Genomic DNA, 144179 nt, shown 5'->3' with positions numbered 1-144179 from the left:
CGACGTTTAGATGCATACTGGCGACGACACTTTCACCCTTAAGAAGGAAAATTATTCATCTGCCATCAGGTGGCGCTCAGAGCACAATAACAGCGCACTCTGATTGATGAGTGATAAATGTAAAAACGAGTAAAATATGAAGTAGACCAAAAACACGCTTTCCGTTTTTGTTAATATGTTAAGTAACCATTACAATGACAAATTCATATGGGTTAATTCATTTGCATGTATATGGCTCTCGTGAGATTTTAACCAGCTTTACGTAACATAAGATTTGAACAACGTATGACAACTTACAATAGAATGTTGCGGCGCCAAGCGCAATAGTCAGGACCGAAATGTGAGTCGTAATTGGAATGCCCCAGGATACGGAACCAGGAGGATACTGGGTAGGCGTTAAAGGATTGGGCCCCAGTCATATATCGTCCACTCCTTCAACAACAATAACTGCATTTATTATCAGTAATACAATGTTAACAATCTGATGCAACAACAGTTTTTCACAGATATTTGTAAGCTTGCTTTAAGGTAAAGAAGGTCTCTTTAAACAATCTGTAACACATTGAATAAAACTTGTTACAAGGCAATACTGCTACACATGTAGAACTTCCAGAACGACAGGAGGATAGGACAGGAAAATAGAGTTGAGAAAAGTTCTACTTTAACATTACTTAAAGTGCTAAATTGTTTTACCAAGCAGCGAGTGAAATGCCCTTAAAAATGTCGTTAACAATAAATGAATAATTCCGACGAGTGAATAATTCAGTTTATCCTGACTATGACATAACTGACAAGGAATTACCATCAGTTCCCAATTACTAACATTCCCCGTTTTAATTCGGGGGAGGAGACCGATATAATTAATAAATAACTTGTCCATGGCGTACTGCTCGCATTCACAATGTGACAGAATTAGATTTTCCTATCTTACGTAGCTCACACTACCACAACAAGCGTCGGATATCTTTATAGAGGGATGGCCAAAGTTACATGGTGCCGGAATTTGGCGATGGTTTTGTGAACATCTAAATGCCCTCCCAACAATGAATCACGAAGGTACCAGAAGACCGAAGGAACAAGTTCTACAGTCGGCCTACTAAGCTCGTAACAAAGAGTGCTTCTCATTATCAAATAACCTTCAAGCTGACCTCCTCTAAGAGCTGTTTCCTAGTAGGGGCTAAATAGGCGTCCTCTTTGTGCTCGGACTTTAGGCCTGCCGAAAGCTTGGGGACCTCAGCGAGGATGCTACATACAGGAGCCTCTTGTAGCTGTAGACGTAGGGAACATGCAGCAGTCCTCAGCAGTTAGGAGGCTTAGGTCAGTTGTAAATGCCAACAGAAAGAAGGTTCTGCTGCTATGAAGTTCGCACGGTACAGGTGTGGGCCAGCAGTCGCAGAAAGTGTTGGGGAGTATGTACCAGGTCGCCAGCATTGTGAAGCTTAGTGCAGGGTGTCTTAGGAGCCTGGCAGCATACGTGAGGTATGTAGGAATTGAAAGAGGATCACGTATTGATTGTGAGTGGAGCAGGGAACAGTCTTGATAGCGATGAGGAATATGAAGTAGGTGGTGTCCTGGTAAACAAAGCTACTCAAACTGGTGGCACTAATGTGCATTTCATGCAGCTGTTTCAGCGTCATGATCAGCCTCATCTTAATGCGTTAACATGGGGCTGGAGAGGGCGCTGATCGCAGAGGGCATGGCTCACATTCCAGTGGTGCCAGTTGGGTCTATCATTAGATTGGGTTTCACTAGGCATGACCTGCACCTCAATAGATATCTGAAGGGGAGGCTGGCAAAGCTTATAGGTGACAGTGTAGTGGGTGAGGGTGGGACCACTCATGGAAATAATTCTGTAGTAGTTGATGTTAAGTGCTGCACCTTTTTTAGATTGAAGTCAGCTGATGGGTATACCTGCTTTAATGAAGTGCCTCTAACTAAGGGATTACATTCAGAGGACGTCAGAAGGAATTAGCATATTTCATCAAAATATAAGAGGTATTAGAGATAAAGTTGGTGAACTGCTTATAGATGTTCACTCTGAAATTATTGGTATACTGGAGCACTACTTAAATAATTTGACAATTCAGAGGCTTCCTTTACCAAGATACAGATTAGTTGGCTGTTTTTCACGGAGTTCCTTGGTTGGTGGGGGAGTGGCTATGTACGTAAAAAACAGTATTCCATTTGAGTCCATAGACCTATCACGGCACTGCACTGAATAGATATTTGAATGTTGTGCAGGGGCAGTTGCATTTAGTGAAACTAAACTTCTAATTGTTGTTGTTTATAGGTCCCCTAACTCTGACTTCGGAGCATTTCTGCTCCAGCTAGAGAGGATCCTTGATTCACTTTGTAGGAAGTACCAGAAATTAATTATATGTGGTGACTTCAAGGAAGAGAAAGGATGTTGGTAGATCTTCTAAATTCATATGATCTGATGCAGACTGTGTTTTTTTCCATCTAGGGTGCAGGGGAACAGTCGCACAGCCATAGACAACATTTTTGTTCATTCATCTTTACTAGATGGGCATTTTTTTAGTAAAAGAGTGAATGGCCTTCCAGACCATGATGCACAAATTTTAACACTAAAAGTCTTTTGTACTCAAACAAATGTCACAAATAATTACAAACTATGTAGGAAAGTTAATCCAACAGCAATAGACAGTTTTTTAAACCTGGTCAAGGAACAAAAGTTGCAGGATGTTTATAGTGCCGATAACATAGATGAAAAATATAGTGCTTTCGTTAACACATTTCTCATACTCTTTGAGAATTGCTTTCGATTAGAAAGTTCTAAACGAGACACTAGCAGTAATATGCAGCCCGGGTGGCCGACTGGTGGAATAAGGATATCATGTAGAACAAAGCAGGAATAACTTCAAAATGTTAAAAGTACTCACAATCAAGCTACAGCGGTCAATTACAAACAGTATTGTAAGGTGCTTAAAAATGTTGTTAGGAATTCATAGAGTATGTGGTATGCAAGTAGAATAGCTAATTCACAGGATAAAATTAAAACCATATGGTCAGTTGTGAAGGAAGTGTCTGGTCAGTCGCACAAACTCGAGGATATAGTCAGTTCATAGTAAAACGTATTTCCGTTACTGATAAATCAGATATATGAACAGCATTTAGCGATCATTTTCTGAGCATTGCTGGTGAATTAAATAAAAATTTAGTTCCTACAGGGAATCATATCACTTTTTTGGCAAATGCCTTTCCGAGATGCTTGTCTGAAATACTCCTCTGTGATACAGACAAGAGGGGGATTGAGTCAATAATTAAATCATTGAAGACTAAGGACTCTCATGGATATGGTGCAATGCCTAGCAGAACATTAAAGTACTGTGCTGCTCGTGTTAGCCCTGTATTTAGCCATATTTGTAATTTTTCCTTTAGGAATGGTCAGTTTCCTGAACGATTAAAGTAGTCAGTAGTAAAGCTGCTTTATTAAAAGGGAGAAAATGATAATGTAGACAATTTTAGACCCATTTCTATGCCATCAGTGTTTGTTAAAGTTATTGAAAAGGCTGTGCATGTAAGGATAGGTGGTCATTTTATATCACACGTTTTGCTATCAAATGTACAGTTCGGCTTCAGAAGTCGTTGAACAATTGAAACTGCTATATTCTCTTTTCTCTGTTAGGTACTGGATGGGTTAAACAAAAGGTTTCGAACGCTAGGCATATTTTTCGATTTAACTAAGGCGTTTGACTGTGTTGATAACAAAATATTGCTCCAGAAGTTGGACCATTACAGAATACAGTAGCTCACAGTTTGTTCATCTCTTACTTTAGCAACAGACAGCAAAAGTCATTATTCACAATGTTGAGAATGGCTGTGATGTGGGGTCTGAGTGGGGTACAGTCAAGTGGGAGGTGCCCCAGGGATCAGTGTTGGGGCCACTCCTGTTCCTTATTTATATAAATGATACGCCCATTAGTATTACAGACATCTCCATCGGCGTCAGCTATTAAATCTTGGCGGACGTCCAACCAGACATTCATGAACGAAATGGTTCCCAATACTGCACCGAAAAAAAACCGTTACCAGCCACCCATTTGAAGTGTTGGGCGTGCATCATTGATATAAGAAGAAAGATCAGCCCAGAATTTCTTCCCCTGGTCACGTTGTTCATCAGCAAATCTAAGTCCTTCCTCTAAAGCCACTAAATCCAGTTCGAGGAAGGTGGTGGGTATACGGGCAAAAGCCACAGGCGACCAATCCTCCGATTTTATTCTCTCCAAAAAGTTTAACAAATGCATCATGAGAGTTAGGGATAGACCAACACAGCCTAATCCCTGACCTAAGGGCCCGGTAGTAGGAATACCTCCATGGGCATCAGTGGCTTCCTCATCTAATCCCAGGGCACTAGCACTAACTAATAATTCTTTCACACGTCGAATCAGTTATTAACGGTCTCCAGTTGCGCCTGGCTAAGTTGAAGGTATCCTTAATCGGCAAGGCGGTTATCCCAATGAAAGAGTTGGGCCTGAACTCTACATAAATGTTTTGCGAGTGGATTGAATGTTACAGTTTAATTCGTCTAGGATGGAAGAACAAGTGGAAATAGCGGCACCTACCTAGCGAATGGTATCAGTTGAAAAATCGAGTGATCTGGACAAGGCTGCTAACTCCGAAATGTTGCCCCCGACTGACTGCCAAAGTAGGGGAGGCTCATATTTCAGTCGCTGTTTCCTCAAGTATGTCAGACCAAAGCAACCACTGCACACCATTACGATGAACTGCCTTACAGTAACAATTTCAGTAGAATATTAGAAACAGCTCAATATAGAAAAAATTCTAGAACAATAATGAATGATATCCGGGGGGGAACAACCACACTATGCTACCACTGGACTGTCCCAAGATACGAAACGAGAAGGAAACCAGGTAAGTATGAAAGGCCCAGGCCTTTCATACTTACCATCCATTCCTTCAACAACCATAATTGCATTTTTTGTCAATTATTAGAATGATAACAATCTGATAAACTTATGCACACATGTCTGTAAGCTTACTTTAAGGTAAAGAAGCTACCTTTAAACAACCAATAAACACAAATAATAAAATTTGTTACAAGGCAATATAGTTAAACAAGTAGAACTTTCAGAACAACAGGAAGATAGGACTGGCAAACAGATTTAAGAAAAGTTTTAGTTTAACAGTACTTTATGTGATCAAGGTGTTTACCAAGTGATGAGTGAAACGTCCTTAAAAAATATCGCTAACAATAAATGGTAAGTCCGCAGAACAGATACAGAATAATTATTCAAAGCAAGTTTGTTTCAGGTCAAAAAGAGTAATTACTGACAATTACAAGAACTCGAGTGAATAATTCAGTTTATCCTGACAATGAACTATTTGACAAGGAATTACTATCAGTTACAAAAAGTTACCAGGTTAGACCGGGTGACAATAGAAACACAATCGCAATGTAGTTGTAATAAGAACCTTGTAAAAGCATAAGCATAAAACATTCTCCCTTAAAATCCAAGCCTGGTCTGATAGCAGTTGCAGAATTGCTCGAACAAGAAGAGGCAGTCCCACCCCCGAATTTACTTAAATACGGATCGCACCCCGAAATAATATAACGATCACTAATTTAGGCAGGAATAAGGCAAGAAACTCAACTTACGTATCTCGCTGGAGAACTGGCCAAGGCACAGGAAGGGAGACCGGAATCACACCGCCACACTGGCGCCTGCAACGTACGCCAGGGCCATGCCACAATGTGTCAACACAAGCTGCACTTCACAACCGCTCGCTCCCAGCGCCCGCTCCGCACAAGCACACAACTATCAGCACCGCCGCCAAGAGACAGGAAGTCACGAGTCCCGCCTTAAATAACAGAAGTACATTAACCTCATTCACATGTGAACAAATGTGCATAGCTGGTGTACATCCGGACATCAATACCATGTTTCGACGATACAAGCAAGCCAGTTCTTGCCCTATTTCCTTTGAATTTTTACATGATACCCTAATAAATGATCGGACAGACACAAGCTACACATTTATTAAGTGTATATATATATATATATATATATATATATATATATATATATATATATATACTTAATAAAATTTTAAGTAAATCCATCAAGAACATTCCGAGATTCACTTAAAATTTTTACACGATATTTTAATAGATGTCCGGACAGACATACGCTACATATTTTTAATATACACAGTGAATAAATCTCTACTACATTGTAAAGAAAAGATTTTGTTAAAAGTTTTTACCAGAATTTCCGAAAAGTTCTTGATCGATTTACTTCAGCTTTTTAACATGATGATCTAATAAACAGTCGGGCAGACACTGGCAGTATATTTATTAAATTTATTTAATATATACTAAAAATATAATGGAGAAAAGTTGTTAGCGAAAACCTTGAAAAGTTCTTGACCTTGTACTTTAAATTATTACTCGATACTCTACTAACACTCAGTCGAGCTATTTGCTTAAACAACAACGTACAGATTTTCCGTTAAAACCAGCTGCGAGAAATAGAAAGCTGTGCTGTGAAAGAGTGCGGCTTCGTTTTCTTACTCGCAATCAGTTTTTACGTAGATATCAGGGAGCTAGACAAATTGATTCTTTCATATATATTCTTTCTCCATATGTATAATTTTAGACAAAAATTGTATACGAGAGAGTGTCTTACTTTGAGTTCTTCATCACAGTGAGTTTTTAGAGGAAAGAGATTTGTTATATTTATTGCTAATTAACTTATGTTTGGAATACTACTGTGGTATATGTATCACCCGAAACTTTGCAATCTTGTCTGTTCGTAGATTGAAATTATGAGAAATACTGCCATTGAAGCTATTATCCTAACAGATACAGTAGCTGGAGAAGTATCCCCTTACCCTTTATATTAATGTTCCCAACCTGTTTTCCCACTTATTTTAAGTCACTTAATTTCGCCACCGAGGTTTCTTTTGCAGCAACAGTGAAAAAGTCTCAAGGTCAGAGAGAGAGGATAATAGGAGACAGACGGGGGAAGGGGAGAACATGAACAGCGATATGGAGGAGGACGAGATGGACAGAGAGAGGACTGAGGAGAGAGAATGAGGAGAAGAGATGGACAGTGTGAGGGGGGCGATGAAGGAGGTGGAGGAGGAGGAGGAGGAGGAGAAGGAGGAGATGGACAAAGAGAGGGGGGAGGAGGAGATGGAGAAAGAGAGAGGAGGAAGAGGAGATGGACAGGAAGAGGGCGGAGACATCAAGCCTCTACAGGTGAATGTTCAGAAACTGCCAACATTACTCTTATAACAATAACAATAATAGATGTGGCGCTGAAGCAAGTACTGCATGTAGTTATTGTGATGGTGGATTTATTTGTTTCACAGGAGATCTTGAAGGGAGATCTCTAAAACTCCTCTGATATGATTTGTTAGAATATGGAGTGGAAGTGGAACGAAGTAAATAATTAACTACGCCTCCAACTAACGGTTTAGAAGGCTGGCATGAAATTTGCTGTAATAAGTAACAGCACTGGGAACTAACATGTAAATATGGTACTTCCATTACACAATTGAGCGTTAAATACTTCTGCGCATTAACTTTTATTTTGGAACCATTCTCGTTATAAAACACAAAACACACAGTCTTTTATATATTCATTTCGGTGTCGGTCAACGTAGATTACATGTTATGCTCCAACTTCATTAGGTTCCTCCCTTATATTTCAATGATTACCAGTTACAAATCTGCTTTCATCCATACAAGTTGAGGCGACTGGAAGCAAAGCTGTTAAGGTTTCCCGATAATAAGGGACATTCGTCGTCAGCTCTCCGCAAAGATGCTGTTAAAATTGAATTTATACTCAATGTGTTGTCTTTGCCGAATCCGCAAATCTGTACTTTGTTTCGAGTTTCACTATCTGAAAATAAATCTTCATTCACTGAAAATGATCTTACCAACGAATTTTTCTGATTTGGGAAATCGACAAGTAATAGTCTTAGTTCTGACAGATTTATCGTTCAAGACCTTTGGTGAGTACTACACTGTCCAATCACAGTGTGAGCACCTGTCAAAAACCTGAATAAATACCTTTTGCAAGGCGGTGCGCTGTTAGGCGTGCAGGAAGAGAGTCAATGAGTTTCTGACAGGGATATGGAGCCACGTCGACTCCAGTTCCTTGGCCAACTGCGCTAGGTTTCTCTGTTAAGGACCTCTGGCGCTAACAGCCTGATCGAGGTGGTCCCACAGATTCTCGTTTGGGCTTAAAGCCGGGAAGTTTGGTGGCCAGGGGAGTACAGTAAACTATCCTGGTACTCTTCGAACAACTCTCGCATACTGCGAGCTGCTCGACACTTTGCATTGTCCTGCCAGCAGTTGCTATCGCAACGAAAAAATGCTGCGTGTAGGAGTGGACAAGGTCCCCAAGGATAGATGCATACTTGTTTTGATCCATTGTACCTTCCAGAACATCAGGATCAACCAGGCAATGCCACGAACACATTGCTCAGACCATAACGCTCCCTACTCCTGCATGAACCCTTCCGATTATAGTTGCGGGGTGTTTGTTTCAAACATTTAACGCTGTACACGCCAACGGTTATCTGTCACGTGAAGAGGCTACCTGCCGCCACTCAGTGGACGTTCAATTACGGCACTGGCGTACAAATTCCAGCCTTCGTTGCAGGTGAAAAGAAGTCAGTTGAATGCAGGATCAGGCACTTGCTGCATTTGCAGCAACGTTCGTTGAACTATCATTCAGGTGACACTGTTGGTAGCCCCTTAGTTAACTTGAGGGGTTAGCTGCTCATCAGCTGCACGTCCATTCGCCTGTACACATCTCTGCAGCCGCCGTTCACCCGTCTCGTCTGCACCCAGTGGCGCGTCGGTTTTGGACAGCGTCATTTTGCCACGCACGGTATACTTTAACCAGGGTCGCATGCGAACAGTTCACAAACTTAGCGGTTTCGGAAATGCTTCCGCCCTTGGCCCGAAAGCCAATAGTCAAACCCATCTGGGCGTTAGATGACTCGCTCCGTTTCCGCATTACGACTATGACTATGGGGTTTTCCGACGCCCCCTACACGTTTTATACACGTTCCACTGGTAGTGCTGCCACGTGCAGCATGTCAGTGGTTACTGCACGTTGACGACGAGGATAGGCGGTAGTCACAGTAGAGTGACTGAACCGTGTACATCTACGACATGGACCTACAGAATTTTCCTTGACGAAGGCAACTCAAACTTAACCTATTCGTTTATTACCCACAATATACAAGTCCAACGGAATCTGACTGCTATACATTGACAACACGACTTCCAATAATTCTACGGTCGCAGGTTCGAATCCTGCCTCGGGCATGGATGTGTGTGATGTCCTTAGGTTAGTTAGGTTTAAGTAGTTCTAAGTTCTAGGGGACTTATGAGCACAGCAGTTGAGTCCCATAGTCCTCAGAGCCATTTGAACTTCCAATAATTGACACAAAAGACTGACCTGAATTGCAAGAAATCCTAACAATAGTACAAATACAAAAACTACGAAATTAAAGAAATATGAAACTACCTCCAACTCTGTTAATTGCCTAAACTCATTTCAGTCACGAATCCAATCAGTGCAAACCCCATTCTTCTTCATAAGTCACTTACGTGACAGAAAATCTTGATAACACGAACTACAGCAATTACAGCGAAAGTAGCAACTACAGGCACCTAAATAAAATGATTCTAGCCATTATAGACTGTAACTATTAGGAGGCATATGGTTAGCGAAAGAAATATTTTGTTGAAGAGCAAACAATGTATTTAGAACATTTTGCCTTATTCATGTGACATCCAGTTCCAAAAATTATATAGTTGTCATTAATGCCACTGCCCAAACATTATCGACCAAACATCCACCATTTCCTTGCGTATTTTCTTATAAATACGTCATTTAATCTCACTTTACAATGCATGTCCTACCAATAGAGAGTCTCTGCTAAGAATACCATGTCCATACACTTCCCTACCCACTCGCTAACTGCTAGTCCGTCCAACCACAACATCTCTTGCCGAGGGCGCAGAGCACTGTCAGCGATATTAACACAGTCTATAGCGCTGCCAACATACAAACAGGCTACTTACAACTTGCTCGTATTTCCTCAGATGAAGAAATCATTGGTTACAGGTATTTACATTTAGATATGGTATTTTTGGTGAAGAGCCAAGCAGAAAGCTTTTAAAACTAAAATCTCCGGCAAGTCATCCATCGTGGGCATCAGTCGCATTGAACAGTGACTCGTAGAGAGGGACTAAAAACATCAACTTATTTCATGGTTGCAGTTTAAATTTTCAAGGCGGGAATGATAACTTTATGACTGTCCTTCGTAATTACGACTATGATGAAGCTGACATGAATTTGGGTGGGTCGCATAACGAGGTTAATGGGAGGTAAATGGATAAAAGAAGTTCTTATTTTATTGAAGAAAAAGTTACCTGTCCTAATAGCCGAGCGCCTGAGGGTCGGTGTGTGGCCAGCCGGAATGTAACTTTTAGGCGGTCTCCCAATTCCCACTATGTGGATACCGGGCTTGTACCCAAGTCCCTCCTCCGTTACACGTTTCGCAAACATTCAGAAAAATTTCGGTGACTTTCACATTTGAATAACGCAACAGGTAGACAATTGGGGTGCACATGTTCCATCCTGAGAGTAAAAGGTTTTTGAGTGGAAGCGTATCCGATCGCACTTTAAACTAACCACGCCAGAACCGTTCATAACCGTGACGACGCTGCGGCGATGCGGGACAAAGGCACAAGAAAAAGAAGAAGAAAATATGGATAGAATAAGTTATTTGCTAGAGTCTCTGAAATAACAACAGAAGGAGGCGACAACCGAATAGAATGCGTGTTCATAAAACACGCAGGAAAAACCTGGATGTGTATCGCTGAAGACAATACGTGGGAAAATCTAGAACACTGATCAATAACCTTTCGGAGACCTTTACTCCTGAGTGCAAACAGGTATAAGCCAATACCAGCCCCCCACCCCCCTCCCCTCCAACGTTCATCAAAATTAGCGTGTAACGAACTTAAGAAGAAAAAAGTATTTCCTTTGAATACTCAATTCTAAAATGACGGAAGATAATGATACTTAAATTTTGTTATTAAACCATGAACTAACCAGCTAATGAATCAATTGATGCTGCTCAGTATTAACAACCTTTTCTTTATTTGTTTTTATAGCGTTGCTCAGATATGTGTCTATAACTGTGCATCCACGTCCGTACCACACAGCGTCTCGCATTGCGCTTAATTTTTATGACATAATATCTCTTGAATTGTGTTTTGTGTAATTACATAATTTTGTGGGTAGATTCAGTGACATGTATGGATACTGTCCATAAAATGTGTTGTGAATGGAGTTAGCAGATACGAAGTAATAAATTTAAACGTCACGTATGATGCTACAGTTTTTCGCCATCTCGCTGTTTATGGCGTTATATGTTCTCAACGATGTGTCGTACAGGGTTATGATTTTACGCTTTCATTCAGTAGTATATGTGCATAGAGCGTAAAATATGTCGCTAATGCAGTCAGTTGTAAACAAGTAATAAATTATGATGCATATCTCATCCGCTACTTTTACTACACGAAAAGCGGAAGAGTAGTAAGCGATAAAAATCGATATTTTTCCTTTTACCTTTTTGTAGGGGTTGACAGCGAGAAAAAAATTCGTGCAAGTTCGAAATCCTGTGTTAAGTTTGTTACAATCGCTAAGTGCTCTCATTCGTAAGTACTGGATTAATAAAGTCTGGGAATTCGCATGCCACAGGCTTTACTTCTTTTTCGCCCCACTCCCACCTCTTTGATAGGAAGGCGGTTGTTACCTCCACAGCGATTGTTGCCTGACAGTAAGGTATACGAGTACCAAATTTGGTTGAAATCGGTCTAGTGTTTTAAGAGGAGAAGTGGAAAACACACACACACATTCATTTTTACGATATTTATGAACGAAACAGTTACCAGTGTATTGTGAGTGATAATTTCAACTCCTTCGCAGAAAAGAAAGATGTTCGAACATTGAGGGTAGATACTTGTTACCTCTGCACCGCCTCTCTCCCTGACGACACTTGCTTCGCCCGCACGCCTCATCCCACTTAAAATCAGCCAAGTTAAAACATGTCCACTATAGTTAATTTGTAAATCACTTGAATGTTGAATTCCTAACTTCTTAATTGGCACAAACTCGAACGCTTCAGCCCACCAGAGTTTTGCATATAATAACAATATTGCTTTTATTACTATTATTAATATTATATTAATAATAATAATAATAATATGTAGGCCCTACCGCAACGTATTAGCCATTTACACGGTTACCGTGCTGTTGTACTATCGCATAATTAGTTTATTCGCTGCGACATGAATAGGCCTAATAAAGCAATTTTTGGTCCATTGAGGAAACTACTACGATTCGGAGAAAGCAGTTACATGAAATATTTTAGCATATGTGGTGCAGATGTCTTAGTTTTACTGTCATACATTCGTGGTATAAAGTATAAAGCACGTGTGCAATGGGTGAACTCTGTGAGGAAGAAGGTGTTCATGCTTTCAAGCTGCAAACTCCGCCTCATACTGTCAGTCGTCAATGGTACTTTCGTGATCAGTATTACAGTCTTCTGAAATAGTGATACACTACCGACCATTAAAATTGCTACGCCACGAAGATGACGTGCTACAGACGTGAAATTTAACCGACAGGAAGAAGATGCTGTGATATGCAAATGATTAGCTTTTCAGACCATTCACACAAGGTTGGCGCCGGTGGCGACACCTACAACGTGCTGACATGAGGAAAGTTTCCAACAGATTTCTCATACACAAACAGCAGGTGACTGGCGTTGCCTGGTGAAACGTTGTTGTGATGCCTCGTGTAAGCAGGAGAAATGCGTACAATCACGTTTCCGACTTTGATAAAGGTCGGATTGTAGCCTATCGCGATTGCGGTTTATCGTATCGCGACATTGCTGCTCGCGTTGGTCGATATCGAATGACTGTTAGCAGAATGTGGAATCGGTGGGTTCAGGAGGGTAACACAGAACGCCGTGCTGGATCCCAACGGCCTCGTATCACTAGCAGCCGAGATTACAGGCATCTTATCCGCGTGGCTGTTACGTATCGTGTAGCCACGTCTCGATCCCTGGGTCAACAGATGGGGACGTTTGCAAGACAACAACCATCTGCACGAACAGTTCGACGACGTTTGCAGCAGCATGGACTATCAGCTCGGGGACCATGGCTGCGGTTACCCTCGACGCTGCATCACAGACAGGAGCGCCTGTAGTGGTGCACTCAACGACGAACCTGGGTGCACGAATGGCAAAACGTCATTTTTTCGTATGAATGGAGGTTCTGTTTACAGCATCATGATGGTCGCATCCGTGTTTACCGACATCGCGGTGAACGCACATTGGAAGCGTGTATTCGTCATCGCCATACTGGCGTATCACTCGCTGTGATATGGGGTGCCATTGGCTCTGAGCACTATGGGACTTAACATCTATGGTCATCAGTCCCCTAGAACTTAGAACTACTTAAACCTAACTAACCTAAGGACAGCACACAACACCCAGCCATCACGAGGCAGAGAAAATCCCTGACCCCGCCGGGAATCGAACCCGGGAACCCAGGCGTGGGAAGCGAGAACGCTACCGCACGATCACGAGATGCGGGCGGGTGCCATTGGTTACACGTCTCGGTCACCTCTTGTTCACATTGACAGTACTTTGAACAGTGGACGTTACATTTCAGACGTGTTACGACCCGTGGCTCTACCGTTCATTCGATCCCTGCGAAACCCTACATTTCAGCAGGATAATGCACGACCGCATGTTGCAGGTCCTGTACGGGCCTTTCTCGACACAGAAAATGTTCAACTGCTGCCCAGGCCAGCACATTCTCCAGATCTCTCACCAATTGAAAATGTCTGGTCAATAGTGCCCGAGCAACTGGCTCGTCACAATACGCCAGTCGCTACTCTTGATGAACTGTGGTATCATGTTGAAGCAGCATAGGCAGCTGTACCTGTACACGCCATCCAAGCTCTGTTTGACTCAATGCCCAGGCGTATCAAGGCCGTTATTACGGCCAGAGGTGGTTGTTCTGGGTACTGATTTCTCAGGATCTATGCACCCAAATTGCGTGAAAATGTAATCACATGTCAGTTCTAGTACAATATATTTGTCCAATGAATACCTGTTTATCATCTGCATTTCGTCTAGGTGTAACAATTTTAATGGCCAGTAGTGTAATAGTAATGCTCTTTTGAAAATACATTAGTTTTTTGATTGAACCACAGTCAAACCCTTTTGTTTTTACCCTTCAGGAAATTTCATTTTACCTCTCAGTGGTAATTCCCGTCAGGTTGGGGATCACTGATCTAGAGCTTTCCCTTTCCAATGGAAGTTACCAAGTCGTGGACAAAATCTAAGAAATGATAGAGTACGAGGAAATCGAGTCAATGGAGATTATTTTTTAAATATACTTTCCAGTCCTCTCGTATCCTTTCTGTTTCTTCTCCTCAAAAAATTCACAAATGTTGCGACGATACTCTGTCTGCTTCAAGGCACGAAACCACAGAACGTAGATGAAGATATTGCGCGTCATAGAGACGGTTGTGGAACATCCACGTGGCTGCGCTAGCCGGGCGACCAACAATGCAGTGTTCGCCTGCCGTCGGTGGGTGGCGCCTGAGTCGGTGAGGCGGTCGAAGGCTGGGATGGGCGTCTCGGGAATCCGCCAGGCAAACGGAGCGTGGCTGGGCTCGGCGTGTGCGCGAGGCGTTACAAACGGCGCGAGGTGGGCGGCCGGGCACGCCAACAATTGGACAATGGCAGGCGGCAGCGGCTGCGGCACGGGGACAGGGAGGCGCTGTGCTCAGACGGGCTGGCCCGGGGCTGAACAAGGCGGCCCTCGGCGCGGGAGGCGACCGTGTCGTGCCGTGACGGTATGCGGCATGCGGCCAGGCGCTCGCTCACTGCCACAGGTGTACTGGCGCGTCCCTGTTCCACTGCAGTTACTGCAGGGCGCTGCGGCCGTTTCCCTGCCGTACTGGGACTCGAAAATGGCTCTGAGCACTATAGGACTTAACATCTGAGGTCCTCAGTCCCCTAGAACTTAGAACTACTTAAACCTAACTAACCTAAGGACATCACACACATCCATTCCCGAGGCATCATTCGAACCTGCGACCGCTACGGTCGCGCGGTTCCATACTGTAGCGCCTAGAACCGCTCGGCCACTTCGGCCGGCGTACTGGGACTGTCCCACATCGATGTTTACCGTGTAAGTAGGCTGTTTAGGTTTTCTTATTGGTAATGCCACGTAGCGCTCTGTATGAAAATCACTGGCTGTGCTGTGTGCAGACTGTGGCTAGTTTGCATTGTTGTCTGCCATTGTAGTGTTGGGCAGCTGGATGTTAACAGCGCGTAGCGTTGCGCAATTGGAGGTGAGCCGCCAGCAGTGGTGGATGTGGGGAGAGAAATGGCGGAGTTTTGAAATTTGTAAGACTGGATGTCATGAACTGCTATATATATTATGACTTTTGAACACTATTAAGGTAAATACATTCTTTGTTCTCTATCAAAATCTTTCATTTGCTAACTATGCCTATCAGTAGTTAGTGCCTTCAGTAGTTTGAATCTTTTATTTAGCTGGCAGTAGTGGCGCTCGCTGTATTGCAGTAGTTCGAGTAACGAAGATTTTTGGTGAGGTAAGTGATTTGTGAAAGGTATAGGTTAATGTTAGTCAGGGCCATTCTTTTGTAGGGATTTTTGAAAGTCAGATTGCGTTGCGCTATAAATATTGTGTGTCAGTTTAGTGTTGATCAGAATAGGTAAAGAGAGAAATGTCTGAGTGCGTTCAGTTCTGCTCAGCTGTTTGAAAATCAAATAATGTAAGAGGATTATCAGCACAGTAATTAGTTAATTTTTCTAAGGGGACGTTTCATATGTCGACCCTTAGCCGAGGATACCTCACTGGAATCTTCTGATTTTTTCTTGTAGTTTGTGCAATTAGTGCAGCCTTTGTTTTTGCTAGCGCGTAATTGTAGAGAGAATTTCCTTTGTAGTTGTTGTTTTTCATTCTTGTACAGTAAAACAGTTGTGGCATGCATGTAGATTTGCACCAAGTATTTCGCAGCTGCGCTTGCAATTAACGAGATATTATTTTCAATGCTATGTTAATGTGTTTCCTTATTTTGCTCTTCAAATTGTGCTTTTCTGTGTTGTCGTGTGAAATATTGTGACAATAATGGCGTGTGAAAAACGTAATACTAGGCTCCAAAGTAAACTGAGAAATGACAGTGAAGACGAAAACAGTGTGTTAGCGCCACCGTGAATGAATTAACTAATGTCCAAAGTAGAAATTTGGTAATTGTGCATAGGGAAATGGAACGGGCTGCAAATAATGATCTAGGCAGTGAAACAATTAGTGAACAGGGAAGCATTATCGATCGATCGGTCGGCAACAGCTTGCCTCAGGAATCCGAAATGACAGGACACAATCTTGCAAATACTGTAGATTCAGGTTTTGCGTCCTCGCCGTTTTCTGAAATAAGTCAAGACACATTTCCTGCTTTTCAAAATGCGAATATTTCCGGTTCAAATGCATTGCCGAATAGCACTGAGGAACATGTTTCAGACACCAGTGCATTGTTATTACAATTAATGCAACAAATGGGACAAAAGCTTCAAAAGTTAGACACAACGGAACAAAATCTTCAAAAGTTAGACACAATGGAACAACTCCAGAGGCAAACAGAGCAACAGTTAGACACAATGGAACAAAATCAGAGACAAAACACAGCAAAAGCTTCAAAAGTTAGACACAATGGAACAAAATCAGAGACAAACACAGCAAAAGCTTCAAAAGTTAGACACCACACTTGAACAAACACGTGAAGATTTAACTACTGAGTTACATAACACTGAATCGAAATGTCAAAAAGTCTGTAATGACATAAAAACACAAATTTGTGAGCATTTTCAACCTATTTTTTAGCGGCATGAAAATGCATTACAGAATCACGAAGCAGCCATAAAAGAACTGCAAACCATTGTTCATGAAAACCATGAGACCTTGTGGGCTAAAACTGACTCAGTTGCATCTACCGATTCGGTTACGCTACTTGCAAAAACTCAGGAAAACTTAAAGAACACAATAGATACGATTTCAACACAAATGGACACTCCGAAACTTAGTTCAGAAAAACACACTGAGGCAATAAGTACACTATCGGAGAAAGTAGCCGAACTTTCGGATCAGTTCACTAAATTATCTGCAAAGGTAGATGATGATCTGAATGACACAAGACCTGTAGCCATCACTGACACAGAAGAGTGTGAACAAATTAGGAAATTCAAACAAAATCAGAATCAAATTAATACGCAACACCACAGAGAAATCCGGGAAGTACAAGATCAGCTGGCACAGGTAATACAAAAATTACGTATTTCAGAGCACACTCGCGGTCCAACACGGGAAGAGGGACTTAGAAATACGGAAAAGCCACAAAATAATAACACAGGGCATTTCGGAAATTATGAAAGAAATTGGCACGGTGCACCGAATTTTTAGATGGAACCGCCGACATGACGTAACAATGACCGACATGCTCCTCGCCGACACGATGATTTTGACTATAAGCTGTTCATTACTACACGTAAATTCAAAACATTTAAGAATTCTGGCAACGACATTCATCCACAAGCGTGACTCCATCAATTCTCTCATTGTTTTCCTCTCAACTGGTCATTAGAGCACAGATTAGAATTTATGTGTGGCTACTTAAAGAATGAACCAGCTGAAAGAATGCGATCGGTCATTCACGATTGTCACAGTGAAGGAGAATTTTATCATGCCTTCCTCTCAGCATATTGGTCTCAAGCTACACAAGACCGAGTAAAACATAGCATCATAATGAAGAAACATTTCGAACAATCTGAATTTTCCAGTCTTGTGAAATATTTTGAAGACATGTTGCACAAGAATCAGTACCTGTCAAACCCATACAGCCCCTCAGAACTCATCCGCATTTGTTTAATCAAACTACCTGAACATTTACGACATATTATTTTGGCAGGACGTTGCAAAGATGACACTGAAGCTTTTCAGGGACTGTTACAAGAATTGGAAATTGACACTGACAATCGCGGAACGCGAAAACAGGAACACAACAATTACAGGTCACATCCGTCACAATTCCACGATGATAGAAATATTAACTGGACACGACAACGCTATTCTTACAACGCAAATCGTGACCAAAACAGACACCACCCGTATGACAATGTAATGACAACTGTACATATAATAATTTTTTTCTTTATGAATTTAGATAAATTAATGTAAACAATGTTTTGAACTTTTTTTTTTGTTCGTATTGTTAGGTTAAAGAAACTGTGAGCAACTTTTGAAATTAATATTATTATTTATGTTAGATTTCAAATAATGTGATAATCAAAGGAAAGTGTATTTAATGTTAAAACTATTGTAAGATGTGAAGATTGTGATTTATACACTTGGTCCATACGTAGGTAATGCATTAGGATATGTGTAGTAGAAAACCTGTGGTGAATACCCTACCTGTAGGGGAGCGGGAAAAGGTGGAGGCAGGCGAGGCGGGAAAACGCACACTGGCGCGGTTCGGCACAACGGGCACAGTATAACAGTCGGAGGCGAGCAACAGTCGGAAGTACACGTACTGTACCGAGGAGGCTATCCAGGAAAAGTGGATTCCATTGAGCCTCGGATGAACCGATTCCGACGACTACTGGGCATGGCTATATTCTGAGGCACAAAATTGGAAAGATTACGACGCTAAGAAGATGGAAAGTGCCGATGTTGTGTGAGCCTGAGCCGTGCTTGTATGTGTGCCGTGCTGCCCGCTATCTCGCTGCCCGCCAACCGCCGCACCGACTTGCACAGGTCAAACATTTATTTCATCTTTAGAAGTGTATCTGTGTGGACCAGTGTCGAAACTGTTTCTAACTGTTCAATAATAACGTGACTTTTACCAGAATTGCCTTAGCCATTACTGATCCTGATCACTGACCTAGACAGGATCCTTACCTCGTATTGTGCAACCCGAGTATCCTGAACTGAAAGTTTAATGTTAGTGTTAACGAAAATTATCAGCAGATTAATCGATGCAATAAAGAAGTCTAAAGTTCAGTGGGTTATTGCAAATGTTGGTAAAGAACAAAAGTATGACTAAATTGAAAGAGAGTTTTTTTTGGATTGAGTTAGTGATGTTATTTTATTAATTTGAGACAGAAATAATGACAGTTAAATTATTCAGAAGTAAGACAAAAGAGTAGTTATCCATAGATTGATAATTTTGAGTGTTAATTTGCCTTTTTCAATATTGTCGATGCTAGGGCAATCTACGCCCGATTTCAGTCTGCTCAACATACAAAATGCAGTTCGTAGTAGTCATTACTGTGTGGTGTTGTGTAAATTTAGCTCGTCCAAATTAGTACAAAAAGAGAAAACTTTAGTTCAGTGGATTTTTCTGGTTCCAAACTTTGCCATATAACGCAACTTTACTACGTGTAGTTATGCTTGTACATGCACCCACTTGTACAAGGAAAAACTCACTCATTGCCTAAGTAGGCTGGCGACCGAATTATTAATCGTTGTTAGCATCTGCTGTGTGTACTTCTTGTCCATGCGAACGAGCAATTATACTTTACATCTGCTTGATGAATCACTGTAGTTATTGACTGAGAATAAGTCCGATCTTGCTTCTATTAGGTACGCACGGTCAACTTTTGTACTAAAATCCTTGTTTATAAGGTGAAGCCCGTGAACTTATTACAGTACAGGCTTTATAGAGCTAACGTACGTCCGAGCAGGGCGGTAGCGTTACAAGTGGCTTCCCGGTGACAGGACATCCAGTTGTTGTCAGTTACAAATTAATGTAAAGATCGAACAGTGGATGTTCAGTGGCACGAATTGCAATAGTATTCAGTGAAACAAATAAACTGCAGTGTGAGTCAAGTATAATAGTGTGGTATAGTTGGCATTCAATATGGACAGGAACGTAGGCAGGGTAGATGCGCCAAGTGAAATGGAGAATGCGGCTGGCAGTAGCCGGAGTTTACGCGGCCAGATAACAGATGGCGATAGCGGAAGACAATTGGCGTACTTACAATACCACGAACACGTCAATGAACAGATTGAAAGGTTGAGATCGCCTCGAACACAGCAAGGGACAAAACAGGAAGCAGAGGGTGACTTTGTAGATGATAGTGGGTATGTGAATGAATCCACTGACATGTTTGATTCTCCACAGATAAAGAAAGAACCGAAAGAAACTTTTGAAGTAGGATCGGAACACACCGATTCCGTAGAACAAAACAGTGCGAAAATTTTAAGCATAAACGATTTATTTGAACAATTAACCAAACAAATTTCAGGACAGAGTGAGCAGATCAAAACACAGAATGATCAGCTTCAAAAACAAGTCGGTAGTCAGGTTAATCAGCTCAAAACACACGTTGACGAGCAGCTCAAAACACAGGTGGATCAAATTAAAGCACAGGTCGAAGGACAGGGAATTAAAATTAGTAAACAAATAGAACAGGTAAAACAGAAAGTGGGTAATTTAAGTTCTATGGTAAATACTCTGAAATTTGAAATTGATGTTATTAACAAAAATATGGATACTATGCAGGAGGAAATTGGTAACATTAATAGTAGATTTGATGTTGAAATTCTCAACATTCAAGAGAAAGTAGAACCTCTGGTTGAAACTAAGGTAAACGAAAAAGTTTTCGGTCTTAAAACTGAGATCGTAAACGAATGTCAACACGGGATATCGGAATTGAAAAAGGTAGTTTTAGACACTGAAAGGGATTTAAGTAAAAAAGTATCCGGATGTGTTCAAAATTGTGAACAAAATACTACGAGAATTCAAGGCAGAATTTTCGATCTGGAGAGCAAAATTAAAGATAGGCCTGTTGTTGTCTGTAATGGCATACCAATTACGAAGCTGTTAGAAGGCGAGGAACGCTTCGATCCAGCCAAGAAACATAACGGTTGGCATCCGTTAGATTTTAACAAAAATTGCGAGAGAGTATTTCCTGAGCACTTGTCTGATCAGGAAAAGATAAACGTAGTAATTAGCGCCTTAGCAGGTGACGCTAAGCGCTGGGGGATAAATTTAAATACCGAACGAATGACGTTCGAAGAATTCAGGCAAAGATTTACGGAAGAATATTGGTCTGAACAAAAGCAGGACCATTTATGGCGCGAGTTTATCATGGCCAAACAGCATGATAACCGGGGCAGAAATTCTTTGAAAGATTTCTGTGAGTATTGGTACCGAAAATTGACACACTTAAGAGGTAGAAGATCAGATTCGGAAATTATCTGGGAACTATATAAAAAGCTTCCGGAGGATTCAAAGAGGTATGTAGGAAGCAATCGTCGCAGCTTCCAAGCATTTCTCGAAAGAGTCGAAGACGAAGATCATTGGCGCGAAAGTCGTGCCAATTACCAAAACTTTGGTAACCGTAATAACCGACACAATGACGAACGAAATGACGGCGATGGATTTCGCGTCAATGTAATACAGAGAGGAAGAGGCAGAGGAAGAGGCAGAGGAAATTATTCAGGTCGCGGTCGAGAGTATACCGCGCAAAATAATAACGACGCGGGAAACTAATTACCGCGAACGTTGCGGGCCAAACGGAAGCGGACAACACATACAGGCCCCGATATAAAAAAAAAATATCGGACCGACCGTAATGTAATGAGACAGGATAGGGACAGTCATGGAACGCCGCGACGTGTTGTGGCGAAACAAGCGTCAGGTGCGAGCCAGAATGAATCATCTCTGCCGCACAGAGCGCTACATGTTAACAGGCGAGTAGAGCATCAGGGGGCAACGGCCCAGCCTAGCAGAACATCTGTTCGGAAAGAAGCCGCTAGCAATACGGCAGCAGTAGATACGAACATAGCCGTCAGAGTTAATGAAAATTTTACGAGTGATAATTCCGTGGCAAAGGAAACAATAAATGAAACTGTGAATACACAGAGAGGTGCGGTTAGCAGTGTTTGCAATGAGGTAAAAGGCGAGGATGAATTAGCAGAAGTAACTGATTGGCGTGTGCAGATCGATGATCTGTACAAGGGCCTAAAGCAATGTGAGTGGGAGGATTTTAAAAGGGAGTATGAGGCGAAGAAATTAGTTGGTGGAAAGAGAGATAGTAGGGACGTCCATAAAGTGACGTGGCCCAAATTTGAAGAGGGGAGAATAAATAGCGCCGCGCAAAGTACGTGTGCTGCCGATAGGAGGAAGGTTAATGATAGGAAGGATTTGGAGGATGAAATCCTCAGCATTGACGAAGAAATAACTTCTGCTAACAGTCCGCCAATAGTACAAGCTGCTACCGAGAGGCACCGTGGAGAAGAGGTAGATGATTACCTGAAAGTAATTAAAGTCCACGAGGATTACACTAAATATGAAGTCACAGTAGATGTAAACAAAGCTGATGATGAGGCCGTTTTGCCAAAAGAGGAGATTGAATTAAAATCCAAGCCTGACGATAATACAGAGGAAGAACTTAGTGCCTGTCTCAGAAAAGCTTTTATGTTAGAACCTGAAAGCGATCCGGAATGGTCGGATTCAGACGATAGTTCAGATGATGAAAGATACGCAAATACAGACGAAAATGAATGTACTAACGCTCCCTATTGTGCAAAGGTAGCGTTACAACAACCGTTGGCACAGTAGCAAGAATTACAGGGAAAGATCACACTTCCGTAGTAATGAATATGACAGAGATTACCATAGAAACAGACAATATGGGAACCAAAACAATTACTATCAAGGGAGACAGAATAACTTCAGATGCAACAAATCAGCACGCAGTTACCATTCAGGGAGAAATTCTCTACCATGTAACCGACAAGAAAGAAACTACAGCAACTACCGACATGACGACAGACGATATAATCAAACGACAGACCTGAATTTCATCAGAACTGGCGGGATTCAAACAGGGCTGGGCCCTCTCGACAAGGTGAATTTGTAGAAGTTAGGTCTCCAAATCCCAATAACGACGCGCGCCAACAAAGAGACAATAGGCAATGACTGATACCGCTGGCAGCCACAAAACGTACTTCTGAAACTGACGACGCAGCTGCCGTAGCTACGAATTACGTAAAAATGGAAGACATTACGGATATCTTACTCCAGGAACACGACGTAAAACGTAACACCATTGCATATCGTGTGATTCACATTACAGTAAATGACGTAAAATTTACGGCAGTGCTTGACTCTGGCAGTCCCATTACAGTAATTAGTGAAACAGCCTTTAGCAAATGCAACAAATCGAACGATTGCCCCACACTTCCGTTACGTAAGATTAAATTACAAGGTGCAATCGTTGGAAAAAGTGTAGATGTACGCCAACAAACCAACTTAGAATTCTTTTGTCAAAGCCACAGCTTCTCTATGAACTTTCTTATTGTTCCATTATTGTCGACGGAAATTATATTGGGAGTAGACTTTTTGAATGAAAACAAAGCAATCTTAAACTTTCACGATGCTGAAATAAGTTTAGAGAAAGAAGGTAAGTCAATAGCTTTAAAATTTGAAGGTTGGCTCTCAAACCATGACGAAGAAATTAATCGGCTTTACCTTCTGTTAGACAACAGTTCGGAATTTTCGACGGAACTTGACACTAACAATAACTCTGCAAGTACTGACAGGGATGATATCGATGGCGCATTTGATACTAATGAGTTAATTCAGAATAAAATTCAAACAAATGAGAATTGTAATGACACTGACAGGCAAGACCTTTTTGAGATCTTACAAGCACATTCCACAGTTTTTACTCACAAAACAGGAACAATCAAGGCATTTCAATACCAGTTTCGTGTTCGTGAGCATACTAAATTTTGTGTTAGACCATACGTAATTCCGGCGCATTACAGGGACCGTGTTAAAACAGAAATACAATCTATGCTTGACGAGGGCATTATTCAGCCTGCAGTAAGCTCATACAACAATCCATTACATGTTGTTGAGAAGAAAAATGGATCGATCAGGCTTGTCTTAGATTCGAGACAAATCAATACTATCATCATTCCTGAAACAGACAGGCCACAAACGTTAGAAGTTTAGCTGATGAGAGTAACGTTGTAGAATTTTTCTGATAATATGTTATTTATTTGTAAAGATGTTTAGACATTATTTATTCTGTTTTGTTGTAATGCTCATGTGTGAAGTTGATGTTTCAAAAGTTATTCTGATCTTTTATGTATTTACTTGTGTCATAATTCCTGTAACACTGATGTATATGTTTATTTCTATTCTTTTGTAAAGCCCCTATTACTACAAATGTTATCTGTATTATTATGTTTTCAATGATGTATTTTGTACCTTTGTTATTGTATTCTTATGTTATAAAATTTTAATTGACATCAGTTCATCAAATTAAGTAACTTGTAAGTTACATTTCACTGCACACGTTTCTGTTGGTCATAGTATATGCACAATATGTGAGAAAAAAGTGGGCTGTTAGTGCTCCCACATGTGTTGATAATTCAGCAAGGGACTGGTTAACAGCATTGCTGGCTCTAAGAACAATTCCAAAAACATTGTGAGTGCACAAGTGGTGGTTAATGGACTTGGTATATTGTCCGCAAGACTCTTCGATGGTGATTGTGCACCTGCACAGTCGCAACAGATGGCTGCTGGCCGTCTCTACAAGGACTACAGTGGGTCTGCATCTTTGATGGCCCACCAATACCAGTATTTCTACAAGGACTACAGTGGGTCTGCATCTTTGGTGGCCCAGCAATACCATTATTTCTACAAGGACTGCCGCGGGTCTGCACCTCTGGTGGCCTACCGATACCATACTCTCTACCAGGACTGCAGTGGGTCTGCTCTGTGATGACCTACCTACCAATATTCTTCAAAACTTCGACTGACTCTGCTGTGGGTTTGCTCTGGTGTGGCCCATTACCCGTCTGCATGTCAAGAGTCAGCACTGTCTTTCCGTTGGAAGGACAACACTGCTTCTTCAAGACTGCATGGAAATCCACTACTTCCGTGTGCATTTTCTTTTACTGCTCAGACTTTGAGAAAAAAAAACACTGCAGTTTTACTGTGATGAATGATCAGGACTGTCTTTATGGACTGTGAGAAAATTTTAGCTTTTGACCAACATTGTATCAATAAGTGTGTTCATTTGATTTCTTTGTTATTGTAATTATGAAAAATTTTTTCAAATCTGTATTGGCCATGGCCCAAAACAATTTGTAAAATTTTTTGTGAGGAGCATGGGGGCTATGTAAGTAGGCTGATTAGGTATTCTTATTGGTAACGCCACGTAGCGCTCTGTATGAAAATCACTGGCTGTGCTGTGTGCAGTCTGTGGCTAGTTTGCATTGTTGTCTGCCATTGTAGTGTTGGGCAGCTGGATGTTAACAGCGCGTAGCGTTGCGCAATTGCAGGTGAGCCGCTAGCAGTGGTGGATGTAGGGAGAGAAATGGCGGAGTTTTGAAATTTGTGAGACTGGATGTCAGGAACTGCTATATATGACTTTTGAACACTATTAAGGTAAATACATTGTTTGTTCTCTATCAAAATCTTTCATTTGCTAACTATGCCTATCAGTAGTTAGTGCCTTCAGTAGTTTGAATCTTTTAATTAGCTGGCAGTAGTGGCGCTCGCTGTATTGCAGTAGTTCGAGTAACGAAGATTTTTGGTGAGGTAAGTGATTTGTGAAAGGTATAGGTTAATGTTAGTCAGGGCCATTCTTTTGTAGGGATTTTTGAAAGTCAGATTGCGTTGCGCTAAAAATATTGTGAGTCAGTTTAGTGTTGATCAAAGTAGATGAAGAGCGAAATGTCTGAGTGCGTTCAGTTCTGCTCAGCTGTTTGAAAATCAAATAATGTAAGAGGTTTATCAGCACAGTAATTGATTAATTATTCAAAGGGGACGTTTCAACCGGAGTTGGTCAAAAATATGTAAACACCGCGAGAAATGCATGCTTGAACGTGAATGTTCATTTATGCCGATGATGCAGCAGTGGCCACACATGATAAAATCTTTGAACAAGTGGAGGAGAATCTCACAGGTGCCTTAACAGAACTTACTACCTATTACGAAGGCAATAATCTCAAACCAAACCCTAGTAAATCTCAAGTATCCTCATTCCATCTCAGGAACAAACACGCCAAACGGAAACTCCGAGTCATGTGACAAGGGGAAGAGCTGAAGCATACAAATAGCCCAAAATACCTGGGAGTAACATTGGACAGAGCGCTTACTTTTAAGCAGCACTGTCACAACACTTAAAAAAAGGTCTGTGCCAGGAACAACATACTGCGGAAGCTAACAGGTTCATCGTGGGGAGCTCAACCACACGTCGCCGTAAACGAAACTGTGCGTATTGCCACAGGATGCCTCAAACCAACTCCCAAAGACGAAATTTATCCCATCATAGGCATAGCACCACCCACTATCTGCAGACAAGAAGTCACCGAGGTCGAAAGATGAAAACAAAAGAATGATCCTCGACACCCGATGCATATGCACCGACAACAGCGTGTCTGGCTGAAATCCCTCAGGAGTTTCATTGAAACTACTGAAGGGCTCGCTACCAAGCCCGTCGCAAGGCGGCTATCTCTTTGGGAAGAAATGGTGCCACAGTCCACACTGGAACTACTTGAGGAGGGATCTGCACGACTTCAACTACCTTTTACAACTTGGAGGTAATTAAACCGGCTGCGCACTGGAGTAACTGGTCGCAAATCAAACCTGTTTAAATGGGGCTACAGTGATAGCTATAGGTGTGAATGCGGAGCAACACAGGACTTGGACCACCCACTGATTTGCCCAGATATGTCTATTTTTTTTTTTTTTTGGTCATCAGTCTACTGACTGGTTTGATGCGGCCCGCCACGAATTCCTTTCCTGTGCTAACCTCTTCATCTCAGAGTAGCACTTGCAACCTACGTCCTCAATTATTTGCTTGACGTATTCCAATCTCTGTTTTCCTCTACAGTTTTTGCCCTCTACCGCTCCCTCTAGTACCATGGAAATTCCCTCATGTCTTAGCAGATGTCCCATCATCCTGTCCCGTCTCCTTATCAGTGTTTTCCACATATTCCTTTCCTTTCCTTCATGTCTATAACACGCACTAAAGACTATATTTTGAAAGTCAATGACAAGGCAACCTACGTTGCTAATTACTGGGAAGGGAAGATATAATTGGTTCATCCATATACGGAAGAAGAAGAAGAAGAAGAACGTCGATGCGAATTCTATCTATGCCTATTTGACTACGACAGGCACCTGTGCAATGTTCTCAATACGTCGCAAGTGTCATTCGTGATTAGAACACTGTTCTTTGTAGTCGTGACTGCAGACTGCCGGAGTGAATTCGAACATGGGCAAATTTTGCATCCACACTGAGGTCACAAGAGTAATGAGATACCGTTACACACACATGGCGGTAGTATCGCGTACATAAGGTATAAAAGGGCAGCACCGTTGGCGGAACTGTCATTTGTGCTCAGGTGATTCACATGGAAAGGTCGCCGACGTGGTTATGGCCATACGACAGGAATTAACAGGCTCTGAGCGCGGAATGGTAGTTGGAGCTGGACGCATGAGGCATTCCATACGGTATTCGTTAGGAAATTCAATATTCACAGATACACAGTGTCAACTGTGTGTCTAGAATAATTTCAGGCATTACCTCTCACCACGGACAGCCTCGTGGCCTACAGTCTTCATTTAGCGACCGAGAGCAGCGATGTTTGCTTAGAGTTGCCAGTACTAACAGACAAGAAATATTGCATAAAATAACCGCAGAAATCAATGTGAGACATACGACGAACGTATTCGTTAGGACATTATGGTAAAATTCAACGTTGATGGCCTATGGCAGCAGACGACCGAGGGGAGTGTCTTTGCAAACATCGTGTGCAGCGCCTCTCCTGGGATCGTGACCATATCGATTTGACCCTAGACGACTGAAAAACCATGTCCTGGTCAAATGAATCCCGATGTCTATTGATAAGTGCTGATGGTAGGGTTCGAACATGGTGCAGACCCCTCGAGGCCATGGAGCCAAGTTGCCAACAAGGCACCGTGCACACTGGTGCCTGGCTTCATAGTGGTGTAGGCTGCGTTTACATGGAATGGGCTGGGTCCTCTGGTCCATCTGAACCGATCGTTGACTGGAAAGGACTACGGTCGGCTACTTCAAGACCGTTTACAGACGAACCACTACGGAATTTTTATGAATGACAATGCGCCATGCCACGGAGCCACAGTTGCTCGCGAGTTTTGGACATCCAGATCGCCCGACATGACTCCCACCCAACATTTGTGGGACATAATCTAAAGGTCAGTTGGTGCACAACATCCTGCACTGGCAACACTTTCGCTGTTATGAACGGCTATGTAGACAGCATGGCTAAGTAGGAGGGCTGTTCTATAAAAAATTATCACAATTCTTTTTGACAACATACCTTTACTCATCATCATAATTTTGATGGTCCTTCTCAAAGTAGTCTCACATGAATGTGATGCACTTGTCCCAGGTTTTCTGCCAGTCTTCAAATACATGCCGGAAACCGTTTCTTGAGAGGTCCTTCAAAATCGCCTCCGCAGCCTTGACCACTGCTTCTGATGATTGATAATGCCTCCCACGAAGGCGTTTCTTCATGTTAGAGAATAGAAAAAAGTCACATGAGGGTAAATCTGGACTATAGGGAGGTGAAGGATGCACTTCACGTTGGTTTTTCCAAGACATTCAGCAACCACATTGGCAATATGCGGCGGCGCAATATCGTGGTGCAGCATCCAGCCTGCTTCACAGAAACGTAGTCTTTTGCGCCTGATATGGACTTTTAGTGTTTTCATGACATCCCCGTAGTATTGTCCAGTTACTGATGTGTGAGCAGGTACAACATGCTGATAAACCATTCCATGAATATCAAAGAATGAGATGACCATAACTTTCCCAGCAGAAGCAACCACTTTTTGGGGGTTGGTGATGAAGGAGATTTCCACACTGAGCTTTACTATTTCCTCTCGGGATCAAAATGACGTAGCCATGTTTTATCAGCAGTGATTACACTTGAAAGAAACTCCGGTTCTTCCTCTAACATCAACTTTAACTGCATGCAGACCTGCACGCGTACGTTCTTTTGTTCGGGAATCAACAGTCTTGGAACGCATCGCTCACAAACACGTGTCATGTGTAATTTTTCTGTCACCAACGTGTGGGTGGCATCCAATGAAATGTTCAGTATTTCAGAAAGTAATCTTAAGATAATTCGTCGATCCTCTCTCACAATGACAGCAGCAGTGTCGGTATTTTCTTCCGTGAGAGCAGTAACTGGACCACCGAGTCGACCTTCCATTGAAACTGATAGTCTCCCTTCTTTAAACGTTTTAAATGACCTTCGAACTGTGCTGTAGGGAAGAACAGACTCTCCATAGACCTCCTGTAACATTGTACAGGCCTCACGTGAAGAGTCGTTGAGACGAAATCAGAATTTCAAAGCCCAATCTTGTTCCTCGCGTGTTACCTCCATTGTAGCGGTAGGCGATACTGAACATATCTGACCTTTCCTGCCTCTCAAAGGCGGGAACCAGGAGTCCCAACAATAAACTACTACGGCGTGTTTGTTGCACATTAAGCTAACAGAATATCATAAGATTAACTTTCAGCTCGAGAAATTATGACCATAAAAAATTATGATCATTCGTTATTGAACAGCCCTCGTATTTCTGCAGAGACCTTCAAACGGCTTGTTGAGTCCACGCCACGTTCAGTTGCTGCAGTACGCCGGTCAAAAGGAGGTCCGACACGATATTGGTAACCTTAGCGTACTTCTAAATCTCTACTCTGCAAGCGACCTTGCGGTGTATGGCGAGGCGTACTTTGTTTATTTTGTATCCCGCCTGGAAGGCGGCGCGTGGGTCTGCTCCTGTAAACTGAAGGGTAGGCCGAATGTAGGAAGTGAGTAGGAGCAGGAAAAGCTGAAATGCTTCGATACTGCGTATGGGTTATATTTCTTTTACTGGGGTATGTACATATACAACTGACAATATTACTTAACTTTGCGTACAAAAATGGCTCTGAACACTACGGGACTTAACTACTGAGGTCATCAGTCCCCTAGACCTCAGAACTATTTAAACCTAACTAACCTAAGAACATCACATACATCCATGCCCGAGGCAGGATTCGAACCTGCGACCGCAGCGGCCGCTTTGCGTACAGATGAGTACGTAGATGCGAAGCCATACAGGTATCAACGCTAACAGCTACGAGTTGTTGGACAAACTATCATTGAAGTAACTGAAGTAACAAAGTCTTTAATGGCTAGCCACCTAGGAAGTAGAAACAATGTTCCTTGGTCGTCTCATCGGAATCAAATGGGTAGAATCTGGAGCGGCGCTCGTAGAGCTGCACAGCGCCGGCTAAAGGCCGCTGTCGTCTGTCTCGGTGTCGTAGTGCCAACCTATGAACTTGCACCTACCCCGTGGCATCGTAGCTATCGATACCACATTTCACATCCGTCATTCCCCCTTTCTTGTTGCAGTCGCGAATAGTTCGCGGAAAGAACGATTGCCGGTAAGCCTCCGTATGGGTTAGAATCTCTGTAAATTTATCTTCATTGTCTTTCAGCGAGAGATACGTAGGAGGAAGCAATTTATTCGCTAACTCTTCGAAGAACGCATGCCTTCGGAACTTTAACAATAAATCAATCAGTGATGCAGAACGGCTCTGTTGCAGCGTAAGCCACTGCAGTTGGTTGATCATTTCGGTGACGCTTTCATTCTTACTGCATGAACCTGTTACGAAACGCCCCGCTCTTGTTTCGAGCTACTCTATTCAAGTGTGGAACATTGCAACAAGTCACTTTTTTAAGCTTATTATTTATTCCATAAACCGTTTTTCGAAACTTTTTAGACGCATCTTCAGATAGTGTACGGGAGAATACATGACTATTTCAAAGGGTAATGCTGGGTGCTGGCTTGCGAAAGTATGGACGGCTTTGAAACCTCCTGCTCACCATCTGAAGATGAGCCCGAAAAGATTTAAAAACCAGATTATGGAATAAATAACCGATTTGAAAAGTGACTGGTTGCATTTTTCTGTATGCAGCGTGGTCCATTGATAGTGACCGGGCCAAATATCTCACAAAATAAGCGCCAAACTATAAAACTACGAAGAACGAAACTTGTCTAGCCTGAAGGGGGAAACCAGATGGCGCAATGGTTGGCCCGCTAGATGGCGCTGCCATAGGTTAAACGGATATCAACTGCGTTTCTTTAAATAGGAACCCCCAATGCTATTGTGATCAAATGCCCAACGGGCGTGCGCTATGTGTGCTGCTCGGTATCCTGGACGACATCATCCAAGTTTCCGGACCGTTCGCCGGGTAGTTACGTTATTTAAGGAAACAGAAAGTGTTCAGCCACACGTGAAACGTCAACCGCAACCTGCAACAAATGATGATGCCCAAGCAGGTGTTTTAGCTGCTGTCGCGCCTAATCCGCACATCAGTAGCAGACAAACTGTGTGAGAATCGGGAATCTCAGAAACGTCGGTGTTGAGAATCCTACAGCAACATCGATTGCACCCGTACCATATTTCTATGCACCAGGAATTGCTTGGCGACGACTTTGAACGTCGTGTACAGTTCTGCCACTGACGGTGAGCACAAGAGAAGTTACGGGACTATGACAGATTTTTTGCACGCGTTCTATTTAACGACGAAGCGTCATTCACCAACAGTGGTAACGTAAACCAGCATAATATGCACTATCGGACAACGGAAAATCCACGATGGCTTCGACAAGTGGAACATCAGCGGCCTTGGCGGGTTAATGTATGGTGCGGCATTATGGGAGGAAGGATAATTGGCCCCCATTTTATCGATGGCAATCTAAATGGTGCAATGTATCCTGATTTCCTACATAACGTTCTACCGATGTTACTAGAAGATGTTTCACTGCATGACAGAATGGCGATGTACTTCCAAAATGATGGATATCCGTCACATAGCTCGCGTACGGTTGAAGCGGTATTGAATAGCATATTTCATGACAGGTGGATTGGTCGTCGAAGCACCATACCATGACTGGCACGTTCACCGGATCTGACGTCCCTGGATTTCTTTCTGTGGGGAAAGTTGAAGGATATTTACTATCGTGATTCACCGACAACGCCTGACATCATGCGTCAGCGCATTGTCAATGCATGTGCGAACATTGCGGAAGACGAATTACTCGCTGTTGAGAGGAATGTCGTTACACGTATTGTCAAATGCATTGAGGTTGACGGACATCATTTTAAAAATTTATTGTATTAATGTGGTATTTACAGGTAGTCACGGTGTAACAGCATGCGTTCTCAGAGATGATAAATTCACAAAGTTACGTGTATCACATTGGAACAACCGAAATAAAATGTTCAAACGTACCTAAGTTCTGTATTTTAATTTAAAAAAACCTACCTGTTACCAGCTGTTCGTCTAAAATTGTGAGCCATATATTTGTGACTATTACAGCGCCATCTATCACAAAGCGAAAAAAGTAGTCCAACTAAAACATTTATATTTCTTTACGTACTACACGAATATGTAATAAAAAATGGGGGATCCTGTTTAAAAAAACGCAGTTAATATCCGTTTGACCTATGGCAGCGCCATCTAGCGGGGCAACCATAGCGCCATCTGGTTTGCCCCTTCAAGCTAGACAATTTTCGTTCTTTCTAGTTTTTTCCTTTGACGCTTATTTCGTGAGATATTTGGCCCGGTCACTGTCAATGGACCAACCTGTATACATTGAATAAATAGTCACGGGTTCTTAAACATCCGTAATAGATAAGCTTAGTCTTCCCTTCTTGTCTGTTTCCTCTATCACTCCCATCTGGTGTGGATCCCTTACTAGGGAGCGATGTTCAGGTATTGATCGAACGAGTCTTTTGTAAGTCACCTACTTTTTGGTAGGCTACATTTCCTGAGGATTGTTCTAATGAATCTCAGCCTGGGACCTGCCTTGCTACTAACGAATAATCTTATGTGCTCGTTCCATTGTAGATATCTTCGTACCCATACTCCTAGGTATTTTATGGAAGTAACAGCTTTCAGTGAGTTTTCTGCAGTTATGTAATCGTACAGTAAATGGTCTTCCTGCCTATACATTCGCAGTACGTTACGTTTGTTAATGTTGACGATCAACTGCCATTTCCAGCAACAATCGTCGATCCTCTGCAGATCTCCTTGGATTTCGCCACAAAATTCTAGCGTCGCTACTCCTCTTTATACACCAGCATCATCCGCGAAAAGCCACGTGGAACTTTCGACGTTATTTGCTAGGTCACTTACGTATACTGTGAAAAGTAATGGTCCTATAACTCTTCCCTGGGGCACGACCGAACCTATTTTTACATCTGAAGACATCTCTCAATTCATAATAACTCGCCACGTTCTGTTTGCTAGAAGCTTTCAATCCACCCACAAAATTGCTCTGGTGTTTCGTACTCTCGTATTTTGTTCCTTGCGCTGCAGTGCCTAATTGTATAGAATGCCTTCCGGAAGTGGAGAACACGGCAACCACCCCGGCTCTGTATCTACTGCTTTCTGGGTCTCGTGGACGAAGAGAGCGAGCTGGGTATCACAAGATCGTTTTTTTGCGAAGTCATAATTGACTTTTACGTAAGGTTTTCTGTCTTGGGAAAGATTATACTTCGCGAGCATAAAACGAGTTCCCTAGTTCTACAGCAGATTAACGTCAGCGCTACATGCCTCCAATTATATTCATCTGTTCCACGAATCTTCGTGAAAATGGGGCTATGTAATTCCAACATTGTGCTGATATGAAGATAAGCATCTCATTACATTCGTAATTTATTAATGAAGGATTCCATCAGATTTTCATACAATTTTTATACGGATGACTAGTTTCGAACTTGCTACTAACTTTGTAGACTACCTTACAATGTAGGTAATGGTTTGAGAATGAAGGAAAATGTTCGAAAGTCACCAATAATAAAAATGTTATATACAACTTTGACGGAAATCTTAAATAACATATTACAAAATGGAAATAACATAAGCATTTTTTGAAACGCTCTCTTCTGCCAGCGACCTACGACAGCCCGCTGCTACATGAGCAGCAAGTTCTCCCACTATACCTAAGGACGGCCAGTTCCATTACATGCGAACTAGGCAATCATTAACATTTGGGAGAGTGTAAAATACGGGACGGAAACCCAGAAAATAGCGTAATACAGGATTTTCTTTACATTCTCAATGTTGGTGGTTTCTCTTTGCAAGCTTTCGCTTGCTTTAATCATAAATATATGTCCGAGTGATGCTAAATGTTATTATCTTTACATGAAAATTACCATATTCTCAATGACATTCAAATCGTGAGCTACATCCTTAATTTTTGTGGATGAAGTTAGTGAATTTACTCATGGCACTTTTGTTGCCAATGTCTGCCGTCACTTTCAGAACTCAAATTAATAATGAAATTAACTAATTTAGTAAGATTGAACCTTGACATGCTGGTGTACCCATTTATCATCATAATAAAATAAAAACAGTGACAAGGTGAGGGAATATAAATGAGGACAGTGGCTTACTTACATTTACTAAAATAATGACAAACTTTTATTAATCCTTTTATAACTAGGAGCTAATAAACCTTACGAAAAAATGGGAAACACAAATCAGAAAATGGATGGCGTTTGATTTGCAAAGCATTTATTGGGATTAATCCCATTTACAACGCACTCTGACATCGTTTACACGAATCCATCGTGAGGCTCAATTCTAATAAAATGGAATCAACTATGATCAAGTACAGCACAAACTATGGTTCACGGAGAAAAGGGAGTTGTATCATCATTTAACGATCCTACGCCGGTGCAGCAACACTTTACCTTTTCACTTTGATTCAGGTGGCAGCAGAAATCGGCGCGCTGTGGTGGAGGAGCAGCGCGCTGCGGTAGCTTTAGTGTTCTGACACGTCCACGAAAATTTTCAAGCTGCGCCGACTAGCATTTTGTTTACTAGAGCGCGGGAAACTTCCCTATTAAGCGCTGAAATCCCGGCAGATCTCAGTGTGAGATGCACCCATTCACTGGTCTGGCCAAACCAAATGGACTCACAGGCAAGGCGGTGCATGCTGTAATTGTCAAACGTAAGACGGCCGACACAGGACGACTAAGTTTACACTTGTGACACACGAAATGTCCGAGACGATATACAGTTCTACTGCTGTTACAATTGGGAACTGCCACTGGCCCTTAGTCCATCACAAGTTGCAGACCACAAGTCTCACCCACTAGGGAAAGACCTGAAGTTCACCAGGAGAAGACCAGAAGACACTGAAGGCAAAGAATCACAACCACTTCCCACCAAGACTCTGTACAGGAGCCAAATCAGAGAAAACGAAACCTACTCCAGATTATACAAACCAGTGGAATTATCCTGTACCGTACTCATTGAATCTCCCCTCTTGACTTTTCTTTTGGCCTGGTAGCCAATCCAGATACAAGACCAGGGCTCCCACGCTGGGAGGAGCAAGTCTCTGCTTTGCATATCCTGAGGGGAGTCAATCAGTGACTCAAAATATCTCTTGTCTGAAAAAAGAAGATTTTAGGCTAAAGAGGCATCGTTCTCACGGTAAGCCTGGCCATGATTTGGCAGAAAACGTCTACCTTGATGGGACCACAGTCCATAGTTTACGGAGGGATCTTATCTTCTCAGTCCGATCATTTCCATTTTCTGAAGGAAGGATGTTAAGCTTCCCAGACAGTCACGCTCATCAAAAATATGCTTTCGCCGCTCGCTAAAATAACCTGGCGACTTCCTGGCGTCAGGGGAGTTACAGTCTTGCCTCCGTTAAACACGTGCACCAGTTGCTCTGTCCGTATCATCCCAGCTTCTAACATGAGAATGCTCGGAGTTTTACTATCTCCCCAACATTTGCACAAATCCTCAGATTACAGCATATTCTCTTAAATGGCTTCCTCCATCCACTTTCCACCAACTGGCCACCTTCACGACGGACTGTTTCCAGGCCCAGGTAAAATGTTTTGCGAACTGGCGCCCAACTGCTCCAATCCTAAGTGGAAAGTCAGGAGCGCCACGACACGACATCCCTCTGTGCAGGTACAATCCAGAGAGCGCTGCTTCCCGGAATCACTCGCACAACCAGGTCGATGTACTCAGCATTTATGGCCCGCCATTCATCTCTCTCCCTGAATAAAATGTACTCGGGTTTCCAACCGCGTCAATTGCTTAAAACTACACGAGCTTTCGGGTCGCGTGGGAGCTTCCGATAAGTATCTTCAGTTCATGGCGCACAGACCTTCGTATCATAGTCCTCGAACTCCATGGAGGCTACGAAATACCTTGTGAGTGTGGCCAGAAGTACATCGGACAAACAGTGCGCACTGTGGAACAACGCAGGAAAGAACATGAGAGGTATTATCGCCTACGCTATCCAGAGAAATCTGCGTTAGCTGAGCATGCGTTAGAAAACGGTCACCACATAAAATTTGACGATACCTCTGCCGTGGCTCGCACTAACGGATTCTGGGACAGTTTAATAGAGGAAGCTATTGAAATAAAAATTACCGCAAACACCCTGAATAGAGACGTTGGCTTGCAGCTCAGTACTGCGTGGGATCCAGCGATAGCGCGGTTGAAGAGGGCACATCGAACGCCAACTTAAAACATGCCCATATATGGCAATGCCACGGGCACCAGTGACGTCACAGCCGGCAGCTAGCGTATATAAGGGTGCACCAACAGCCCACTGTCAGTCATAACACTTGACAATGGCCAAGGACTGCTTGGCCTGAAAGCTCGTGTAGTTTTAAGCAATTGACGCGGTTGGAAACCCGAGAACATGTTATTCAATGTTATCGCCTCGAAACTCTGCATTCATACATATCTCTCCCTGTTCTCCATCCTCACCACTACGACCCCTCGGGCGCAGGTTCTCTACGGGCTACACGCGCAGTTATATGAACATTCTGCCCACAATAACCTCAAGCAAAAAAAGTCATAAACCACACATACCAGATGTAGTACAGGGGAACACTGAGATCATGGCCTAAAATACAAAGATTAATCTGACTAATAGTGTTGTTATAGCATGAGAGTGGCGTGCCACATCTCATCCTTTTGGCCAGCGTAATATAAAAACAATACTCTTGTGGTCCTGTTGAACAGTGATGCACGCCAATGAAAAATGCAATAATGAAAAACTATGATTTCGCTCCCCCTCTCCCCACGAAGAAGCACGTGACACTTGTTAAGGAGGCAAAATAATGTAGTTGCCTAAATGCGAGAAGTGAATATCTGCTAACACATGTGCCTTAACCCACATTGTTTTTCCAGTAACAAACGTGACATTTGTGCAGTCCAGTGAGTCATTTTCCTGTAACATAAGCTTGCGCTATTCGTTATTTAAAAGTGATAGGAGTCAGTTATAGTGAGGAAAGGTATGTGACGATGTTATGACGAACGCAAAAGGACCAGTGTACATCTTAGCAGGAGGGTGTATCTTATCCGGGCAGTATTGGAGTGGGATAGTGGTCGGATTTATTCGACTCTATTTGCGTCGTCAGCGAGGGACATAATCGAGAGGTCAGTTCATGTACAAAATGCTGCACCGGCAACACTTTCGCAGTTATGGACAGCTATAGAGGCAGTATGGGTTGTATTTCTGCAGGGGACTACAAACGACTTGATGAGTCCATGTCACATCGAGTTGCTACACTATGCCGGGCAGAAGAAGGTCCGACACGGTATTTGTCACCATAGTGTACATCTACAACTCTACTCCACGAGCCACTTTGCGTTATATGGCGAGGGGGTCTTCGTGTCCTCCGTCACTCCCCCCCCCCCTCCCCCATTTCTTGTTGCAGTTGCGAATGGTTTGCGGGAAGAACGATTGCCGGTAAACGTGCAATCTCTGTAATTTTATCTTCATGGTCTTTTAGAGAGAGATACCTAGGAGGAAGCACTATATTCGCTGACTCTTCTGCGAACGTGGAACAGATCATCTTCAAGTAAAGTACGGCTATTTCTGAGTTCATGAGCTCAGCCCATAACTTTTCATAAACTTTGTATGAAACCCTTGAGACATGTTCGTTAGCTCTCTCTGAATTTTTATTGGTCTAAGTTGTTCACAATAAAGATTTTAATAGCTGCACACTGTAATATTTTATCAGTTTGATCGAAAGACACACACAATACGGCCACTTCATCAAGCTGTATACGCAAAACTTTACTGCACATCACATAGACACTTGACTCGTGGCGTTTGGTATCATCTGTAATTGTGTACCATAAATAGAAATATTTAGCTGAATTAAGTAACATGTTTTTTTCTAGGAACCACAGTGTGGCCCATCAGAGGTCAGTGCCCCAGCGATCGTTAGATTTTTTTCGACCGGTGGAAGGAGAGTGCTTTTCCAGTCTCAGTGGTACTAAATTTACCCTTCCCTCGCACAGACGCCATGTTCAAATTCTGTGGTCATACATGAGCTTTGTCTGGGTTGGATATTGCAGCCACTGGCACTATGTTTACAATAAAGTCTTTGGAAACTAACTTCGGCATTACAGTTGGTAGTTGTTCGCTGTGGCATTAGGAGGGGCGGGTGACGGGCCCAGCGCCTCAGTCGTACTTTACCCGTGGCAAAGATCCCCGGTGCTCACTGGATAGCAGGCTGCGTTGACCAGGGGCTGTCCTGGAGGTACCGTAACAAGGAGGAATCGCCGCCCCTAGCCGGGATCTAAGCCGCAAATGCTATCTCCGTAGCGCCACCACTAGTACGTAAATAAAATCGTCTCACGTTGAATGGAAATGTTTCTCTCCCGGTATAAGATAGCAGACTCAGCTGCATGAAAAGTAGCTTTTTATGAAATAAATGCAAGGAGAGATCGGTCGGCGAACAGTGCCCAATGATTGTCCCATTTTAAGCGCTTTACTGCTGTGTGCAAGTGTTCCATTAGCGTACTCCACCAATTGGTTACCATACGCTGAAGACAAAGGGCGTCTTTCAGATGGAGCGTGAGATCGCGATGGGTTTCTGGCGTTAATACATTTGGAATTTATGGACACTTTTGATTTCATCGGGAAACACGTAAGTCAGCATATTCTGTCACTTAAAAGTAGTAGCTTAAAGCAATTTTTAATATTTTTAAATATAGCCCACATTTCTTTTGTGAGCCGTTGTCGAGTCATGGTCTGGATAGTGAGACATTGCGTGCTTTTATTCTAAGCTGATTGCAGTGGTGACCTGATATGCTAACGTTCACTATTCATGAACTTGCATGTGGTGGTTGCCTTGGTTGGGTCCACACCCGTTTTATTCACTGTACAGGAAAAGATTCCACCAAACATCTACACTTTTTTTCTTACATTATTACGCAGTCTGGTTCCGAAAGTTTTGCATTCTCGCTGTTGTACAGTTCCCCAGTACGACGTCGCACCACACACGAGAGAACTTTTAGCTGTGCCATGCATACACCATTCAGAATGGAAAGAAACTTTCTTCCCAGACGTGCAACTCTTCGTCCAAAGCGGATCAACGGTCACAAATGTCTTTCTTCGGGGTTGAAAAAATATGGAAATGTCATGGGGAGAGACTGGGATTGCATCGAGGATGTGTGAGGTTCGCTTACCAGCTAAACTCCTGCAGAGTACTCGAAACAGCCTTGCCAACATGTGGGCGAGCATTTAGCTGGCAGGTTGTTTCAATTATGCTGCTGAAGTTTCACTGGAATGCCCTTACACAGGCTTCATACAGGCCCGATCTCTCCACAGGCGCTTTCCACACTTTTGGAGCAATGAAGAAAAACAATCGTGGCTCGATTTGCTTCGAATAGGTGCACACCTACGTAGAATCATGGTCCCGTAGGCATGTGCAGACATTTTTATATAAAGGCATTGACCGTTTTGTTTCACGGTGGAATGAATGTATTGACAGTTACTACTATTATTTTTCAAATAATAAACAGCGGATCTACCTTTTTCCATCTGTCTCGTTTTCATTTGACTGTCTCTTACAAAATATTGTTTCTAGACAGCACCATTTGCTCTTCCTGTGGATATTGTTTCCGACAGGGTCGACTTCTGTAGGAAGGAGACTTTTATAAACTTAGTGCTGATTGGCCAGTCGTCTCAAACGGCTGGGAATACGAGGTCGCCTCAAGGTCACGTGATTTCCCCATGATGGTTGGTATTTTCCACTCCAGAGCAACATGAGAAGGTCCTGGCAGGAAGCAGCATCTTGCAGAAGCACAATAAGAGCTAGCAGGAAATGGCCGCTGCAAATGCCCACATCCTGTTACTGATTCTAACTGGGCTGAAGGACTAAATGTTAAATAATTTCGTGGGAAGGTCTGGGGTGAACATGGCGTTTTCGTAGTGTATTTAAGAAATCGGCAGATGGTCATTCTTCGTGATCAGCTGAGGGATTCCGAAAGAGCATTATCGTGCGTGGATGAGGATTTCTGGTTGACCCATCGCGGTTTTCTGGGTGATTGTAGCCATTTAATGAGGTTGCAGACGCTCACATTAAGTTGCGAGCCGGAGTAGCTAGCTGGATTGTGGTGTTCAACGAACGAGTCGAACTTGCCAAGATTTTCATTAGCCGCGCGAAGTGGCCGCGCGGCCAGGGACGCCATGGTTGGTTGGTTTGTGGGGGTTGAAGGAACCAGACTACAAAGGCCATCGGTCCCTGAGACGCCATGTCACGGATTGATGGCCCTTCTCGTCAGAGGTTCGAGTCCTTCCTCGGGTAAGGGTACGTGTGTGTTGTTCTTAGCATACGTTAGTTTAAGTTAGTTTAAGTAGTGTATAGGGACCGATGACCTCAGCAGTTTGGTCCCTTAGGAATTCCCACACTTTCAAACAACAAGATTTTCAATGGAGCCAATAAACTCTGTTCGTTTACTTGGAAATTAGAATCTGGTGTTTTTGTGTCATTCTTTCCCTGTCAACTTTGAAATGTATTTCTGTTCGTATGAAGATGGTATCTGTTCTTTCGGACACTTCCGAAGAAACAAATACCATCTTCATATAGATAAGGCTTACCGGCCAATGATCTTCTTCAGTGCGGATGCACTCACATTGCTCAGCTCTTACGGGAATCGGTAGATTGACTACTGCGAGTAATGAGTATAGTAGGCAGGGGCACTACAAATGTAGTGCGTGGACAGTAAGTTGGAAATGTGGTCCGCACGGGGAGCGTGCCAGAGATAAGTCCCTGCAGTCGCACTATCCCCTGTGTCCTCGATGGCTCATTCGAATACAATGTCTGCCATGTAAGCAGCAGATCGCGGGTTCAAGTCCCGGTTGGGGCTTACATTTTCAACTCTCCCCGTTGATATTTATCAACGCCTGTAATCAGCTAATGGTCTGGATTTTTAGTGTTTCTCTTCTGTTGTTGTAAAGATTATCGACGGAGTTTCTAGAAGCAACTTGGAAGTGGAGTATTAACTGTCACCGGTGTTGATATTCCAGAACAGTGGCAGAATACCGGAATCTTTCCCGATTCCAGTTAGCTACAACGCTTTTCATTGTTGGTTTTTTATGGTGAGTAATTCGACCTTGTCTCGCAGCTCGAAGCGACGTTGATGATGGTTATACAGACTGGATTTACGTTTATAGCAGTGCAGAGAATTATTGTGTCCACAAACAACCGTTTCCGACTACATTTCTGAAGTAACACGCGGTGTAATTTGTCTCGCACTCTACACGCTTCCCTGAGTGCACGGATTCTGATCGCGTCCTTTTTGAAAACTCACAAAAAAAAAGATTTTTTGGCTTAAGATTTTTTGTGGGATATGTACTTTATTGTACTGTTAGTTCCAAGTTTGCCAGTTAAAGGCAATTTGTGAAAAAATGTCTCCAAAAACCGTGTACTGCGGGAAAAAGACACTCAACGTTGCGAGCAATGTGGCAGCATGTAATTTCAGCGACTACGGCCTAGCAACCATAACGGAAATAATGAAAGTGTTCGTACTTGACACTGAACCAGCCTGTTACAACTTCTGCACAAAAGCGGGCGATAAGCGTATCGAGCGAGCGGAGCAGCGGATGACAGGTGCTGCCACAGAGACTCGTAAAGTTGCCATGGCCACGAAGAAGATTGAGGAGGACCAGCTTTTGTTTCTCGAAAGAATGCTGTATGGTCCAGGCGTCGCTACCTAGAGGTATCTTTAACAAACCACGAAAAATTTAACCCAAACCTTTAAACGTGTTTTTCTCGAAACAGTAGTTTTCATATTGTCGGCAAACGTTACTTGAGAAATGTACATAGGATTTTGATTGGAATTTGATGCCGACATTCTAAATTGAATTCCTTATCAGCATACGTAGCCGTTTAGCGATACCTTCAAATCTGTATTTTTCAATGCACGCTTTTGTCTCGATTTATTGCGAGAAGAAAAATGGCATTTTTCAACACGTTACCATTTTGTTAGAAATTAGTAATTTTCGGTTTTCCTAAGAATGCGAATACAAAATGTACTGAAGATGACCTATACAAAATTATTTTGTTGCAAGTCCAATAGGGTCGCTGATGACCAACTTTCCGTCGGGAAGTGGTGCTTCAGTCTAGTGCACCGGTTAGAGGGAGCGCCCGATAGGCACACAAAAATTATATCCTAACCCTCCTAATACTAGGTGGGTCAATATTACTCCGTAAAGACTTTAGAAATAAGTGTTTCCCTCGTTTTATAAACTATTATTTTCAAAATATATGACTTCCTCCCTCTGCGTAAACTGTATCCAATGAAGTTTCATTCATTTTTATATTTACAACATATTAATTTATTCGTGGTTTTCGCACTGAGTGTCACTGGGGTAAATATAACCCCTACTTAAATTGTATGTTTGTTTCTCGAAGGGAACATTTATGAAAATAGAATAATGGATATTACGTTGAACGGTCGTCATACGGTCCTATTGTTGAATCCGTTGTAGTGGATTCTTGCATCAGCTGTTGTTGTACACTTCGTAGTACCACTGTTGTCAATATGGAACCATAAACACATTGGAAAATCATATCTCCCTTTTTCCAAAGCTACTTTTTATTTCAAAACATATGGCTTTCTCTCCCTGAGCCAACTTTTTTTTTTTTTAGTTCTAAGTTCTAGGGGACTGATGACCTAAGATGTTAAGTCCCATAGTGCTCAGAGCCATTTGAACCATTTGAACCATTAAAGTAGTGCCAATATAATGCGTGTAAATTACTTGGGTTTTATATGATCCCAGTGATGGTCAATGGCACAAAAATCCTTATAGTAGAAGCGTTAATGACAAAACCCTATGGAATAAAACTTCAAGCATCCCCAACTCTCTTTTGTTTCCCTTTTTAGGTACTCCACGTCGACGTCTGCTTGTAGATACGTATCGTTGGTAGGTTTTCCGGCTTCACTTCCCGACGTGACAGCGACGACTCTCCGAAGAGGTGTGGGCCTTGTGTTTTGCTATTACTGCTTGTCTTGTATATATCGCTTTTATTTAGTAATTTGCCCTCTAAAACTCTCCCCTTTTAAGATTAAGACAGCCTGCGCCACCTTTCGGAGGGAGTGGGGACGTCAAAGAGTCACAAAAGTTCATATTAAGCAGTCTGTAAAACACGTAAACGTTCACTTCAGTTAGCGTGTTAGTTAATGCCTACGCTTTCCGCTAGATGGTGCTGACTTACTGCTGAATAGCTTTGGTTCCGTAAAACCTTCACTGATTAGTACTAGGTAAATGAAATAAGTACAACATCCTTGTATTTCACTTTCATTCTATATTGAAGGATTAATATGGTGAAGGATGATGGTCTATTTAAAAGGTTGCTATCCTGGAGGAATCTAAATAGTCCGCAAATATCGATACGCACGCGCTCTACGTCCAGATTCGCAACTAACGGCACACGACACTTTCGAAAGTCCACACGTTAGTATCTGAATACGGGTACCTCTCAATTCACTCGTATCAGCAGATAATTTGAGTCTGTCGTCTATGTTTCCGTAAAGTTCCAATCTAGCTCTAAAGTCCTAAAATTCCCTTAATACTCCGTTGCTACCAACACTCAGAGATCGTACACTACATCACTTTTAATCTCCGGACTGATGACCACAGATGTTAAGTCCCATAGTGCTCAGAGCCATTTAATCTCCGTAATATTCTAACAGAAATCGTGAATCTTAACACGATAAAGTCCAATCTAATTATTGCCTCGCTGACTGACACGGGTTCCCCGCCCTTTAACGAAACAATCAAGGCAAAAAAGGCGGCAATAATGACGATCAGGCCTTTTTATAGGTTTTTCATCACAAGAGTTTAATGTCACTGCCTTCTCCATGACGGAGCTTCTGTGGCTTTGCTGTACTTAGACGTTAAACTACTTGCTGATATACTATAATTTTGATCTGCAATTACCGAACTCTGATTCTACACTATTTTCCCCTCTAAATATTCTATTCTTAATTTTAAATTATTCTTTCTGTAGCTTTTATCACTGTAAACTGAACCGAGGTGTTACAAATTGTATCATCAGATTACCATTTCTTTGCATTTGACATTTAAAAAAAAAAATCACGAAAATCATCTATTTTCCGTGTTTAAAGAAGACTACTGCTTTTAAGCGGCTGACCATATTGTTTCTTTGAGGTCTTGTGGGTAGTGGTGATCGGGACCCTCTTAAGGGGGACCTGAGTTGTTATAGAGTCAGGGCGGCAGGCCTTGCGATTGGGAGCCGCTTTCTCTCACAACAAGCAGCGGCGGCGCGCTGGCTCAGCTTTCAGACTGTGATGCGGGGGGCTGTGTGAAGACCTGTGCCGCTGTCCAGGCAGAAGCGGCCTTCCGGTGTGCGGTGCCAGGACCGGGGCGCACACGTGCCGGCGGTCGGCACGTCGTTAGCCGCGGCGCACTTGCCGCCTCATTTGGCGGTGGCCGGCGCTAACGAGGGTCACGGGGCACATGGCTCGCAAGCCGACACCGCAGGCCGCGCCGCCCACCCCGGCGCCCTTTGAACCGCCGCGAACGGCGCCCTGGCCCCCCTCACCCTGTCAGAACTTTTCGGACAGGGTGTCCCGAAACTGTTAAGGTCAGAATTGTAGCGGCGGTACAACTTCCTGAACTGTATAATTTAAGACAAGGAATCAACGACCGTAAATAAATATGTTGTTGTTGTTGTTGTGGTCTTCAGTCCAGAGACTGATTTGATGCAGCTCTCCAAGCTACTCTATCCTGTGCAAGCTTCTTCATCTCCCAGTACCTACTGCAACCTACGTCCTTCTGTATCTGTTGAGTGCACTCATCTCTTAGTCTGCCTCTACGATTTTTACCCTCCACGCTGCCCTCCAGTACTAAGCTGGTGATCCCTTGATGCCTCACAACATGTCCTACCAACCGATCCCTTCTTCTAGTCAAGTTGTGCCACAAACTTATCTTCTCCCCAATTCTATGCAATACCTCCTCATTAGTTATTTGATCTACCCATCTAATCTTCAGCATGCTTCTGTAGCACCACATTTCGATAGCTTCTATTTTCTTCTTGTCCAAACTATTTATCGTCCATGTTTCACTTCCATACATGGCTACACTCCATACTAATACTATCAGAAACGAATTCCTGACGCTTAAATCAATACTCGATGTTAACAAATTTCTCTTCTTCAGAAACGCTTTCCTTGCCATTGCCAGTCTACATTTTATATCCTCTCTACCTTCATCAGTTATTTTGCTCCCCAAATAGCAAAACTCCTTTACTACTTTAAGTGTCTCATTTCCTGATCTAATTCCCTCAGCATCACCCGACTTAATTCGACTACATTCCATTATCCTCGTTTTGCTTTTGTTGATGTTCATCTTATATCCTCCTTTCAAGATACTGTCCATTCCGTTCAATTGCCATTCCAAATCCTTTGCTGTCTCTGACAGAATTACAATGTCATCGGTGAACCTCGAAGTTTTTATTTCTTCTCCACGGATTTTAATACCTACTCCGAATTTCCCTTTTGTTTCCTTTACTGCTTGCTCAATATACAGATTGAATAACAGCGGGGAGAGGCTACAACCCTGTGTCACTCCCTTCCCAACCACTGCTTCCCTTTCATGCCCCTCGACTCTTGTAACTGCCATCTGGTTTCTGTACAAATTGTAAATAGCCTTTCGCTCCCTGTATTTTATCCCTGTGGAAATAAATATACTCTAAGACAAATTTATAAGTAAATAAATACGACGCACCACAAAGGAATCATTAGAATGGGACGGAAATCGGTAGGTGTGATGTACATGTACAGACAAATAAATGCTTACAATTCCAGAAAAACTGGATGAGTTATTCAGCAGAAGGAGCTTCACAAATTGAGCATGTCAGTAAAGCGTTGGTCCGCCTCTGTCCCTTATGCGAGCAGTCATTCGGCTTGGCATAAATTGATAGAATTGTTGGATGCCCTACTGAGCGATATCGTGCCAGATACTATCCAAGTCGCCCGTTATATCGTCAAAATCCCATGCTGATTGGCGGGGCCTGCCCATAATGCTCCAAACATTCTCAGTTAGGGAGAGATGCAGTGACCTTGTTGGAGAAGTCTGGGTTTGGCAAGCACAAAGACAAGCAGCAGAAACTCGCGCCGTGTGCGAGCGATTTTAATCTTGCTGAAATGTAAGCCCAGGATGGCTTGCCACGATGGGCAAGGAAACGTGACGTAGAATATCGTCGACGTGCCGCTGTGCTGCAAGGATACCGCGGGTAACAACCAAAGGGGTCCTACTATGAAAAGAAACGGCGGCACGCCAGACCATCACTCCTGGCTGGCGGGCTCTACGGCGAGCGACAGTCAGGCTGGTGTCCCAAAACTGCCCGGAACGTCTCCTGATAAGTCTTCGCTGGTCATCGGGGCTCAATTCGAAGCTCGTCACTGGAGACAGTTCTACTCCAGTCAGTGAGATTCCCGGCCCAAGACTTGCTTGGAGCATGATGGGCAAGGTCCTCCTCCCAGCTCGGGATTTTGGTGATCTAACACATCCAACAGCTCTATCAACCAATGCCAAGCCCAATAACTGCTTGCGTAAGGGACAAAGATGGACCAACGCGTTACTGACTTGCACTATTTGTGAACCTCCTTCTCTTGAATAAATAATTTTTCAGAGATTGTAATTATTTGTTTGTCCGAGCTTGATCATCACAGCTGTCGATTTCACTCCCATTCGGATAATTCCTTCGTGGTGTGTCGTCTTTTTTTTGTGTTATTGAAGGTGTCAGGGCCGCATTTGCGCTGTATACTATCTCGGCTGCAGTCTACGTTCCGCATCAGGGGATAGAAACCTCGTAAGTCATTTTTCGTTAAGAAATGAGTTCGAATGGACATTACAGTCTCCATGGAAAATATTATCTTTTGCAGGTATAAACAGAACGAGAAACAGACTGGTCGTGGTTTTATTTACCGTTAAAGTTTCGGCGTACAAGTATACCGTCATAAGCCGATCAGTCAGCCGTTGCAACGAAAAAACCAGCTACGTCATCTGCACTACTGTAGATGGCAGTACGATCGCTACAATTCAGAAAAAAATCAAGAATCAAATCACTGCATTTCCCTGTGGAAAGAGTCTGGCAGAAAATGGTGTACGATTACAAATACTTTTTAAATTAGAAATATTTACTGAGATGTCAGGTTAAGGCCCAACCTGTACAGGAAATTGAGGCCTCGTCCGTTCATCCTCGTGTGCTGAAGTGGAGAGATAAAAATAGCAGAGCCGTGCTATTCAGTATCACAAGAAAGCCAGCCATGGTACTTCAACACAAAAAATACAGGAGAATTCCAGGTATCTAATTGTCTTATTCAACGAGCATTAATGCCATCTTTGAAATTTTACGTTGAAGTTTCGAGAACACACCTTCACCGAGAAGTCAAGCAGTATATTACTCCTTCCTACGTATATCTCGCGAAGAGACCAAGAGGATAAAATCAGAGGGATTAGAGACCACACAGAGGCATACCGACAACCTTTATTTCCACGAACAATGCCAGACTGGAATATAAGGGAGAACCGATAGAGGTACTCAAGGTACCCTCCACCACACACTGTCAGGTGGCTTGCGGAGTATGGATGTAGATGTAGAAAACTGGCCATCTGCAAAAATATGTTATGAATCTCTCTATTGCCCTCTGGTCGCCTAAGTAGCTCCACACCAGAGTACCAGGATTTGAGTCTCAAGGAGTGTTGTGATCAGTCAGCAGTGAAATTTTCGCGTGAATTGCCACATTAGTGATAACCTGTGAGGCAATTATGAGTTACCTGCAGTTATAATAATAATTGCATTAAAATGATAATAATCTGATCTTACATTTTTGAGGGATCAGCACACGGCTTTTCCACTGTGTTGCGGATATTTTTATTGGTATGTTTTTTTCTGGCTTGCTATGATCTTCGTTTTCATCGGAAGATTATGCATCTGGGTAGAAAAGGAAATATACTATTGAAGCATCGATATAAAGCAGATATCTATATAAAAATCAGTTCCATACGCAAAATTCCCAAAATAATCTCGTCGTTTTGGTGAATTTAATTGTGTTAAAGCAATGCTAACGTACCTCAAAGATGTTAAGCATTTCAGTGACGTACCGGAACAAGTGGCAATATTTTCGTGACAGTATTTTTCACGTGGATGATAATTTTTTTGAGAGTAAGGTGAAGTTGTTATGCTAGTTTGATGTGTGTTTATATAATAAAAAATAGTTTGCGACATTTCTAATGGCCACAAAAGTCATTGAAAATTTCAAAACAAAACCTTACGTAGTCACTAAAACATTACATAAAATGCTTTAATTTTAGTTACCTTGAACAGGAACATAATCTTCGTCTGCGACTGAATCATCATATGATAAATCTTCATCAGTCGTTTCTGAACGACACTGAATACCTTGAAATGCAGAACAACTTATTTATGATCGATATTTCGTCAGTAATTGAGAGCATAAATCGCGATTCTTTGCAGCGTCCGCCATGTTGTTGCTTGTACCATGCTGACACTGCCTATCGATTGTGATTCGATAAATGTAGTTATACCACATGCCGATAGATGTCAGACTTTAGTAGTAGGCACCTGGATCTTTGTGCCATTGACAAGTAACTCTTGTTTCGTGGTCGACAGTGCACTTAACTCAAGTTTTCAAAAAAATATCACTTATACAGTTATGGTTTTCACCCATTCATCTAATATTAGAGCTGGCAACAACACAACACCAACAACGCTAATGCATTCCAGGGGCCATTCTACCTGTCCCAGAGAACTGCAACATCTGGCCTATATTTTCATCGAAGTTATGCTGATATCCAAACATTTCTTCAGGGTGCTTCAATATTTTCTGATTATTTTGTATGGGCTTAGTCAAATGGATATTTGGGTGGGCAGCTGGTATAAATGAAGCCAGCAGTCACCTCACAAACTCTGTGCTCCCTCGCATAAAATTCACAGTGACCGTCTGAAGTGGAAAGGCGATTTCTTCTCTACATAATTTCATCCAACTCAGAGACCAGATTTTTCTATGTTGATTCGGCGTGAGCTTTAGAAGCTGGAGAAAACTTTATTCCTTCGTGAGACACTGCGAGAAAGATATAAAATCTCTTGCGACCATCTAATCAACATTTGGCTAACTAAATAAAAGGGTTACGTGGTAACTGTTGGTATATTAGCTAGAAATTCGTAAGTGAAATAAACAAATGCCATTAAAACGGATAGAAGCGTGTTTTATACAAAAATAATATTGTACTGAGACTAACTGAAGACAATTCCAAAAATTTGACAACAACCGACTTGCAGAATTGTGATGCCTGGATCGCTTATGAAGAAAGTAGCTGCTGAAAGGTGGCAGGGGTAAAATACAGGGAGTGAAATGCCATTTACAATTTGTACAGAAACCAGATGGCAGTTATAAAAGTCGAGGAGCACGAAAGGGAAACAGTGGTTGAGAAGGGCGTGAGACAAGATTGTAGCCTATCCTCAACGTTATTCAACCCGTATATTGAGCAAGCAGTAAAGGAAACAAAATAAAAATTTGGAGTAGGAATTAAAATCCAGGGAGAAGACATAAAAACTTTGCGGTTTGCCGATGACATTGTAATTCTGTCAGAGACAGCAAAGGACTTGGAAGACAATTTAATGGAATGATTAGTGTCTTGAAAAGAGGATATAAGATGACCATCAACAAACGCAAAACGAGGATAATGGAATGCAGTCGAATTAAATCAGATGATGCTGAGGGAATTAGATTAGGAAATGAGACAAAGGACAAAGACAAACAACGTAGAAGCAATTATTCACCCCCGTCATCCTGCGGGGTTTTTCATTGGTCGTTGAGAGCTTGATTAACGTGTATGCCTTCCGTGGGCATTTATCACTGCCAGACACCTACGAGGTACGTTCCGTATAACTCTACGGGGGTCACGGTGTGGTATTTATTCATATACTTCAATGGGAACCAATGAGAGTTCTTGGAGAATCTGTGATGGAACAGGACGACTGCGAAAACGCCTGCCAAACATGTCCCACATATGCCTGATAGGGTTCAGGTCGCGACTCACCACCAGTAATTTTCAGTGTCCAGGCTTTGCAAGACATCCCTGCTTAAGCCTGTCACATAGGCTCTGGGATTAGAGGGCCACTACCATGTGCAGCAGCTGCAACATCGTCTGACAGAATTTGTTCGATGCACTGGCTGGCGGTAAGGCGACCGTGGACAACGACAAGACCCATACAGCTGTCAACGCTGAAGCACCGCAACATCAGAGACCCTTGGAAATCTACCGATTTCTTGGATAACATCTGTCAGGCACCACTCATCACTGATCTGCGCACGCGAACACGACTGTCACCTTGCGTCGGATGACATCTGGATTGGTCTGTGAATAATACGCTTCACCAGAGACGAAGTTGCCAGTCGACGTGGGAACGGCAGAACAGAAGGCGAGGAGCAAGATGTTGATATGTTAAGTGGGGTGTTCTAACAGGACGACTTATTATAATCTTATCTGATACAGCGGTTTCAGTGGCATTTCTGAGACCGTCTTGCAGTGCTCTGGCGGTATCTGTACGACGCCGCAACGCGGAGGTGGTCAGATACCGGTCTTCACGTGGGGTTTGTAATGCATCGGCGACATTATCCAACTCGTCTTGTTTACTGACCTGTCTCCATGGATGACACATGGAAAGGCATTTGCATCTGCAGTAAGACGACCGAAAGTCTATCCCTTTTTTCCTTTTTTTTATCACACTGCCCTTGCAGCTAGTGCTACGTTAACATATCGCATTGCATATGTTTGCTTGAGTGCAACGTGCACAGATAACATCTATCTTCTGTACATCTCACTGGAAAATACTGAGACTCTGGTGGTCACTTCCATCCGGGGGTTATCTGACACTGTAATGCACAACACAGCCAATGGGTGGCGAATGATCTTAATTGTTGCCTACTCTGAAAGCGAGGATCTAAAGTCATGCGTTAATACCACAAGCACTGCTTGTATCAAAATAGATTTAACGTAGCGGACGTTGATACACGTGTTGCCCCAAATATTTTGAACAGTGCAGTTTCTTGGTCCGTCTTCGGAAGGCAACACAGCAACGATTTTGCTTGGCATAGATTGAAGGAACCCTATGTACGTTTCCGCAGGTAGTTGGCACCAGATACCTACTCATAATTTACTCAGTCTACGTAAGTTATGTGCCCGTGATTTGTGGGGATGGATTTGAAGCCCGATAACGTTTGAGATGTGTTTCAACGGGTTCACGACGGACGAATTTAGTGGCTAGGCATCAACGTGACTTCAGTATCACGCAATTCAAACCACTGAAGGACGATTCTGCCCTTGTGACACAGACAGTTAATGTCCTAGAGGTTGCTATCATCGTCAGGAAAGAAGTTAGGCATGAATGGATGTGGTGGGCCACAGTATTGTTGAGTCAGTTTACAGCTGTTATGGTGTGTGAGATTACTAACACAGGTCCCATGTAAGACCATGTGAAAGCCCCCCCGTATCACAATAGAGAATCAACATTGGAAGTCGCAGGGGTTACCTGCTGCGGAGCACCATCTCCGACAATGTGAGTTGAACGGTGTGTACCGAAACACTTCTGCCTGCACCGGCACTGTACCCGGACTTCAGATCTACCACAGAGGCCCCTTATCCTGCTTTACAGAGCGGGCAAACATCTGGCTTTAACGCTCTGCAATGAGTCGTGGACTTCTCTCACTTTGTCGCCTAGTAGTGCGCTCACCGTCCTTCAACCACTTTCTGCATGTGCCCGCGATGTGGCCCATTATCCTGCTGAGGGAAGAAATTATCAATGCAGTGAAACTTCCTGGCAGATTAAAACTGTGTGCCGGACCCAGACTCGAACTCGGGACGTTCGCTTTTCACGGGCATGCGCTCTACCGTCTGAGCTACCCAACCACGACTCACGCACCGTCCTGACAGCTTTACTTCTGCCAGTACCTCATCTCCAACCTTCCAAACTTCACAGAAACTCTCCTGCAAACGTCGCAGAACTAAGACTCCTGAAAGAAAGGATATAGCGGCGACATGGCTTAGCCACAGCCTGAGGGATGTTTCCAGAATGAGATTTTCACTCCAAGGAAGTTTCATATTAGCGCACACTCCTCTGTAGAGTGAAAATCTCATTCTGGAAACATCCGCCAGTCTGTGGCTAAGTCATGTCTCCGCAATATCCTTCCTTCTAGGTGAGCTAGTTCTGCGAGGTTTGCAGGAGAACTTCTGTAAAACCGGCCGTTGTGACCGCGCGGTTCTAGGCGCTTCAGTCTGGAACCACGCGAGTGCTATGGTCGCAGTTTCGAATCCTGCGTCGGACATGGATGTGTGTGATGTCCTTAGGTTATTTAGGTTTAAGTATTTCTAAGTTCTAGGGGACTGATGACCTCAGACGTTAAGTCCCACACTGCTCAGAGCGATTTGAACAATTTCAACGAGATGAGGTAGTGCGAGAAGTCAGGCTGTGAGGACAGGTCGTGAGTCGTGCTTGGGTATCCCAGACGGTGCGAGCACTGTAGCTCAGCGTGTTCGGTCATCGGGTTAGCCGCTCTCTGAAATAAAAAAATAAAAAATAAAAAAATAAAAAAAAAAACAGTTCATGGAACTACATAAATTTGAACAGGTGTCATGGGACGCCCGCTCTGAACAAATAGAACGAACAATCACGAACAAAATAAGATCAATAAAAAGAAGACGGTAGAGCACTTTCCTAAGAAAGGCGGAAGTCACGAGTTCGAGTCTCGGTCTCGCACACGGTTTTAATCTGCTAGGAAGTTTTTCATATCAGCGTACACTCCGCTGTAGAGCGAAGATCTCATTCTGGTGTCAATACAGTGTCGACCCCTCTCCTCACCATCAGTAAAACAATTCAAAGTCGTTGTTTCGGCCCGGAAATCACGGCCCTTATCTTTTGCGACCGCAAAGTGATTCTTCTCATTGACCGCAACAGGCGGAAACAGTCAGAGCTGCGCGGTACTGCGAAACCCCAAAAAACTACGGAGGGCGGTACAGAACAAAAGAGGGGGAATGTTACCGAAAAAAGGTGAATTTGTTTCATTTCAATATACGTCCCCACACAGCCAAAGACACAAATCAGCTGTTGGATCCACTTGGTCGTGACATGAGCCACCACCCCGTCCACAACCCTTATCTGTCACCTTCATATATCTATTTTTTCACCTGCCCAAAATTGTGCTTGAGTGGAAGAGCTCTGTGATTGGCTGACGCGATCTAGTATTCTGTGCTGTGTTTGCCTGATAGACAACCCGAGCAACCAGCTGTCATTATGAGTTTGATGGTTGCGAAACTATCATGCCGATTTGGTGGCTATCGTATTTATACTTGCGTATTTCAAAAATATGAAATTTCAGTGATACCGCATTACATATCTCTCAAAAACACGTCATTTTCTATACTGTTTGTTGTGATAAAGTGTTGGGAAATGTGACGTCGATCTGTAAAACCTTTGACGGTTTTCCTCTAGGTTTTCAGGTAAATTCCCGGTGAGATCCCCTCACCTATCAGCTCTTCAGGTATTTGAAAGAAAAGAGCTGTGTTCTACGATAAAGTGGCTCTCCAAAAGCGCGCTTTGTCCTTCGATAAATAAGTGGAGCACCGATTACTGACTACTTTCTTAATTTCTTATTATAAATGGAGGTATCTGAAATGGGACACAGTACGACCACGTACGATTCCAAAGCTAAATTCAGAAAAGGATGAGGGACCAAAAGACTGAGCTTTGTCCTTAACAGAGTCATTCAAGAACTGAAGATACATCGTCAATAATTAACAAATCACTTCTTAGGGATTCTTATTAGTTGTGTCTTGATGTATAACATTAAGCGCATCGCCAATTTCATAACACAGACTAGTGCACGAGGGAAATTCCTTTCTCCCTCATCGAACTCACAGATGCATGCATACTCCTCTCTCTGTGTCTCTCTCCCTTACACACACACACACACACACATACACACACACTCACTCACTCTCTCTGTACTCTCTCTGTCTCCCTCACGCACACACGCGCGCTCGCGCACTCTCTCTCTCTCTCTCTCTCTCCCTCACACGCACACGCACACGCACACGCACACACACACACACAGACACACACACACACACACACACTGAGTACGCATACACTACTTTTGTCCGTTGGGGAGAACAGATATGTCAGCAGACAGGAGAAGAAAAGAAGATGGATGTTTCCAACGGATTCGTAGGGGCAGAGCGAACCATTCAGACGAATAATACCGCAAACTGAATGAAATGGTAGAAACCGGCGTGTTTCTGCCACGGGGCAATAACTGCTACACGGGTGATAAAACTCTCATTGTACCATTTATTGATTCGTCATCACATCTGCAATTCCATTCCGTTCCTATTCAATACAGAGGGGTCCAAAAAAATGTATCCACTGTTTAAAAGTCCATAACTGGCAAACTAATGGACAGAGTTGTCTCATCTTTGGCAGTGTAATAGTTTGTAGTTCCGGCAATCGCCACGCAAGCGTTGTATTCCGTTGTTTTGTTTTGTCAGATGACAGTCGCCAGATAGTCAGCGTTTTGTTCTTAGTTGCACCTAGTTACTCGAGTAAACTTGGCTGTCGCAAGGCTTACATTCGATGAAAGGAAGTCAGTTTTGAAGTGGTATTTTAAGTACGAAATCATTAATGAGGTTCAACGGCAAATGGCGAAATGAGTATCAAACACAGCCACCGACACGTTTAACGATTCGTCGCATTCGAGACAAATTTGAAGCCGAAGGCTGTGTTAAAGATGTACACAAACAACGATCTGGACGACCTGTAACAGTAACAAGTCCAGCTAACTCCCGTCATGTGTTACAACAATTCACTCGCTCACCACAGAAGTCTGTGAGACAGAGTGCCCGTGAAACTGGAGTGAGTGGCTCAAGTGTTCGGCGAATTTGGAAGACAGCAAAGCGGAGGTGCTACTCCCACGATTGCTACACGCAATGACTGAGGACGAACCAGATCTTAGGATGGAGTACCGCAAATGGCTTACTAACATGGTGCGCAACAATGAAGTGTTTGCAGAGATGATTGTGTGGTATGATGAGGCACAGTTCAAACTCAATGGTACAGTAAATCGCCACAATTCCATCTATTGGGCCCCAGAAAGTCCGAATGTCCATGTAGACAAAGCCGTGAATTTTCCAGGAGTAAATGTGTGGTGTGGGTTGTCTTACCGGAGCTTGATTGGGCCATTCTTCTTTGACGGCACAGTTACTGGTGAGGTGTACCTTCAGAAGCTTCAGACATCCATTTTACCTGCCATCCGAGAGTTGTATGGAAACGGAAGAGTTTACTTTCAACAAGATGGTGCCCCAGACCAGTACCAAAATCGTGTTAGGGCGTATCTCGACGAAAGTCTACCAGGAAGATGGATAGGCCGTAGAGGTGCTGTGGAGTATCCACCACGTTCCCCAGACCTAACTCCTCTGGACTTTTACCTGTGGGGAACACTAAAGGACGTCGTTTATCGACAAAAGCCACGCACACTGGATGAACTTCGAGAATCCATCGTACATTCATGTGCAAACATCCAACTGAACATGTTGCAGTCAGTAGTTCGTGCTGCAGTCTGGCGACATCGTTTGTATGTGGATGTTAATGGCGACCATTTCGAACACCTACAGTGATATCTTTAAGTTGGACTTTAAGCTACACTTTCACCAAAAATGAGACAACTCCGTCAATTAGTTTGCAAGTTATGAACTTTTAAACAGTGGATACATTTTTTTGGACCCCTCTGTATAGCTCCTCCAAATTTTTATGAAGGATAACTTTTTTTTCAGAGCACCCATTCTTAAACTGATTTCCACCGAAAAGTTTAAGAGAATTGGTCATAGATGTTCTAACTGATATTCAGTACGCCTCCATCACATTATGTAACTGTATGCTGCGGTTTCTGCACCTCACTTTAGACAAATGACGAGGTGATTTTGCGACGAAGGCTGTGACACACATTAACTGAACAAAAGTATCCGGACACCCCGATCTAATGACCACTAGATATCACGGGAGGTGGACCAGCATGTACGAAAGGACGTAGGAAGTAGTGTTTTGTCAGTAACGAAGGCTTAACAGCAGAGTTGGTCAGTCAAGAGAGCTCAGTAACTTTGAACGTGGGTTAGTCATTGGATGTCTCCTGGGTAACAAATCCATCACTTCAACCCTTCTACAGCAGCCCAGGTCGACTGTGGTTAATGTGATTTTGAAGTGGAAACCCGAAGGAAGAACCACAGTTAAACAAAGACTAGGTTGACCTGATATACTGACGGGCACGGAACATCGACCATTGCAGAGGGTGACTGTAAGAAATCGCATTAAACCGGCGGAAGGAATCGCTCGTGAGTTCTGAAGTGGTATCAGAAGTGCAGCTAGCACAACACACTGAAAATCCACGATCTACCAAACTGAAGCACAACATACTGAAAATCCACAATCAACCACACTGAAGAACAGTATACTGAAAATCCGCAATCTACCAAACTGACGCACAACATACTGAAAATCCACGACCTACCAAACTGAAGCACAACATACTGAAAATCCACAATCTACCACACTGAAGCACAACATACCGAAAATCCGCAATCTACCAAACTGAGGCACAACATACTGAAAATCCACAATCTACCAAATTGAAAAAAGTCGTTGTGAAGGACAACCGCACTTGTAGTGACTAGGACACCCGAGATTCCATTTCCAGCTCAGTTCTTCTTTCAAATTACCTGATTTGAGTTCACGACACCGGAGTTTATCTGAAGCTGTTTAACATTAGAGAAACAAGGCAAGTTTAGCAAGTAGCCTGCAAACTGACACGGTAGCGTGATCGTCTTGTGGCCAAAATTTACGTTTCGTTCCAGGCGTTTGGAGACCTCTACCAATTAGCCTATTCGGTAAGTAAGTTCCGATCGGCTGCGAATCAAAAATGTTTTGTTTGCAACTGTTAGCTACAGTTTTCAGCTACTTCTCTACATAGTCGCCGCTCCCAAGTAGACATTTATCGAAGGGCTGTACCAACTTTCCAATATCCTTGTCATAGAAGGCAGTCGCCAGTACTTTCTTCCAAATCTCTACGCTGGTCTACAGCTCACTGTCTGTGCCAGAATGCTATAATCATAGCCAGGGGTTTATGTGAGCAGAGATGAAACTAAGAAAAGTAATTTACGGGCTTTATTGTGGGTGATTAAATACTTCCCATCGAAAACGCTGCAGGAGCATCTTCATTACCCCCTGCAGAATTCGACCGAGAGCTGTGATGAAGAAGAAATGCGTAATAGTTACGTTATGTGGGATGCATGAAATCAGGTAAATCTCTCATCAAGACCACATACTTGACGAGACAAACAATTTTCTAGACATTTTTATGTGCTCACTGTGCGCTCAGAACTGAAAAGAGCGACTTGAGGAGATAGACCGGCGTACTAGAGACGCTGCCCGACACATTTATGCAAAGTTTCGTCCGATTTCCACTGTGCCTTACATTTCGCGTCAGATCGGAAATTGCTTTTAAATAGCTCTCGTAGTACGCCGATGCAATAACTCCATTTGTAGCTATTAATACAACCGCTTGCTGGACTGGAGATCCGGATCTGAAGAGGAGAAACTTGGATGAGTCAGAGTAAAAAAATCTACTGGTGGGAACTAAGCGATCTTGTGGAACACAGCTAGCTCTTTATCCGCCACAAATAACGAATGCTAACAAGAACGGATCTCATGTTCAGCCCATATTTCTAGAATCTTAGAAAGTTTATGAAACCGTTTCTCATACGCTGCTTCGAATCAAATTGCATCGGTATGGATTATCGCCTCATTTGTGCGACTGGATTTGTGATTTTCTGTCAGGAAGACAGCTGTTCTTAGTAGCTGACGATAAATCACCTAGAGAAACCGAAGTGATGAGGTTCCGTTCCCCAAGGAAAGATTATAATCCATCTACTGTTTTTATTCTAGTATAAGCGATTTAGGAGTCAATCTGACAAGCCCCCTAGATTGTTTGCAGAGGATGCTGTCCGTTTACTGTCTAATAAAGTTGAAACGCACACACACACACACATACACACACACACACACATGTGTGTGTATGGTATGTTTGCCACTAAAAGCATCTATGCATTCCTGAGCACAAGAATGGTATGTATTCATTGGCTACCAGAGGTTATATAGTTGAATAGAGCTCGGCTCTTTATGATCTGAAAAGTAGCAACTGGTCCTAAACAGTAAAAAGTGTGAGCTTCTCCAAATGAGTACTAAAAACTATAAACAACACGAATTTATGCTTACAGATTCAATTAAATGTCTAGGGACCATAAGCAACTTAGTTGGAAGTAACACACAGAAAACGATGTGACGAAGGCTAACCAAAGACTGCGTTTTATCGGGAGGACGCTTAGAGGACGCAAGAAATCGTCTAACAAGATAACCTAAACTACAATTGTTGGTCCTTTACTAGAGATTTTCTGCACGGTATGGGATCCTTACCTGATAGGATTGGCGGACGGCATCGAAAAATTTCAAAGATAGGTAGCTCGTTTTGTATTATCGCAGGATAAGGATGTGATAAGCGAGTTAGGGTGGCAATCATTAAAACAAAGACTTTTTCGTTACTCTGAGATCTTTTCACGAAACTTCTATCACCATCTTTCTCCTTCGTACGCCAAAATATTTTTTTGGCTCTCATACACTTAGGGAGAAATGACTACCGAAATAGAAGGTGAAAAAGAGTTCGCAGGGGAAGAGTTAGGTGTTCATTTTTCCCACGATTTAGTCGAGGGTGGAATGATCGAGAAATAAAAATTGTGTTAATTTTTCCGGCGTTTTAGCCGAGAGTGGAATGATCAAGATATAGTCAAAATTGGTTCCACGAATGCTTTGTACAATATTTAAGTGTGAATTGTGGTGTGATCACACAGGCGAAGATGTGAATTAAGAAGCACGTTCTCTCTATGTATAGCAATAATAAGTCAGTGTACAACTCATGCAGAAAGCGTTAATTTACATTTATGACAGCAAGAACAGGTTATCTCTCCCAGTCGATCGAAACATGCTGTTTTGAACACCCCAGTTCTATGCTAGACATGTTCTCCAGGCAGGTGGTAGGAACTTGACTCTATCTACCGGAGAGCCAACCCACCTGTCTAAGTATATAGCGACTTGCTTTTTACGTGACGATGAATCACAACCCTTTATCATTTTTCACCTATACAAGGTGCTGCCTTACGTCGTATTAACTTCTAACCCCAAAGGTGCTACCAACAGGGGATCGACGTGCGAGCTTTCGTGTTTGTAATTTGACGCTTGACAATTGTGATGCTAGACCACAACGTAGCATCATCACAGTAACCTTCTTTTTTACACTGTAACGCATTCCTGTCTGCTTATCATGGTATGCAACAGGGTAGACAGGATGACGTGTACTACGTCACTTAATGTACACAAAGTGTAATTTACGAGACTCCTGTAGAGACAGAGGAAGATCTACTAGCACTAGTGCTGGCTGCTGCACTATAAGCTGAAGAGACACGAGGTGGGCTGAAGAGTGTGCAGCAGAACATGCTTTTAGGTATAATGTCTATAACAACGTTAGTGGTCGCCTTGTCGAGCCTCTGCTGTAATGCGTCAGTACCATTCTGATACGTTCAGTTTGCTGGGTTCTTTTTTGTTGTGGAATAATGTAAACACGTAATGTTTGAGTGTTAATGCAAACAGATGTGCTTAAGTTATGTTTGACTCTGAAGTGGCCCCTACTAATGGTCCTGCGTCACGCCTAATTCAATGGATGAGTTAAACATCTGAAGTGAAACAATCGTAGGACATATATTGTTTCTGCAGTTTGATGATCACCTTTAGACACTTTCTGTTAGGTCGTCGTATCGATCTTCTCTAATCCTCTGTATTATAGCTACGGACCTCCTCCGCCGACCTGCCACGCCTCCGTTTGGCTGCATAATCCACTCTCCTCCAATAAATTTTCAGCACAGTTCGAGTTACGTCTACCACGGCTCTCTGTTTCCTAGCGTTTTTTTTTTTGTTTTTTTTTTTGTTTTTCTTTCCTGACTCTGCTAACAGTTCATACATCGCTCCATTGCTTGTTGAACAACTCTAGGTTTCGGGTTTTCGAATGAAAAGTCCATGTCTCATACTCGTAAGTGAAAAGAGCGTATACAATTGATCAAATGACAACTCGCATATTGTTCCCCTCAAAAAGTCAGTATGCCTGGAGGTAACTTCCTTTGAAGTTACCACGCTTCTATAGAGCCAGAGGTTACAAAACTCCATTCAAAGTTTTCTCATTTATTGTGTTTGAAGAATACCCATATAACTACACTGAAAATTTGTATTCAAAAGTAACGTGGGCGATAGCAGAGTTTGAAAATTTGATTGGTGCTATTATTAAAAAGTGTGAATTCCTAAGGGACCAAACTGCTGAGGCCATCGGTCCCTAGACTTACACACTACTTAAACTAACTTATGCTAAGACCGAGGGAGGACTCGAGCCTCCTGCGGCAGGGGCCGCGCAATCCGTGCATGGCACCTTAAACCGCGCGGCCACTCCGCGCAGAAGGTTGTATTATTACTTAAAGTCGTGGTATAGTGTCAATATATTAGACATCAGATAAAGAAGACAATTTCTTCTTGTTGAAATGTCTTGAGGTATTTCTGTATCTTCTGCGTTCAACGTAGTAATAAATCTTAGATTTTACCCCCTACCACGAAGTAGGGCAACCGTTCACATTAATTGCTTTGTATTTTTTGACTCCCTCTTTTCTAAAAAGGAGACGATGCCAGAGAAGTTCTAGTTCAGCACTGAGGATGGTAATGCGCTTATTGTAAAGAAGGATCCTTTATTGTATGACTATATGATAGCGGAACAAACACTGGTAGCAGTAACTTCTGTAAAATATCTGGGAGTATGCGTGCGGAACGATTTGAAGTGGAATGATCATATAAAATTAATTGTTGGTAAGGCGGGTACCAGGTTGAGATTCATTGGGAGAGTCCTTAGAAAATGTGGTCCATCAACAAAGGAGGCGGCTTACAAAACACTCGTTCGACCTATACTTGAGTATTGCTCATCAGTGTGGGATCCGTACCAGATCGGGTTGACGGAGGAGATAGAGAAAGTCCAAAGAAGAGCGGCGCGTTTCGTCACAGGGTTATTTGGTAACCGTGATAGCGTTACGGAGATGTTTAACAAACTCAATTGGCAGACTCTGCAAGAGAGGCGCTCTGCATCGCGGTGTAGCTTGCTCGCCAGGTTTCGAGAGGGTGCGTTTCTGGATGAGGTATCGAATATATTGCTTCACCCTACTTATACCTTCCGAGGAGATCACGAATGTAAAATTAGAGAGATTCGAGCGCGCACGGGGGGCTTTCAGACAGTCGTTCTTCCCGCGAACCATACGCGACTGGAACAGGAAAGGGAGGTAATGACAGTGGCACGTAAAGTGCCCTCCGCCACACACCGTTGGGTGGCTTGCGGAGAATAAATGTAGATGTAGATGTAGATGGTCCGCCATTATCAGACATCCGCAACTACATGATTAGGTACTCGCTGTAGTGTTCTGAATCGAGGAAAGTTAAAATCCTAAGGTAATCTGAAAAGTAATTTTTTTGTCCTCTACGGATTATTAACACAGAAGAACTTTATGTTCTCAGAACAATATTCACGCAGGACCAACGAAGTATTTTGTAGGTGTGGTATTATAAGCGACACGGTACATAACTACGTAAATTGTATGGGACAAATTAGAAAAGAAAAAGACAGGAAGATAGTGACACCATAGCCACTACTACTGCTTACTAAACCATTGAGGTTTTATATCTATTTGTTTTTCGTTTTACTTCCATGCTTTGCAATCGATACAGACAAAACTTTCGTGTCAGTAAATGCATAGCTGTTTTTGTGTGGTTTCCATTGGGACACTCTGCGGATAGTGAATGAAACAGACCGGTGTATACCACATGATAGTTTCCAGAGTTTCCAGTTACGAACTTTAAACTGTATTTGCATTCAGGCGCATATTCTGATATTCTAATCGAATATGTGATCACACAACTAGTGAGACTTTCAGAGAGAACTAAGGAGCTTACGGTTGATGTGTCTAGTGACACATTCAGGCAACGTATATTTGTGTCTGAGCTTGACTGGTTTGCCAGTCGTCTTGAACTATATCGGTTCTTGAATGCCATGCAGTAAAGTTAGGTTCGATTCCCGAAATAGGTTGTCCTCTTGTGGAAGGACATAAATAAGACTTGTCAGACGTCAACAGCATATTGAGTGAGTCACGCAAATTATAAGTATAAATAAAATATAGTGAAGCCACTACGAAAAACGAAAGTGTTATGAGTTATTTACGCACTTCAAAAAAGTTTTGCATCACCTCAGTTCCAAGAGTTCCGGAACCTCTACAGAAAATTGGAATAGAGATCAGCATAAACATCATTTCCGCCCTTTTTATTGGCCATGAAAACCACACATTGCATGCTGTACCACCATACAGCGAGACCTTCAGAAGTGGTGGTCCAGATTGCTGTACGCGCCGGTACCTCTAATACCCATTAGCACGTCCTGTTGCATTTTGCATGCCTGTATTCATCGTGGCATGCTATCCACAAGTTCATCAAGGCACTGTTGGTCCAGATTGTCCCACTCCTCAACGGCGATTCTGCGCAGATCCCTCAGAGTGGTTGGTGGGTCAAGTTGTCCATAAACGGCCCTCTTCAATATATCCCAGGCATGTTCAATAGAGTTCATGTCTGGAGAACATTCTGGCCACTCTAGTCGAGTGATGTCGTTATCCTGAAGGAAGTCATTCACAAGATGTGCACGTTGGGGGCGCGAATTGTCGTGCATGAAGACGAGTGCCTCGCCAATATGCTGCCGATATGGTTGCACTATCGATCGTAGGATGGCATTCACGTATTGTACAGACGTTGCGGCCCCTCCATGGTCACCATCATCATATGTCGGCCCCACATAATGCCACGCTAAAACAGCAGGGAACCTCCACCTTGCTGCACTCGTTGGACAATGTGTCTAAGGCGTTCAGCCTGACCGGGTTGCCTCCAAACACGTCTCCGACGATTGTCTGGTTGAAGGCATATGCGACACTCATCGGTGAAGAGAACGTGACGGCCATCCTGAGCGGTCCATTCGGCTTGTTGTTGGGGGCCCATCTGTATCGCGCTGCATGGTGTCGTGGTTGCAAAGATGGACTTCGCCATGGGCGTCGGGAGTGAAATTGCGCATCATGGAGCCAGTTGCGCACAGTTTGAGTCGTAACACGACTGCACGAAAAGCATTATTCAACATGGTGGGATTGCTGCTCAGAGCCATAATCCGTAGGTAGCGGTCATACACTGCAGCACTAGCCCTTGGGCGGCCTGAGCGAGGCATGTCATCGACAGTTCCTGTCTCTCTGTATCTCCTCCATGTCCGAACAACATCGCTTTGGTTCACTCCGAGACGCCTGGACATTTCTCTTGTTAAGAGCCCTTCCTGGCATGAAGTAACAATGCAGACGCGATCGAACCGCGGTACTGACCGTCCAGGCATGGCTGAACTACAGATAACACGAGCCGTGTACCTCCTTTCTGGTGGAGTGACTGGAACTGATCGGCTGTCGGTTCCCCTCCGTCTAATAGGCGCTGCTCATACAAAGTTGTATGGGATTTAGTGACATCTCTGAACAGTCATAGGGACTGTGTCTGTGATTCAATATCCACAGTCAACATCTATCTATCGGTGTTATGGGAATCGGAGTAATGCAAAACTTTTTTTGATGGGTGTACTGTGATGAAATCTCCTGTTAACTCTGATACTGAAGGTAATGCTAATGCTAACCTCTTCTTGAAACGACTTCCTCCTCAGAAATTAAGGAACGTCATTAAAACGGGGAATAGTGGTGCACTAACCAAATACGTCTGCCTCTTGTAAGGCTTATATGTTTCTAACGTGAAACTGCGCTCGGTCTTGAAACTTCCCACTGTTACACATTCTTTCCACTACAACGTTAGTCTGCATCCAAGTACGTTCCAACTCTGAAACTCAGATGTCTATTATCAAATTGTGACAATAGATAGATTATATTTTCCTGTGGAGATGAGATCTTCACAGCCATGAAAAACGTGTGTAAACGTCAGTGTTGCATATGAAGAGAATGACTAATAACGGTGCCGGAGAACGAAATGAATCCCACTGCAGATGAACCGGCTCGCATAACATTGTTTTCCCAGGAGCGGTGTCAGTTACACTGGTCGGTCACCACTGTTTCGCATTCCAGCGGTGGCGGGGCCACCCCGGTGTCACTGACTTATGTGGGGCTGCAGGGCAGAGGCTGGCAGCTGGCGCACACTTGCCGCCACCCTACACCCACGACACACACACACACACACACACACACACACACACACACACACAGATTCACTGCAAAGCTGACCTACCGCCTTTGCCGCGTGCCGAAAGCGTGCACCGCCTCTCGAAACACTTTCTACCGTAACATGTGGAAGACAGCCGACAACCGGAGCGCTCCCGAAAAACAAATTCTGTGGTACGGGATGATGGGGAAGAACAGTTCTTAAAATACCATTTTAAGATCCTGACGCCAAGTGGGGTCTTAGAGGTTGATCCTACTACGTATAGAAGTCAACCCGTCTGAAAACAAAAAATGGCTCTGAGCACTATGGGACTTAACTGCTGTGGTCATTAGTTCCCTAGGAAATTTAACGCGCAGTGAAAGATTCGTTCTATGAATAAATCCTTGGATTAGGCAGGAATGTTTTCAGACGCCGGCCGAAGTGGCCGAGCGGTTCTAGGCGCTACAGTCTGGAACCGCGCGACCGCTACGGTCGCAGGTTCGAATCCTGCCTCGGGCATGGATATGTGTGATGTCCTCAGGTTAGTTAGGTTGAAGTAGTTCTAAGTTCTAGGGGACTGATGACCACAGTAGTTAAGTCCCATAGTGCTCAGAGTCATTTGAACCATTTGAACAGTTGTTTGGTTTCGTCCAACACGACTAACGATTTCTCTGTATGATAATCCACAATCTCGGTAAACCACTATCCTTCCTCTGTCGAACTCGGATACTTGATCAAACGATGTTCGCTGTTGTCTACGAGGCATAACTGATCGTCTTGTGGAACAACCACAAGGTAAACACACGTGCCGAACGTACACTCGTCGAAATCGCCAAGCCTTAAATGGCGCTATGAGGTGGCGCCACAGGCGCGCGTGATGTGCATCTGCGCTGAAATTCTAATCAGTTGCATATCTCATCGCTGCAAACCCATGGTGTAAATTTCACTTGATTCAGATGCTTCCTTCAGGGTGTTGCATTTACGGTTGCCAGCAGTGTATGAAAAATACAATACCGTACACGATACCGGTTGTGTGCTATCTGATCAGATGTTTCTGTGCTTCTCTGCGTAACGCGTAATTTATCACTAGATGTTACAAGAGCCGGCTCGCCAGTATCAGTACAAAAGCAGGTAGGGAGTATTGTGCTGCCAGTTGTGAAGTAGTATCAGTACAACAGCTCGGGCAGGAGAGCCCAGTGACTTCGAGCGTGGACTAGTCATTGCATGTCACCTTAGTGACGAAACTCTTCTAAAGCTGCTCAAGTCGACCATCGGCGATGTGATTGTGATGTGGAAACGAGAAGGAACAACGGCAGCTGAACCACGACCAGGCAGGCCTCAGCCTCTGATGCACAGGGACAACCGAGCATTGTGGAGGGTGGTAGTAAAAAGTAGCGTGAAACCAGCGGAAGGAACCACCTGCGAGTTCCAGATTACTGCCACGAGTCCAACTAGCGCAGTGGTTGATCGTAAGGAGTTCAAAAGAATGGGGTACAAAATAATCGAAATGCTGAAATAATATGGTCGAGATATGAAGTATGGGAATCCCTTGCATCCTGGTTTTAGCTTTACATACATACCACAACATTATCTTTGTCATTGTTTTAACACAATGACATTATCACCTGGATGTAACATACACAGTGGGCGACACCTCGTGCTATGCTTACACACATTCCTTTACAATTCCTGACATTGTAATTTATATGCAGTGGTGTGCAAAACTTTGGGGCTGGTTGCGTACGAGCTCATACGTCGAGAGGTGGGAACTCGTACTGAATCCAGGAAGATTGTCGGACTTGATGGTTTTGGTGGTCCAGGCGTTACCATATGGAGAGACATAATGCAGAAGGACATACTGACAGCCTTATTTTCGAAAACGGTACCCTAACTGATCAACATTATTGTGATACTGTACTTCTTGGCCATGTACGTCTTTTCAGGGGTACATTCGGACCTGACTTCATTTTTATGGATGAAAATGGCCGACGGAATCGCAGTTCGCAGGTGGAGGAGCTCTTCGAAAGACAGCATATTCGGCGAATGGACTGGTCTGCTCGTTTCTCCGCCTTAAGCAGCACTGAGCACGTATGGAATGCTTACTACAGCACGCCCACTGGCCCCAACGACAATCCAGCAACTGTCAACAGCTCTGCTAAAGGAATCGAAAGCTCTACCACAAGAACTCCTTAACGGTCTTGCGGCCGCTATGGGAGCACGTTGCAGAGCATGCATGGCCTTCCGTGGTGATCACTCACCATATTATGAATCACGTCCCGCCATTTGTGAAGTCCGATCGTCATAACTCTGTGTGGCATTGGTGTAATTATTGTCTTTGAATAAAAGTGTCATTTGTATTCTTCTCATCGCGTATTTCTTTCACTTATCTTCTGAACTATACTGTAGCCGTTCTCTCCACGTATGGTTCAAGTTTCGCTTGGCTATGTTGCTTGGCACTGACGCATCAACCGAAAGACACTTTCGTCCTTGAGTTTAGGTCACCAGTGTGCAATAGTGACTTATGGAGACTGCGCACAGTACGAAAAATTAACGGGTTGCCCTGCAGCTTCACTAGATATCGCGTACAGTATTACATTTATCATATGTGTGTTTTAGATTAGTCATCTTAAGATCAAACTTAGCAGGTCCTTTATTTACTGCAATAGATCTGAAGATATTCAGAATCAGAACGAAACTGGTTTTCATTATAAATACAGATTTGGAAACAGACTACACTTAAAAATGACACAACAAATTTCAAGCTACGTTTAGGACAGGATCCTTGTCGACTGCTTATTTCAGGATCTACCACAAATTGTGCTTACCGCCTACTTGATAACAATCCGGCCGATTAAATGTGCAGATCCATAGGCTGACCGTATCTTCCGTGAACAACAAATCCGTTGCGATTCACGAGTAAAAAAAAAAAAAAAAGGGTACCAATGGCTGTGAGCACTATAGGACTTAACATCTGAGGTCATCAGTCCCCTAGAACTTAGAACTACTTAAACCTAACGAACCTAAGGACATCACACACATCCATGCCCGAGGTAAGATTCGAACGTGCGACAGTAGCAGTCGCACTGTTCCGGACTGAAGCGCCTAGAACCGCTCGGCCACCGCGGCCGGCGATTCAGGAGTCCACTGGAAGAATTGTGGTGGCGATTCTGTCACTTTTTTCGCCCACATTACGTTTTATTTTACTTCTTCCTGTTATAATTCAGACAGGAACATTCTGTAGCAACAAGGAGGGGCTGAGTACTGTGTACTGAGTTGTGTCGCAGTTCGTTTCAGAGCGTGGGAATGCGCGTGCTAGAGGTGACTGTATCGTGCTGCAGTACTCAGCCGACAGCAGGAATCAAATACTGAGCGTGGCGCGAAGCAGTACAACGTTGGTAGTTAATATTTATTATTTGAACAGTGCTGTGCTTCTGTAGGCGTAGCGTCATCATTAGTTGTAGTGATAGAAGACGATAATAATTTCATAAACTCATTAAATAAAGTGAAAAGATAATGATAAGTACATTTTAACTTCGTCATTATCAGTCAGAAGCTCACTGTGAATAAGCAGTCGCCAAACTGTTACTGTACCTCACCACGGCAAGGTGCGTCGGGACGGTCAAGTGGAAAGCGACGCCGTTCATTATTGGTCGCCATTAAGAATGCCTCGGTGAACGTTTGCGTGTAACAACTCATTAGAAATTTTATATCAAGGATGGAGAAATGCAACACTCGCTTTGGACGGTATAGTGTAACAGGTTATCGAAAATCTTATATCGTGTTGGACAGTGTCTTTGTGAATCGTTGTGTGAAGTTTCGAACGTCTTGGAATACTGTGAATCATTACGCTGTGTCCTGTTGCGATGTTCTGAAGTTATTTAGCTTACACGGAATTTGATTTAATGAATTAACATGATCAGTCTCTTACTTGGCTGGTTCAAATGGTTCTGAGTACTATGGGACTCAACATCTGAGGTCATCAGTCCCCTAGAACTTAGAACTGCTTAAACCTAACTAACCTAAGGACATCACACACTGCTCGAGGCAGGATTCGAACCTGCCACCGTAGCGGTCACGCGGTTCCAGACTGAAGCGCCTAGGACCGCTCGGCCACACCGGCCGGCCAGTCAATTACTTACGTTTTTTAATTACCGCTAAACGTTAATGAATAGAAATAAATAACTTTATTTCGTAACACTGGATTTTCTCGCATACCACCAGTTCAATTCAGCACAGTTTCTTGTTAGCAAGTCTCGAATCCTCAGTCTATATCCAGAAGAAGCCACGCGAGACGACATCTACGAGACAGCTTTAAAAGACGCGAGGTAAACAAATCGCAGCCAGTGATGTTAGGAAACTGAAAAAACGTTCCCTCTTAAACTGTAGTATTGATAGACCTTGGCATTTCCGCAGATTTAAGTAAGGAGTTTTATGAAAACTGACGTGTAATGGATAGGTATGCGAACAATATAATAATAATCCACCGTCGCCATTCTTCTGTTTCTTTTTTTTAATTTGACGCTGACTGGGATGGGACATATAACAATCACACTGTGTTCTGGTGTAGTGAAAAAGTGTTTTACTACGTTATTTGTGGAAAATACTTGTTATAGTATGCATCACAACATCTTAGCATGATGCGGAGAATGGAAGTGCTTGCCACACCAAAACGTAAGTAAATACGAAAATAGTCGCGAACACATCGCGAAAATCTAAATTACATTTTAGAAGGTAGGTTAACTCCCAGCAAAAAACCTTCTCATCAACATCGTTTGGTTGCAGATGACAAGCTACCTGTAGTAATTAACACAAAAGTGATCCAGAAAGATTCATGCACACCAAATGTAAAGGTATTTACAAAAAGGAATGATCCGTTGTTTGAACTAAAAATGCACATAATTTTGTAATCATTTAACAAAATGTTCACATTTCAGAACAAATAAAAACTAAAACCCACTGATTATGGCACGGTGGTGAAACATGTTTGGGTACTGAGAAGAACGGTGTTTTGCATAACTGGCGGACCTCACATCCAAAAATTTTAATTGCAAACACGGCCAATACAAGGAGCTGCAAATCAAAAAGATGGAGTTACTAGGACGTAGGAACGAGACCATAATCGCCCGCGTGACAAGCGAGTTCCCTATAGTTGCAGCCATTTCGCTGTGCTGCGACATCTGATGCACTGACTGGTATATGAGCTACGCGTAAAACCATCGAGCCCTTTTTCTCGGCATCTTCCGCCTAGTGCGCTTTAACTAACCTGCGGAGTCTCATCCCGGATTGAATTTCCGAAACCGTAAGGTCACCTTGTAAGTATGATAGGCACCCGCTACCCACTTCTTCAACAAAAGCAATTATCGTTCATACGCTCAAAGTCGCATCAGGTCACGGAAGTACGAGACAAACATCAACGGTTGCTGCAGCTTCAGCTTCAGCGGCAAGTGTCGGCAGGTGCCAGTATGTGAAATAACATACACTGCTCTATTGTCCCTTTCATCGTTCGGTGGAGTGAGAGTAAATCGGACACATAGGTAGCTCTTTACAGACGAATGGAAAAACTGATAGAAGCCGACCTCGGGGAAGATCGGTTTGGATTCCGTAGAAATGTTGGAACACGTGAGACAATACTGACCTTACGACTTATCTTAGAAGAAAGATTAAGGAAAGTCAAACCTACGTTTCTAGCATTTGTAGACTTAGAGAAAGCTTTTGACAATGTTGATTGGATTACTCACTTTCAAATTCTGAAGGTGGCAGGGGTAAAATACAGGGAGCGAAAGGCCATTTACAATTTTTACAGAAACCAGATGGCAGTTATAAGAGTAAAGGGACACCAAAGGGAAGCAGTGGTTGGGAAGGGAGTGAGACAGGGTTGTAGCCTCTCCCCGATGTTATTCAATCTCTATATTGAGCAAGCAGTGAAGGAAACAACAGAAAAATTCGGAGTAGGTATTAAAATCCATGGAGAAGAAATAAAAACTTTGAGGTTCGCCGATGACATTGTAATTCTGTCAATGGCAGCAAAGGACTTGGGAAAGCAGCTGAACGGAATGGACAGTGTCTTGAAAGGAGGATATAAGATGAACATCAACAAAAGCAAAACGAGGATAATGGAATGTAGTCGAATTAAATCGTGTGATGCTGCTGGAATTAGATTAGGAAATGAGACGCTTAAAGTAGTAAATGAGTTTTGCTATTTGGGGTGCAAAATAACTGGTGATGGTCAAAGTAGAGAGGTTATAAAATGTAGACTGGCAGTAACGTTTCTGAGGAAGAGAAATTTGGTAACATCGAGTATAGATTTAAGTGTCAGGAAGTCGATTCTGAAAGTATTTGTATGGAGTGTAGCCATGTACGGAAGTGAAACGTGGTCGATAAATAGTTTAGACAAAAAGAGAATAGAAGCTTTCGAAATGTGGTGCTACAAAGAATTCTGAAGATTAGATGGGTAGATCACATAACTAATGAGGAGGTATTGAATAGAATTGGAGAGAAATTTGTGGCACAACTTGACTAGAAGAAGGAATGGGTTGGTAGGACATATCTCAGACATCAAGGGATCACCAATTTAGTATTGGAGGGCAGAGTAGAGGGTAAAAATCGTAGAGGGAGACCAAGAGATGTATACAGTAAACAGATTCAGAAGGATGTAGGTTGCAGTAGGTACTGGGAGACGAAGGAGCTTGCACAGGATAGAGTAGCATGGAGAGCTGCATCAAACCAGTCTCTGGACTGAAGACCACAATAAAAACAGGTAGCTTTTGCATAAAGGAATGATAGAATCAGAGTGTAGCCTTGCGAGGTACTAGGGACTTCAGATGTGGCGTCCAACAGACAGGGTCCGTTTAGCTGCTACGGGTAGTGTTACCGAGCTCTCGGCATCAGCATGCCCGTGCTCCCGCGTGAAAGAGCTGTAAAGGTTAGAGGCAGTCTGTATGGCGAACGCGGGCTCGGGTCAGAAGCCCCCGCGACAGCCATAGGGGCCGGCGTCAAAGGAGTCGGCGGCTTTGCGACACGCCGTCGCTATTGACGGACGGATTAGAGCGGCGCAACTCGCGAAATGAAACTGGCGCCGGCGCAGCGTTCATTTCCAAGGGAGAGCAGCCGCGCCGCGCCTGCAATCACATTGTAAATTCGCAGCTACAAAGGAGCCGCCCACGCCTCTGATGAGGCTCGCCCCAACACGACTGTAGGGTGTGCTTTGACGGCGGCCCAGTGCGAGCAGACAGCACCAGCGCGTTTGTGTGTATGTGTGTGTCTGTGTGTGCTCTCTGGCGGAGTCTCCGACACGGCTCGCCCCTCCGAAATTCTCCGCTATTACGGATCTCTGAGTGACACCGACATTTCATTGCCTCATTTCTGACGAACTGCGAGCTTCTAATATGCAAATTCTCTGCCTGGAGCCATGTTTACTCTAACGCTGACTCATGAAATTCTTCCTGGCCTATCCGTGCTCATAAGAGGAACCTCGAGCTTCTTATTACTTATCATATTTTGTTTCATTTCGAGCATTGTGTAATAAAGTGACTGAGATCAGTAGTGGTAAGTAGAGGCACAATATTAATCATCACCGTTACATAGTCCGCTCGCCTCATAGCTCAGTGGGCGGCGCACGTTACTGTTATGCGAAGGTTCGATTCCTGGTAGTACCAGGGATTTTTACCTGGTGGCAGGAGTGGAATGGAGTGCACTCAACTTCATGATGCCTACTGAGGAGCTACTTGACCGAGTAGTAGCTGCTCCAGGTCACGAAAACTGACAACTGTGGGAAGAGCACTGCGCTGAAGCTACGACCCTCCGTACCACATCGAAGGGCGCATTGGCGGAAGATGAGACGGCGGTCGGTCGGTACCGATGGGCCAACCGGGACCAGTGGACGGAGTTTTAGACAGGGTGGTCCACTGATCGTGACCGGGCCAAATATCTCACGAAATAAGCGTCAAACGAAAAAACTACTAACAACGAAACTTGTCTAGCTTGAAGGGGGAAACCAGATGGTGCTATGGTTGGCACGCTAGATGGCGCTGCCATAGATCAAACGGATATCAACTGCGTTTTTTTAAATGGGAACCCCCATTTTTATTCCGATAAATTCTGTAACCTAAACACACAAATTCTATAACCTACAACAATGACACATGAGAAATTCCAGCCAGCCGCGGTGGCCGAGCGGTTCTAGGCGCCTTAGTCCGGAACCGAGCGATTGCTACGGTCGCAGGTTCGAATCCTGCCTCGGGCTTGGATGTGTGTGATGTCCTTAGGTTAATTAGGTTTACGTAGTTGTAAGTTCTAGGGGACTGATGACCTCAGATGTTAAGTCCTATAGAGCTCAGAGCCATTTGAACCATTTGAGAAATTCCGCCCAGTGGGCATGGCTTTACATTGGTGATTCTCTATCTTATGGCCTCGTAATTATTCAGCGCTACGGTGCACTTTCTGGATAGGATGGTGGATCTTTTTGCTATATCTCACACTTCGACTCTCACAACCATCATCACGAAACTTTCCTCCAGACCGAGCGGTACAAAAGGAACACGCATAACCCACTACCTCTGCAACTACCTAGCTACTCTCCCATGCAAACCACACATACCCAAATTACATGACATACACCACACTACAACATGGAATACAACACAATAAATAGTCACAACACTATCACTTTCAGCTTTCCCACTTCAATTAGTATTTATTCCAGTTTCACACGACACTGCCCCACTTCGTAATTCTTCTTTCCTACTATGAACTCTGGAGATATATGCACGTCTTCCTGTGCAATGCAAGCCAAGTGGCGTTGCTGGATAGACGGCTGACTCACCTTGCTTCTCTCTCAGAGTATTATAGTTTGAATCAAGTGTCACACGGAAACATAACATGCAAAGTAATATTAAGAGTATATTCGTCACACACGCGAGTCCTCAACTGATACCATGGACTAGTACTTCTCTCTATCCTTTGTCTCATACACAGATTGAGACTCACACAGTACTCGCCACGTGGAAGTACTCGTCTCTAATTTCAAGTCCTGCGCACGCCATTCCTTGAATATTTCAACTTATAGTACACACGCTAGTAAATCAGCTTAACTTAAGCACACGGAAGTATTTCAACTTATTGCTAAACGTTGTTTCATTGTGACCGTTGGTCCCTTCCGAAGATTACTACGATCCCATTAGTATTACCTGCCTGACATTTAATTCTCCCCACAAAAGTTCCTGAAATAGAGAAATTATTATTTCAAACTACTCTTAAATATTCCACATGCATACCATGTCTCCACTCTTTTGTCTTTACGGAGCACACCTAAGACAGGTCTTAACAGCACAAGATCCAGCGGCAGAGTGCTGAAACATGGCCGTTCTTCAGGTCCTCTCGCACCTCTGCCGAAGTGGGGGAGCACCTTGCTACCGTATTGGTCAGCCACATTTCAGGCGCTCAAAGCTCAGGTAAATTTCATCTCTTTGGTCCCACCAAAGGTGGCCAAAGGATCGTCTCAAAGATGATCATATATTGCACATTGACTATCTGCGGTTAGCAGACGACCATACATTCATTCATTTCACAGATCTCACCAAACTGGATGTAGGGATTTATTTTGTGGGAGTGCACATGTGATCAGTTAAATAAATAAATTGTCATTCTTTCCCACAATGGTATCCGGCTTCGCTGTATTAATTGAAATTGTGTTATTTTACAAAAAAATGTGTTGTTCTGACAAAATAATGAAGTATGTTGTACCTATTTTCAATGTCGGACGGTACTGTACCCTTTCACCGTAATGTTCGCACATGCATTGACTATGCGCTGACGCATGTTGTCAGGCGTTGTCGGTGGATCACAATAGCAAATATCCTTCAACTGTCCCCCCAGAAAGCAATCCGGGGACGTCAGATCCGGTGAACGTGCTTCGACGACCAATCCACCTGTGATGAAATATGCTATTCAATACCGCTTCAACCGCACGCGAGCTATCTGCCGGACATCCAACATGTTGGAAGTACATCGCCATTCTGTCATACAGTGAAACATCTTGTTGTATCATCGGTAGAACATTACGTAGGAAATCAGCATACATTGCACCATTTAGATTGCCATCGATAAAATGGGGGCCAATTATCCTCCCTCCCATAATGCCGCCCTGGCTGCCGATGTTCCACTTGTCTCAGCCATCGTGGATTTTCCGTTGCCCAATAGTGCATATTATGCCGGTTTACGTTACCGCTGTTGGTGAATGACGCTTCGTCGCTAAATAGAACGCTTGTAAAAAATCTGTCATCGTCCCGTAATTTCTCTTGTGCCCAGTGGCAGAACTGTACACCACGTTCAGAGTCGTCGCCATGCAATTCCTGGTGCATAGAAATATGGTACGGGTGCAATCGATGTTAATGTAGCATTCTCAACACCGATGTTTTTGAGATTCTCGATTCTCGCGCAGTATGTCTGCTACTGATGTGCAGATTAGCTGTGACAGCGGCTAAAACACGTACTTGCACATCATTATTTGTTGCAGGTCGTGGGTGACGTTTCACATGTGGCTGAACACTTCCTGTTTACTTAAATAACGTAACTATCCGGCGAACGGTCCGGACACTTGGATGATATCGTCCAGGATACTGAGCAGCATACATAGCACATGCCTATGGGCATTTTGATCACAATAGCCATACGTGAACACGATATCGACCTTTTCCGCAACTGGTAAACGGTCCATTTTAACACGGGCAATGTATCACGAAGCAAATACCGTCCGCACTGCCGGAATGTTACATGATACCACATACTTGTATGTTTGTGACTATTACAGCGCCATCTATCACAAAGCGAAAAAAGTGGTCCAACTAAAACATTCATATTTCTTTACGTACTACACGAATATGTAACAGAAATTGGGGGTTCCTATCTAAAAAATCGCAGTTGATGTCCGTTTGACCTATGGCAGCGGCATCTAGCGGGCCAACCATAGCGCCATCTGGTTTCCCACTTCAAGCTAGACGAGTTTCGTTCTTTGTAGTTTTCCCGTATGATGCTTATTTCGCGAGATATTTGGCCCGGTCACTATCAATGGACCACCCTGTATAGTTCGATTCTTTAGCTTAGACAACTACACGTACTGTTCGATCTTTACGTTAGTTAGTTGTTACAGGATGTTGTCCTCGACGGCTAGTGTTTATCAGTGACAAGGAAATTTTTTGAAATTTGTGGTAAGGTCTTATGGGACCAAACTGCTGAGGTCATCGGTCCCTAGGCTTACACACTACTTAATCTAACTTACGCTATGGACAACACATACATTCATGCCAGAGGGAAGACTCGAACCTCCGACGGGGGGAGCAGCACGTAACGTGAGAAGGCGCCTGAGACCGCTTGGCCACCCCTCGCGGCAGAGACAAGGGTTCCGTCAGGAGTGCCCAGGGAAGTGTGATAAGACCGCTCTTGTTCTCTATACACATAAATGATTTGGCGGGTAGGCTGGGCAGCGATCTGCGGCTGTTTGTAGATATGCCGTGGTGTACGGTAAGGTGCCGAAGTTGAGTGACTGTAGAAAGAGACAAGACTACTAGAACAAAATTTCCAGTTGGTAAGATAAATGGCAGGTAGCGCTAAATGTGGAAAATTGTAATTTAATGCGTTTGAGTAGGATGATCAAACATGTAATGTTAGGATACAGTATTACTAGTGTCCTGCTTGACACAATCAAGTCGTTTAAATATCTGGGCGTAACATTGCAAAGCGAACTGCGGCGGAACGAGCATGAGTGAATTGCAGTCGGGAAGGCGTATTATCGACTTCGGTTTACAAGGGGAGTTTTAGGAAATAGTGGTTCACCCGTAAAGCAGACCGCAAATAGGACACTGATGCGACTTATTCTTCAGTACTGGTCGATTGTCTGGGATCCGTACCAGGTCAGATTGATGGAAGACATCGAAGCAATTCAGAGGGGGGCTGCTATATTTGTTACCGGTAAATTCGAACAACACCAAGTGTTACGGAGATGGTACGGGAACTCAAATGGGAATGCCTGGAGGGAAGGTGGCCTCCTTTCCGAGAAACACTATTGAGAAAATTTAGAGGATCGGCATTTGAAGCTGACTGCCGAACGGTTCTACTGCCGCCGACATACATATCGCATAAGGACCACGAAGATAAGATACGAGAAATTAGGGCTCATGTGGAGGCATATAGATAGTCGTTTTTTCTCTCGCTCTATTTTCGAGTGGAAGAGGAAGGAAAGTGAGAAGTAGTGATACAGTGTGCCCTCCGCCACGCACCGTACTGTGGCTTGCAGAGTATCTATGTAGATGTAGATATAGATGTAGATGCACATGCTCCTTAGAACATTCAAATGACTTTTTATCGAAATGAAGCCGAATGAGACAGCTTTCTTGATATGTATGCCTGATTAGATTTAATATTATTGGTTTTAATATTAATGGACGTATTATTTTCAGTCATATTCACGAACGTACGCTTAAAACTAGCATTATGTTATTTACAGTATGCCATTTTTAATAAAAATATGGCTGTTGAATAGAAGGAGAAATATTGGTTAGACACAAAACTTGATTTTGCTAGTACTCAGGCATGTTATCTGAATGGGAACATAGGCAAAAATTTATGTTGGTGGATATTAAACTCCTTTGTAAGGAACTGACAGCTTTAATAATGAGTTATAAAGATGAGTTTGTCTTCGAGATTTGTAGGTTGTTCTCAAATTGCCATGGATTATTGAAGACAAAGTTTCATTTCGTTATCACCTCCCCTTCTTGGCGCATCATTTTTCGTCAGACCGTGTACATATTACATTTAACTTATAGTCGCGTAATTGTACCAAAAATTTAAATTTGCTCTAGTTTTTATCCAGAATTCCACGAAAACATCCGTACAGCCAATTTTCTCCCTTTTTCTTAATGGAAATGTGATGTTCGTAAAGAAATGCTCATTTTCCATATTCAGCGTGCAGTCGAGCACCACAAACGATTTTCTGTTATTTTATCGATAATGAAATAATGATACCAGAGCTTTGAGGCTGTAGGTGGAGTGTGACTGAAAGGAAAGTCGGCAACGAGGGATTGTGAATCATTCAGTTTGTTCACAACGACGGTAACCGTGCACTCTCTACCTGTCTTTATCTCTTTCTCCCCCTTATCCCGACGTAATGGATTCACTTGTTCCACGATTTAGAAAATTTATTTTAAGTTTTTTTCCAGCTGCTCTTTCTGTCGCCATCTACGGGTGAGAAATCATGTGAGCAACTGTTCTGTGATTCGTGTTTTGTGCGTACTGGTAATTAAATTGTTTTTGTATCGAGGATCACTCCAGAATTTACCTAAACGACCTTGGAAACAATCCTAAAAGTCACAGTTCAGGGTGAACGGCGTACCAGACCAAATGTCGATAATGCTGTACTCGGATTCGATCTGGGTCTGGCCCACTTTTCTGTTACACGAACAAATCAGTCGACAGCGACTCTATTTTTAGTATACAGAACAATTACCAGTGATTGTTTGCAGTTTTTACTTTCGGTACTAATCAATTTTGTGACAACAACTGCTATTAAAGCCGTGTATGTCGCAACCTAAACACAGAATGGGCTAAACTAGTTGCACGAACGTAACACATATTTTTGTCCTGTCGCAAGCTATTACGTGTTACAGCGCTCTCTTGTTGATAACGGTTTATCGTTTGACAAAAGTTGCACTGAGGTGCCAGTCGTCCCCCTGAATATTATCATAATTTTCTGCTGTTCTTTACCGACTTGATTAGTTGCTTGCGAGGTCTTATCCGTCGCTAAGTGGTAAAAGTCGTTCGTTACTTGGCACGTCTTGGGCTTTTAAGTGAACGTGGCTTCCTCCGAGGTTCACCAAAACAGTGGAATTCTTCACGTCTCATTCAGGGCACGATTCGTCTTCTGCAAATTAACTGATTCTTTCCTTCAGTCAAAGTACTTACAATAAAATCAGAGGGTTTAATTTGGACACGGAACACTCAGTTACTTCCTACTTAAGTTGATGGAAAATGTCCTCATTTGACACCAGAAGAGTAAAAGATGGCGATAGTTAAACTTTAGCTATTTGAGCAAGTGCAGTTAGAAAGTTATTTACCGTATGAGTACCCAACTCCAGAGGAATGATGCTCAGTTTCTGAGCTGCAAGTCCGCAGCTCGTGGTCGTGCGGTAGCGTTCTCGCTTCCCACGCCCGGTTCAAATGGCTCTGAGCACTATGGGACTTAACATCTATGGTCATCAGTCCCCTAGAACTTAGAACTACTTAAACCTAACTAACCTAAGGACAGCACACAACACCCAGTCATCACGAGGCAGAGAAAATCCCTGACCCCGCCGGGAATCGAACCCGGGAACCCGGGCGTGGGAAGCGAGAACGCTACCGCACGACCACGAGCTGCGGACCCCACGCCCGGGTTCCCGGGTTCGATTCCCGGCGGGGTCATGGATTTTCTCTGCCTCGTGATGACTGGGTGTTGTGTGCTGTCCTTAGGTTAGTTAGGTTTAAGTAGTTCTGAGTTCTAGGGGACTGATGACCATAGCTGTTAAGTCCCATAGTGCTCACAGCCTGAGCTGCAAGATTTGCGTTGTTAGTAGGTTACTGTACGCTTGGCGTTTGGTACGGCGACGTAGGGCAGAAACACAAACACTAGTGCGCATTACTATTGCAGACAGTCAACATGGGTCTAGTCAAGTATTCTACCTCAAAGCTTCACCCAGAGAACTAACTGGGAGACACCCCTACGGAACATCGAGTTTAAGACCTTGTTACAGCGTGGTCAAACTGCCTCTCTGTGATGTCCGTTCCCTACTGGGAATACATACGGGACGAAATTTTGTTAGAATGTAAGGAACCGCGCTGTGGCGTCCGTGTGTGGATGGTTCGGCTCAAGTCAATATACACAGCAAGATCAGCACAGCACAACAAGATAACGATGTCCATTCCATTCTGTGGAGCAACATCCAGTGAAACTAGGTGGAGCTGCTTATTCGATCCGGTTACAAGATGTGTGTCTTACATCAGTGATACGTAATGTACCGAAATTATTACAGAAAAGCCTTAAGCCGCCCTCTTACGGTATGTGAAAACGCATGTGCACGAGAAGCTAATGTTGTCACAACATGTAATTCCACTTTCCACTACACAGCGGAGCATGAAATAAAGAATCTTGTTTGTCAGATTTTCGCCTCGTGGAGAGGATTTAGCCAATGAGATGAGACATCAGTTTACGTCACAAGCAGGAGATAGGAGCAGCCGTATCTATGGCGTTAAACATCGTATTTCAGTGGTTTTCTTTATCACAGAGTACATGGTACGCACTTAAGCTATTTCACAGCATCAGAAAACTGAGGATCTATCGAAAACGCTTCGTTTTAGCTACGATTTGTTATAATGAATTGACAGGAAACTACATATCGGTAGATAAAGGCTTCCTGCACTTGATGTTTTTACTGTTACAACTTGGGTGTTACGACAGTATACGGTTCCAATGCTACAACACAAAGATCATACACTGAAGAGAAAAAGAAACTGATACAGCTGCCTAATTTCGTGTAGGGCGCCCGTGAGCACGCAGAAGTGCCGCAACAAGACATGGCATGGACTCGACTAATGTCTGAAGTAGTGGTGGAGGGAACTAACACCATGAATCCTGCAGTACTGTCCATAAGTCAGTAATAGTACGAGGGGGTGGAGATCTCTTCTCAGCAGCACGTTGCAAGGCATCCCAGATATGCTCAGTAATGTTCATGTCTTGGGAATTTGGAGCACAGTGGAAGTGTTTAAACTTAGAAGAGTGTTCCTGTAGGCACTCTGTAGCAATTCTGGACATGTGTGGTGTCACATTGTACTGCTGGAATTGCCCAAGTCCATCGGAATGCACAGTGAACATGAATGGATGCAGGTTATCAGACAGAATACTTACGTACATGTCACCTGTCAGAGTCGTATCTAGACGTATCAGGGTTCCCATATCACTCCAACTGCACACGCCCCACGTCATTACAAAATCTCCATCAGCTTGAACAGTCCATGGCTGACATGTAGGGTCCATGGATTCATGAGGTCCTCTGCATACCCGTACATGTCCATCCGCTCGATACAATTTGAAACGAGACTCGTCCGTCCAAACAACATGTTGCTAGTCATGAACAGTCTAATATCGATTCTGACGCGCCTTGGAGAGGCAGAAAGCTTTGTGTCGTACAGTTATCAAGGGTACACGAGCGGGCCTTCGGCTCCGGAAGCCGATATCGATGATTTCGTTGAATAGTTCGCATACTGACACTTGTTGATGGCTCAGTATTGAAATCTGCAGCAATTTGCAAAAGGGTTGTACTTCTGTATGTTGAACGGTTCTCTTCAATCGTCGTTGGTCCCGTTCTTGCAGTATCTTTTTCCAGCCACGTCGATGTCGGAGATTTGATGTTTCACGTGCTTCCTGACATTCACGGTACACTCGTGAAATGGTCGTACGGGAATATCACCACTTCATCGCTGCCTCAGAAATGCTGTGTCCCAGCCGCTCGTGCGCCGTCTATAACACCACGTTCAGATTCACTTAAATCTTGATAACCTGCCATCGTAGCTAACAACAGCGCCAGACACTTGTCGGGCAGCAGCGCCGTATTCTACCCGTTTAGATACCTCTGTATTTAAATACGCGTGCCTATACCAGTTTCTTTGGAGCTTCATTGTATATCAAAAGCAGATCTTTTTGGTACAGTTCGCATATTAAATATTATATCAAATAATGAGATTTTTAGGAACCGTCTTTAAACATCAGTACGCATTTGATAGCGTCGTGACCTCCTAAGTTTTTAAGTAAAAAGTAGCAGACTCTTGTCCACATCCTTCCTAATGATTTTTCATCTCCCGTTTTTTTTTTTTAATATTCTGTCTTCCTTATTCATTTCATACATGTATTGTCTCAAAAGTCGATGTTATTTATTACGAAATATTTGTTGCAGTTTTTAGTTTTTGCTGCAAAGGCCAACGACTGGAATGTTTCCCCCGAAGCCATATATCTTAATGTGACAGCCATTCTGTGTCTGACAGTAAGTTTTTGCTATTATGAAACTATCTGTAAATATATGTACCTGTCTCTAGGTTTATGGACTGGCTGGTGTGTGCATCTTGCCGGCAAACACCTTTTTCAGAGACGGTGAGCAGCTGAAAAAAATAACCTCTTCCATTCGAATAAAATTATGAAACGAATCTCGATCTTGAAATCTATGTGATGAAGTAAGTTATTTCACAGTATTTGTACTCGTATGCATGCTCGAACTACCGTTAAACACTATACCTTAATTACATTCAAATTAAAATCGAAAAGGGGATGAAAATTCAATAGATCTAACGAATAACTTCTGCCATTATCAGTCTCAGATCGATGTCAGTATTTGTAGTGTTCCTCTACCAACAATTCGCTGTTCAAGCCATCATCGGGTCTCGAATCTTCTTCGCGATTTTCTCCGCTCTTCTTCGACAATTGCAACCAGATTTAACACAGCTATTTTACGGCTTCAATTTTCGTAAAGAAGTAAGCCGCGCTGGGTGGCCGCGAGGTTTGAGGCGTCTTGCCACGGTCCGCGCGGCTCTCCCCGTCGGAGGTTCGAGTCCTCCCTCGGGCATGGGTGTGTGTGTTGTCCTAAGCAAAAGTTAGTTTAAGTTAGATTAAGTAGTGTATAAGCCGAGGGGCCGATGATCTCAGCAGTTTGGTCCTATAGGAACTTAGCACAAATTTTCGAAGTGTGTGGTTTGCGAGCCAAAGCCGACAACGGCCTCCGGAGAGCGCTGAGAGCGCAAATCCCGCTAGCCAACTCGTCTCGAGTGCCGACGGCCGTGTCTCTTGTGAGGTCGGATGTGCCGTCCACGTCCATGTCAACGTTAACTGCCTCGCCCCGTGTGAGGGATAAGAACAAGATCTTATTTTACCAGTACAAATTCTAGCCGCGGAGGAGTTGTGTTGTCGAGTGGTGATTCCTGAAGCCGAATAGCTCCGGCCTCAGTAGGGGTCGTGCCATATGCGGAACGACTCAGGTAGCTCAACCTCCATTGGTTGGGTGAGGGTTTGGTGAATCTGGGGACTGGTGAGCACTGCCAGTGCTCTAGTAGTCTATCGTAAATTCTGAACATACTTCAGCGATTACCGTGCGGCGCGGCTTTGGAACGTTGTGTGCCGCAGGGAATGGGGTAAAAAATGGCTCTAAGCACTATGGGACTTAACAGCTGAGGTCACCAGTCCCCTAGAATTAGAACTACTTAAACCTTACTAACCTAAGGACATTACACACACCCATGCCCGAGGCAGGAATCGAACCTGCGACCGTAGCAGCAGCGCGTTTCCGAACACAAGCTCCTAGAACCGCTCGGTCACAGCGGTCGGCCAGGGAATGGGGATCCTGGATTAAAAGGAGGGTGGTAGAGATCTCAATGTTACGTGCCAATGTGATGGATGGTGTTGAGGTGGAACAGTCGTAGCGGGCAGCTTAAAGGTATGAGGAAACTGACGCACCTCAGTTGTATAAGGCTTGCACAGGCAAACGGGTCTCTGCCTGTATGGACCTTTTATACCTCTAGCTGATCATGGGGCACCATGGCGAAGACGGCTGGAGTGGACGAGTGGTTCTAGGCGCTACAATCTGGAACAGCGCGACCGCCACGATCGCAGGTTCCAATCCTGTCTCGGACATGGCTGTGTGTGATGTCCTTAGGTTAGTTAGGTTTAAGTAGTTCTAAGTTCTAGGGGACTGATGACCTCAAAAGTTAAGTCCCATACTGCTCAGAGCCATTTGAACCATTTGAACCATTGCGAAGTCATGCGCGTTAACACTCCCCACGGGATGGGTATACCGTCTGCGAGTATTCCCACCTACTCGACGAAAAAACCAAGGGGGGCTAATCCTCAAAGTCTGATTAAAGTTGGAAAATGTATCATGAATGAACGAATCAAAATATAATTCTACCTAGAACTTTTTGAGAGTCTTGCTGGTAACTAAAAACGTATAAAAAGATTACAAAATATTTCCTTCTTCACAGACGGCGCTACCAATAAATGATGAAAAATGAAGTGAATTTGACGCAGCTGTTCATGTGGACAACTCCCTTAACTCAACAAGAATGTAGTAACATGTTGTGGTATTATGGCAGTGGATTCGTTGGGAGCTTAAACAAGACTAGGTGTCAAGGGGAATAGCCAACGTGACACAAATTGCATGAAGAAATAAAGGAGAGATAGATAATACTGCCTCCTTTGTTGTGACCTTCAGTTCTCCGTCGTTGTCTGAGTAAAGCACGATAGCGTTCCTCCGACTTGGGGTCAGACATTACCGCTATGAAGAGTTATACATTTCGGCGTTTTGGCCACACAACAGTGAGTTGCGACTAATGCACTTGGGGTTGACTACCCGTCGCTAGATACATCCGTCAAATGCTGTGAGAACTGTCGAGCATGGAGGCGAGACTGCCAAATATTCACAATAAAACAGATAATCAAAGAAATAAAAGTGGCAAAACGGTTCTCTAATGCTTAAACCAAGAAAAAATATGAGATGATAAAATCTCCGGTCTTTGGTACCTCCTCTGCTTCCTTGATGAATAGACGTGTTACTAATGTTGATATAGAGAATCAAACCACATCCAGTGAAACAAGCACTAGCAGTAACACCGGTAACAGCAATTAAACCCGGAAAAGCAAACAAGGCAAAAACGCATAAAACCAAGCAGTCACAACACAAACATTAACTGTGCTTACAGAGGAGGCAACCCAAAAACGTAGTGCTTCTCAGCCAGTCCTTTCCCTTGCAATCACCAAGGGAAAAGGAACAGAACACGATTTTGAGATGAAGAGCTGTCCCAGGAGCTATCAGATGTAATAGTCCCACGTCACACTTGAAAGTAGGCTGTTTAGGTTTTTATGTTGGTAACGCCACGTAGTGCTCTATATGAAAATCACTGACTGTGCTGTGCGAAGTCTGTGGCGCGTTTGCGTTGTTGGAATGTTCGCTATTGTGGTGTTGGGCAGTTGGATGTGAACAGCGTGTAGCGCTGCGCAGTTGGATGTCAGCCGCCAGCAGTGGTGGATGTGGTGAGAGAGATGGCGGAGTTTTGAGAGCGGATGATCTGGACGTGTGTACATCAGAAAGAGTAAATTTGTAATACTGGGTATCATGAACTGATATATATATATATATATATATATATATATATATATATATATATATATATATATATACACTCCTGGAAATTGAAATAAGAACACCGTGAATTCATTGTCCTAGGAAGGGGAAACTTTATTGACACATTCCTGGGGTCAGATACATCACATGATCACACTGACAGAACCACAGGCACATAGACACAGGCAAGAGAGCATGCACAATGACGGCACTAGTACAGTGTATATCCACCTTTCGCAGCAATGCAGGCTGCTATTCTCCCATGGAGACGATCGTAGAGATGCTGGATGTAGTCCTGTGGAACGGCTTGCCATGCCATTTCCACCTGGCGCCTCAGTTGGACCAGCGTTCGTGCTGGACGTGCAGACCCCGTGAGATGACGCTTCATCCAGTCCCAAACATGCTCAATGGGGGACAGATCCGGAGATCTTGCTGGCCAGGGTAGTTGACTTACACCTTCTAGAGCACGTTGGGTGGCACGGGATACATGCGGACGTGCATTGTGCTGTTGGAATAGCTAGTTCCCTTGCCGGTCTAGGAATGGTAGAACGGTGGGTTCGATGACGGTTTGGATGTACCGTGCACTATTCAGTGTCCCCTCGACGATCACCAGTGGTGTACAGCCAGTGTAGGAGATCGCTCCCCACACCATGATGCCGGGTGTTGGCCCTGTGTGCCTCGGTCGTATGCAGTCCTGATTGTGGCGCTCACCTGCACGGCGCCACACACACATACGACCATCATTGGCACCAAGGCAGAAGCGACTCTCATCGCTGAAGACGACACGTCTCTATTCGTCCCTCCATTCACGCCTGTCGCGACACCACTGGAGGCGGGCTGCACGATGTTGGGGCGTGAGCGGAAGACGGCCTAACGGTGTGCGGGACCGTAGCCCAGCTTCATGGAGACGGTTGCGAATGGTCCTCGCCGATATCCCAGGAGCAACAGTGTCCCTAATTTGCTGGGAAGTGGCGGTGCGGTCCCCTACGGCACTGCGTAGGATCCTACGGTCTTGGCGTGCATCCGTGCGTCGCTGCGGTCCGGTCCCAGGTCGACGGGCACGTGCACCTTCCGCCGACCACTGGCGACAACATCGATGTACTGTGGAGACCTCACGCCCCACGTGTTGAGCAATTCGGCGGTACGTCCACCCGGCCTCCCGCATGCCCACTATACGCCCTCGCTCAAAGTCCGTCAACTGCACATACGGTTCACGTCCACGCTGTCGTGGCATGCTACCAGTGTTAAAGACTGCGATGGAGCTCCGTATGCCACGGCAAACTGGCTGACACTGACGGCGGCGGTGCACAAATGCTGCGCAGCTAGCGCCATTCGACGGCCAACACCGCGGTTCCTGGTGTGTCCGCTGTGCCGTGCGTGTGATCATTGCTTGTACAGCCCTCTCGCAGTGTCCGGAGCAAGTATGGTGGGTCTGACACACCGGTGTCAAGGTGTTCTTTTTTCCATTTCCAGGAGTGTATATATAATGACTTTTGAACATTATTAAGGTAAATACATTGTTTGTTCTCTATCAAAATCTTTCATTTGCTAACCATGCCTATCAGTAGTTAGTGCCTTCAGTAGTTAGAATCTTTTATTTAGCTGGCAGTATTGGCGCTCGCTATATTGCAGTAGTTAGAGTAACGAAGATTATTGTGACGTAAGTGATTCATGAAAGGTATAGGTTATTGTTAGTCACGGCCATTCTTTTGTAGGGATTATTGAAAGTCAGATTGCGTTGCGCTAAAAATATTGTGTGTCAGTTTAGTGTTGATCAGAATAAGTAAAAAGCGAAATGTCTGAGTACGTTCAGCTCTGCTCAGCTGTTTGGAAATCAAATAACGTAGAGGTTTTCCAGCACAATAAAATATTAAGTTTCCTAAGGGGATGTTTCAAATGGCGTTACCAACATAGAGACCTAAACAGCCTACTTACACACTGACAAGGACATCATTTATCTTCCAAGGAAACCCTTGAGTGCGAGATCAATGATGTTTATGGCGTTCGACGCTCCAAATACTGCCTACCATGCGACCATACAACTGCCTGCTAATGGCAACAGGGGGCGGGTCTCGACGTATCCAATGGTGAGCACACCATGGGGCTATGGAGTGTAGCTGAACTGCTCAGACGATTAGAAACTCACAGCAGTGTTACAGTGGCAGTGGTGTTGATACAAAGCAGAGCAATGGCAACAATACAAAAAGCAAAAAATTGCATCATATCCACAACAGCAGTTGGCGAAGTTGACATTTCGTCACAAAGGAACCCATGTAATTTCACAGAGTGAGGAAGAAGTAGCAGATGAAATATTAGCATTTCTACAAAATGAGTCTTTGGACTATATGAAGGGCTTATTTCAACAGTAGTAGAAGTCCATTTTTGTGCATTCTGAGATACAGATTCCTAAAGTTAAATGTGCGCTGAAAAATCTGCAGTTGAGATACCAGAAATATTCCAGTATATATACTTGAATATTTCTGGTATCTCAACTGCACATTTTTCAGTGCTTATTTAACTTTAGGAATCTGTATCTCAGAATGAACAAAAATGGACTTGTACCACTATTGAAATAAGCCCTTCATATGGTGTCGTATACTCTCGACTGTGCGAACAATGTTCATGAGGAGTACAATGGTAACAATACATGCTTAACAAGTGAAAGTGCTACTAAAACAGGTGTCGAGCCTTGTAGCTAATCGTCCTTCTCGGAGTGAGAGCGGATACTAAACATAATTACGTACATGGAGGATCATCCATAGCAAAGTAAAAAAAAAAAATTACGAACAGATTTCGAATAAGTCCGCAGAAATATGACGAAGTAGTACACAATAAAAACTATGGGTAAGGCAGGACAAGCCGCACTTGTTGCAAAAACTGGTTCTTGCGCGTTTGAGGATGCTCGATACAATTAAGAGAATATGTGTAGAAATGACCTACTACGTTATCCACATCAAATTGCGCGCGACGTGAATTGCAGTGATTTCAATGGAAACAGTGGATGGTTGCATAACTTCAAGCACTGCTTCAGAATCGGAAGACATAAGGTCACGAAATTTCAAATAAAGCGTCAACTTGACGAAGCACAACCAATAGCAGAACAGGCTCGAAAATTTGTAGATAAGGCAAACAAAGTTGTATCAAGATCAAACACCATCAATACCTTAACACAATCGTACAAAATTATTCCGACTGCTAATGTGGATGGTAAATTGGGTGGAAAGTTATTTTTGTGCTGCGAGAAGTTGGCAGTGCTCGGCCCCCTACAATTCTTTCTCGTGCGTGTGATCTTGCAAGGGAGTAGGGATTACTTACGTCACAGTAAGCAATGGTGCGAAAATTGGCGTAAGAGAACTACAACTGTGGTAAGAGCACTGCTTTTGGCCAGTATCTGGTCAAAATAACTTGCTTTTGCTCGATTCCTTGCCTGCATATAAAAATCATATTCCTTTAGATCAAACTACCCCTCCTGAAAAATGTGTGACACAGCAGTTCATACCATCTGGAACCTCTGGACAAGTTCAGCCCCTGGATGTTAGTTTCTTCCGTGCCTAGAACACATATTATCCCACTATCTGCAGCTACGCCTTAAAGGATAGACAGTCTCACAATAAGCTGCATGACAGACTGTTTCGCATTCGGTTGCATGCCATCACGTTCCACCAGTTCTCGTCACCCCTTTACACTATAAGCATTGTCCACCTGCTTAGCTGGGTCGTAACGTGCTTGCCTCCCATGCACTGGGCCCGGATTCGATTCCCGGAGATTTTCTCCGCCCGTGGACTGGGTGTTGTGTTGTCCTCATCATCATTTCATTCTCATCATCGGCCGCAAATCGCCCGATGTGGTGCCGACTGAAATAAGACTTACACTTGGCTGCCGAACCCGAATGGGACCTCACGGCCAACAATGCCATACGATCATTTCATTTTACTATATGCATTCGTTAAGAGCGGGTACCTATCTGAACGTACTGCGCAATTTGTGGCCCCCAAAGGGTTCGCCTTCGATCTTGGTGATACGGACTTAATTCATGACTGTGGCGCGCCATTTTTCATTCGGGGCTCATGGTGCAAGCTAGTGTTTTGAACATTTCTTGAATTTCGACGACGACCATTTTGTTAAGTGTAATATATACATCCCATAGTAGGTTCATCTTTGCACCTTCCAGGCACTCATTTTCTGTCGCCCTCCTGATGCACATCTACATCAACTCCGCAAGTCACCAAATGGTGTGTGATGGAGGGTACTTTTCGTACCACTAACTGAGCCCTCCAACCCTGTTCCACTCGCAAATAGCTCGTGGGAAGAATTATTCTGGGTGAGCCTCGAATTTTCTCCTGGTGGTCGTTACTCGAGACGAATGTGGAGGGAAGCAAAATGCCGCCCGACTCTTCTCGGAAAGTGCTCTCTCGAAATTTCAATAGTAAATCTAGCCGTAATGCACAACGCCTCTCTTGATGAGCGTCTCCGTAACGCTCTCGCGACCGCTAAACGATTCCGTGGCGAAACGCGCCGCTCTTTATTGGGTCTCCGCTATCTCTTCTATCGGTCCTACCTGGTAGCGATCCCAGATAAATGAGCAATACTCAAGAACAAGCACCTTGTAAGGCTCTTCCTTCGTGAATGAGTTACATTTCCTTAAGATTCTTCCTCTGAATCTGAGTCTGGCATCTGCTTTTCCCATTATTTATTTCATGTGGTCATTCCCTTTAAGGTCGCTCTGGATAGTTATTCCTAGCTTTTTACGGTAGATACTGTTTCCACCGGTTAGTCATCGATGTTTTGGCTGCACAGTAGTGTATTTCTTTTTCTATGTACGCGCAATATGTTACATTTACTAATGCTCAGTGTCAACTGTCACAGCCTCCACTGTTATCAATTCTCTGGAGGTCATTCTGCAAATCATTACTGCCACTTTGGTATAGACAACCGCATCATCTGCAAATAGTCTTACAGAATATCATACGCTTTCCACTAAATCATTAACGTAGACTGTAAACAGTAACGTTTCTATCAGGCTTCCTTGGGGTACTCCGGAGATTTACCTTCACATTTGTCGATTTTTTTCCGTTAAGGGCGACGTATCAAGTTCCATCTGCAAGGAAGTCTTGAATCCAGTCGAAAAAACTGCCTCGATACTGGCTAAGCTAGTACTGTTTTCACTAAACAGCAGATCGGAACTGTCAAATGCCTTCCTGAAGTCAGGGACGACGCAGTCATGAGAGCGATATCCTACGACATGTGGGTCTCATGGAGGAAAATAGCAAGCTGAGTTTCGCAGGACCTCTGTTTGTGGAATCCATGTTGATTTTTATAGAGCAGATTTTCAGTCTCCAAAAACGTCAAAATTCAAATGGTTCAAATGGCTCTGAGCACTATGGGACTCAACTGCTGAGGTCATTAGTCCCCTAGAACTTAGAACTAGTTAAACCTAACTAACCTAAGGACATCACAAACATCCATGCCCGAGGCAGGATTCGAACCTGCGACCGTAGCGGTCTTGCGGTTCTAGACTGCAGCGCCTTTAACCGCACGGCCACTGCGGCCGGCTCCAAAAACGCCACCTGACGTCATTGATGTAGGTCTATAATTGTGTCCACCTGTTCTACGGCCCTTATTAGAAATGGGAATGATCTGCGATTTCTTCCAGTCGCTAGGTAGTCTTCGTAGCTCAAGCGATCTACGATAAATTACGGACAGAAGTGGAGCGAGTTCTGTGGTATAATCTTTGTAAAATATTATAGGTATCTCATCTAGTCTCGACGCTTTTCCACTACTAAGCTACTGTAATTGTTTTTCTGTTCCTCGATCGATTATCTCAGTATCTGTCATTTGGACGTTCGTACGACGATTGAAAGAAAGAACAGTTTTAGGATCTTTCAAGGTGAAACGATTTCGAAAGAACGAATTCAGTATTTCGGCCTTCTCTCTGTTGTCTTCCGTTTCGGTGCCAGTGTGGTCACTAAGTGAATTAATAGATGATTTTGACCCACATACTGATTTTACTTACGACCATACCTTTTATGGATTTTGCTCAATCCGGTCGACAAAGTTCTCCTTTCAAAATCATTGTACGCTTCTGCCATTTCTCTCCTTATGCCGATTTTCGCTTCGCTCAGCTCTTGTTTGTCAGCTAGGTTTTTACTTCTCTTGAATCTGAGAAGACGTCATCTTTGCTTACGTAGCAGTTTTCTAATACGGCTATTAAACCTATCTGTGTTTTTCTCGTCCCTTAAGACCTTACTCAGAACATACTTGTCTAGGGCATGCTGCCTTTGAATTTTTTCCTCCTTGTTCTCCACACCTTCGTCCTCATCACCGAATATTTGATGCTGACTGCTGAGGTATTCTGAAATTTTTATCCTGTCACTCTTGCTAAACAAAAATAAGTTCCTACCTTCCTTAATATTCTTTGCAAGATCCGATGTCATACCTGCTATCACAGCCTTATGATCGCTGGTACCTTCCTCTACATTAAGTGATTCGATAAGTTCAGGTCTGTTTGTTGCCAGGAGATCTACGATGCTACCCTCCCTAGTTGGCTCTCTATCTGCTCAAAATAATTTTCGGACAAGATATCCAGAACAATGTCACACGGATCCCTGTCTCTGACGCCAGTTTTGGCAGCATGACACTCTCAATCGCTACCTGGCAAATTCAACTTACCCCCTACCACAAAGGCATGATCAGGAAAATAATTAATAATATTCAGAAAGTTCTATCTGAAGCGCTCTACCAGTAGAGCTCCTGATCCAGGCGGTCTATAAAAGCATCCGATTACCATTTTTGACCGTTTATACTTAACTTCCCCAGATTAATTCACAATCGGAGTCCGTGATAACCTCGCTAGATTTTTTCTTTATTGCAGTAAACACGGCGCACCATTGATGACATTCCCGTTTAAACTTTGGATTTCGTTGTCATTCCCGTCTGGTTTCAACCAACTTCCTGTTCCTAACACTATATGTGCATTATAGCCTTCGGTAAGCGATGCTAATTCTGGAACCTTTCCTTGGATGCTCCTGCAGTTTACTAAAATCATAATAACCTTTTCTATCTCTGACCTGCGACGACGAACATTTTGTGAGGACATTGTGGCTAATTTATCACACAAAGCGTCTTTTATCCCAAGGGAGGATTCCACTAACCTAACGTCCGGCCATCCTGATTTAGGTTTTCCGTGATTTCCCAAAATCGCTCCAGGCAAATGCCGGGATGGTTCCTCCGAAAGGGCACGGCCAACTTCCGTCCCCGTCTTTCCCTAATCTGATGAGACCGATGACCTCGCTGTCTGGTCTCCTCCTCCAAACAACCCAGTTGTCTAACCTAAAACATGGTGTCATTAGCAGATATTGTTTTTCCTGTCATAATGATTAACACAACGCTTTCAAATGAGCGTTAATAAAGATTGAACTTGCGACCCCGCACTCAAGGGTTTCCTTGTTAGACAGCAGAACCAGAATCCTCTCCACTCCCCATCTCTATCAGTGATTCATCGTCCCAGCTCAAAGACAGAAAAAAACTTTAAAGAACAGCGCTAATATGGCTCCTATACTTCAAAAGAATCTCAATGCATTCACGACACATGTGATAGAATTAAGATTCCTCGTACAGGGCACGTCTATGTCTACGAACACACTGCAAAATTCAAAAATGGTCACACAAGTATAAGGCAAGAGGAAGGAGCCGGACGGTCGTCCACGGTCACAAATGTTGACAACATTGACTCTACATGTGACATGATTCTCGTAGAAAGTCAAATGAATGTCGATGAAGTGTCACATTATCTGCAAAATAGTCATCATTCTATCTACGGAATCATCCGCAACCTACTTGGGTTTCCTAAAGTCTGTGCAACATGGATCCCGAAACAATTCACGTGCTTTGACATCTACCAAAACATTTGGATCGCTATGGTAACGAACGTGACTATTTCTTAGACAGAATCATCATCGCGGTGAAACATGGATCCACCAGAGAGTAAACAGCAGAATATGGAATTAAGACATCTACAATCGTCCAGCAAGAAAAAGTTCAAACCCCAACCATCCTCAAGAAAACTGATGCTTACTGTTTTTTAAGACGCACAATGCCCAGTACTGGAACGTAACCAGGAGAGTGGCACGACAATAAACTGAGCGTGCTACAGTGAGATGCTTACTGACAGGCTAATGCTTGAAGTTGAAACAAACGCCGAGGACTATTGTCGAAGGGTGTTATGTTGTCACATATCCCTGTTCACGCTGCTGAAACGCTCTAAAAAATTTAGTTTGAAGTAATGACTCATCCTCCGTATAGTCCTGATCTTGCATCTTCGAATACCATTTTTTTGGTCCAGTCATAGAGGCATAAAAGGGACGTCGATTCACCTCGGACCAAGAAGTAAAGGACGCATTGCGTGCTTGGTTCGCCGCTCAGCCGAAAACCACCTTTCCTGAGGGCATCAAGAAGCTTGTGTAACGATGGACCAAGTGCGTTGAAAAGCAAAGGAGGCTACATTGAAAAATGATGTTAACGCACGTGCTCTATTTGTATTGCCATAAAAGCTATAGCCACATTGCGGATAATTTTTTATTTATCCTCGTATTTTGTTGCAGCTTCACATTTGGGGTTTCCGTGACGTCTCGCCACTTTCGTACAGTTCTTCCTGTCAGAAAGGTTTTTTAGGTACAGAGTCGGGAATGTTCTGTTTGAACGTTTTAAGCAGGGGCGTCCTTCGAGGGAGTGGTTGCAAATGGAGCGGCGTTCGCCATAACGATAAACAGTATTACGTCAACGGTAAGGCATCCCGTTTAGCACTCCTTACTCGTGGATGGCTTCTCCGTCTTCTGCAAGTCATCATACCTTACAGCAACCACTGGTCAATTGCATTTGATGATTTGAAGCTTGGAGCAATTGGTGAACCCTACAGATTTTAAGTTATCTCCTGAGAGAACTGCTTGTGTTGATTTTAATCGGCCCCACTCTTGTTTCTACTGACTCGTTTTAGACTTGAGGGGTAAGTTTTCCACTTTTAACGAAAACGTGAAATATCTAGGTTTCACATTTTATGGAACACTAACGTGGCTGCCAAACGTTATATACCTGAAATTCAGATGCTATGAGATTTTGAAACGCCTCAGTTATAGGTCTCGTGGGACGGGTTAACTTTGTAAAGCCTTCATGTGAACCCAGCTTGAAAGGCATGCAAGATTTTTGGATGAGCTAGGGCACCGTACCGTAAAATGCTTGATGCCGTACACGGTGTATTAGGGTGTCAAAATGGCTTATAGCACAAATCCAGTTTCTTGTGTACGTGCGGACGCTGGTGAGCCCCCACTGTCCATTCGACGTCTTCTCCTCATTGTATGCCGAGCATTCAGGACGTTATCCGTTCCGAAATCGCCAGCATCCACCTCCGTTGCCTGCCCACCGCTTTAAAATCAGTTCAGTAGCCGTTTCTGGGCGACGAGGCCATTTGTGATCTGTGTGAGGGAGAGCACCTTGAACTGTTGTGGTAATAAGATCCATAGCCAGGGTGGCGGTGTGTGTGTGGGGGGGGGGGGGGAGAGGAGGAGGCGAGGGGGGGGGGGGCGAGAGTGGGATAAGGGACCTTCTGGCGTCTAAAGAAGTCCAGATTAATTACGGAACTGAGGGGATACAGGAAGAATTGTACCCTATATTACATTAATCGCATTCGGGAGGGTTACAGTTCAAGTCCCTATCCGGCCAATCACATTAAAGTTTTCCGCAATTTCCCTGGCAGCACCATGCAAGTGCCGGGATGGTTCCTTTGAAAACGGCAAAACCGATATCCTTCCAAATTCTTTCGTGATCTGTGTGCTCCATCTCCAGTTTCACAAGATTTTAGGCCGCCATCCAGACTTTATTAATGTTTACACTGATGGGCTTAAGAAAGGGGACTTCATCTGCTACTCAGCCGTGTTACCGAATGTGGCACCCGGATAGGGCTCCAACAACAGTATTCAGTTTACTCTGTAGAACTGTTTGCTATCGTGAGATCAATGGAACAGATGAGACGACATAGTGGTAAGAAATCCATCATTTGCTCTGATTCAGAAAGTGTCCTCCTCATTATTGGACAGATGCAGCTAGCGGGCAGGGCAGTACAAGATGTCCAAGACGCTCCTCTCCTGTTGCAAAGGCAGGGAGAGGAAGTAATTTTCTGCTGAGTTCTGGAGCACATAGCCATCCGAGGAAATGAACTTATTGATGCGGCTGCCAAGGAGGTTTGCTCCCTCCAATCTATTACTCGTTGAAAGTTACTGGCAGATTAAAACTGTGTGCCGGACCGAGACTCGAACTCGGGACCTTTGCCTTTCGCGGGCAAGTGCTCTATCAACTGAGCTACCCAAGCACGACTCACGCCCCGTCCGGCACACAGTTTTAATCTGCCAGGAAGTTCCATATCAGCGCACACTCCGCTGGAGAGTGAAAATCCCATTCTCGAAACATCCCCCAAGCTGTGGGTAAGCCATGTCTCCGCTATATCCTTTCTTTCAGGAGTCCTAGTTCTGCAAGGTTTGCTGGAGAGCTTCTGTAAAGTTTGGAAGGTAGGAGACGAGGTACTGGCAGAAGTAAAGCTGTGAGGACGGGGCGTGTGCTTGGGTGGCTCAGTTGGTAGATGACGTTCACCGGGAATTCGCCATATCCACACCATCCACACCATCGGATCGCCAAAGTCCTCACAGCTTCAATTCCGGCAGTACCTCGTCTCCTACGTGCCAAACTTCCTTTCCTCCAGAAGTGATAGTCCAGAAAGGTTCGCTAGAGAGCTTCTGTGAATTTGTGGAAGGTAGGAGACGAGGTACTGGAGGAATTGAAGCTGTGAGGTCGGGTCCTGAGTAGTGCTTGGGTAGTCCAGATGGTAGAGCACTTGCCGCGAAAGGCAAAGGTCTCGAGTTCGAGTCTCGGTCCGGCACACAGTTTTAATCTGCCAGGAAGTTTCATATCAGCGCACACGCCGCTGCAGAATATTACGCGTAAGGCCGTGTATTGGGGATAGGCTCAGTGACTGGATGTCAGGAACAATAAGCTGGCGTTAGTGAAACCTACAGTGCGGCCCTGGTTTACCTCCTTTCCACCAGGACGACCTGCAGGAGTAGTTCTTATATCGCTAAGAGTGGGACTTGGCCCCTTGTTACATCACCTTCTCTTACAGCGACAGGACCCACCAGAGCGTCAAAGATGGGGAACACGGCTGTCGATAAAACATATTTTCGTTCAACGTGTTTTATTTTATGACTTAAGGGGAGATCTGTCTTTCCCACAGGATCAGTCGTCTATTTTAAATGACAATGACATAAGTGTGGGACTTGTTTTAAGGCTGTGTATGTTGTCAGGGCTCCCTTCCTAAATACTGGGTGTCAAATTTTATTGCGTTGCAGAGTGGCTCGTTCACTCATCATTTTTAAGTAATCAAATAGCCATAATACTCTGGCCAATTTAAAAGTATAATTGATTTTACTTACTATTATGCTGCTGTGCTTTTATTTGCATTTCATGGATTGTCTTGCATGATACTCCATATGTAGATGTATTTTAAATTCCAGTTTATTGTGCTGTCTTTGTTGACCCAGCTTGGTTTTAGAATTTACCGTTGTTTTAATAGATTTTAATTGAATTCATCTCTCTGTATCTCATGCTACCTCTCACTGCACTTCTTTCAGATAACTGAAACCGAAAAGCACACATAAGATGTTAGCATGAAATAGTCAGTGTATCAGCTCTGTTAAGCCTTCTCCGTTTGGCTTGGACGCTCTCGGTGAACCTCCTGACGTTAAGACAATAGACTAAATTTCACTACTTGATCGAAGAATCCGGACACACCTGTGTCACTAGATATCACGAACAGGGGCCCCGCCTGTATAAAGGGGGCGGGGAGTTCTATGTTAGCAGAGAAACAGTGAAGGCAGAATAGGTCGACCAGGGGAGAGTAGTGAATTCGAGCGAGTATTAGACACTGGATGTCTTCTCAATAACAGATTCACAAAGAATGTTTTAATCCTTATAAAGCAGCCCAAGCCGACTGCTGATAATGTTAAGGTGAAGTGGAAACGCGAAGGGACAACCACTGCTAAATCAAGACCAAGCAGACCTCATGTGCTGCCGGCCTGGGTGCCCGAGCGGTTCTAGGCACTGCAGTCTGGAACCGCGCGACCGCTACGGACGCAGGTTCGAATCCTGCCTCGGGCATAGATGTGTGTGGTGTCCTTAGGTTAGTTAGGTTTAAGTAGTTCTAAGTTCTAGGGGACTGATGACCTCAGAAGTTAAGTCCCATAGTGCTCAGAGCCATTTGAACCATTTTGAACCTCATGTGCTGATGGGCACTGGCCGTGGAACATTACAGAAGGTGGTTTGTACAAAACAGCATAAAATCAGGGGAAAGAACCACTCTTGAGCTCCAAAGTGCTACCAGCAATCCAACTACCATGATTACTGAGCGCAGGAGTTTAAAAAAGGGAAGTAGTGGTCAAAGAGCTCCTTATAAGCTCCAGATTTCTGTAGTCACTGCTGAGCGACTCTAGAAGTAATGTGAAGAGCGACGCCATGGGACAGTGGATGACTGGAAAGAAATGATGTGAAGTCGTGGATCGCGCTGTACTCTGTGGCAATCCGACGGAAGGGTTTAGATTTGGCGAATGTCTGAGCCGTTATCTGCCATCATGCTATGTGCCAACAGTGATGTACATAGGAGGTGGTCTTATGGTGTGGGGTGTTTTCCGTGCTTAGGGTGTAGTCCGTTACTGTGCTTAAGGAAACGATAAATGTGGAAGGATTTAGACACTTTTAACAGCGGTGTGCATTGCATACGGAAGAGGAACAATTTGGAGACGATGGTTGTTTGTATCAGCACGGCAGACCAGCCCTATCATAAGTCAGCAGGTAATGGATTGGGACGATAACATTCTTAAAATGGACTTACCTGCCCAGGATACCACATGAACACAGCGGAACACCTTTGAGATGAGTCAGAACGTCGACTTTGCTCCAGACTATAGGGTCCGACATTACGATCTTCTCAGGTTTCGGGTTTTGAGAAAGAATTGGCTGCTCATTCTTTCACATGGAGACACCTCATTGAAAGTGTTTCCAGCAGAGCTCAAACCATGATAAAGGCGAAGGGTGGTTACACTCCATATTAATGTCCACTAATTTATGACCGGTCACTTCTGACTAGATAGTGTACCAAGAATCAGCCGATGCTTCCCTTTCATTTCCGTAATATTCACTACGACACAAACTGAACACAATACAAGACTACACTGTACAAATAATAATTACAGTCAAATCCTTGACACAGGTGCATATTTTACGAATTTCCCTCAACAAAGAACAGACTATTTACGTCAGTAGACGTAATTACGTTTCTCCTTCGCACAGTCTTGAAAATGGGTCAGCACGTTCTGGTACGAGCTAGTGGCTAGACACTAAATACACCTTATGACAGAATAAATCAATCAGGCAGTAGTATCTCTGGCAGTTAGTCAGCTCCCTGATTAGCCTTGTGAACGTCGACTGGTGCGGTCTCTCCTCCAGAGGCCTGTTAGCCAGAGCTACAACAGATAACGATTTCGTATTATTATCACCATGCATCCGTCCAATTAATTTTGTGTGGGAAGAGTATGCTGCATTGGATTGCACGAAAATGACTGGTCGTTCCGCCATTTCGTCATCTGCGTAGAGGGCTTGTCCCGTCAGCCATTGTTTTTCATTCTAGCGACAGGACCCAAATGTTAGTGGAGCTTGGGGAGTATGTATTTCAATACAACACGTTTCAAACTAAGTGCGTGTTATGTTCTGACGAGAGGGTAGCAACAAATTTACGTGGGGACCTGACCTCTGTTTTGGGTAATGACAAGATGCGTGCGGCTCGTGATTTAAAATTTTATGCGTTCTCCAGACTGTAACTTAAACTATTAGGTTGAAGGTATCGGTGTCTTACGGAGTGGCTGACACATCTCATTTTTGTTCAGCAGTTAGACAGCCACAAACATTTGTTGTAGTATCCCTTTTTCTTTCCATACCAAGAAGTGTGTGTGTGAGCTCGTGCACGCGTTTGTGTGTGTGTGTGTGTGTGTGTGTGTGTATGTGTGTGTGGGTGTGTTTGTTTGACAAGAGGAAGTAACACTTTCGCAGGCAGAACTTTCTAAATTTTGCTATAATTTTCTGGCGTTGCGACTTCTCCTTACGCGCTTTATATTAACTTTTAGTGTCAGGAAGCTGTCTTTGAGGCTAACATTTATCTAAGTGCAGTGCTTAATACTTGTCAAGTCAACGGTACATTTCGTGCGGAATTGAGACACTGAAAGCGTTCCATGTCTTGGACTTCACCATAGTCGCATTTATCTTCTGATTCGTCCTTGAACCCCCTTTTAGTTTGATTTGTTGTGACTGGTGCTACACCCATGCTGATACGATTCAGTGTTCTCCATATCGTCCAGCTTGTACTGTTGCAGTTGGGCGTCTTTCGTGAGGCAGTGTAGTCCTTTGGGGCCTCAATTAGCTCAGTCCTATGGAATCTCTTGCGGAGCTGAAGTCTACCAGGTCCGCAGGAAGCAGTGTTACTGGGTAGCGCTCACCTTCTATAAGGTCGTGTGGGATACTGCGGGATTTAGGAGGAGGAGGAGGAGATTAGTGTTTAACGTCCCGTCGACAACGAGGTCATTAGAGACGGAGCGCAAGCTCGGGTGAGGGAAGGATGGGGAAAGAAATCGGCCGTGCCCTTTCAAAGGAAACATCCCGGCATTTGCCTGAAGCGATTTAGGGAAATCACGGAAAACCTAAATCAGGGTGGCCGGAGACGGGATTGAACCGTCGTCCTCCCGAATGCGAGTCCAGTGTGCGGGATTTAAGATCGGAGAATTTGGCCGCTTATGTAACTTCCCAAGAGGTGTGGGTTGCATGCATGCTGTGGTTAATACGCATGTGTCATTTAGGCTTGTATTTACTTTTTTTGTCATATGCTGATCTGGACCGTAAGAGACATGGATATTCCGTCGCAGAAAAGCAAAATGGTCTGCCTCCCCATTTACTATTCACTTTTTTCCTCAAGATGTTATTCTTGGCCGGAATCTCCTGGCAGGTCTTCTCGCAGTAATATTTGTTTGTTTGTGGTCTGTCCAGCACGACTCTCAAGTATATTGGTTCGTCTGTATGTTCCAGGTCGCCACCATTCCAGGTGCCGATCCACTTTCTGTTTGCCTGCTTTGAGCGAAGATATAAAGCACTAACTTGAGTCTTCGAGTGGTTTGATTTGAGGGAATTCTCTTGTAATATTCAGACACGACGTTTAATGAGTTTTCCAGTTTCCCTTCTACTTCTTCAAAGCTCTTTTCTTGTGCGGTAACAATCAGATCACCGCCATACAAGAAATTATAGCAATATGGTCTGGTGTTGGTCATTTGTATACAGGCTAAATGAAAGGTGGGCCAGGACAGTACCCTGTGTGAGACCATTCTTTGTCGACACCGTCGATTTTTTCCCACACTACAGCGCGCTGCAGAGCGGGTTGTTCTCTCACTATCCTTTAATGCAGGGGTCTCCAAACGTTTTAGTCTGCGGGCCACATTGATTCCTCCACGAAGTCATAAGGGCCAATATCTACCTAGTGGGAGTAAAGAACCCTAGCACTCATGATCACCGTAATGTAAGGCTAAAGGAAAGATGAAATCGCAAAAATCTAAGGTTGTGGGAATAGCTAGCACTGAAACGAACTACGATTTTTATTTAATTACATAATTTTGATTGTTGCACGTACCTGACCGAATTTCTGGCATATTTTACTCTGGCGAATTTCACCGACAAAAAAGTATGTCACTGCACATTCTTCACGAAAGCGTCCTGCAAAGTTAACGAAATCTTAAAATCATAGTTAGCAACACCATTACTACAAGACGTAACAGAGATAGAGTATGTCAACGCATTGCTATTTCAAGCAACGCAACAATAAGTTTAGTTATGTAGTCTTGCAGAGAGTAGCAGAGCCAGAGCATATACACTCCTGGAAATGGAAAAAAGAACACATTGACACCGGTGTGTCAGACCCACCATACTTACTCCGGACACTGCGAGAGGGCTGTACAAGCAACGATCACACGCACGGCACAGCGGACACACCAGGAACCGCGGTGTTGGCCGTCGAATGGCGCTAGCTGCGCAGCATTTGTGCACCGCCGCCGTCAGTGTCAGCCAGTTTGCCGTGGCATACGGAGCTCCATCGCAGTCTTTAACACTGGTAGCATGCCGCGACAGCGTGGACGTGAACCGTATGTGCAGTTGACGGACTTTGAGCGAGGGCGTATAGTGGGCATGCGGGAGGCCGGGTGGACGTACCGCCGAATTGCTCAACACGTGGGGCGTGAGGTCTCCACAGTACATCGATGTTGTCGCCAGTGGTCGGCGGAAGGTGCACGTGCCCGTCGACCTGGGACCGGACCGCAGCGACGCACGGATGCACGCCAAGACCGTAGGATCCTACGCAGTGCCGTAGGGGACCGCACCGCCACTTCCCAGCAAATTAGGGACACTGTTGCTCCTGGGGTATCGGCGAGGACCATTCGCAACCGTCTCCATGAAGCTGGGCTACGGTCCCGCACACCTTTAGGCCGTCTTCCGCTCACGCCCCAACATCGTGCAGCCCGCCTCCAGTGGTGTCGCGACAGGCGTGAATGGAGGGACGAATGGAGACGTGTCGTCTTCAGCGATGAGAGTCGCTTCTGCCTTGGTGCCAATGATGGTCGTATGCGTGTTTGGCGCCGTGCAGGTGAGCGCCACAATCAGGACTGCATACGACCGAGGCACACAGGGCCAACACCCGGCATCATGGTGTGGGGAGCGATCTCCTACACTGGCCGTACACCACTGGTGATCGTCGAGGGGACACTGAATAGTGCACGGTACATCCAAACCGTCATCGAACCCATCGTTGTACCATTCCTAGACCGGCAAGGGAACTTGCTATTCCAACAGGACAATGCACGTCCGCATGTATCCCGTGCCACCCAACGTGCTCTAGAAGGTGTAAGTCAACTACCCTGGCCAGCAAGATCTCCGGATCTGTCCCCCATTGAGCATGTTTGGGACTGGATGAAGCGTCGTCTCACGCGGTCTGCACGTCCAGCACGAACGCTGGTCCAACTGAGGCGCCAGGTGGAAATGGCATGGCAAGCCGTTCCACAGGACTACATCCAGCATCTCTACGATCGTCTCCATGGGAGAATAGCAGCCTGCATTGCTGCGAAAGGTGGATATACACTGTACTAGTGCCGACATTGTGCATGCTCTGTTGCCTGTGTCTATGTGCCTGTGGTTCTGTCAGTGTGATCATGTGATGTATCTGACCCCAGGAATGTGTCAATAAAGTTTCCCCTTCCTGGGACAATGAATTCATGGTGTTCTTATTTCAATTTCCAGGAGTGTATTTGATAGTTCTGTTGCGTGATTGTGTCTATGTTGCGAGTGTCTCACGAGTTTTTTAGTGTTTTATGCGCTGTACTAGTAGGTATGAGACAATTCAAAGTTTGAATTCGAAGAGACAAGGAAAATCTGAAAATCGAAATACGTAAAGAAAGTGAAACCTTGCTTAAGAAGCATCTCCCATAATGATTGATTACTAAGGCTAGTCGCCGAAGTGGCGTCCATTTGAAAGATTTGCACCAGACTCTTGAGTAGAATAAAATGCAAAGAATTTTTTTACTTAAAATGTTTTCGACAAACTAGTCTGTTAACTTTGCTTTTTTTTTTTTTCACTATCGCACGGGGAATGGTCTGTCTGTTTATTGTGGATAGCCACAAGTTTAACCATGACCTTCCGCTTTGTAAAGATAGAGCTCCGACAATGTCGCGGTGTATTGGTCACGATAGGCCTCGAAACTCAACTGTTGGCAGTACAGGCACCACTTCAAATATTTGGTGGGCCGGATACCAGGGATGTCCGGCCAGCTAACGCGGGCCGGTTTGCCGGACCTCGCGGGCCGGTTTGGCCCGCGGGCCGTAGTTTGGAGACCCCTGCTTTAATGCAATGGTAGATATAGGTTTAGCCAACAAAAGCAGCACTAACGAAAATTGGAGTAAATGTCTACCACGCCAAGCCCATATAACTTCAGTCCATGAGTTGTAGCTGAAAGTTAGTTAAACTATCACGCTTCGGGATTCTTGCATGACTCGTTTGAAAAAAATGTCGAAAATTTATTTTTAGTTGCTTTATTGCCGTTGAAACTAGGAAAATGGCTATCAAGTTCATATTTAATATCCCGACGTCAATCATGCAATGTTACTGACTGTCTCTGTAACAAGTTCACACCCAAAAGCAGCCAGAAGATAGTTAGTCCCATCCGATATTTTAAACTTCCTAAACAGTGCCTGAGTCACGACTACTTGCGAGGTAACACATTCAGTCGTTCAGTAGGTCTCATGTAAAGAAGATCCGCCATAATGTCTCGTTATCACCACGAAACACGCCACGTGGAGGTTATGGACGCCTTGAAATGTTCACACGCAAATATCTCCTTAAGCAAACCACTCACAAGGCTCAAGCTTACACAAAATACTCATCACTGTAGTCCGCGACTCAGGAACCAATCAAACGCGCGAATTCCGTCATTTTGGTACAAATTTGATGATCGCGGTTTAACATAGGTGTTTACTAGGAGCCGACTCACTCTCGCCCCTCTCGACTCATAGATCTGAGGCACAAAGCGCTACCCAATGTGCGGAAAATGCTGAATTCCTATTGGCTAGTATGTTAAGGAGCCAATCAGATCATCTCGAGCAATTCTGTACTCACGGTATTTATAATGTCTGTCAATTAGAATACCACAAGTAATTTAGAATATAAATCTAATCATTCTGAAATGAAATAAAATTTAATGAAAAACTACGATCCTGTCCACAAAATAAATTAATAACAAATTTAATACTCAGCGCCCTTTCGGGCTGCCTTTCACACAATCAATATTACTCGGACATACGTCACACATTCCCCTATTGTACTACCTTTTCAGACGTACATTTACGTGGTTTTACACAAAATATTATCTTCTCACTTTACGTATCTCCTCCATTCACTCTCTTAGTCTCTCCACAACACGCGCACAAGCAAAAAACGATGAAATAATAGTTTTCCAAAGTAATTTTAATTAGGTAAAAATCTGTGGTAACGAAACTAAAGAAAATTCCAGAAAATAGATTATCTGTACCTATCCTCTTAGTTGTAGTTTCAGTTGATGCTATACATCAACACATTACAGTCCATAACTCAAAAAATGGTTCAAATGGCTCTGAGCACTATGGGACTTAACATCTGTGGTCATCAGTCCCATAGAACTTAGAACTACTTAAACCTAACCAACCTACGGACATCACACACATCAATGCCCGAGGCAGGATTCGAACCTGCGACCGTGGCGGTCACGCGGTTCCAGACTGAAGCGCCTAGAACCGCACGGCCACACCGGACGGCCCATAACTCAAGTTTCACAATGTCAGCATGGTTATTATGTGAAACTTTCCTGGCAGATTAAAACTGTGCGCCGGACCGAGACTCGAACTCGGGACCTCTGCCTTTCGCGGGCAGGTACTCTACCATCGGAGCTACCCAAGCACGACTCAGGGTGCGTCCTCACAGCTATACTTCCGCCAGTACCTCGTCTCCTACTTTCCAAACTTCACAATAGCTCTTCTGCGAACCTGAAAATTTCATTCTGGAAACATCCCCCAGGCTGTGGCTAAGCCATGTCTCCGCAATATCCTTTCTTCCAGGAGTGCTAGTTCTGCTAGGTTCGCAGAAGAGCTTCTGTGAAGTTTGGAAAGTAGAAGTCGAGGTACTGGCAGAAGTAAAGCTGTGAGGAGGGGTCTTGAGTCGTGCTTGGGTAGCTCAGATGGTAGAGCACTTGGCCGCGAAAGGCAACGGTCCCGAGTTCGAGTCTCGGTCCGGCACAAAGTTTCAATCCGCCAGCAAAGTTTCATGACAGCGCAACTTTAACAGTATGGTTGTGTTATCCATAGAATTTCGTATACTAAGTATGAAAAATATCGATTAATATTTAACAGTACTTCTTCAGGTTTGTTGAGAGTATGTGTAACATATTGCACGCAGCGTTAATAAAGTACACAGCTCGCTCTGCCCAGTTGGCAGCGTCAGGTGTGACAGCATGAGAACCAAAATCTGCTCTCCTTCCGGCTTCACGACAAGCTACGCTTTCAGGGCAAGGTGACAACTAATAATAGTTTGCAACGTCAGCAGCGTTACATAAAATTGTCTGTTTTGTGGTAGAGATTCAGTCATTTTTGTGAACTTCTAGTTCTTAAATGTGCTGTAAAGTTTTTTCATGAGTTCATTTTATGATTAAAGGTGTCCTATGCAGAACTTAAGTCTACCAGAGCTACACACGTTATTTATGCGCTTTAAAATTATCCCTCTAAATATTTTGCTAGGGACTGGATTTGACACATGTGCGATTTTCCGGAACTGAACCCAGTCTGTTGAGGAATAAGTTTTTGGCCTGCATTGTTTGCTATCTGATTTGAAATCATTCGTTCATACAGCTTGTTGAATGGCAGCTTTTTTTTCCAAAACTGTCCTATAACCTATTTAATAATCCAATATGCAGACGAAACTAGCAAATCAGATCAATCACTAACACCACAAAATTTCAAGCAATGATAACCAATGCCAATAATTGCAACTCTAATTAAGTCTATCTCTTTTCCTTTTGGTATGACGAAGGAGTCTTGTGATGTACTGCAGATTGGGGCTTTTACATGTCTGGCGAAAGGAGAGAGACACTAGGGACGATCACAGGTTGTGAACACCTTTTCTGCTGAAAGCCAAGTAGTAGAAGGGAAGCGTCCTCTGGCATCCAAATGCAGCAGGAAGGACTAGCGAGGGTGGCCAGCCCATCGTAAAGCTGCACTGGGCGCTAAGCAAAATGAATGCCTTTTAGCAAAGATAAAGCTCTGAAATACAGGAGAAACTACAACGCTGCTAGCCTGGGACCATCCATTACGCCTGCAGAAGGCCAGTTGAAATCTTGCAAGGAGATCTGTAATTGGCTAATAATAATTACTTTGGTAGCATGGAAGAGTTCCCAGTGCCTGTGTGTGTGGTTTCGTTCTCGTTGGCCTTAATGAGAAATCTCTTACATAGTGGGGGAGATCTTCTGCCTTCTATCCCACTCCAAGGAAGAAATGTACTTCATCGACTAACGAAGGAGATTCAGTATGAGTGGGAAATTTGTTAGTATGTTTATGAAATTATTATTGATCGGAACTCGTAAGGTCTGTTGCAGTTTGCCAGCAAGATTCTGATGCTCTCAGAATCAGTTACGGCTTGTAGAAGTGAGTAAGCCAATACTTCATCTCTTGAGGTCACAGAGAACACTTGTGGAAAGCATTTTATACCGGGACATCGTAGAGCTGCAGAGTGAGATGTCTCCAACTTGCAACAGATCCCAGATGCCGGAGTTAAGCTTAGAACTGGTAGCTATTACTGCAGCCATCTTCCACTCTCATACATCATTAGAGTGGTAAGCATGGGCGGTATTTGCATTCACCGAGACGAGGCGTGTGCAAAGTCGCTTATTTTGCATCAAAGTATCGTTTTGCTGATTTAGTTTTCAGGGACAGCTAGCTGCACCCACTATGCTCTTAAGCAAGCGTATTGGTGTACGTTTATACTTATCCGGGTTCTGTCTGTAACTCATTAGCTTATTCCACAGTCATTGGACATATCTGCAACCATAGTTTTATATCTTTTCTACCATGTAGCCACCCACTTTTGCCAGCGCTATTGTATGTATATTCTTTCTCTTGTTTATTTGATAACTCATTATATTTTTAATTCAATGGAGAAAACATTTTTGATCACTCTTAGCAATAAATCAGAATGTTATATTGACCCTTAGTTTATTTTTGTATACTGATGGATCCCATTATCACGGTATCAGTGCGAGGTGCGGTACAGATATCATCACCATTAGCGGGCTACCCCTGGTAACTTATTAGATAAGCCCTTATCCATTGTACTATCTTGTTTTCTTTTAATCCGATGATCTCATGAGGAATATACACTACTGGCCATTAAAATTGCTACACCACGAAGATGACGTGCTACAGACGCGAAATTTAACCGACAGGAAAAAGATGCTGTGATATGCAAACGACTAGCTTTTCAGAGCATTCACACAAGGTTGGGGCCGGTGGCGACACTTACAACGTGCTGACATGAGGAAAGTTTCCAACCCATTTCTTTGATAAAGGTCGGATTGTAGCCTGGCGCGATTGCGGTTTATCGTATCGCGACATTGCTGCTCGAGTTGGTCGAGATCCAATGACTCTTAGCAGAATATGGAATCGGTGGGTTCAGGAGGGTAATACGGAACTCCGTGCTGGATCCCAACGGCCTCACTAGCAGTCGAGATTACAGGCATCTTATCCGCATGGCTGTAACAGATCGTGCAGCCACGTCTTGATCCATGAGTCAACAGATGGGGACGTTTGCAAAATAACAACCATCTGCACGAACAGTTCGACGACGTTTGCAGCAGCATGGACTGTCAGCTCGGAGACCATGGCTGCGGTTACCCTTGACGCTGCATCACAGACAGGAGCGCCTGCGAAGCTGTACTCAACGACGAACCTGGGTGCACGAATGGCAAAACGTCATTTTTTCGGATGAATCCAGGTTCTGTTTACAGCATCATGATGGTCGCATCCGTGTTTGGCGACATCTCGGTGAACGCACTCGGAAGCGTGTATTCGTCATCGCCATACTGGCGTATCACCCGACGTGATGGTACGGGGTGCCATTGGTTACACGTCTCGGTCACCTCTTATTCGCATTGACGGCACTTTGAACAGTGGACGTTACATTTCAGATGTGTTACGACCCGTGGCTCTACCCTTCATTCGATCCCTGCGAAACCCTACATTTCAGCGGGATAATGCACAACCGCATGTTGCAGTCCTGTACGGGCGTTTCTGGATACAGAAAATGTTCGACTGCTGCCCTGGCCAGCACATTCGCCAGATCTCTGACCAATTTAAAACGTCTGGTCAATGGTGGCCGAGCAACTGTCTCGTCACAATACGCCAGTCACTACTCTTGATGAACTGTGGTATCGTGTTGAACATGCATAGGCAGCTGTACGTGTACACGCCATCCAAGCTCTGTTTGACTCAATGCCCAGGCGTATCAAGGGCGTTATGACGGCCAGAGGTGGTTGTTCTGGGTACTGATTTCTCAGGATCTATGCACCCAAATTGCGTGAAAATGTAATCGCATGTCAGTTCTAGTATAATATATTTGTCCAATGAATACCCGTTTATCATCTGCACTTCTTCTTGGTGTAGCAATTTTAATGGCCAGTACTGTAGTAACCAGAATCGGATACGACAAAGAGACACTTGCCAGCCAACCGAGGTCATCGACAGTGAGCTGCCAAAACCCACGGAAAGACAACAACAGCGATGGACGGACAATGAAGACAACATGGCAGAATGACAAAACTGGAGAGTGAGCGCGATCTAGAGTCTAGACGTAGCAATATGAGGACCCGCACAACGACGAGTACAATGAACGGCACGAGAGCACAGTCGGAACACGACCGATGTCTAGGTTCCTGCGCTGCTAGCTTTAAGCATGACCGTGAGCGCCGCCAGGTTAGTGTGGGGGGCGTGGCCCTCACATAGCGATGAAGCGGCGACAGCAGCGCTCACAAATTATAGAAGAGCCACCTAGCAGCTGTCATCTAGGTCCATGCATTGTGGCAGGCTTTCAAGCTTGTTGGGCCGGAATACCAGCGGGAGTTATCTATCACTGTAGGTCACTGCGGACGGATCCTGTAGCATCTCAGGGGTACGCTAAACTGTTCAGCCGACACGTCACAAGTTAATACAGATGGCATAGGAGCGCTACTGGGCAGTAGACTTTTGCAGGTTTCGTTGATTCCCTTCACATCTTTGAGATTTTGAACGTATATAGATAACGGTCAAATAGTTGCAAAATCGATTGTTTGTGAACAATATTATTTCTATCGAAAAGCTATACTTGGCCGATGATGTCAGTCTACGCTTCAAAATATCACTTTTCACACCATCAAGAGAGCAACTACAATATTCTACATTATGGATTGTTATTCTCTTAGTGTCCCGTATTCAATCACAAGATAGATTTCAGATTTGCTTACCTGTAGCAATACTTTTTTTGTGGAACTCAGTATTATCGGCTTCCAGCTGAAGATGGCATAGTTGTAGACTGAACAGCCTCATGCCACGTGGACCGGCGACACTTCACTCGGTACTCTACATCTGCATCTATATATCGCAAGCCTCATTAGGGTGTTTGATGGAGAGTATATAATGCAGCAGTTATTGTTTCCTCCCTCCCTCCCCTTCTATTCCATAACAGATAGTACGCAGGCAGAAGAAGCAGGAAATCCTTTTTACAAGTCCGAATTCCTAGAATTTCGGCGTCCCATTCACTAGATCAGACGTGTGTTTGAGGAAGCAGTATGTACCTTGACTCAATTTGGGGCGTTAGCAATTGGAATCTATTGTAACTACACTCAGCAAGGTGTCATACGATACGTGGTTGCCCGCATCTCGTGGTCGTGCGGTAGCGTTCTCGCTTCCCACGCACGGGTTCCCGGGTTCGATTCCCGGCGGGGTCAGGGATTTTCTCTGCCTCGTGATGGCTGGGTGTTGTGTGCTGTCCTTAGGTTAGTTAGGTTTAAGTAGTTCTAGGGGACTGATGACCATAGATGTTAAGTCCCATAGTGCTCAGAGCCATTTGAACCATTTTGATACGTGGTTGGAGTACTTCTGATACCACTATTGTATCTCCCCTTTCCTGTTACTTTCACAAATGACGAGTGGAAAAATTGATTGCATCATGATCATTTCGCGAGACGTGTGTGGGAGGACTTAATGTGCTGTCCTACTCTTCTTGGGACGAACACTCCGAAAATTTCAACATTAAAACTTTCCGTGAAGCACAACGGCTCCCTTGGTGCGTCCTGCAACTGGAATTTATCGAGCGTCATCGAATAATGTATTCAGTAACGAAACTTGCCCCTCTTCGTTGTACCTTCCCTGTCTCTTCTATTAACGTCACTTGGTGCGGGTCCCAAGCTGATGAACAGTACTCAAGTACAGGTCGAGGAAGCGTATTGTAAAGCACTTATATCATAGATGAATTACATATTCTTATGATTCTCCCTATAAGTCTCAGCCTGGCATCAGTTTTCCTTACAATTTATTTTATGCTGTCATTCTACTCTAGATAGCACCGGATGTTTGCTTCTAGATATTTGACTTGAGGCAGTTACCGTTTCCAGCGATTTATTGCCTCTTGTGTAGTCGAACAGTAGTGAATCTCTTCGACTAATTTCGAGCTTAGTGCCTGCTCCTTCCCTCACGTACACTGAACGATCTCCATAGATTTTCTGTAATAGAATTTTTATGTTATTCACAAACTGGAAAGCCCTATAAACTTTTCACTCTAATTAAGACCAAAGAATGTACTCCTAATGTACTTCTGAGCTGGAGTCCAAGGTTCTAGTTAATCATGCCTTCTGCGTCCTTGTGAGGATATTTCCATAGAAATTTTCATCTAACCGAGAAGTGAAATACCAACTTTCACAGATTTAGCTTTAAATTTTTTTTGATATAACGAAATATTTTCTTAAAATTTTTCATCTCCTATTTCACCCCCTTTCCGGTTTAATTTCCAAAAACAGTGGAACACATAACTTTTTTTATCTCTAACAGAGAAGCCAAATGCAAATGTTCATAGATTTAGCTTTGAAAACGCTTTGACAATGAAAGAGTTTCATAAAACGTTTCAGCCCCTATTTCACTCCATTAAGAGGTTGTCTTTCCAAAAACAATTATACACATATTTTTTTATTTCTGACTCAGAAACCAAATATCTGTTTTCTTTGTTCTAGCTACAAACGCGCCTTCATAGGGCATATTTTCAGAAAAGCTTTCACTCACTATTTCACTTCCTTGGGAATGAAATTTCGAACAATCCCTTCTTAAACTACGCTTACAGCATACCATCCACACCCTCTGAAAATTTCACTTCTCTATCCTTAGCTGTTTGTGTTAGGCGATGATGAGTAGTGGATCAGTCTGGCCTAATTTCACCTCCTGTCACACTGAATTTTCAAAGACAGTGAAACAGGTATTTTTTCATTTGCAACCAAGAAATCATATATCAGTTTTCACAGATTCAGCTTTAACAATAATTTCACAATGAAATACACTCCTGGAAATGGAAAAAAGAACACATTGACACCGGTGTGTCAGACCCACCATACTTGCTCCGGACACTGCGAGAGGGCTGTACAAGCAATGATCACACGCACGGCACAGCGGACACACCAGGAACCGCGGTGTTGGCCGTCGAATGGCGCTAGCTGCGCAGCATTTGTGCACCGCCGCCGTCAGTGTCAGCCAGTTTGCTGTGGCATACGGGGCTCCATCGCAGTCTTTAACACTGGTAGCATGCCGCGACAGCGTGGACGTGAACCGTATGTGCAGCTGACGGACTTTGAGCGAGGGCGTATAGTGGGCATGCGGGAGGCCGGGTGGACGTACCGCCGAATTGCTCAACACGTGGGGCGTGAGGTCTCCACAGTACATCGATGTTGTCGCCAGTGGTCGGCGGAAGGTGCACGTGCCCGTCGACCTGGGACCGGACCGCAGCGACGCACGGATGCACGCCAAGACCGTAGGATCCTACGCAGTGCCGTAGGGGACCGCACCGCCACTTCCCAGCAAATTAGGGACACTGTTGCTCCTGGGGTATCGGCGAGGACCATTCGCAACCGTCTCCATGAAGCTGGGCTACGGTCCCGCACACCGTTAGGCCGTCTTCCGCTCACGCCCCAACATCGTGCAGCCCGCCTCCAGTGGTGTCGCGACAGGCGTGAATGGAGGGACGAATGGAGACGTGTCGTCTTCAGCGATGAGAGTCGCTTCTGCCTTGGTGCCAACGATGGTCGTATGCGTGTTTGGCGCCGTGCAGGTGAGCGCCACAATCAGGACTGCATACGACCGAGGCACACAGGGCCAACACCCGGCATCATGGTGTGGGGAGCGATCTCCTACACTGGCCGTACACCACTGGTGATCGTCGAGGAGACACTGAATAGTGCACGGTACATCCAAACCGTCATCGAACCCATCGTTCTACCATTCCTAGACCGGCAAGGGAACTTGCTGATCCAACAGGACAATGCACGTCCGCATGTATCCCGTGCCACCCAACGTGCTCTAGAAGGTGTAAGTCAACTACCCTGGCCAGCAAGATCTCCGGATCTGTCCCCCATTGAGCATGTTTGGGACTGGATGAAGCGTCGTCTCACGCGGTCTGCACGTCCAGCACGAGCGCTGGTCCAACTGAGGCGCCAGGTGGAAATGGCATGGCAAGCCGTTCCACAGGACTACATCCAGCATCTCTACGATCGTCTCCATGGGAGAATAGCAGCCTGCATTGCTGCGAAAGGTGGATATACACTGTACTAGTGCCGACATTGTGCATGCTCTGTTGCCTGTGTCTATGTGCCTGTGGTTCTGTCAGTGTGATCATGTGATGTATCTGACCCCAGGAATGTGTCAATAAAGTTTCCCCTTCCTGGGACAATGAATTCACGGTGTTCTTATTTCAATTTCCAGGAGTGTATTTAAAAAAATTCCATAAAAACATTCTTTCCTATTTCACCGCCATAAGGGTTGAATTTAGAAAAACAGTGAAACACGAATTTTTAAAATTCCTCACCAAGAAGCCTCATTCAAATTTTCATAGATTTAACTTTAAAAATGCTTTCATAATGAAATGTTTTATAAAATATTTCATCCCCTGTTTCACTTCTTCGGTGGTCGAATTTAGAAATACACTGAAACGCGTATATTTTATTTTAACTGGGAAGTCAAATACTAATTATAATAGCGGTAGCTTTAAAATACTTGCCGGCCGAAGTGGCCGTGCGGTTAAAGGCGCTGCAGTCTGGAACCGCAAGGCCGCTACGGTCGCAGGTCCGAATCCTGCCTCGGGCTTGGATGTTTGTGATGTCCTTAGGTTAGTTAGGTTTAACTGGTTCTAAGTTCTAGGGGACTAATGACCTCAGCAGTTGAGTCCCATAGTGCTCAGAGCCATTTGAACCATTTTTTAAAATACTTCAGTAGTTCTTTAATAGTGATTTATTTTTAAAAATCTTTCACCTATTATTTCACCCCCATAGGAGCTGAATTTCCAAACATGGTGAAACAGACCTTTCTTTATTTCTCATCGAGAAATCAAATACCAATTTTTGTAGCTCTAGCTTCCAAATTACCTTGATAGCGATATATTTTGGAAGGACCTTTTATCCCCAACTTCATCCCCATAGGAGCGGTGTTCCGAAAAATCCCTTCTTAAATGACGCCTAGAATATAAGATCAACACCCCCCAAAGTTCAAGTTTTATATATATATATATATACTTAATAGCTTCTTTCTTCGTCTACGAAATACGTCACTGATTCAGTGTATCTGGGATCCGACAGTGTTTGTTGGGGGGTTTGTGGAGTTTTGTGACATTACACGTCTACGCACAGATAAGGTAATTTGCATAAATAACGGGCCGATGATTTGTGTTCGCAGTGATGGTGCCCGGTAGCGACCCAGATAGATTCCATAGGATTTAAATCAGGCGAATTTGGTCGCCGAGACATCAAAGTGAGTTCACTATAATGCTCCTTAAACCACTGTAGCACGTTACTGGATTCTTAACAAGGACAGTTATACTGCTGAAAGATGACATCGACATCCGGGGAGACATCAAGCATGAAGGGCTGCAGGTGATTCGCAACGGTCAGCGTGTCTTCGATTACTACGACAGGTCCCACGCAAGCGCAGGAGAGTGTCTCCCACAGTATAATACTGCTCCCACCAGATTGCGTCCGTGGTGCGCTGCAAATTTCCAGCCGCCGTTCACCTCGACGACGGCGTTTGTCGAGACGACCATCTACCTAGTGTAGCAAAATTGTGATGCACCCGAAGAAAGGACAAGTTTCCACTGATTGACTGTCGAATTCCATGGTCCCGTGCCCACCGCAATCGTAATTGACGATGTCGTTGGGTCAACGTGTGAACACTTAGGGCTGGTTTGCTGCGGACCTCCATGTTCAACAATGTACGATTAACGGTGTGCTCCGAAACACTTTTGCGTGCACCAGCCTTGTGCTGTTTCGACAAGGATACCACAGATCACCATCTATCCTACTTTCCTACTTTACAGAGCAGACAAACCTCAGAACTTCATGTTCTGTGAAGAGTCATGGACGTCCAACCATTTACCTCCTAGTGTTAGTTTTACTGTCCTTCTGTCTCTTTCCGTAGATGCTCATGACACTAGCAAGTGAACATTCGAGCAGATTCGCTGTTTTCAAGATACTCCTTCACAGGCTCTGCGTAATAACAATCTGCCCTCTGTCAAAGTCGGTTATCTCAGTGGATTTCCCCAGTTTCAGCCCATATCTTCGCTAGGGTGATCCACCGTCCTTGTCCGTTCCGGTTATATACTTCCAGCTGCCGTGGGCAGTGGTCATAATGTTGTGGCTCATCATTGTACAATTATTTACGTCCTGGGTCAACCACCAGACCCTTCACCAGTCGTCGATCCTCTGCAGATCTTCACGTATTTCGCTGCAGTCTTCTGCCGTTGCAGCCTACCTACAGACAACAGAATCGTCAACGAATAGCAAGCCGGCCGTTGTTGCCGAGCGGTTCTAGGCACTTCAGTTCTGAACCGCGGAGCTGGTACTGTCGCAGGTTCGAATCCTGCCTCGGGCATGGATGAGTGTGATGTCCTTAGGTTAGTTAAGTTTAGGTAGTTCTAAGTCTAAGGGACTGATGACCTCAGATGTTAAGTCCAATAGTGCTTGGAGCCATTTTGAACGAATAGTCCCACGGGGCCTCGAACGTTACCTACTAGATCATTAATATAAATTGTAAATAGTAGCGGCTCCAAAAAGCTCCCTTTGTGTTCTTCCGAGTTAACGTTTTTCTATTTTGTTCCACTGAGAGAGTGGTGCTGAGTTCTGTCTGCAAGGGAGTCGTATGTAATCAAAAATCTGGTCCGATTCTTGGTAATCTCGTATTTTATTTGCTAACGAGAGTACGAAACTGTGTCGAATGCCTTCCGGAAATCAAGGACCACGGTATCAACTTGTGCACCATTGCCTGCGGCGCTCTGGGCCTCATGGACGGACAGAGCGAGCCGAGTTTCGCGAGACCTCTCTGTTTGTCAAATCTGTGTTGATTTTTACAAAGGGGATTAGCGTACTCACAGAACGTCATAACGCGTGAGCGTACAACATGTTACATAATTCCACAACAGAACGAGGTCAGCGAAACAGGTCTATAATTATTAGTGTCTTTCTCGTACAATGGGAATGACCGTGACTTTTCCCAGTCGCTAGGTATCTCTCGTTGCTCCTGTGACCTAAGATAAACTAGTGGGAATTTGGGGTATGATCGGGTATGCGGTGAAACGGGGACCCTTCATATTTCTGTTAACGAGTTGATTACAGTATTTTTTGGCTGTTAGACCACGAAGACAGCCGACAAGTTTAGTACCGGCATGAGACTTGGTAGTGTCAAACGCGCTGTTGTTTGTTGTTAAGCAAAATAATTTGTTAGATTTCTGTGCTTGTGTATCTTACCTTGTGATATTTTTTGTTCAACAAGGAACTTATTCTGTCGTATTACAGGTTGAAACATGTAATAGAATGAATAACACTTTTAACAGGCTTTATGAAAATATGCCATGATAAGCGATTCCTCAAATTCATTCTTTACAGATGAGGTACAGTTGGGGTAAAACCGGGTAGAAAGAATCGGGTAGAACCGAAACTTTCTGATGTTACCCCATGTCTTCATTACAAGTAATTTATATGTGTGATAGGTAAGAAGTATATACTTTTAACGGTACGCTACTTATGCATACATATTTTAATAACATTTTAATAATTAGACACCAAATTTACAATTATTTTGAGAGAATGCTTAGATTATTTTTGTCGCCAATAATTGTACTAATTATCTCTTACCGAGGAGGTAAATTTTCATTTGTGATGAGACCTCCAAACGCTTTATGCGGTCATGAAATAAAGGCATATCTTATCAGCCACCCAGGAAGAGTGGCGGCCAAGTACTACATAGCTCACTTGTTCGGACTTGCATATACTAGAACGGCAACAATTCAAAATGACCTACCTTGGTTTAAAAAACAAAAGACAGACATTTTACAGCTTATGCAACTGCGTTTGGTGAAAAGGAGAATCATCAACAGGGACGTCAAAAAGTATAATGCAGGATTCCCAGAACACAACAGAGTCAGTTACTGCTTCATCTCCACTCCCTGATCCCCTGGTCCGTCGAATGAAGTGCAGACACTATCTTGATTCGCTGTATCGCCGAAGAGTGTATAGACAGTTCCTCATTGCGAGAGACCATGATCAACGTGGTGAGGAGGAAAATGCGCCGTGATCACGGAGTCTCCCTGCAGAAATGAACTGAATTTAACAAAACCATCTTCCCGGCAGGAAAGAAAAAGGTTGGAGTCTGGGCCTAAACCATAAAAAACAGTCACCAGAGTCTGAAGTGGAGTGAAGCAAATAGCTCTTCTGATGATAAAAATAAAGTGCCTTGTCTTCTTTGCAAAGAGACCTACCCCAAAAGGACATCAAGTTATTGGGTAAAGTATCTGAAATGTCAAGAGTGGGCGCTTTGGGATTGTACAGGGTAGATTGAACATGACTGGCATGAGTATCGGTGTGTTCCATGCCTCAGACGGAAAATGTAACATTGCCCTTCTGTAGTAGTAGTAGTAGTAGAGGGGTTTTTGGGCGCACGACAGCAAGGTCTTCAGCGCCCGTTCATTATCATAGTGAGACGGGTGTCAAGAAAAAAAAAACTCAGAATATTGACATAAAACGTAACATAAAACACGGGGAACAAATTGCCCTTCTGTACCCAGCATACTACCTGCTTTTACCCCAAAGTATGGGGTACAACCAAATATTGCACAGTGCTGAGTGATATTAAATATAACGTAAACTATCAACAAGAAGTACTCACAGCTAATATATGTTATTCATGCGTTGTTTATATTTCAACGAAGTAAATTTCCAAAAATGAAAACTGTCATCGTTATCTAGATTTGTCCTTAACTACCCGATTATACCCCAACTTCCTTTACTGTTAAAGGAGAGCAAGCCCTTTCGCACATCTCTGTAGAACCTTACAGGTATCTCATCTAGTCTAGTTGCCTGTCCATTAATGAGCGTTTTTAATTGATTTTTGGCCGGCCGGCGTGGCCGTGCGGTTAAAGGCGCTTCAGTCTAGAACCGCGTGACCGCTACGGTCGCAGGTTCGAATCCTGCCTCGGGCATGGATGTGTGTGATGTCCTTAGGTTAGTTAGGTTTAATTAGTTCTAAGTTCTAGGCGACTGATGACCTCAGAAGTTAAGTCGCATAGTGCTCAGAACCATTTTTTTTTTTTAAATTGATTTTCGTTGCCACGATCTCTTTTCTCAACAACTACGGTTCGTGTGAAGACTGAGAGAAGGAACCATGTTACGGTCTTCCGTCGAGAAACAATATCGGATGACTGAATTGAGTATTTCGGCCTTTTCTCTGTCATCTTCTTTTTCGGTGTCCGTGTGATCATTTTTTTCGTAACACTCTCAGCTGTGCAGTTCGTTGTGCACTTCCGTGACAGTCTCGCGCTGACTACAGCACGAATCGTGCAGTTCGGGTGCGATTAACGGTAACGATCATTCGGCGCATGGACGATTCGCTCACACGGGTAGGAATTCTGATGTAAAATGTCACCCCGCCCAATTTGCGTCACTGGCTCCTGCAATCGGACTGGAGCACCCGGCGCAGAGCGTTTGGACGTCCGCGCAAAGGGTCGAGTCGGGAGCGCCGTGGCACAGTGTCGTGTGACGTCAGCGCGCGGGCTGCCCTGTAATTGAAGCGGACGCCTCGGCTCGCGGGCTCCGGTCGCGGCGGTCTCTAATCAGGCGCTGCTGATGAAGTGAACTGTTGCCGCGGATTAATTTGAGGCCGCCACAAGCAGCCGATTGATTGAGTCAATTAGCGGCCTTCTTCGCGGATAGAGACAGCCCGCTGCCCCCGCAATCAGGCCCGTCATTGAGGCAAGATGCGCCGCTGCCTGCACCCACCGAGCCGCCACCTATTAGTTTTACGCGGCTGTGGCCGCCTTTGGGCGCAGCCGACCGGCGCTGATGGCGTTGAGCTGCTGATTAATGGCGCTGCGAGAGAGCCGAGCTGCGAGAGGCGCCCTCCGTGGCTTGCGGATTACAGCGCACGTGTTGCTGCCCGCGCTCGTAACCGACGAATACAGGGATGAGTTTCCCGGAAAGCTCCTGCCGTCATTTTGATGTTTGGGTTAGAAGCTAATCTGTCAGATGAATGGTACGTGACGTTTTTAAAATATTTATATTGACCAACTGGGATCATGTAACAATCTGACCTCCTTATCTTGCGTAAAAGTTTCGTATTTTTCCGTACTCTCTCATATTCTTCCCATGTTGTCTTTTCCTTTTCTCTGCCCAAGTTGTTAGTCATTTTATATTCTTTGTGCCAGGAAAGAACTCAGAATTCAATGGCGTATACTTACAAATGTTTCTGTATGTTACTTCACTTTCTTTGATGTTGTTTACTTCTACACTCCTGGAAATTGAAATAAGAACACCGTGAATTCATTGTCCCAGGAAGGGGAAACTTTATTGACACATTCCTGGGGTCAGATACATCACATGATCACACTGACAGAACCACAGGCACATAGACACAGGCAACAGAGCATGCACAATGTCGGCACTAGTACAGTGTATATCCACCTTTCGCAGCAATGCAGGCTGCTATTCTCCCATGGAGACGATCGTAGAGATGCTGGATGTAGTCCTGTGGAACGGCTTGCCATGCCATTTCCATCTGGCGCCTCAGTTGGACCAGCGTTCGTGCTGGACGTGCAGACCGCGTGAGACGACGCTTCATCCAGTCCCAAACATGCTCAATGGGGGACAGATCCGGAGATCTTGCTGGCCAGGGTAGTTGACTTACACCTTCTAGAGCACGTTGGGTGGCACGGGATACATGCGGACGTGCATTGTCCTGTTGGAACAGCAAGTTCCCTTGCCGGTCTAGGAATGGTAGAACGATGGGTTCGATGACAGTTTGGATGTACCGTGCACTATTCAGTGTCTCCTCGACGATCACCAGTGGTGTACGGCCAGTGTAGGAGATCGCTCCCCACACCATGATGCTGGGTGTTGGCCCTGTGTGCCTCGTTCGTATGCAGTCCTGATTGTGGCGCTCACCTGCACGGCGCCAAACACGCATGCGACCATCATTGGCACCAAGGCAGAAGCGACTCTCATCGCTGAAGACGACACGTCTCCATTCGTCCCTCCATTCACGCCTGTCGCGACACCACTGGAGGCGGGCTGCACGATGTTGGGGCGTGAGCGGAAGACGGCCTAACGGTGTGCGGGACCGTAGCCCAGCTTCATGGAGACGGTTGCGAATGGTCCTCGCCGATAGCCCAGGAGCAACAGTGTCCCTAATTTGCTGGGAAGTGGCGGTGCGGTCCCCTACGGCACTGCGTAGGATCCTACGGTCTTGGCGTGCATCCGTGCGTCGCTGCGGTCCGGTCCCAGGTCGACGGGCACGTGCACCTTCCGCCGACCACTGGCGACAACATCGATGTACTGTGGAGACCTCACGCCCCACGTGTTGAGCAATTCGGCGGTACGTCCACCCGGCCCCCCGCATGCCCACTATACGCCCTCGCTCAAAGTCCGTCAACTGCACATACGGTTCACGTCCACGCTGTCGCGGCATGCTACCAGTGTTAAAGACTGCGATGGAGCTCCGTATGCCACGGCAAACTGGCTGACACTGACGGCGGCGGTGCACAAATGCTGCGCAGCTAGCGCCATTCGACGGCCAACACCGCGGTTCCTGGTGTGTCCGCTGTGCCGTGCGTGTGATCATTGCTTGTACAGCCCTCTCGCAGTGTCCGGAGCAAGTATGGTGGGTCTGACACACCGGTGTCAATGTGTTCTTTTTTCCATTTCCAGGAGTGTACTTACAAATGTTTCTGTATGTTATTTCACTTTCTTTGATGTTGTTTACTTCTAGTTCTTTTCTTACTTACATTCAGGTGGCAGAAGTCACGTGATACCTCCTAATATCGTGTTGGACCTCCTTTTGCCCGCCATAATGCAACAACTCGACGTGGCGTGGACTCAACAATATTCAGTAATGCTACCACTACTTTTTTTTTTTTTTTTTTTTTTTTTGAATCATCAGTCTTCTGGTTAGTATTATACGGCCAGCCACGAATTCCTCTCCTGTCCTAACCTCTTCATCTTGCAACCTAGACCTCAAGTATTTGCTGGTTGTATTCCAATCTCTGTTTTCCTCTACAGTTTTTGATTTATGCAGCCCTTTTTAGTACCATGAAAGTCATTCCCTGATGTCTTATCAGAGTCTTATCATTCTGTCACCATTCCTTACCTTATTAGTCCACCTAATTTTCAAAATTCGTCTGTAACAACATATCTCAAATACGTCGATTCACTTCTGTTCTGGTTTTCCAACAGTCCATGTTTCACATCCATACAATGCTGTACTCCAAACGTACATTCTCAAAAAGTTCTTCCTCAAATCAAGTCCTATGTTTGATACTAGTAGACTTCTCTTGGCCAGGAATGACCTTTTTGAACTTCTTCTACATCGTGACTACCAATCCTGATGTTAAGTCTCCCGCTGTTCTCGTTTCTGCTACTCGTCATTACTTTCTCTTTTTTCGATTTACTCTCAATCCAAATTCGGCTCTCACTAGGACCATTCATTCCACTCAGCAGATCCTATAATTTTTCTTCACTTTCAGCCATGATAGCAATGCCTTCAGCGAATCGTATCATTAATAATCTTTCACATTGAATTTTGATTTCACTCCTGAACCTTTCATCTATCTCCATGATTGCTTCTTCGATGCACAGATGAACTGTAGGGGCGAAAGACTACATCCTTGTTTTACACCCTTTTTAAGCCGAGCACTTCGTTCTTGGCCGTCCAGTCTTATTATTCCCTCTTGGCTCTTGCAAATATTACGTATTTTTCTCAGAATTTCAAATACCTTGCACCATTTTACATTGTCGAACGCTTTTCCTAGGTCGACAGATCCTATGAACGTGTCTTGATTTTTCTGTAGTCTTGCTTCCATTATGAACCGCAGCGTTAGAAATGCTTCTCTGGTGCCTTTACCTTTCTTAAAGTGAAACTGATCGTCATCTAACATACTCTCAATTTTCTTTTCCATTATTCTGTATGTTATTCTTGTAAGTAGCTTGGATGCATGAGCTGTTAAGTTGATTGTGCTATAATTCTCGCACTTGTCAGCTCTTGCAGTCATCGGAATTGTGTGGATGATATTTTTCCGAAAATCAGCTGGTGTGTCGCCAGAGTCATACATTCTACACACCATCGTGAATAGTCGTTTTGTTGCCATTTTCTCCAATGACTGTAGGAATTCTCATGGAATGTTATATATCCCTTCTGCCTTATTTGATCTAAAGCCCTCCAAAGTTCTCTTAAAGTCTGATGCTAATACTGGACTCTATCTATTTCGAATCCCGTTTCTTCTTCTGTCACACTAGACATATCTTCCCTCTCACAGAGGCCTTCGATGTACTCTTTCCACCTATCCGCTCTCTCCTCTGCAGTTAACAGTAGAATTCCCTTTGCACACGTAGTGCTACCACTCTTGCTTTCAGTTTCACCGAAGGGTGTTTTGACTCTCCTATATGCTGAGTCAGTCCTTCCGACAATCGTTTCTTTTCCAAGTTCTTCACATTTTTCACGCAGCCACTTCATCTTTGCTTCCGTGCACTTCATATTTATTTGATACCTCACTGACTTGAATTTCTGTATTTCTGAATTTCCCTGAACAATTTTGTAACTCCTTCTGTCATCGTTCAACTGAAGTAATGCTACTGTTAACCTTGGTTTCCTCGCAGTTACCTTCTTTGTACCTGTTTTTCTTTCCAACTTCTGTGGTTGCCCTTTCTAGAGATGTCCATTACTCTTCAAGTGCCGGATAGGGTGGACGAGCGGTTCAATGCGCTACAGTCTGGAACCACGTGACTGCTACGGTCGCAGGTTCGAATCCTGCCTCGGGCATGGATGTGTGTGATGTCCTTAGGTTAGTTAGGTTTAAGAAGTTCTAAGTTCTAGGGGACTGATGACCTCAGAAGTTAAGTCGCATAGTGCTCAGAGCCATTGCTTCAAGCGCAGTGCCTACTGAGCAATTCCTTATGGTGGTATCTATAGCCTTACAGAACTTCAAGCGTATCCCATTATTTCTTAGTACTTCCGTATCCCATTTCTTTGCCTACTGATTCTTCCTGATTAATCTCTTAAACTTCAGCCTACTCTTCATCACTACTGCATTGTGATCTGAGTCTATATCTGCTCCTGGGCTTGCCTTGCAATCCAGTATTTGATTTATGAATCTCTACCGGACCATGATGTAACCTAACTGAAATCTTTCCGTATGACCCGGCCTTTTCGAACTATACCTCCTCCTCTTTTGATTCTTCAAAGGCGTATTCGCTATTACGAGCTGAAACTTGTTACAGAACTCAGTTAGCATTTCTCCTCTCTCCTTCCTTGTCCAAAGTCCATATTCTTCTGTATCCCTTTCCTCTGCTCCTTCCTCTACTACTGCATTCCACTCCTCCATGACTATTAGATTTTCATTTCCCTTTACATACCTTATTACCCTTCCAATATCCTCATATATTTTTTCTATCTTTTCATCTTCAGTTGCAACGTTAGCATGTATTCCTGAACTATCGTTGTCGGTGTTGGTTTGCTGTCAATTCTGATAAGAACAATCGTATCACTGAACTGTCACAGTAACATACTCTCTACCCTACCTTGTTACTCATAACACATCGCACTCCTGTTACGCCGTTTCCTACTGCTGTTGATATTGCCCTATACTCAACTGACAAGAAATCCTTGTCTTCTTCTATTTCACTTCTCTGATCCCTACTATATGTAGAGTGAGCCTTTGTATTTCCCTTTTCAGATTTTCTAGCAACCCTATCACGTTCAAACTTCTGATACTCCACGGCCCGACTCGTAGAACGTTACCCTCCCCCTTTGGCAGTCCCCTCCCGGATATACGAAAGGGGGACTATTCCGGAATCTTTTACCAATGAAGAGATCATCGGCGCTCGGATTGACCTCACGGAATATGGGGGCCATGTCACGGAAGGCGCGGCTCCTCCCGCCGGAAGTTCACGTCCTCCCTCGAGCATGGGTGTGTGTGTTGTTCCTAGCATAAGTTAGTTTAAGTAGTGTGCGAGTCTGTGGACCGATGACCTCAACAGTTTGGTCCCTTAGGAATTCACACACATTTGAACATTTGAGAGATCATCATGACACTTTTTCAATTACGGGCCACATGTACTGTGGATAAAGGTTATGTTTCTACAACGCAGTGGTTTCCATTGCCTTCTGCATCCTCTCACCGTTGGTCATTGCTGATTCTTCAGCCTTTAGGAGCAGTTTCCCACACCAACGTCAATAAAGTGCTCTGAACGTCTATCCGCTCTTCCGCCCTCTTTGACAAAGCCATTGCCAGAATGAGAGCGACTTCTTATGCTGGAAGTCTTCGGCCGTCAACGCTGATTATCAATCAAAATTTAAGCGGTGGCGGGTTTCGAGGACGTTTTGATTACTAATCTAAGACGCTATCCCTACACCACTATAAACGCCTTTAACTGAGTAAGTGTTGCCAGTGAAGGATTTCGCGCACGAACTGACATATCGATTACGTCTCAAACATGTACAATCGGATTCATGTCGGACATTATGGATAGCCAAATCATTCTCTCGAATTGTCTAGAATGTTCCTGAAACTAACGACGAACAATTGCGGCCCGCTGAGGTGTTTGGGAACATGAAGTCCATGAATGACGCCGAATCCGCTTCAAGTAACCGAACATGACGATTTCCAGCCAATGATTGGTTCAGTTAGGTCATAGAATCCTGCCCATTCGATGTAAACACAACCCACACCATTATGGAGCCACCAGAAGCTTGCGCAATGCCTTGTTGACAACTTCAGTCCATGGCTTCGTGATGTCTGCATCACACCCGAGACCTACCATCAGCTCTTAGCAACTGAAACCGGTACTCAGCTGACCAGGCCACTGTTTTCCAATTAAATAGAATCGAAGTTGGAAAGGAAAACATGGGCGCAATGAAGGTAGCTGCGAAGAAACCATGTGTAACAGAAGAAATACTTCAGTTGAGACATGAAAGAAGGAAGTACAAAAATGTTCAGAGAAATTCAGGAATACAGAAGTGCAAGTCCCTGATGAATGAAATAAATAGGAAGTGTAGGGAAGCGAATACAAAACGACTACATGAAAAATGTGAAGAAATCGAAAACGATATGATTCCAGAATGAGATTTTCACTCTGCAGTGGAGTGTGTGCTGATATGAAACTTCCTGGCAGATTAAAACTGTGTGCCGGACCGAGACTCGAACTCGGGGCCTTTGTCTTTCGCGGGTAAGTGCTCTACCAACTTTTTTTAACTTTATTGGTCATAACATTCCACAGTAGTACATAATTTTCAACTGACATTTAAAAGTAATAAAACAAACTAATATTAATTACAGGTTCCTTGACATTTTAGAAAAAATCCAAGTCTAAACGAGATAGTGATGTTCGTCACTTGATCGTATTAGTTTTTCTAAGATCAAATTGTCTCTCGTTTCGTCATGTTCTGAATCGCATCATCGAAAATGGAGTTCACATGACTGTTCTTCTGAGGAAGTTGGCGTATGTATCATAATAATTATCCATGCGTAGTAGCGTGTGATACTGGTCGGAGATGTACGTCCAAAAGTCTCCTTCGCTCCTTTCTTTACTGGACAGCAGGTAAAATGCCGCGTGACCCTTCAACCAGTTGACGGCATTTTTCTTCCAGGTGGGGTATAGTTCTTCTTCCGGGTATAAAAGGCACGTTGGCGTTATCAAATACAGCGGTTTTCTCTGCATAGTTGCTAATTTTTTCCTGATTGACAAACATATATTATTTGCATTTCCTGAGCTACCCAAGCACGACTCACGCCGCGTCCTCACAGCTTTACTTGTGCCAGTACCTCGTCTCCTACCTTCCAAACTTTACAGAAGCTCTCCTGCAAACCTTGCAGAACTAGCACTCCTGAAAGGAAGGATATTGCGGAGACATGGCTTAGCCACAGCCTGGGGGATGTTTCCAGAATGAGATTTTCTCTTTTGGCTTTAGGAACTATAAAGGCACCAGAGAGGCAATTCTGACGTTGCGGTTCATAATGGAAGCAAGACTAAGAAAAATCAAGAGATGTTCATAGGATCTGTCAGCCTGGAAAAAGCGTTCGAAAATGTGAAATGGAGAAAATGTTCAAAATTCTTAGAAATGTAGGTGTTAGCTATAGGGAGCAGTATATAATATGGAGCAGTATATAATATATACAATATGTAGAAGAGCCAAGACGGGACAATAACAGTGGACGACCAAGGACGAAGCGCTCGGATTAAAATGGTGTAAGACAGAGATGTAGTCTTTCGCCCTATTATTGAATCTGTACATCGTAGAAGCAATGATGGAGAGAAGAAAAAGGGTTAGGAGTGGATTTAAAATTCAAGGTGAAAGGATATCAATGATACGATTCGCTGATGACATTGCTATTTTGAATGAAAGTGAAGAAAAATTACATGATATGCTAAATGGATTGAACAATCTTACAAGCACAAAATACGGATTGAGGGTAAATCGAAGAAAGACGAAAGTAATAAGTAGCAGAAATGAGAATAGCGAGAATCTTGACATCAGGGTTGATGGTCACGAAGTAGATGAATTTAAAGAATTCTGCTGCCTAGGTAGCAAAATGACCAATGAAAGACGGAGCAAGGAGGACATCAAAAAGAGACTATTCCTGGCGAAAAGGGAATTTATGGCCAGCGGAATTCTTCTAGTATCAAACATAGGCCTTAATTTGAGGAAGAAATTTCTGAGAATGTGCGTCTGGAGCACAGCAGTGTATGGTAGTGAAACATGGACTGTGGGAAAACCGGAGTAGAAGAGAATCGAATAGTTTGAGATGTGGTGCTATAGACGAATGTCGAAAATTAGGTGGACTGATAAGGTAAGGAATGAGGATGTTCTGAGCAGAGTGGGAGAGGAAAGGAATATGTGGAAAACACTGACAAGGCGAAGGGACAGGATGATAGGACATCTGCTAAGACATTAGGGTATGACTTCCATGGTACTAATGGGTGCTGTAGAGGGCATAGACTGTAGAGGAAGACAGAGATTGGAATACATTCAGTAAATAATTGAGGACGTAGGTTGCAAGTGCAGCTCTGAGAGGAAGAGGTTGGTAGAGGATAGAAACTCGTGGCGGGCCGCTTCAAAGCAGTCAGAAGACGGATGACCAAAAAAATCCATTCGATATGGTCACGAGCCCACGAGTCGCGCTGCAAGCGATGTCGTTCTGTTAGCAAAGGCACCCGCGTCGGTCGTCTGCAGTCATAGCCCATTAACGCAAAATTACGTCGCACTGTTCTAACGGATACGTTCTTCATACGAATCACAATGATTTCCGTAGTTCTTTCATGCATTGTTGTTTGTCTTTTAGCACTGACAACTCTACGCAAACTCCGTTGATCTCGGTCGTTAAGCGAAGGTCGTCGGCCAATGCATTGTCCGTGGTGAGAGGTAATGCCTGAAATTTGGAATTCTTGCGACGCTCTTGACACTGCAGATCTCGGAATATTGAATTCCCTAACGATTTCTGAAATGAAATGTCCCATGTGTCTATCTACAATTACCGTTCCGCGTTAAAAGTCTGTTATTTCTAGTCGTGCGGCCAGAATGACGTCGGAAACTTTTTCTCGTGAATCACCTGAGTGCAAATCACGGCTCCGCCGACTCACTGCCCTTTGTGCACGCAATAACACCGCCATCTGTTTGTGTGCACATCGCTATCGCTTGACTTTTGTTACCTCAGTGTATTTAGTTCGTGCTTTTAGTGACTACTTTTACTAGAAATACAGAAATATTTTTGTTTCTTTAGCTTGTTCTCAGTCATTCCTTGGGGTGTCCGAAGAGGATTAACCTTCTCTTTGCCATTACTTCTGATATTTTCTGTATTTTTTGGTAGATGTCTTCTTTACTTCCACCAGCCCAGATAGCCGTGTGCCTTAAGACACTTCTTTGATGGGCCCTATTACCTCATTGTTATCAGTTACTATTTCTTTCAGGCAGTCTTGCCGCGACCTTTTATTGCTGACAAATCGTAATACGTTAAATTTTCAGGAAATTTCCTCGTGCTCAGTCCGTTGCTTTGTAGTGATCAAAACAAAGTGACAGACCTGCGAGGTAGAACGTGAAGAGGAGGAGCAAGATCTAGGACAATCCACGTAGAAAGTTTCGTAGCCGTACACTGGCAGATTAAAACTGTACCCTGTAGTCCAGAATCTTTAGAGACTGATTAATCAAAAATAGAGAAGCGTTCAGATGGTGGTTTTAGTGCTTTAGTTGTTCTAGATAATCTATCCTCACTTAAATGCAACGCACAGAGTGTTCACACAACCAAGTGAAACTGTCTGAAATGTTCTTCTTCGAGTTGTTGTTCAATTCATTCGTCAGGTGCTCTGGAATGGCAGTTATCTAGTCAAAGCATTGACCCTTCAAGTGACTTTCTGTGCGTTTGTCGCTTTGTGATAGAGGCGTATTGATAACATTAAGTCTCACCATTCGTGATGAATTTTCCACAGCGGAACTGTCTGCTTATTGCATTTCAATCACTTAGAGGCAGGCGTCCACGCGTTGTTGTTTTAGGTCGGGAGTCAACGTGTGCGGCACAACCTCTGCACACAATTCCCTGATCTTCAAAACATTCTGGAGGATGTATTGAACACTTGAGTTAGAGACATTGCTCCATTGCGATTTGTGGCACAACAAAGCTGAGACACTACGGCCCCACATCCGCTACTTAACACAGTTTGCTCTCAACTGATTGGTCGAATGTATGCTGTTGTTTGCTGTTGTTAGTTCATGCTACCATCGTAGTTTCTGCACTGACGTCTCCTATAAGCAAAGAATAAAATCAATCTCGGAGGTTTTTAGACGGACGGTGTATGCTGAAGGACTGGGACACGAACCCAGAAGCTCACCTTTAGTGGCCATTGCTCTTACCGGCTAAGCTATCCAGGCACGACTCACCTCTGACCTCACAGTTTCAATCCTATCAGTAACTCTCTCTTACTTTCCAAACTTCATAGTAGTTCTCCTGCAGACTTTAGTAGACGAGCATTCTGGGAAGGAAAGACATTAGGGAGAAATGGCTTCGTTGTGGCGTATGTCTGCTTCTCGTGGTCTAGTGGCTAGCGTTTCTGCCTCTGGATCACGGGGTCCCGGGTTCGATTCGCGGCCGGGTAGAGGATTATCTCCTCCAGGACACTGGATGTTGGTATTGTCCTCATCATCTCATCATCATTCGGGTAGTGGCGAGACTGGAAATGGAAAGAATGGAACTTGTAGCGACGCTGTTGACCACGTTGTTGAGCGCCCCACAAACCAAAGTCGTCATCATCATCATCGCTCTGGCGTATGAGGTGGTTTCGAGAATAACTCTTTCACAATGCAGCAAAAGGTGTGAAGCTCTGCAAATTCTTGCCACATTAAAACTGTATGCTGAAACAGGAACCTTGCCTTCCTTTTCTGTGCACGTCAAGCAATGCTAAATTTTGAAAACGACAGGCAAGGGCTGTCAGAAGCGAAGCTCTTACCGCGGGCCAAGACTCGTCCTTAGATACCTATGCAGGTGAATCTACTGCCCGTGAACGGTAAGTTTAGAGGCTCGCTTTACCGTTAAACGCCAGTGCAGGACACAGCTTTAATCTGTCAAGATGTTTCAAAACAGCAGAAACTACTCTCCAGAGTATAATTATTCATCCCGAAAATAATCCCTTAGGCTATTCCTAAGCCATTCCTCCTCAGTATCTTCTCTTGCAGGATTGCCAGTTACGCTAGGTAAGCAGGATGGCTACTGTGAAGTTTCGGTACGCAGCGCTGTTTTAATTTGCCAATAACTTTCAAACACTTTATTTGTGTGAGAAATGCACGCATTCGCCTGAAGGGATTAATAGAGATGCACAACGTAGCATAGGAAACATTATTCTGCAACACATTTTCTGCTGTGGCCAGTGGAGTGTAGTGAAGAGTGAAGATTCGTGTCATAGTGCAGTCGGTCAATGCAGAGAGGAAGGATTTTAGGCTTCAAGAATCCGCTGATGACCAGGTACTTACAGAATAATGGGGAAAGATGTCGGCTGCCGTATTTCGAAGGATACATCCCAGCATTGGCGTTAACGAACCTCTACATCCACATCTATGCCTACAGTTCTCGAACCACTGTGTAGTATGTTTGGTTCCCCAACTTCATTTGTTCAGTACACCACTTCTGCCTGTAAACACCACTACTTAACATTCGCGAGGTGATATTGCTAGCCAGTTTTTTTATCAGCCGACCGGTGAGTAATATGGTTCAAATGGCTCTGAGCACAATGGGACTTAACATCTGTGGTCATCAGTCCCCTAGAACTTAGAACTACTTAAACCTAACTAACCTAAGGACATCACACACATCCATGCCCGAGGCAGGATTCGAACCTGCGACCGTAGCAGTCGCGCGGTTCCGGACTGAGCGCCTAGAACCGCTAGACCACCGCGGCCGGCGAGTAATATGGCAGCAAAAGCTTATCTACAAGTTATCCTGGATAGTTGTGGCCCCGACGTACAAGCTTTTATCGTCTACATGTTATACTAATTTAAAAACGAGTGTATGAGAAGTTTCGTTAACAGTGTTGTATGTGGTACATAACATTCGGTTGAGGACCGCCGCTTCAGGGAGATCTAACGATATTCTACATGAATCAAGCGTCTCATTGCTTAACGGAATGTGTGGCCGTCTAGTGTAAAGCATCCAGTATTTACCTATAAATGACATATCTCGAATTCTACATATGTGGTGGTATACTCATATAGAAATTTGTACTTTATCATGTGCCGCTGAGATGTCGAAGAAAACTACCTCGAGTAAACTACACCGAACTACCCGGGCCGGCCGGGGTTGCTAAGCGGTTCTAGACGCTTCAGTCTGGAACCGCGCGACCGCTACGGTCGCAGGTTCGAATCCTGCCTCGGGCATGGATGTGTGTATTGTCCTTAGGTTAATTAGGTTTTTGTAGTTCTAAGTTCTAGAGGACTGACGACCTCAGATGTTAAGTCCCATAGTGCTTATAGCCATTTGAACCATTTTTTTGAACTACCCGGTCAGTGGCCACATCTCGTGGTCGTGCGGTAGCGTTCTCGCTTCCCACGCACGGGCTCCCGGGTTCGATTCCCTGCGGGGTCAGGGATTTTCTCTGCCTCGTGATGGCTGGGTGTTGTGTGCTGTCCTTAGGTTAGTTAGGTTTAAGTAGTTCTAAGTTCTAGGGGACTGATGACCATAGATGTTAAGTCCCATAGTGCTCAGAGCCGGTCAGTATGTTAGCAGTTAACATTGCATAATTGTCATCTCTTCCCTTCCATTCCTGATGTCAGTCAGGATGCTTGACAGTAAGTAATGGTTTGACAGCTACCATTGCCGTCTTGTTTTAACGACCCACTGCAGTGTTTTGCTGACGCATGCGTCGAGCACGACTGAGCTTTCTGAGCCAACGAGCCGGACTTTTTGTTCGCTTCAGAATAAGCTCAGTTTTCTATGAGAGCAATGCTGTTGGGAGACATGTCATAAGCCACTCTTCAATGAAGATGCGTAGATGACTTTGTAACGTCTGCATGGCAGATATGCAGGCAGCTGACAACTGAAACTGGCAGTCTCGCGGTCGGTATTGTAGTGTAGCACGACTACCACTCGCTCATTGTTCGTTAGATTAGATTAGATTGGATTAGATTAGATTCAGTTTTCGTTCCGTATTCACGAACTAGTTGATTCGCGTGGTGTAGAACGTGTCAGAAAGTATAACACAAAAAAGTAGAACATCTGAATGTAATACTTACCTCCTTGGCCATTTGTCAGGAGATTATCAGTGTATGAGAGTACATTACTGTAAACTGGAAATGCTAATATTTACAAAATAAGTAGTCTCAGAATGAAACAAAATTACGCACTTTTAATAAATTTATCATGTACAAAATACTGTGTCTTGAGTGTTGTGCCTAAATGCTATCAAAACTGAAATCTAGCAGACGTTTTTACTTAAGCTGGTCTAACGGTCCCTGTAAACACATTCATGTATAGAGTAGGAGGAGTTCCCTACCAAAAAGTCTTTCATACTTTGTTAAACCTGTGCCTTATCTCAAATCTAGTTTTTAGTGGATGCTAGCAATTTATCGAGAACGTGTATTCCTGAATATTGGACAGGGTTTTGGGCTAAGGTAAGTGATTTTATATCTGTAAGTAGATTGTTATTCTCATTGTCGATACTATATATTGAGCTATTGGTTGCAAATAGATATATATTATTTGCAACAAATTTCATTAAGGAATACATATACTGAGAAACAGTGGTTAGAATACCCAGTTCCTTGAGCACGTTTCTACATAACATTCTTGTGTTCACACAACAAATGAGTCTTATTACACGCGTTTTCACTGTAAAAGCTTTTTCTCGGTTTGACGAGTTACCTCATAATATGATTCGAATAACATAATAGAATGAAAGTAAGCAAAGCATGCAAGTTTTTTATATTTATATCTCCTACATGTGACATCATTCACATTACAAATACACACTTGTTTAAGCACTTCAATAATTCTGTGGTATGTCCACCCCAGTTGAATTTATTATCGAGTTGTATCCCAGAAATTTAATTGTCAACCTTTTCTATCTTCATGTTTTCATATGTTATACACATACTGGAAGGAAATCTCTTAAAAGTTCTGAACTTCATACAGCTGGTCTTTTTAAAGTGTGATGACAATGAATTTGCATTAAGTCATTTACTAATGTCAGTGAAAATTTGATTAGCAGCCATTTTTAAATATGTAATTGACTGAAAAATTACCTCGTGAGAAAAAATGAGAGATTTGATTTAATCTGACGTATAATCCAAAACTGTTGAAAATGTGTACAAATGTCTTCCTACCGACCACGTGGTCTTACAAAACAATGCGTTTACAAATGACAGAGAGATAACTCTATAGTCATAAGAGTTCACGTAACATTATTTAATGAGAGGTGAAAGAATGTCGTAAGTGACTGGTATGCTTGGATGACTCACTGAAAAGCAGATATATATCCCACGCATTATAAAAAAGACGTTCACATGAAACCAAACAGCAAACCACGTCCCGTAGATAAACATGAAAAATCACGCAAAACGTAGTTACGACAGCGTAGCGGGAGCAAGCAGCAGGCAGAAGAAGTTCATAGCTCCAGGCGGAAGTCAAGAGTAAGTGTCCGGCCGACCATTCTTTCCTTCCGAACTCAAAATCAATCAGCAGTATCAGCTGACTAGACTTATAGTGTTCAAAGTACTGGTTAGAGACCAAAGGCTTACTAAAAATAAGTAGACTGTTCACGGGCGCTAGTGTAGCATTCCTATATTAAAACCGTTATTTGCAGAGAAACGCTGTGTTTACACTAAATGAACGATGGCAAATATCTGATAAAACGTTGTATGCACAGTGACGTAACAAAGGCAAATAACGTTCGTAAGTACTCTGTATGCCTGCTGGTACAAGAAAGCGTGAAAATGAAGTGGCTAGTTCAAATGATATAGGAGATTACAATTACTAAAGTCCAAGCTAGTTGAAGGAAAAACACAAAGAAATTGTAAAAAGGAAGGTACTCTTAGATAAAATGATGTCATACAAAAGTAAATTAAAGGCTGAAACATAAGCGGAAATGACAGGAGCAAAGTATGTTCCAGGAAATATTAAACAGGAACCTAAAGTGAAAAACTTAGTGAATCATAAAACAATCTCACAATCTGCCATTTCTTAAGTTCAGTGTAACTACCTTGAATCAATAACTTGAGACATTTTCGCTCCTATTTGTAAGCAATGAACCCTACATTCTTGATTAGATATCTATTATTTCCCTTGTTTTGATGGAGATCTAATGCAGAAAACTAGGAAACTACATTCCTTTAAGACAGACTTTATTACTCAGAAGTAATTCTGAAGTAAACATCTTTTTATTTTATTCTTTGGTCTCCTTCATTTGTCTTTCATATCCTGTAAATCACTGGCCAGTATGGATATTTATCCCCGCAAATGACGGCCTTCAGTTGCCTCATTTCTCCGTAGTGCCGTAGTAGGGGGTTGGTAAAGACGTACTTTCCTGTACCCAACTAAAGATGGTGCTATTCCCGCAGACTGAAATATTTACTAAGAGATCTTCGAATCAAATCAGTGCTCATCAGCTCGTGAATGAGTACGTGACGTGGATGTCGTTAATAGCAGGTGGCTTTCACACCGCCACTGGTAACACCACGTTCGGTATATGAAATATTGTATTTCTACGATGATAGGAAGAATTCCGCTTACTTCTTCCTAACATTACGCCTTTGAACAGCTGCGGTTGAACGGAATATAAAATATTTTGTGTTAATTTTTATAATTTTCTTTAGCGACCAGCCTTTGTCTAATAAAATTTGGAGTGTTTCTAAATTGATTAGCAGTAGCCACTTTCTTCTCTTTGGGACATTTCGAGATCATTGTTAGTGAAGAAAGTTGTGTTGTGTTACGGGTACGCAGGAAAGAGTGTGGGGGCGGTCGGTGTGTGAGGAGTGGGTTTATCATTCTGTGGGACGTATATTTACCGGAGACTGTTGGTCAAAGGGCCGCTGCTTACCACTGATCCCGGCCATCAACTTCCCAAAGGAGCGGCATTAGCAGTCCTGGCTCGCGCCCACTTCCGATTCCAAGTTATTCTACCGCAGCTGTCCCTTCGTCGCTTGGCGTGTGCTTTGCTGGTCACGTCGGTAGGATTACAGTCTGAAAAGCAGATGAAAGTCAGCTAGTGGGCAAGTGGCGGTGAGGTTCAAACACGGCTCCCGTTGCCGATCCACATTTAACAGCATAAAGGAGGACTTGTGTCTCCTGACGTCCAGCTGGAAACATCTTTGGAGTGTTCTGGTAGTACAAAAGTAACTGGTTACTCTAGCATATACTGGGACCCAAGGCTCTAGCAGTGTCGAACTAGTATAAAAGAGAAATTTGTAAAAGACACATGTTGACGTAAATATTCTAGTAGACAATAATCACACCACTTTCTCCCCTCCCCCCCCCCTTTTCCCTCTTCATTCCTTGTGTTTCCATCAGATTCCTCTTTCCCTCCTTTCCCTCCATCTGCCATCCCTCCTCTCACCCTCATTGCAACCAGAGAATTCAGTGAAAATCTAGATGAGTGTAATCTCCATTATTGTTCTAATTTTCATGAATAATATAAAATTTACCGCTTCTCTAGTATAGTTACTACAGCTTTTCACTATTTATGCTATAGTTTATTTGTGCTGTATTTCATATTAAGTCTATGTTTTTTGCATTATCTGTACATAACGTAAAATACGGGGTCTGCGCTTAATGGCCCCCATCTTGACAGAATAAATAGTTCAATACATAAAAAAATAAAAAAATATATGTTGGCTATACAGAGATGGCCTAATTCAAAGGAAATAGAATTTTATTTCCTCTTTTGCGCTATGTGTTCGAAGGCTGGGAGCTCCGATGTGCAGAAACGACATCATTTTGCTACACTCCGACTTTCTAAACGTATTAAAATGATATCACAAAAACCGAAGAAGCCACGAGGCTCATTAAACCGAAAATAAACATTAGCATCGAACGTAAGGAAAATTCCATGTGGTTTACTCACTTACTTACCTTCCCAGGTGGCCTACCTTTTCTCTTTTACAAAATATGAGCAGAATGACCTTTAGTTGTAAGAAGTAGCAATGGATTTAGTAATATGTATACGTAGGCTAGTTGTTCTAATTGTTTCTCATTTAAGTAAAGATAACTTTGCAGTTAAATAGCTGCTACGTTACTCTACTGGATACACAGTTTTGTTTAAGGCCTGCAGTTTTAATAAATATCAGGCTTATTCTCAACTGATTCAGAGATGGTTAAAACAATCCAAAGACAACAAACTGATTGTCGAGTAGTGATTTTACAGTAATAAGATTTACAAAGAGTTTCCAATATGGGCGGGCCGGGGCGGCCGAGCGGTTCTAGGCGCTTCAGTCTGGAACCGCGCGACCGCTACAGTCGCAGGTTCGAATCCTGCCTCGGGCATGGATGTGTGTGATCTCCTTAGGTTAATTAAGTTTAAGTAGTTCTAAGTTCTAGGGAACTGATGACCTCAGAAGTTAAGTCCCATAGTGCTCAGAGCCACTTGAACCATTTTTCCAATATCTCACACAACAAGAACAATTGCTTTTACTTCGATTACATGCTTACATCGATTCGGTGATTATTTGAAAAATAAAGATGCGAAAAAATAAAACGACTACAAACACACTGCACACTTGTCGCTTACCAGTATCTTTTGATTTTTTTGAATCAACTTGTTTACTGCACAGTTTACAAATGCCATAGACTATTCCAGTTAGGCAGGTAGATATACAGGGGTTGGCAAAAAATATGGAAACACTACGGGAAATGCATGCTTGATCATAATTGCGGATGTTGACCAAGCCTGCAGATTTCGCTGTTGTATCTGACCATGAATGGCGTCCGTGCAATGTCGTCAATACGCTGCAAGTGTCAGTTGTGGTCAGAACATCGTTCTGTGTAGCTCTGAGTGCATCACGTCGGAGCTAAGCGAATTCGAACTTGGGAAAGCTGTCGGTGCTCGTATGGCTACTTCCGTATCCAAGGGACCCGGCGTGTCAGGTGCTTCAAGTGGCGCTCTACCGAAGATTTATACCGCAGACAGTGAAAGCGGAAAAACATCATCCTTTAAGTTACAACGCGGGCGAAACAGTATGTTCAGTCATAGTGCAAAAGCCACTGCAGAACTGAATGTCGCTCTCGCGAGCATTGTCGGCTCCAAAACAAGAGGAAGGGAGCTCCACAAGCAAGCAATTGTAGGGCGAGCCGGGATTCGAAGACCACTTGTCAGTGATTCGAATGCCCGTGGAAAAGTGGTGCCGGAGCCATAAAACTTGGACTGTGGAGCAACGGAAGGAAGCCATAGCTGATGAGACTTGTTTCACACTGTTTCCAATTTCTGGCAGTGTTTACACTCCAAGAGTAAAACGTAGCGGGGTTTCGGTGATAGTCCGAGCAGCCATTTCGTGCTATTGCATGGGACCCATGGCTGCTCTGCAGTGTCTCATTACTGCCGAGGATGATTTGTTTTTGATGTTTCCGTATTTCTGGACAAACCCTGTAATTTCCCATTAACGATAATAAAATTAAAAATATCGTGATAGCTTGCATGATCACGCAAAAGTGTTATCGACATAGAAGCCGCGCTCAACTTTTTGTAATGCCCTACGCTCTTCTTTGATTTAATACGCTACTGGCCATTAAAATTACTGCACCACGAACATGACGTGCTACAGATGCGAAATTTTAACCGACAGGAAGAAGATGCTGTGGTCTGCAAATGATTAACTTTTCAGAGCATTCACACAAGGTTGGCGCCGGTGGCGACACCTACAACGTTCTGACATGAGGACAGTTTCCAACCGATTTCTCATACACAAACAGCAGTTGACCGGCGTTGCCTGGTGAAACGTTGTTGTGATGCCTCGTGTAAGGAGGAGTAATGCGTACCAGCAAGTTTCCGACTTTGATAAAGGTCGGATTGTAGCCTATCGCGATTGCGGTTTATCGTATCACGACATTGCTGCTCGAGTTGGTCGAGATCCAATGACTCTTAGCAGAATATGGAATCGGTGGGTTCAAGAGGGTAATACGGAACGCCGTGCTGGATCCCAACGGCCTCGTATCACTAGCAGTCGGGATGACAGGCATCTTATCCGCATGGCTGTAACGGATCGTGCAGCCACGAATCGATCCCTGAGTGAACAGATGGGGACGTTTGCAAGACAACAAGCATCTGCACGAACAGTTCGACGACGTTTGCAGCAGCATGGACTATCAGCTCGGAGATCATGGATGCCGTTACCCTTGACGCTGCATCACAGACAGGAGCGCCTGCGATGGTGTACTCAACGATGAACCTCGGTGCACGAATGGCAAAACGTCATTTTTTCGTATGAATCTAGGCTCGGTTTACAGCATCATCATGGTCACCATCGCCATACTGGCGTATCACCCGGCGTGATGGTATGGGGTGCCATTGGTTACACGTCTCGGTCACCTCTTGTTCGCATTGACGGCGCTTTGAACAGTGGCTCTACCGTTCATTTTATCACTGCGAAACCCTACATTTCAGCAGGATAATGCACGATCGCATGTTGCAGGTCCTGTACGGGCCTTTTTGGATACAGAAAATGTTCGACTGCTGCCCTGGCCAGCACATTCTCCAGATCTCTCACCAATTGAAACGCCTCGTCAATGGTGGCCGAGCAACTAGCTCGTCACAATACACCAGTCACTACTCTTGAACTGTGGTATCGTGTTGAAGCTGCATGGGCAGCTGTACCTGTACGTGCCATCCAAGCTCTGTTTGACTCAATGCCCAGGCGTATCAAGGCAGTTTTTACGGCCAGAGTTGGTTGTTCTGGGTACTGATTTCTCAGGATCTGTGCACCCAAATTGCGTGAAAACGTAATCACATGTCACTTTTCGTATAACATATTTGTCCAGTGAATACCCGTTTATCTTCTGCATTTCTTCTTCGTGTAGCAATTTTAATGGCCAGTAGTGTACATGAGCAGTTGTTCTCGATGAGACGAAAGCTTGCGCTGTTAAGAACTCCCAACGTGAATGCTAATTTTAAGTGTCGTAATGATAAATCTGTTAGTAGTCTGAAAGAAAGATTGCCGATCCGCTTATACAAACATCAGTCGCTTGTTCACACCCATACCACGATACAATAGACTAGCCACACAAGCGCTTCACACTAAGTGCCTTTCCCTTACGCATATTCCCCGAAGAAAGGCAATATTCACTTATTCTTCCAATTGTTAGTACTCTACATTTGCATCGATACTCTGTAATCCACTATGAAGTGCGTGGCAGAGGGTTCCTTCTGCGGTACTATGTATTAGGGTTTGCTCCTGTTCCATCAGCGTGTGGAGTGCATCGAGAATTTCTCTCGCTCAGCGCTAAGTGCTATGCGACTTCAAAAAGGCACAGGTGATACCTGTATATAAGAAGGCTAAAAAAGCGGCCCAGCGAAGTTACAGACCAGTATACTTGGCATGGATTTGTTGCAGAATTCTTGAAAACATTCTCAGTACGAAGATAATAAATTTGCTTGACACGCAAAAGCTTCTGTCCGCAAATCAGCTCATGCGAACTCAGATTGTCCTTTTCTCACATGATATACTGCGAACCATGGATTTAGGGCAACAGGTACATTCCATATTCTTAAATTTGCGAAAAACGTTTGATATGGTGCCCCATTGCAGCGTGTTAATGAAGATTCGAGCACTCGGAATAGGTGACACACAGTCCACATGAGTTTAGAAAACATCGTTCTTCTGAAACACAACCAGCTCTTTATTCGCATGAAGTGCTGAGTGCTGTTGACAAGGGATTTCAGATCGATTCCGTATTTCTGGATTTCCGGAAGGTTTTTGACACTGTACCACACAAGTGGCCTGTGGTGAAATTGCGTGCTTATGGAATATCGTTTCAGTTATTGACTGGATTTGTGATTTCCTGTCAGAGAGGTCACAGTAGATAGTAATTGACGGTAAGTCATCGAATAAAACAGAAGTGACTTCTGGCGTTCTCCAAGGTAGTGTTATAGGCCCTTTGCTGTTCCTTATCTGTGTAAACGATATGGGAGACAATCTGAAAAGTCGTCTTCGGTTGTTTCCAGATGACGCTGTGCTTTGCCGACTAATAAACTCATCAGAAGATCAAACCAAATTGCAAAACTATTTAGAAAAGATATCTGAATTGTGCCAAAATTGGCAGTTGACCCTAAATAACAAAAAGTGTGAGGTCATCCAAATGAGTGCTAAAAGGAATTCGTTAAGCTTCGATTACACGAAAAATCATTCAAATGTAAAGACCGTAAATTCAACAAAATACCTAGGAATTACAATTACGAACAACTTAAATTGAAAGGAGCACATGCAAAATGTTGTGGGGAAGACTAACCAAAGACTGCGTTTTATTGGCAGGACACTTAGAAAATGTAACAGATTTACTAAGGAGACTGCCTACACCACGCCTGTCTGTCCTCTTTTAGAATACTGCACCGCGTGTGGGATTCTTACCAGATAGGACTGACGGAGTACATCGAAAAAGTTCGAAGAAGGGAAGCATGTTTTGTATTATCGCGAAATATGGGAGAGAGTGTCACTGAAAAGATACAGGATTTGGGCTGGACATCATTAAAAAGAAGGTGTTTTTCGTTGAGACGGAATCTTTTCGCGAAATTCCAATCACCAGCTTTCTCCTCAGAAAGCGAAAATATTTTATTGCACCAACCTACATAGGGAGAAACGATCACCACGATAAAATTAAGGAAATTAGAGCTCGTACGGAAACATATAGCTGTTCGTTCTTCCTGCGCGCTATACGAGATTGGAATAATAGAGAATTGTGAAGCTGGTTGTATGAATCCTCTGCCAGGCACTTAAGTGTGATTTGCAGAGTATTCATATAGATGTATATGTAGAGGTTTCCAGATATGTGAGTCAAAAGTTTAAATGTGTGTGAATTCCTAAGGGACCATACTGCTGAGGTCATCGGTCCCTAGAGTGACACACTACTTAAACATGCTAAGAACAACACACTTTCCCAAGCTCAGGGAGGACTCGAGCCTCCGGCGGGAGTGGCAGCTCAATCCGTGACATGGCGCCTCAAACCGCGAGGCCACTCTTCGTGGCGATAAGTGAGTCGTTCGAAGACTTCTTAAGTAACGGAACCCAGTACGTTGTCCTTGACGGTCAGTGTTCAGCAAGGAAGAAGTGCTCGGAGCAAGTCTGATAGGGCTCCTGTTGTTCTCTATATACATAAATGATCTGGCGGACAGATGAGCAGCAACTTGCAGCCGTTTGCTGATCCTGCCGTGCTGTACGCGAAGGTGTCGATTTTGGGTGACTGTAGGAGGAGGTAAGATCACTTAGACAAAAATTTCTAATTGATGTGATGAATGGCAGCTAGCTCTAAATGTAGAAAAACGTAAGTTAATGCAAACGAGTAACAAAAACAATCCCGTAGCGTTCGACTACAGCATTAGCAGTGTGCTCCTTGAAGCAGTCGGGTCGATTAAATATTTAGGCGTAACGTTGGAAAGCGATACGAAATGGAACAAGGATTGTAGGAGGGAAGGCTAATGATCAACATCGATTTATTGGCGAATTTTAGTGCAACTCATTCGTGAACACTGCTCGAGTATTTGGGATCCCCACCAGGTCGGATGAAAGGGAGACGTCGAGGTAATTCAGAAGCGGGCTGCTAAGTTTGTTAAAGATAGATTTGATCAACACGCAGGTATTATAGTGTTGCCTCGGGAACTCAAATGGGTATCCCTGGAGGGAAGGCACGTTTTTTTTTCTTTTTTTGATGAACGCTATTGAAAAAATTTGGAGAACCGGCGTTTTAAGCTGACTGCAGAGTGCTTCTACTGCTGCCAAGTACATTTCCTGTAAGGACCACGGATAACATAAGAGGAATTAGGGTTCGTACGGAGGCGTAAAGACAGCCGTTCTCCCCTCGCTCTCTTTGCGAGTTGACCAGGAAAGAAATGACTAGTAGCGTTACAAGGTGTCCAACCCCATACACCATACAATAGCTGCAAAGTATGTATTTAAATGTGGAGCACACCTGTTTATGTGACACTGTGCGAGCAGTAGTTAATTCAGTCTTATCGGTTCCTTGTGGAGTGTTACGCAGTAGGTCGTAGAGCATTCCTACATACCGCACTTAATACTACTTCCTGCACTTTCACGAGGTGGTTGCTTACTTCCATTCGTCTGTGTGTGTGGCACAGGATGATTTCGGTGGGAGTGGAGTTTGGCTGGGGGGGGGGGGGGGGGGGGAGGGCTCGGCAAGCGTTGACTCTTAACCCAGTGTAATTTTATTTTATTAACCGTGTGAACCATAAAAATACCAGAGGTTGCCATAGGTACACCAAATCGAGAGTTATCGCTTAATTTTCTAGATGCGTGGACACCTGGTATAATAACATAAAAATACAAAAAAATAAGCTCTCGTCCAACAGTGATAATAAAAAAGGGGGACAAATGAACAAATACAGGGCTATTAAAAACTTGAATAGCGCTGTATCGAATAAACCTTAGCCTAATTTACGTGTCTCATCAAATATAAACACTTGACCCCCCCAGCGATTAACTTTACAAAAGGGACATTCACTGGAACCTGCAACAACACGCACCAGTCGATCGAATAGCACGAGTCAAAAATGGTTCAAATGGCTCTGAGCACTATGGGACTCAACTTCTGAGGTCATTAGTCCCCTAGAACTTAGAACTACTTAAACCTAACTAACCTAAGGACATCACACACATCCATACCCGAGGCAGGATTCGAACCTGCGACCGTAGCGGTCGGGCGGTTCCAGACTTAAGCGCCTAGAACCGCTCGGCCACCACGGCCGGCCACAAGGAGTCCCACAACCACCAACACCATAAGCAAACAGGGACAGACGACACGGACTACACACACGATTAACAGTCACACAATAACCAAACGCACAACAGTTATCAAGCCACGCAGAAAAAAACTTGAACCTATAAATGATTGTTACTAAAACACAGTTCTTCAGCTATTTCACTGCTTGACAGTATCCAAAACCCACAGGGTCTCACCATGTTTCATCAAAACACAATCCGCTTATGCAAGGAATTGCTCCTCAAATTACAAGCCCAATAACCCATTCCATCTATTGAAAATAGTGACAGTAGACTAACGCCAATACTCACTCAAAGGTCAACAGAACAAAATGGCACAAGTCACTCTTATGCACAGCCTTCCACCCATCTTAACGGGTCCCCCACAAACGCTTCCTGACTCCCATCTGCCGTATCCTCTGGACCCACGGAGGCAACTTCTGCCGTATGATGCATCGCGTTAACAGTAGGTCGCACCCCGTGTTACGGTCCGAAACCCCCCTGCCTTGCTGCTGTCCTATCCCGCTCGAGACGTCCCGTCCTCCACGATGTCTTTTCTTTCGCCAGTGGATTCCCACTACCGACTTGCTCCACCGCGCCTCCTGTCGCCTCCCAGAGGAGGCATTCGGGACACTCTCCGTGCAATGTCGTCGGCCTCAAGTGTGTCCTGTCACACAATCAAATCGAGCACGTCCCGACAGCGGCAGGAGGATAATTGTGCCTTAATACACCGCATATGTGCCACTTTGCATTATTCTGCATTTTCATGACATTCACCAGTGAATCAAACAAACCTGTAAATATTCGTGCTGCAGTTCTTTGTACACTTAGTCTGGTATGAGTCCCACTCTCTTGATCAATAGTTTAGGAATCATCGCACAAGTGTTTTGGAAAACACTCTCCTCTATAGGCTGACAACATTTACCAATAGCCTGTCAGCGAACCGAAGTCTGTCTCCTGCATTACTTATCACTCAGTCTATATGACGAGTCCTTTTCACGTACTATAAACTGTTACACCCAGGTATTTGTATGAGTTGTCTGTTTTCAATCATGAATCACTGATACTGTATCCGTAGGCCATAGGCAACCTAGTGTTATGAAGTGCACAGTTTTACATTTTTGTACATTTAACTAAGTTGTCAATTTTTCCACCATTCATGTATTGTTGTGGTTTCCAGCCCGAAAACTTGTTTGAGGCAGCTCTTCATGCTAATATATCCTGTGCGGGCTTCTTCATATCTGCATAATTGTTGCAGCCTACATCCACTTACTGTAGTCTTATACTCTCTACAGTTCGCCACTGTCCCTCCCTAACCTGCTGTCTACTTCTTCACAGACATGCTTCTTTCCGTTACCAAACTGATGATCCCTTGATGTCTCAGAATTAGTCGTATCAACAGATCCATTCTTTTAGTCAAGTTAGCCGGCGGTGTGGCCGTGTGGTTCTAGGCGCTTCAGTGTGGAACCGCGCGACCGCTACGGTCGCAGGTTCGAATACTGCCTCGGGCATGGATGTGTGTGATGTCCTTAGGTTAGTTAGGTTTAAGCAGTTCTAAGTTCTAGGCGACTAATGAGCTCACATGTTAAGTCCCATAGTGCTCAGAGCCATTTGAACCTTTTTTTTTTTTTTTTTTTTTTTTTGTTCACGTTTCACTTGTTCACAAGGCTACACTCGAGACAAATACCTTCAGAAAAGACTTCCTAGAATTTATATTCAGTGTTAACACATTTCTTTTTTTGATAAATGCTTTTCTTGCTATTGTAAGTCTCGGCCTATTTCGGCCTTCGTCACATATTTTAACATTCCTTTACGGAGGAAGTGCGACGGCTTTGCCACAGGGCTAACACCGGTTCCTGTCAGATCATCGACGTTAAGCGCTGTTGAGCTTGATGGGTGACGGTCTGGGTCTGCTGAGCGCTGCTGGCAAGAGGGATGTACTAGGGCCTTGCGAGGCCAACTGAGCAGCTACTTGACTGAGAAGTAGCGGTTCCAGTCGCGAAAACTGACAGCTGCCACGAGAGCAGAGTGCTGACTACATGTCCTTCCACGTTCGCATCTAGTGACGCCTATCAGCTGAGGATGACACGGTGGTTGATCGGTACCGTTTGGCCTTCA

Source organism: Schistocerca americana, chromosome 1, assembly GCF_021461395.2.
Source record: "Schistocerca americana isolate TAMUIC-IGC-003095 chromosome 1, iqSchAmer2.1, whole genome shotgun sequence".
Classification (NCBI taxonomy): Eukaryota; Metazoa; Arthropoda; class Insecta; order Orthoptera; family Acrididae; genus Schistocerca; species Schistocerca americana.
This window is presented reverse-complemented; position numbering follows the sequence as displayed.